General features: G+C 37.9%; 9 protein-coding genes and 6 pseudogenes across 16 annotated transcripts in view; 12 read left to right on the forward strand and 3 right to left on the reverse strand.

Moving 5' to 3' along the window:
* The first annotated feature begins 2204 nt into the window (after positions 1-2204).
* LOC122145396 lies at positions 2205-3353 on the forward strand (annotated as a pseudogene).
* A 2822-nt stretch (positions 3354-6175) lies between these two features.
* Positions 6176-7609, forward strand: LOC122145397 (annotated as a pseudogene).
* Positions 7610-20714: 13105 nt separating this feature from the next.
* LOC122134532 lies at positions 20715-29598 on the forward strand (annotated as a pseudogene).
* Positions 29599-31818: 2220 nt separating this feature from the next.
* On the reverse strand, positions 31819-36412 carry LOC109053139 (cdc42 effector protein 1-like). 2 transcript variants are annotated; one of them, XM_019070553.2, is made up of 3 exons: positions 36195-36412; positions 34468-35269; positions 31819-32498 (listed from the first exon to the last, which is right to left on the reverse strand). In XM_019070553.2, the coding sequence occupies exons 2-3, from the start codon at positions 34916-34918 to the stop codon at positions 31888-31890; spliced, it is 1062 nt and encodes a 353-aa protein (XP_018926098.2). In that variant the 5' UTR covers positions 34919-35269; positions 36195-36412; the 3' UTR covers positions 31819-31887. The 2 variants fall into 2 exon arrangements, with proteins under 2 accessions (XP_018926098.2, XP_042613408.1); XM_042757474.1 differs by having other exon boundaries at positions 34468-35395.
* Positions 36413-56609: 20197 nt separating this feature from the next.
* On the reverse strand, positions 56610-59732 carry LOC122145398 (annotated as a pseudogene).
* Positions 58650-72806, forward strand: LOC109053150 (trinucleotide repeat-containing gene 6B protein-like). Of its 3 annotated transcripts, none has more exons than XM_042757476.1 (22): positions 58650-58935; positions 60110-60197; positions 60672-60693; positions 60934-61284; positions 61841-61867; positions 62018-64828; positions 65121-65285; positions 65396-65568; positions 65668-65739; positions 66007-66213; positions 66299-66418; positions 66674-66817; positions 66933-67043; positions 67875-68073; positions 68185-68346; positions 68456-68623; positions 68710-68850; positions 69162-69254; positions 69419-69634; positions 69787-69857; positions 69939-70078; positions 70722-72806. In XM_042757476.1, the coding sequence occupies exons 2-22, from the start codon at positions 60141-60143 to the stop codon at positions 71287-71289; spliced, it is 6018 nt and encodes a 2005-aa protein (XP_042613410.1). In that variant the 5' UTR covers positions 58650-58935; positions 60110-60140; the 3' UTR covers positions 71290-72806. The 3 variants fall into 3 exon arrangements, with proteins under 3 accessions (XP_042613410.1, XP_042613412.1, XP_042613411.1); XM_042757478.1 differs by having other exon boundaries at positions 68185-68298; XM_042757477.1 differs by lacking the exon at positions 61841-61867 and having other exon boundaries at positions 58651-58935.
* A 941-nt stretch (positions 72807-73747) lies between these two features.
* Positions 73748-79092, forward strand: LOC109053141 (casein kinase I-like). Of its 3 annotated transcripts, XM_019070556.2 has the most exons (12): positions 73748-73883; positions 74007-74068; positions 74659-74764; positions 74855-74965; positions 75050-75198; positions 75661-75889; positions 75984-76154; positions 76243-76391; positions 76521-76719; positions 76875-77011; positions 77093-77162; positions 78325-79092. In XM_019070556.2, exons 3-11 carry the CDS (start codon positions 74689-74691, stop codon positions 77123-77125), a joined length of 1254 nt encoding a protein of 417 aa, XP_018926101.1. In that variant the 5' UTR covers positions 73748-73883; positions 74007-74068; positions 74659-74688; the 3' UTR covers positions 77126-77162; positions 78325-79092. The 3 variants fall into 3 exon arrangements, with proteins under 3 accessions (XP_018926101.1, XP_018926099.1, XP_018926100.1); XM_019070554.2 differs by lacking the exon at positions 74007-74068 and having other exon boundaries at positions 73757-73883; XM_019070555.2 differs by having other exon boundaries at positions 73804-74068.
* Positions 79093-79773: 681 nt separating this feature from the next.
* LOC109053154 (transmembrane protein 184B-like) lies at positions 79774-88440 on the forward strand. 3 transcript variants are annotated; one of them, XM_042757480.1, is made up of 11 exons: positions 79774-80159; positions 80998-81132; positions 81453-81674; positions 81757-81922; positions 83528-83618; positions 84717-84792; positions 84889-84980; positions 85087-85256; positions 85659-85853; positions 87027-87053; positions 87240-88440. In XM_042757480.1, the coding sequence occupies exons 2-11, from the start codon at positions 81127-81129 to the stop codon at positions 87467-87469; spliced, it is 1275 nt and encodes a 424-aa protein (XP_042613414.1). In that variant the 5' UTR covers positions 79774-80159; positions 80998-81126; the 3' UTR covers positions 87470-88440. The 3 variants fall into 3 exon arrangements, with proteins under 3 accessions (XP_042613414.1, XP_042613413.1, XP_042613415.1); XM_042757479.1 differs by lacking the exon at positions 80998-81132 and having other exon boundaries at positions 79775-80159; XM_042757481.1 differs by lacking the exons at positions 80998-81132; positions 87027-87053 and having other exon boundaries at positions 79777-80159; positions 87240-88439.
* Positions 88441-90283: 1843 nt separating this feature from the next.
* Positions 90284-93108, reverse strand: LOC122145245 (transcription factor MafF-like). The gene is made up of 2 exons (XM_042757482.1): positions 92956-93108; positions 90284-92110 (listed from the first exon to the last, which is right to left on the reverse strand). Exons 1-2 carry the CDS (start codon positions 92989-92991, stop codon positions 91667-91669), a joined length of 480 nt encoding a protein of 159 aa, XP_042613416.1. The 5' UTR covers positions 92992-93108; the 3' UTR covers positions 90284-91666.
* Positions 93109-102907: 9799 nt separating this feature from the next.
* Positions 102908-106056, forward strand: LOC122145246 (annotated as a pseudogene).
* Positions 106057-106844: 788 nt separating this feature from the next.
* Positions 106845-111733, forward strand: LOC109053153 (meiotic recombination protein DMC1/LIM15 homolog). Its single transcript, XM_042757483.1, has 15 exons — positions 106845-106902; positions 106995-107060; positions 107174-107228; positions 107413-107457; positions 107536-107682; positions 109417-109499; positions 109774-109826; positions 109936-109977; positions 110074-110146; positions 110255-110346; positions 110445-110518; positions 110609-110723; positions 110919-110979; positions 111050-111166; positions 111615-111733. Exons 3-15 carry the CDS (start codon positions 107175-107177, stop codon positions 111682-111684), a joined length of 1026 nt encoding a protein of 341 aa, XP_042613417.1. The 5' UTR covers positions 106845-106902; positions 106995-107060; position 107174; the 3' UTR covers positions 111685-111733.
* Positions 111734-112046: 313 nt separating this feature from the next.
* Positions 112047-124035, forward strand: LOC109053223 (annotated as a pseudogene).
* An 807-nt stretch (positions 124036-124842) lies between these two features.
* LOC109053224 (ribosomal L1 domain-containing protein 1-like) lies at positions 124843-128272 on the forward strand. The gene is made up of 9 exons (XM_042757484.1): positions 124843-125072; positions 125385-125524; positions 125624-125762; positions 125998-126146; positions 126716-126817; positions 127222-127315; positions 127482-127607; positions 127701-127847; positions 127969-128272. The coding sequence occupies exons 1-9, from the start codon at positions 124995-124997 to the stop codon at positions 128110-128112; spliced, it is 1119 nt and encodes a 372-aa protein (XP_042613418.1). The 5' UTR covers positions 124843-124994; the 3' UTR covers positions 128113-128272.
* A 4239-nt stretch (positions 128273-132511) lies between these two features.
* LOC109053146 (tumor necrosis factor receptor superfamily member 17-like) lies at positions 132512-134251 on the forward strand. Its single transcript, XM_019070565.2, has 3 exons — positions 132512-132670; positions 133225-133365; positions 133639-134251. The coding sequence occupies exons 1-3, from the start codon at positions 132517-132519 to the stop codon at positions 133851-133853; spliced, it is 510 nt and encodes a 169-aa protein (XP_018926110.1). The 5' UTR covers positions 132512-132516; the 3' UTR covers positions 133854-134251.
* A 227-nt stretch (positions 134252-134478) lies between these two features.
* Positions 134479-143041, forward strand: part of LOC109052631 (sorting nexin-29) — a 22393-nt gene continuing 13830 nt past the window's right edge. Inside the window, 10 exon segments of the mRNA XM_042757485.1 lie at positions 134479-134859; positions 135555-135619; positions 137153-137205; positions 137320-137444; positions 139889-140069; positions 140212-140282; positions 140383-140637; positions 141325-141685; positions 142617-142747; positions 142957-143041. The exon segment at positions 142957-143041 is cut by the window's right edge and continues 9 nt beyond it. Of these exon segments, the coding sequence (XP_042613419.1) occupies positions 134853-134859; positions 135555-135619; positions 137153-137205; positions 137320-137444; positions 139889-140069; positions 140212-140282; positions 140383-140637; positions 141325-141685; positions 142617-142747; positions 142957-143041 (1334 nt within the window). The 5' untranslated portion in view covers positions 134479-134852.

A 143041-nucleotide genomic window follows, 5' to 3' on the forward strand; every position in this document is an offset into this window, starting at 1 on the left:
AGTATATATCCATTGCTTCTGCATTCTAAGTCTTGCATTCGATGTATGACACACACACAAAACCAGGATAAAGATGAGGAAGCCGACTCTGAAAGAAAAGCAAGCATTTGAATGCTAAAAGAAAAGAGGAAGTCAATTAGAATCTATAGGAAAACAAAAGTGCATGGAGAAATCAAGAGTTTGGAAACTACCCGGGGACCATCAGCAACCGACGATGACCTGATCGGAACTGAGACAAAACAACAGTAAGTTGATGACAGACAAATCATAAAAGCTGTGAAAATGAACCCTAAAATACATGTCTGTAAAATCACCAACAACCTCCAGAAAGCTGGGGTGATGCTCTGTCAATCTACAGTCCGCAGGGAGAATTTTTGACACAGAATTACAGAAGCTACAAAACCTCTGATCAGCACCACAAAATAGAAAGTGAAGTGACATACAGCCAAGTATGGTGACCCATACTCAGAATTCGTGCTCTGCATTTAAACCATCCAAAGTGGACACACACATACGGAGTAGAGGCCAGCCATTTATGCTGCGGTGCCTGGGGAGCAGTTGGGGGGTTCGGTGCCTTGCTCAAGGGCACCTCAGTCGTGGTATTGCCCGGCCCAAGACTTGAACCCACAACCTTAGGATTAGGAGTTAAACTTGCTAACCACTAGCCCATGACTTCCCGAAAGATTCTTCACAAATGTGAGGAAGTAGAGTTTTGGAACTGATTTGATGGACCGATGAGGCAAAGAATTAACCTTATCGAAGTAAGTGGAAAGCAAAAGTGTGGAGAAAAAAAGGGAACTACAAATGATCCCTAAACATACAACCTCATCTGTAAAGCTTGGTGGAGGGTGGTGTCATGGCATGGGCATGCATGGCTGTCTCTAGAACAGGACCTCTTCATTTTAATGATGACTTAATGTATGATGGCAGTAGCAGAATGAATTTGGAAGGGTGCAAAGTCCATCTTTGGCTATCAATATTCAAGAAAATGCCACCAAACTCATTAGAAAGCACTTCTTATTAGATCAGGACAATGACCCGAAACACCCTGCCAGTTCAGTCAAGGACTTTATCAGGGCAAAGAAATGTAAAGTCTTAGATTGCCCAAATCAATCTCCAGATTTAAATCTGATTGAACATGAATTTCACCAGCTGAAGAGGAGACTAAAGACAGAAACTCCCAAAACAAGCAACAGTTGGAATTGGCTGCATTAAAGGCTGGAAAAAAGCATTTCAAAGCATGAGACCAAGAGTCTGGTGATGTCTATGGGTTGCAGACTCACTGCGCCTGATTGCATGCAAGGGATCTGCAACTAAATACTAGCTTTAAATCTGCCTTAAATTCAACTGTTTCAATACTGATCCAATGCTCACATCAAATATTGGGTGCTGTCCTTTTTATTTGGTAAAACATGTATGTGTCGAAAGACCTAATAATAAAATGTGTACATTCTGTAGTTTTGTTGCATATTCATCTTTTAATCATAATCTGCAAATGTCTTGACTCCACAGCAGAGAACAGCAATTTTGTCTTTACTGTTCCAATACTTATGGAGGGCACTGTAAATCTCTCACCTTGACGGAATATCACTTCACACTCCAGCACAGGGGGTGGCGGTTATGCACCAATAAAAAACTGGTATGCGACCCGCCAATAAATCCAAAAGAAGAAGAAGAACTTTCCGGCGTTGCTAGGCTCCTCCGGAATTAGCCGGTTTGTTTTACCACCTTTCTTTGACTTTAAGGAGCGTCCATTAAAGCTGCCTTGGAGAAGCAGAAACTAAAACAGAGGAATACGTTTTTTTTTTTTTTAAAAAATACGTTTGTTACGGTGTTTTTTGAATCTGTTTGTGCTCGATCGATATATTGACAGAATAATGTAGTTATAACTAGCTACTTGCCTGTTTACAGTAACTAGTCCCTCGAACATAAACGGTAGTCCACCTTATTATTATCATTATATCGTATTTTGTTTCTTATTTTAAATATCTTTTTTTTATTACCATATCGCCACCTTATTTTGACTGCATTTTGAAATCAAGAATAATTGCCTTTGGTTTGCTTTTAACTGGACAGCTGTAATGAGCCTCATCTGGACACTGGCTGTGCATTATATATTGGCTACAGCGATTCAATGCTATATATCTTATGCAAAAATATGTTATGTTGATGCAGGTTTGGAGAGTTTGAATATTCACTCCAAAATGCCCTTGTTTTGGCAACATTTTTTCAGTCCCAAGAAAACACCGCCTCGGAAGTCTGCATCCCTTTCTAATCTACATACAGTAAGTACAAGTTTCTGTTAGTAAGGTGCATTTCACATCATATAAAATGTATTTAAAGCTAAGCCGAATCATTTATTGTCTTTTTATCAGCTGGATCGGTCAACACAGAGAGATTTGAATTAGGTCTGGGAATATGGATCTCCGGTGATGAATATTTGGCGGCCCAAAGCTTGAAATTTGAAGATGGCCAGTGGGATCTCCGGTTTGGCCTCTTATAATAAAAAGAACCAATTAAAATGTAATTAGTTAAGCCTGTCTGAGGAATGTAATGAATGTCTCTGTCACAATCACAGAGTCCGGAGGTACTGTAGCAGGAAAGAGAGTCCAGCGACTTGAAGAAAAGGAATCTGCAGCTGGAAGAGGAGAATAATCTCCTCAGGCTAAAGATTGAGGTTTCTTCTTGATATGGTTGAGTGATGAGGAAGTGGAAATTATGTATGGGCTAAATTTTTATAACGGTTATAAATTTAATTGTGCAAAACTGCAAAGTGATTTTACTTTTTTACCCTTAAGCTTTCAAGAGTCAACGGCGGAAACACATCTAATACAGAAGGAACTTGAAGATGTGAGGAGTAATTCTAGGAGAAAGGAAATGATGAAAGGAAATAAAGGGGATTCATTCATTCATTTTTTTATATGTGTATACAGATATAGGGATTTTTATAATGAAACTGGTGTAACTATATTAACACATTTCTATTTTTATTACTGTTTTTTTTGCCAATTATGCCAATTATATGAAAAAAAATTATTGGGTTTTTTTTCATTTCAGTTTCAATTAATAATTTAGAGGTAATCTTTACGCAAGGATACTATTTTTGGGCATTTTTTGTTTATTCACATAATGTTGTGTAGAAAATACCTTCAGACTACTATTGTAAAAAAAAACAACTGCTGAATTAAACAGCATGTTATCAGGTTACATAAACTCAGCTGAAGCTCACTTATATGTGTTTTAGAATACAATATCGTTGTTCTATAGCCAGGTATGACAAATCTTCATTCCTTTTGGCCCCAGTAAGTGCTCTTACATGACAGTCCCAAAATCTTTCTGCATTTTAGATCTGAAATGTTGCATTCAAGTTCAGAGAACACATACCACACTCTTTCCTTTGGTTCAGCAGTAAGATTAGTCATGAGCTGTAAAGGTTTTAAACATGTACATGTGCTGATTTAAGAGGATTTTTCATATGGAGTGTGACCGGGCACGTATTACAACGCTAGGTGTGGGCAAACTCTTGATCTGGCTTTTTTTTTCAAGATTTCTTTTCATAATAATAAATTGAATACATTTTCAAATTACTAATAAATGTTGTACAAATTTTATGCCAAAGTGTTATTTGAAAAAATATAGCATTGTTTCCAAGTTTTGCTATTTTTGTAATTTGGACCTGTCAAAACATTTCATTTAATATTTTTGCTTGGCAAAAAAAGTGCATTTTCCAAACCAATAAAAGACACACTGTTTTATTGTATCACATTTTTGTTTTCAAAACCGATCCAACTACTTTCAGCGGTGTAATGACTCTGTGTTTGTTGTTTAGAATAAAAAATGCATTGCGCAAGTTATAGTAGGGACAAAACAAGTAAACAACCAACAAGAATTCTGTAATAGCACTTGTGCTGTTTCGGGAATGTTCAACACTCATTACGTTATTAATAAGAGACTTTTACAGGACAGATTAATTCAGATTATTAGATGGTAAGTACAAGTAAAGGAAGGAGGTTGCAACCGCAGTTTATTGTAGCAGATTATGCTCTGAAGTATTTCATATGTAGCTTTGTACAGTGCAATAGGGCTTGCTTTGGATGTCAAGTACTTGGTGCCTTAGTGTAGCTGTAATTATTATACATTATGTCTACCTAAGAAGGCCAGGTAGATCATACAGCTGCTTTGAAGAGGATTTTTTTGTATTTCAAAAGCCAGGTAAGACATTTACATTGTGTTTGGAGTAATTTAAGAACATCAAGTGTTCTCAAGCTGAGTTTTTAATGTTTAAGTTATCTACACTCTCAATGCAGGGTGGTTAAATATTGAACAGAACAGCAGCTGGGTTATTAACTCAACTATTGTTTAAAAATGACTAATATTGCTGTCTTAAAATGGTTTGGAAATTAGAAATCACACACAGAATTACTAGAAGCAGTAATAATCAAAAGGTGAACAAGAACAACCAAGGACAAAATATGAGAAATTTACTGGGATGAATACAGCATAGTTCACAATATTACATTTAAACTCGTTTAACAAGCACTTTAGAATTTTTTTTTTTTAAGTATCATTTTAATTCAAGTGTATCCAACCTTTGTATCCAAAATCTGAGCCACCTGGTGTTTAACTTGTAGCTGAAAGGTGCTATAACTGACTCCATAACCTTTCCATAAACAAACACTACTGAGATTAGATAACATATTCTACCATAGAAAAAATTAAGCTCATAAATATAACGAATAAAATCAGTTATGCAAGGCACAAAATGCGGTTTCCATTCATAAGAATCATCCGCTGCGAGACTCTATCTCGTCTCTGGCATGTATGTTGCGTTATGTTAAATGTATACACAAGATAATATTCAATGAAGAAGTGCACCATTTAGTCAGCGCTGAGAACCGCTCCTCCTGTCCCGAAGAAGGACGCACAAAGCCCAAAGTCACTGATTTCAGTAAACGACGGCTTTGTAACGTCACAACTGTTTCCAAAATGTTTCATTTTTCAAAATTCCAATGGTTCGTATTCCTCATATTAAATGGTTTTGCTAAATTGTGTTTAAAATATTAACTATGAATAAAAGATTTACAATGGGTTGTAAAACTGTTTTTATGCATTATATTATTTCTTTGGGTTGAGTTTTTGTTGCGTTCACACAGTTTTTGACCAGCAGGCGTCGCCATCGTAGGGTCACACTGAAAAGCTGTGATTCAAAATCTAAGTTAAACAAACATTGGGATTTTGAAAAGTTTAAAAAACTATTTATGAAAAAACGCTTCAGAGATATTTAATACGGTACTGACAAATTAGCCTTAAAGCCTTAATGATTTATAGGTCTGCTTTAAAAAAGTATGTGCTGTCTAAATACAGTACCCAATAGCTGGGTAACACAAAAACTACACCAATGCTAAGAAAAGAAAATTAAAATAAATAAAAAAACAACCCCAAAAGGCTCAACCCAGTGGTTGGGTATAAAAATAACCCAGCATTTTTTAGAGTGAAGAGATTCTGTACAACAATGTATTGTCATGGACACTTATACAAAATTAATATAGAAATTATTTTAAATAAGTGAGCATTGCACATTGCTTGATACAAAGAAGCAGAGTAAAAAACATTTTATTGTGTAGCGGTTAATTTCTCAATTCAAATTAAAATTTTACAAACATTATATTGATGAATTGCAGTAATGTAAAATTTAGTTGTACCTTTAAAAAGTCTGTCCCAGGTTGTAATCTGTCAGAGTTAGATTACGTCCAAGGCTAGACATTTTTAAATCAGATTATACTACAGTAATGCGCAAAGTAAGAATAAAATATTTTTTAAAAGGAAAAATCCACCCCTTAATGTATTCCCCTCAACATTGTACAAATAATTGCATGCTGTTAAATGCAAATCACACAAGGAACTTTGGCATATATAAACTCAATATGAGATTATATTGTCAGTGTAAATCACATAATGAGTAAATTGGCCTCATGACTGTACTTCCTGGGGGTGAAGGGAAACAATTTGAGCTTGTGCTCATGTACTCACTAACTTCCTTTGTGAATGTGATTCGAGTGCTCTATCAGCAGCACATGTTCAGTGTCAACTGAATAGAAATTGTTCTGTCTGAAAAGTTTTTATTTTTTATTTCTAAAAACCTTTTACGTCTTCTGTTTTGGAGGCCTGAGCAAATATGGGAATAATTGTAGAGGATGGAGAGATGGTAGGTGCCGCCGGCCCCGGATGGTGGCTGGGGCTGGATTCATTCTGCTAGGATGTTTTTGTCGTCACTGGCTTCTCATATGCCTTCCCAAAAGCTATAAGTGTGTATTTCAAAGAACTGATGAAGGACGTTGATTGTGGATACAGTGACACAGCCTGGATTTCATCTATAATATTAGCAATGCTGTATGGTTCAGGTAAGATGCTGTAAACTGAATTATACAAACTTTACAAGTTTTCAGAAAAGTTTTTTTTTTTTCCTGTAAATGCTATGTATATTCATTTTCATTAAAATCCAGGACCAATCGCCAGCATCATGGTAAATAAATTTGGATGCCGGCGAGTCATGTTGGTTGGAGGATTGCTGGCCTCAGGAGGGATGATAATTGCATCTTTCACTACTAATATTATTCCAGCTTTACCTCACTGCAGGAGTCATTACTGGGTAACTAAAATACATTTGATATCAAAAATATATAAATCCATAAACAGTTTTAGTGCTCAAAACTGACTTTTTAACTGTTTGTAGACTTTAGTTTGTTGTTCTGGCTATGAAATGTGGAGAGTTTTTATGAATGTTTCAGCATAGTTATGTTGTTATGCCAGTAAGGTGGCGTTGTGGGTACTGTCTTTATTAGGGAGTCATTGAATCGTTTCGTTCACATTCCAATTCGTTCAAATAGACTGATTTATTCAAGAACTAAACATGCTGTGTTGCTTGGAGACATCTGGTCTGCTTTGACTTTATATTTAAAATAAAAATATTTCCTTAGTAGTAACTTGGTTTCGGTGACGATTCTTAAAGTATTTTATGTTCTGTGTGTGAAAAATGTTATGGAACAACATGTCAACAACGAAGTGTCACACGTCGCCACATACTGGCGTAACAATGTAAAATATTCACAATGCTGATATTCAGACCAACAGGATGATTGTGTGTTATATTTTATTATTTTGTTTTTAAAAAAATGGACTGACTGCTTTGTTTTTATAAACAAAAAAAATACTATTAAAAAACTAGTCCCTTACGTTGTTAATGGCAACGTTTGTTAAATTCCATATTTGAAATGAATAATGCCTTTGTCTCTTTAAGGTCTTGGATTGGCATTAAACTTCCCACCATCAACTGATTATGCTGGGGTCTTATTTTGACAAAACGCAGACCTCTTGCCAATGGGATGGCAGCAGCCGGAAGCCCTGTATTTCTGTCAGCTCTTTCTCTCGTTAGGACAACTGCTGCTGCTCAACCCGCTATGGATGGAGAGGAGGCTTTCTCATCTTTATCTGGTGTCTTCTGGCTCAATGTTGGCACCTGTTGGAGCAGTTAGTGAGACCCCTGAAATGGCAAAGAAAGGAAAGTGATAGCCCTGTTCCCAAGAGCTCAAGGAAATGGGCTCCCTCCTGAGGCTGGACAAGAGAATATTGGTTGTGAAAACAATAATGATAAAAAGCCCAGTAAAAAAGAAACTTTTGGACTTCAGTGTACTTGCTGACTTAGGGCTTATTATATATATTATTGCAAAATGTATAGTTGTAGCCTCGGCCTATTTGTTCCAACTATTCTACTACTATCAACTACGCTAAGGACCTAAGGTAGTGGCCATGACCAGGATGCTGCTTTTTTTGTTGTCTATTATAGGATTTGTTTGACATCTTGTGCTCGTTCCCGACGTCTGTGGCGTATGGGGCCTGGGTTTTAAAATGGATCCGCCGCCCAAGATGCCTTATTTCTTCAGCCGTTGCCTTGCTCTTCAAATGGCCTAACAGATGTTTGTTCAGGCTACAGCAGCAGATCTATAAGGTCTGGTTATATTCTGTAAGTGGTGTTCTTCGGGCTGTCTTATGGCATGGTGGGTGCTCTACAATTTGAAGTGCTAATGGTATTTGTGGGAAAAAGCGGGTTTTTCCAGTGCACTTGGCCTAGTGCTCCTTGTTGAGTGCAGTGGCTGTACTGATTGTGACCTCGCCTCTGCTGGGTGAGTTATGATGAAAACCTGTATTAGATTGAATCATCCAATATCAAACAGTAATTTTTATGATAAATTGGTAAATTTAATCTTTTTTTATTTATTTCATGTTTTTTGTTCCACAGGTTAGTTTGGTGGATATCAGTACAAAGAACTATGAACTTATTTTTTACATGGCTGGATAGGAGAGTACTGCTGATCACTGTTGCTGGAATATTTCTTGCCCTAGCGTCGTTCTTCTTTATTAGACGTCAAGAAACACAAAGACAGACAGCAGAAAAACCATCATGGTGATGTGCCAATCAATATAGTAAAACATAAACAATGGAGAAAGCTGAAAAGTGGGACACTGATGTGTCAATTAAACTGTTTTGTTTAGATATGTGTGTTATGAATAGAGTTGTGGTGTTTAGTGTTTAGATTTTCCTAATTTCTAACACTTGCATATAAATTACATAGGGGGTGCCACAAGGGGGTTGTCAGCGGCAAAACCACGTTTGAATCATGCGGATCAAGGAAGTCTAAGACAATAAAAAGGATTTTGAGTGCCATGTTCTTAGAAAGGTTATTTGTAATATTCATGGTGGTTTTATGTGCTAAAATGCCTATATATAGTTATATATATATATAATATCATTACGAACACAAAAAATGTCATGTTAAATAGATCTTTTTAGGACATTTTGATTGACTCTATAGCTGAATCAGTGTTATTGCTAACTAAAATGGAAACTATTGAAAAATCATTTCGTAATTAAGATGAAGCTGAAATATTGGATAAATACATGAAAGACTTAAATTTAAAAATGTTTAAACGAAAACTAGAAATGTTGCCTTGGCAACTAACAGACCTAACTGAAATAAGTTTAGGTTGAAATACTTCATTTAGTAAAACTACCAACAGAAATAAAAAATAAAAAATAGTATAAACTATTTAATTATTTAGAAAAATTAAATTGTACAGAAAAGCACATGACTTAAACTAAAATTAAAGTGAAAAGTGAAAAATATTAAAATATTCAAAATATTAAAGAAATTCTAAATATTAAATGCGATAATGATATATAAATAAAATATAACAAGTCATATACATAAAACAACACTGCATATAATTTATTATATATATAGTGAAAGATCTAAGACATAAATGCACAAACAGAAGCATGGACGAAAGATTACATGCAGTAATATCATCCTCATGTGGGAGGGCTGGGACGAGCTGAGGGCTCCAAATGTCAGACTGACCGTCGTATAACTCTACTTTACCAAGCCTCTGAAATCTATTTGGGATATTTTGAGTAATATGATCTCCTTAAATTTGTGCACATTCTCTTTATTTTTGAAAATGTGGGGTTGTGCGGTGATACTGGTTTTCTTTCCAAAGCCATTTTCATCTTGAAAAATGATCTCTCAAGAGAAAGTGGAATTAAAATCCTCAACACATGCTGTCATGAACTGTTTGAGATACAGTGATGTGGTGCTGGTGATCTCTCTCCTCAGCTCTGGATGAGGGGAGCCTCTAGAATTCTACGAGAAATCATAACTGCATCAAGAAAAGACCCAACTGAAAACTCATCTTCTTCTGGTCAGCACAGTACTCGAATGCTGTTTAAAAAAAATAAAAAATAAAAAAATAATCATCCCCTTTCACTACTCTTGAATCCCTCATTGTCTGTCTTACACTATTCTAAACACTGTTGTATTTTAATAACTGTAACTGTGTATTAAACTGTGCTTCTTGTGTTTTATTTCCTCTTAATGATGAAATGAAATTCTTCATTTTGTATAAAAGTGAATAAATAAAATGATAAAATGTAATGTAAATGTAATGAGGAAATGTTGATAAATTATACGAACATTGCATGACTTTGTCTAGAGACAGAGCGCACAACACGTCATAATCTGAAGACCACGCCCCACCGCGGGGTAGGGGGTGGGGGGTGCAATCATAAAACGCTCTCCATTGACTTTGAAATTTCTGGCTTTTTTTTTTTTTTTTTCCAAAAAAACAGAGCAACTGCCTAAAAGCTGCTATGTGATAAGGTGTGTAGTCAAACAAGCTAAAAAAAAACAGTACTCACGTTTTTATAAGCTGTGTCGACCCCAAAAAAACACGAGTAGTTTAGGTATTTTATGTTTGGCCGTTCATTTGTAAATTTCTCAAAAACCAAAAGGATGTGTTATGAAAGGGACACTGGGCATCGACCACAATAAAATGTCATCTCATCTCAGATTCAACATAGGGTGGTGAAATAATCCGTTGGACATTGTTCACAAATAAATGAATGTTTCCTGTTTCTCTCTAGTGGGCGCAGTTCTCAAAGTAATGGATGACACGTTGCGCTCTCTACTTTTGTGTCCTAAAACGCTCGTGTTTTTGGGATCGACAGCTGATTCGTTTTCCGGGTGGGGGGTGGGGGGGGGGGGGGTTTTTTATTTGTTATTTATTTTTTTAGTTTTGTTTGCTGTACTCCTTGTTCACATAGCAACCATTTTACGTAATTGCTCGGTTTTTTTTTAAGGTCAGAATTGACAAGGGAAGCAGACTTCCTCGCGATAGAGAGTTCAATGGACCCCCGGTGTGTACTGGCGTGGTCTCAATGCGCTTTGTCTCTTATTGGCTAAGTACTCTGTGTCTTAGAAACTAGTTAAAATGTTGATTGGCCAAACCCTGTAGTCAATCATCAACTAGTACGGTCGTCCTAAGCGTCCACGCTCAGGAAGCGGCACAAAAATAGGCTTTTCATCGGTATCAATTTGAGTCGGCGTTTAACTTTAAAATAGGCCCATTTTAATAAAAGTGGTTTACAGAACACAGTAAAGTTATTCAGAGCTCTGGGTATCCTTTCGGTTGTTTTACTTTAAGGACCAGAAAATGAATATATTTTTCTCTCTGGGGTTTTTCATCGTCACCAAGAGTGTTTCCAACATCTATGCCCGAGAGGAGTCTAGGTATCGTGTGCTTGCTTTGATCGCCTATTTACATACACAGTAGAGACAGTACTGTAATAAATACATATATATGGTCAATTTTTGATTGAAGTGAAGTTGATGTCTATGGACCCTATAGGGTAGCTGTTAATGTTTGTCGTTTCTGTCCTATAATGTGGGTACATCACTGTTGCATGTACCCTAGCATACAAGCTCAGGCCATGCCTGGACCAGTTGACGCACAAAGACCAACATGTATAATATATCCTGAAAAATACCAACTGTCGACAAAAGACCAACCTTACAGTTTCCATCGACGATTCTTTTCATACCCAAAACCTCTTAGCCTAGTCGTATCTCCACTACCTAGCTGCATGCAGTTGTCATTCGCCTCTTCAGTGTTTTTGTTGTGTGTGTGTGTGTGTTTGTGTGTATTTTTTATTTTTTTTGTGTGTGTGTGTGTGCTTGCCCACCACCTTAGGCAAAAAGAACACATAAGGGGCCGTTAAGCAGTTCAGCAACCTCTGAGGAGATTGATCGGGGCAGATGAAAGCTCAGTGGAAAGGGTGACGTGGCTTATCGTTCCATGCTTTCTCTGTCCCCACACACTTCACTGAAGTGATACAGTGGAGGCTGAGGATTGCTCCGCATCAGTTTGTTATTGCTCATGGAGAACTGTGATTCTTTTTGCGGGGTGGTAGGAAGAGACTATATGGGCCGAACGTAGGAAGTTCAGCAGACTCTGAAGAGGCGAAGCAGCCAGTTGATGATGAGTATGAGATTTGAATTATAGCAAATTAACTTACAAGATAGTTCATTGCCAGACAAGTGAAAAGTTTTATGTACTCGCTCATCTTCGCACTGTATCGGTATCGCACCGAGGTCCGGTTTATCCCCATGTTCAAACCCGTTAAGATCGTTCAGGTAATCTATAAAATTGCAAATGAAGATAATTTCGTCGATTGAAATGCAGGAGAAAATCCCTATTTGCTGAAGATTCCCTCCAAGCCAATTCTGTGGATAGTTTTCAAAATATTTATAAGAGAACATTGTAAAAATTTCGGAATCGCATATTTACACAATTGTGGTCTTTAAGCCCAGCTATGCTGCAATTAACTTTCCAACGAGACGATATTTAATTTGGCCTCTTTTTCAGTTACCCTAGAAATATTTGATCGATATTCGCTACTATCAAAATATTGTCAAAACATCAGCTCAAATTGCTTCGCATGTGAGAACCAAAGAGGGTTGTTGATCTACAGCACATCGCAAGTACAGTTCTGCAGCGACCTTGTTGCGCGTGTTATATTTATGAATCAAATAGCTAAATTAAATCGGTTCATCATATTTTAAGCAATAGTATGTTCGCTTCTCGAAACGTGGAACGCCTCAATTGATCAATGGAGTGCACTTTTTCCACTGTCTTTTAAATTATTTTAGATAGAAATTTTTGGTGTTGCCTGAGAACTTTATAGCTGTATGGAACCAAAAATGAATGAGGGGACTTATTAGGAAATAATCTTAATTTTGTGTTCTGACGAATTAATGTAAGTGGATCGGTTTGAATGTATGAGATGAAGTTAAGGTGGGAATATGGGCATGAGGCGGGTTACAACGTTGATGAGGTAGAATTTTCACTTTTTGTAGGAACTGACCCCTAATAAAAATTAATGATATATTTGATTAATACTGAAATATTTTACTAAATTAGATGGAGAATGTGGCACAATGGCTGTCTATGAGTGATTCAGGGTTTTTATAGTTTTGTTTAATAGCTGAGTTGATTTCTTTGCTGCGCTTGAAGCAACCTAACAAAAGGAAAGGCTGTAGATGTACCTCTATTTGACAAGCGGTGGGTACATCCGCGAATTGGGATCTGCCCAGAAGTGGCACGAAGGTCTTGTCGCTGAAGTAGACTCGTCGGCTGCAACCTAAAGAGCTCGCCCCTGTCGGGCCAAGTGGGTATGGGGGACCAACAATATACTTGAGAACCACAGAGTAAAATCCTTCTGTAGTTTTTTTGTTTTGTTTTTTGCTTTACTATACGCTTTTTCTCCTGTGTAGGCGGATATTGAAAAGCGCAGCAAGGCTAACGAGCTGCGTACCTGAAGCTGTCAGCTTAGCTAGTGGGGAGGGAAAGAACGGAGCCGGCCATGGCACGCACGCTTGCCATGCTGGCCGTTATAAAAAACGCAGATACCACGCCGAGGTCACATGCAGTCCAGGAGACAGAAGAAGATTCTACTGGAAAAGGTGAAGCTGATCGTCATAAAAGTCTTCCGAATGAGAGATAAACTCAGTAGCTATGTCTCCATCCAATATTGCTAATTGTACCACACTTAGCACAAGAGTGGAATATCGCAAAGGAAAGCATTTGTGAATTACAGCACAGTTTTCCATCCAACAGAAATGGGGTTGTTTTTTCCTGATAAACCGGCACTACAAATATCACGGAAGAAAAAGGTAAGTTGCTTGCGGACAGTAGGAGAAGCCACGGTGGATCTTTTTTTTGTGTAATAAATTAACTAGGCTCATCATTACCGTAGATTAAAAATCAGTCATGTTTGAATTTTAACTTTTGGAGTTTTCCGAGTGCAAGCTTCAAAGGGCTCTACAGTCTATGTCCCGATGGATGGTCTTAATCTAAGCAAAATCACGATCAGTCATTTTTCGTAAAAAATGTGTTTAAATTAATATACAATTTTAAACCACAAGTGCTCTGTCTTGCACTAGCTTGCACTTTCACATTATGTAGTCACGGTGGGACGTAAGTCTGAAGTACTGACAAACGTGTTTACGAAAGCGATTGTCGTGCAAACCCCCTTCACTCAAAAACAGTAAAGACGACGTACTTGATTTGGATGAAACATACTGGTTTGGCCCAGGATTGTATGACACCTCTCCTTGAAGTGGAGTCACACTAGATGAACTGACACTGACTCACCCGGGTGTACGGCTGGCCGCGTAGACCTTTCCAATGTGGAATTACTGTAATCCGTGAAAATTGTCTGCGTGTGAACTCCTGTCTAAGTCTTCCGCATACTGTTTTTTTACGGCTCATTGTTGTGAGAATTTATGCGCATCTTGGCTTGCCATTCAGGCATTTTTTGAAGTGCTATAAATAACACTCCCAAATGTGCATCGATGGCGCGATAAACTGGAAACTATAGCTAATGTCCACCTAAATAATTGGACAAAAGCACGTCCTTGTTTTTGTCGGTTGTGTTGCATGTTGCAGAAAGATGATGCCAAAATACCAGTGGTGTTAGCCCATGACTTAACCTTTGCTTAACTTGTACGGAGCCACAGCATCGACTGAGGCATGCAGCGAAAAATTACAGGTAGTGGCTATCATCGTTTCTCGATATTCTCATACGGCGCCACGCGTGTTACTTAATTCACTCTTCATCCGTCTAATCACCTTCATTTACGTACACTATACGTGACACACTATTACGCGTATGCTGCTTCTCTTGTGATTTAACTATTTGGCGTCACCGTTTCGTGCGTAGTTTATAATTGTAGCGCTTCGACGATTCAAAAAATCGAGGATGCCGAACGCCAATGGCTAATATCGAAGTGAATCTGGGCGAATCAGTATCATCGCTTGTGCACGATTTTTCTACAGTAAATTTAGGGAACGAATTAGTATTCCTATTGTGCATCCGCACAATTGTGAGGGGGCAAGAGTGTTAATCTTATTCTATCTTTTTTTCTCCTTTCTGCATCTGAGAGCATCACCTTGGAAATGTAAGCGGATTTATTACCGTTTTTTTTTGTGTTGTAAAATTTAATTATCATCAAATTGAAGATGCTGTTTAACTAGAGAGAATAATACTGATGAACTAGTTAATAGGAGAAGTTCGTAGCTCCATGGTTCCAAAAACTCCTTAATTCTTACTTATTGTTTCAAATGATTACACTGATCTTGTATTGCTATTATAAATCTCTCTTTTTCTAGAATAAAGCAGAGCAGAAGATGCCAAAGTCGAACGCTTAGTCCAAGCATCATCACACTAGGACAGGGCTCTTCCTCGGGGATGGGAGGGAAAGGCAGGGACTAAGTGATTTAGAGGAAGCAGCTCAGGGGAAACTGCATAGGCAAATGTCATCGCATCATCCATACACGTCGAAGGTTGGAGGATTTGGACACCCTTTTGTACGCGAAGTCAAATGGGAGCGTGTGGTGGTGTATGGGCGTTGGAGCTTGTTGTGGTGTTATTTCTTAAGTTTTAACAGTACATTTCACCAAAGACTCCGCTCACCATAATCCCTCCCCTGATACACGCGGAGTTCAAACGGAGTGGTCAGAGAAAAGACCTCTAAGGAGAGCTGCTGGGAGTTTAGGTTCTTAGTTTCTACATATCCTATAGTGCATATACACCAGAAATTAGGATTGGGATGGTATGGAAGAGTGAGAGGAAGGTGTTGCAGGTGTGCTCACGTGAGTGATAGGAAAGAAGAAGCAGGTTGTTGTGTGGGACAGTCGAACACTAACTAGACCATTGTTGTCCTTTTTTATGTTACCAAGAACGAGCATCAACCCTTCTACTGTACTGAACGTTTTGTGGCCCTCATTCTGTTTATAGTGTGCGCCAAAATCACCATCTTGTAGTCATCTAACACGTTTATATAGGCGCGCGGCGTATTTGGCTGTTGTACCTGGTGGTATCAGGACAATCAGGATCCGCTGTGCCAGATTACCAGTTTCCTCATTTAAACAATGTTTATTGTTTTTTAAGTACTTTTAACACACACTAGTAATGCAGATTAGGATCAATAAAAAGCATCTACTAGGACCAGTATAAAGATACTCTGCTTCTCTGTACAGCACGCCGCAGTTGTCTCTGTTGCTGTTCTTCCAGCTCTTTTGTCTGTCACTCACATGTCAGGCTTCGATAAATGGCCGCCTTTAACTACCTCCAGGGGTTTTGCATGTCTCTGTGAGGTTGCGCGACCATGGTTTTTGGTTTTCTTTGTCCACTACCTAGCACTGACAGGGTAACTTCCTTTGATAGTGATTTTGTGAAGAGCTGTTTGCTCGCTGAGCCCATTTGCCTTGCGGGACCCCTGCACCTTCACTGTCCTTGGATCGTGTAGTCTTCAAATGGAATTAGCAACTATTACCCTGATCTGATGCGTCGATGGGTGCAGATAGCGTCTTCTGTTGTGCTCCCAGTCCACTAAACGCGTGCGTATTTACAAAGTGCTCGTCGTAGGCATTTGTACGAGACTATCATCATCCTACAAACGTTCTCGTATAGTACTTTGCTGTACAAGCTTTCCTTGTAGCTTATTAAATACAGTTGGTTTGCTTCCCGTATTTGCAATCGTGTTGCCGAGCGGCTCGGCACGTGAACACGGTGTGGATTTTACTGTGTATAAACCCCAAATTGGTAAAAGAAGAAAGGTGTTTCTCTTTGTCGACAGCAACGGGGGTACAACGTTAGGAAGAGTGGACCAGCGGGCACAACGCACGGGGATATTTAAGCGCCACGGGACACTGCCGACCCGAGAGACATCAAATGTGGGGCGGGGCCGCAGGGCCAGCGCCGGGTGGGGGGGAAAAAATAAAAATTAAATAATTAAACGCAACTCGAATATAAGTTCTTTATAGTATTTATTACGATGAATTGAAAAGTTCATTTTTACGGTAATTATTCTTCTTTTCTAAGGGATGTGATCAATCTTTGACGTTGAGAATCAGAAAGTGGTTTTGAAAGGATGAGACCTGCATTGCGAGTAAATTTTAAATTAGGGGGGGGGCTTATTATTTAGGTATTCTTAGCTCTCATTATAAAATACGACTTACGTGCTTCAGCTACGTCGCATGATGAAGCAGAGCAGCGAAGTCACGCGTGTTCCAGTGACTTTTCTCAACGCTGATGTTGAAAGTACCAATTATTATGCGTCCTGGGTTACGAAGTTCTAGGACTAGTTGTTTTCCAGTATTCAAATACAGATGTATAATAATTGAGCAATAGTTTATTATTCCGAACGTGAAGCACAGTTTTTTTTTTTCCTGAAAATATTTCAAAGATTAAATCGTGATGTTATTTAAATATTTAAAATACGCGTTCCTTAGCCAATGTTCTGAATGACTGACGAATCAAAAAACGTCCAGTGCGGATTAATCTGGTCACTTACAAAAACCACACAGCTAACTATAGTTGGCAGTGCGCAAGTATGGCACGATTTGTTTATGATTTTCATTAGTTAATTTATTTTATTACATTACAAACGATTTGCGTTATTTTCTGTGTGTGCGTGTGGCCCCCTGTAGGAGGCTCCATCGCTCCCTCATTTGCTTTGTTACATTGGACATTCACCTGGTTTCAAGTTCCAATGTCATAACCACAGTGTTTCCCAAAATGATTATTTGTGATGGACAAACAATATATATATGGACATAAAAAATGATGTTCCCCTTTTACCATCTTCACTCCTGCTGTTTGCACACCCCAACACGCATGTTTTTAATGGTTTCCATGATTTGTAAGTGGGTGAGATCTGACGGACACTTAAAGAATGCCAAAGGCAAGACACCCGATGGCGATTAGAGACAGGGAACATTTATATCATAGATTGCCACGCAAAATAACTATGGTGAAGCACTCCCAGGTTTACCAAATTTAACGCCGATGTACATATAGCATAAATATTTGACATTATTAATTAATTATTATTTCTAGTAGGCTATATTAAAGCCCCTTACTCCAGGCAGTTGTATGACAAAGCAAATGAATGCTCTGTGCTGTCCTCAAATCTACTTCAGTGTTCTCTGTGGCCAGAGAGGACTGCATGAACTTTCACAGCCGTGATCGCACGAAAGAAAGGTGGCCTTCAAGAAGCAATAGCGTCTATGAATTGGTAACTTCCTCTTCTCGAGCGCACGATGAGGTGCTGTTGCAACGAAAATGTGAAAAACTTCGAAGCAGAAAACTGTTGCTGACACAAGTCTGAATGAGCATGCCTGTTGATACTGACTTCAGGGAGCATAGTACTCCATCAAAATGAAACTAGTATACTCTTAACCTGCATGTTTTTCTACGAAACAAGGACTTTAACGGCGAATAAAAGTTCCTTCAAAATCATGTAAAGCAGTCTTAACATCGCTTAAAAACAGTTTGGAACAGTAGTGGGGGAAGGGTAAGGTAAGTACTTTCATTTGTTGCGCGTGTCAGGACTATGTTTGTAGGCTGGAAGTGGAGTGATCCGTGAAAGTGCTACAGAAGTGTCCACTACATGTGACAATGATTGTGAACTATTTTTATGCAGAGAATTTTAGATTTGCTTATCTTTTGTTTTTGTTTGTATCAAAAAACAAAATATTAATATTATTGATAGCTTGTTTTATTTCTCCTAGTATGAGACCATTGTTATTATTTGGGGGTGTTAAGGTGGTCTGAATTGAAGAAGGGGCGAAGAAGGGCGATATGTTAGTTTCATATGGTCTGTGAAAATGTTAATCTGATAACCAGTTACAATTGTTCATTATTGATATATATCTAGAACTTTAGCTAAATTCTTTACATTCAATCTTGTTTAAGCCTCTTCTGAAAATAAAATGTCGTGCCAACAATGTGTACCAACATTAGATTTTAGATTTTTAATGGACCATTTCCGCTCTCTGTTCGGCTAGATCTTAAAATATTGATTTAAGAAGACAGGATTTGCACATTATCATATATGTACTATAAATAACACTTGGGACGTGTGAGGTAGGTAGTGTGATTGTTCTTGAAAGAGGCCATGAAAGGTGTCAGTTTTTAGTTACTGTGAGGTGTGGAGAGCACATCTGCAGGTTGACACGGAAAGAAAATGATGCTAGGTTTGCAGCTTGCACTGATATTGACGGTAACAGGATATTAATAAACTTCTTAACCCCAGACTCAAAGGAGAGACAATAACACGCTGATAAAATTATTTGTGTGTGACCTTTGAAGCGGAAAAATGTATACCACGTACTGCTTGTGCTTGTTTTGGTCCTATGGAACAGTCTTTACAATCCGCAATTCAATTAAGCCAGCAAAAAAATACCTAGTATTTATTAGTTGATATACTGCATGTACACTAGTGTTCAAACGTTAAAAGGATCAGTAAGATTTTTTTAAAATAAATAATTCTTTTATTTCATTAAAATTGATCAAACGTGATAGTAAATTTATAATGTTACGCTGTAAAAAAGAACTCATTTTCACTGACTAATAAGATTTAAAAACACAGATAACAAGAATATCTGATGCAATCACAGTATAAACTGATCACCACTTCAGTGACACAAAAATGCCTTCTCATGATTTTTGTGTTCTTGTATGCTTTTAGAAACATTGCAAAAAGTAAGCAATGACATAATTCATCTGTCTCTGTGATTATATTTCAGGCTCGAAATTATGTTCTGTGTATCTACTAATATTATACGTGCTGCAAAAACAGACTGTGGTTAAAAAAACGAGGAGAGTAAAATGGTTTGTGCTTCAGTTTTGCAGTCCACTTCCCCTCTACCTACTTTGTTTGGCCTGTTTTCTACAGCGGCCTTGGCGCTCTAAGTTTAGTTTTAGCTGCTTTGAGTGACAGTGGGTTGGCAACTTTTTCTAGGTAAAACTTCTGAATTTTTTTTGAGCTTTCTACATTTACATTTATTCATTTAGCAGATGCAATATACACGAGAATTGCTAGTAATACAATGTTTCCGACATCGGTCAGAAAAAGTACAAGCTAGAACAAGGAGGAAATAAGGAAAAGTGAAAGCGTAGAGGAAAATAAATACTGTTTTTAAATACTAACTAACTAGCTAGTTTAAAATTAACTACTAATACTGTACCCTTAATTTACATGTCTTTATTTGATTACATGAACACTTTCTTTATGAGTCCAGTACATTTATACAGCAGTTAGTTCTGGCACTTGAATTTGATCACCAAGCAGCGTTTCAGGAGTACACATTCCAACAAAACTGGGAATTTTTTTTTTTTAAACCTTTGCATCACTGTCAGTCTGTGTATAAGCAGTATCTGTTGAAAATTGTCTCTCTTAGTAAGTTAGTCACTGAATCATTAATTCAGCAGATTTGTTTACACACTGATCATTCAGGAACACTAGCTGCGTCAAAAATCACAAGTAAATAATTTGTATATGAATGTGTGTACTGTAGTAGGATTGAAATCTCAATGTAGCACAATGTTGTTATCATCATGTGACCTATCAGCGTCACTGCCATTCACAAATACTCTCCTGTGGCCTTATGGGATAGTAAAGTGTCCATTGTATGCATACATCAGTATCTTTCTGGAAGTAGCGGATTATCTGTGTACTCTGTTTTATGAATATTGTAAATTGGGACATGCTACACTTCACATACTTTTTTTACCTACTAAATAGTAGGGAACTATGCATATTCAGATTCAGCCACTCTCTTTATGAGTGAGTCATTGAATCGTTCATTCATCCGATTTGTTCAAAAACCACTGATTCATTGAGGAACAAAAAGGTCATCACGAGTCTTTCAATTCAAGTCATTTCAAACCATTTTACTAAGTAAATACTTGTTTATTGAACTTATGGCTTATTAAGCAGTTTTACATTTGCAATTCATGCTGTTGTTCCGAAAATCAACATAGCTGCAGCATCATGGAGTTTGCCATCTGTATTATGTAAGTGATGTTCAGTGTAAATGTTTTTTTACTGTAGGTCACAAGATGCAACTGACCTTCTCTCAGAGGATCTTGTTATGGTGAGGCATTTCCACCACTAATACACTTAAACTAATAAATCTGCACAAGGCACAGTTCTTGAGGCGCCTATATACATACAAGCTGTTTTAACAGAATATGAATACAGGGCCCTGTAAATGATTACTCCATCTGGTTCTTTTAAGGTGGAACAACGTGTGGAGCCAGCAAAGAAAGCTGCCCAGATCATCTACAAGAAGTTGGTAGGCTGCCTGCAGAGTCAGCAGGGACTGGACTCAGAGAGACGGATGGTAAGCCCCTATTCAATCATGTGGATTGTAAGTGTGTTGGATGAAATTTTGAAGCAGATTAAGCAGCTGCTGTATATGAAAAATGAGTAACGTTCAAAAAGACTAATGAAATGGTCATATGAAGAAATGCTGTGGCTGTGAAGATCATCTACATGGACCACCATCACAGTGGATGGAGGTGGGATTTCTTCCAATAGTATATCTTGGCCTACCATTTTGTTAAAAAAAGCTAATCCCTAATTGCTGATGGAGAGTCCTCGAATCTGTCTTCTGAGGTTTTTGTTTTGTCTGTAAATGTGGATGATTATGTCTGGACAAAAAGTTTTGGATATGCGTTGAACATGTGGGAGCTGCTCATAAGTGCTAAGTACAGGCCTTTATTTTCTTTTTCCTCAAAAATGTTATTTTTTTCTTTGTAAGACAGAATTCAGTGTGGAAAATCTGCTCAGTTTCTCAGATTTTTGTTCAGTTTTGCCCTCTTTTCCTTCCTTTGCATCTTGTCTTGGGCCATGAATTTACACAGTTATTTTATATTGTCCCTTAGCTGTGATACCCGTGTAAACTAATATAAGTAGATAGTTCTAAAGCAGAACTATCCAAAAACTTGCTACGCAATACTTCCTGATTTCTTCAATCACTTCGCTCATTCAAATTTTTCATTGTTTACAGAAAAAGTTACCCCTTATGATGCTGTCTGTCAGTATGGCTGAAAGCTTTAAGGATTTTGATGGCGATTCCTCCATAAGGTGAATATTTTAACATTTGAGTGTTTTAACACTGTGTAATGTTCATTTACCTCGGGCAGAGTTAAGAGTAAATCACAATATGGCAAAGTTGCCTTGGAAATACACCCTTTACAGTCTGCTTCTAAGCACACCTGAACTTTCCTGCAGGAAAGTTCTGGAAATGTGCTGCTTTATGCAAAATTTCCTGGCACGTACTCTGGCAGACTTTGAGATGAAGTTGGAGAAAGAAGTTCTTGTGCCTCTGAATAAGCTCAGTGAGGTAGCTTCTTTCTTACTACTAAGCTATATGAACTGAAACAGGCTGTATTCATGACCCATTCATGAACCATGTTATCTATGCAGGATGATCTGCCAGAGATCTTGAAAAACAAGAAACAGTTTGCTAAACTCACAACAGACTGGAATAATGCTCGCGTCAGGTGATTTTTATTTTTCAACAATTATGACCAGAATATGTCTCAACTTTTCTTTCGGCATAAGTCACACCTTCATAATTTGCGATCCTCTTTTATGAAGATGTAAACTTTTATGCAATATGTGTCTCACTTTTAGATCCCAGGCCAGCACAGGCCCACAGGCCAAGCAAGATGGACTAAGAGAGGATGTAGAGGAGGCCTGGAAGAGACTGGAGTCTATCAAGGTTATACTTGGATATAGTTGGTTTCTTCACTAGTCACAGATTTATTATGCTATTATGGCCAATTCAATATCTAGTTCAGTCATGATCAGTGGTGTCCAATCTCATACCTGCAGAGTTTAGCTCCAACTGCCTCAACACACCTGCCTGGAAGTTTTTTAGTACGCCTAGTAAAATCTTAATTAGCTGGTTCAGGTGTGTTTAGTTAGGGTTGAAGCTAAGCTCTACAGGAGACCGTCTCTCCAGGACTGAGTATGGACACCCCAGCTCTAGATGGCGCAATTACATCATTTACTACATGGTACAAGCTGATTGATCTGTTTCTGCAGGTAATTAACCTGTTTGTTCAACATTTAAATAGTTTGGTTCAGTGTTCGCTGAATTCTTCTGAACCCTCCACCTCCCCCAGCTCCACCTGTCTAAAACTGCTATGGGATTTATACCTGCCTATACATGCAGCAGCAAGCAACATCAGCATTTCATACATGTTCACAGTAGTGTGGTTGTGTATCTACTGGCAGTAGAAATGCTAAGCAGATCAGGGGTCGGATTCACGAAAATCTTCTTAAGAAATAAATTAAGAAATTTCTTAAGATAAATTCCAGGAAGTTCGTAAGAATGTTCTTAAGTGCAATTCTTGAAAAAATTCTTAATAAGTTCTCAAATATATTCTTAAGAACATCTTAATTTTTTTTTATAAGAAGAAACCATCAGCCGTTATCTGAATGAAAACATGACGCACTGATAAAATCACACTATTGTCTTATGCCGTATTTATAAGCTAAAATTAAAAGCGTTCAATTAAAGCTCCCTATCTGACTCGTTTTACAGTTGGCTACTGAGTTTTGAAGTCAGCAAAAAGTAATGTCACACATAGGCTAATCATCATGACCGATCGTGTTTACATTAACGGTCATCGATCACTTCAGAAAACTCGTGCACATCCCTAGTCCTACTATGTATTAGACGTAGCTGTTGTTGTAATGCTTAAATATAACAATTAATTTGAAATAACCCAATAAATTAATTAAATAATTCTTAATGTTTGGGATTTAAGACCAGTCTGGGGCTGTCCTGAATTTAAGAATTATTTACGATGATTTTCAAGAATTTGAATTCTTCTTAGGTTTTGTCTTAAGAACAATCTTAAGAAAAAAGATAAAAATATTCTTAAGATGGATTTTTGGGAATACAAAATATTCTTAACTTTTTTCTAAAAGTTCAAAAATAATAAGAAAACGGCAGTTAAGAAGAAATTTCTTCTTAAGAATGTTTTGTGAATCCGGCCCCTGGTCTGTCAAGACCAAATACATTAGCATTGTCATAGCCATGATAAAACTCTCATGGTTGGACTATTTTTTGTCATGCTCATTCTATTACCTACTACTTCCTTCTATCTGATCTCAAGCCAGAATCATGAAAGAGGATCTCTTTAGATCGTTCTAAACTAGGGTGCTTATACAAATGATTATGATAAAATGCCATTTGGCTAACAAGTGTAACTTTACAGCTTGTTCAAATTAAACTCACACGACTTGATTATCTAATTTCCTTCCTCTGCTGTTCATACTGTCAGAAGGCCAAGAAAATCATGTTACTTGTACTGTGAAAAAGGTCAGCTAATCAAATATTTTCGGGTTTGCCAAGTCGACATGAAACGTGTTGCTTCTTCAGAAGAGGTCTTAGTATTTTCAAGGAATGCACAGCAAGGAAATCAATGACACAGTACATTTTCTTTCTCTCAGGATCAGTATTCTGCAGACCTTTATCATTTTGCCACTAAAGAGGATGAGTATGCCAGCTACTTCATCCGTGTGAGTACATATGTCCTAAGTGTTTCTCAAACTTTGGCATCACCACAGGCCCATCAGTAATGCTCAAGTGCCCTTTTTCACCAATACCATGTCAGAATTGTGTTCCTTTTAACTCTTATTGCACTAGATATCATTGATCATTATCATTATTATTATTAAAATGTTAATTATTACAGTTATTAGATCAACAAATAGTCAATACAGTGAGTTATATCCCTTTCTTTTTTTAAAAAAAAAAAAAGCTTTAGTTATCTTAACCCTATTTATTTGTTTATTGTTTTTCAGTTAACTTGGTGTATATAATTGTGTTTGTCTGACATTTTGCGTTATTTGTATTATATGTATAAAATTTACTTGTGCTTTGTTTATAAATCATTATCTTATCATTGCCATTCAGTTTTCCTCGGATGACTCCTTGGAATGTTTTCAGTCAGTCAAGGGGTAAAAAACATGCTTAAGCTTATTTGTATGTCTTTTCTGATAGCTTCTAGATCTGCAAGCTGAATATCACAAGGCCTCATACGAATTCCTGGAGAAAAACATAACCGAGCTCAAAGAGAGTCATAGCCACACAGGTGAGCAGAGGAAAAGAATGATTAGCAGTGATTAAAACATCTAAACATTCAAATCTTACAAACAAGAGTATATCTGTCTGTTTGAAGAGCCCCAAATGAGTTCATCAGAAGAAAAGGTTTTCGGAGAGCCTCTGCTGTCTCACCTTCAGAGCTGTGGAAGAAAGATTGCTGTCCCTATTGAGGAGTGTGTCGGCATGCTGCTACGTACAGGGCTCAGGGAAGAGGTAAGCACACACACGCACACATGCATATTTAAAAGCCACAAATGCACCTACACACAGATGATTGCACACCCACATAACTGCATGCCCAGTATTATGAGCATAGTGTTTCACTTTGCACTCTCATCTTAACAATCTCTCACTATCTATCTTTACATCTGTTATCTAGGGTTTGTTCAGGCTAGCAGCTGCTGCATCTGTTGTAAAAAAACTGAAAAGCTGTCTGGATTCAGGGACTGTTGACCATAATGAGTTCAGCTTTGACCCACATGCTGTGGCAGGTGAAAGGCCATCGTAACTTCTTTTTGTGTGATTTGTATGACCTTGACCTTGTTTGTATGAGTTTAGTATTAGCTTATGGCTTAACTGACAATAATGGGGAAAGTGCTTTGTGACACACCAAATGTGGTTGCAATATGTGGTTGAGGTGACAAACTGCAGCATATTTAAAAAAAGCCCAGATGTGTTGTTAGGATCCTCATTGTCTATTACAGAAACATTTCAGCCATCATTTATTCACGTTGTTTCAAACTCGTATGATTTTCTTATGTGGAAAACAATAAGAGAACTTTAGCAGAATGTTCAAGCTGCTCTTTTTTTTTTTTAAAAAAAACACTAATAGTAAATAGTGACTGATGCTGTATATAAATGACTGAAATTAAGCTTAAACATCTGTGTTATATATTCATATACTGGTATTTAATATTATTTTGTTTGTACTGTCTTTGCAGGGGCTCTTAAGTGTTACTTGAGAGAGTTGCCTGAACCGCTCATGACATTTGAGTTATATAATGAATGGTTCAAAGCTGCAGCGTAAGTCTGTACATGCAGCTTGTTTGTTTCTGTATCAGTGTTAAAACTGCTTAGATACTGAGTTTGAATGCTTTTTAATTGTCTTGTCATTTTTTATTTTTAGAGAAAAAGAAACAGATGAAAAATTAAAGCAATTGCGGACAGTGTTGCAAAAACTTCCCACAGAAAACTATAACAACCTCAAGTACGTCAGAGTTTCCACTCTGAATGTCTCATTTCCACGTCAAACTATTAACACACATTTTCACACTTCACATTCACTCCGTGTGTCTGGCACTGACTTATCTCTTTCTCCATCAGATACCTTGTCCAGTTCCTGTCACACTTGTCAGAGCAGCAAGCGGTGAATAAAATGACACCCAGTAATATAGCCATAGTGCTTGGACCTAATCTTCTGCGGCCTCGCAGTGAAGAGTCAGTATAGCACCCAGTCTAGACTAAAGTATGCATCTAAAATGTAATCTCCTAAAATGTCACTCTGCCTTTCTCTTTTTCAGTTCATTGCTGGACATGGCATCTGCCTCTTCGGTGCAAGTTGTGGCTGTCATAGAGCCGCTTATACAGTATTCCAAGAGCCTCTTCCCCGAAGGTACAGGAATATTACATAAGTCATGGTTCACTGTTGTAAAAACAGCAATCAATAACTTTAATTATAACTTTAATCGTATTACTTCCAGAATTTTATTTCTGTTCATCCTTTAATGCAGAGGTTCCCAAACTTTTTTAAAATAAAACATTTACTTGAAGTACCACGTGGTATTTTAAGTTAATATTTTAATCATTTTACTAGACTTTTTCATGTTTACAATTCTCTGATGTCGCTTAATGGTAATATGGCATGCAAACAGATAAAAGATTTTAAGTTTTTTAGTAAGTGTTTTATTTTAAGCTTATTTTGTCTTTAAGGTAGACACAAATCTCTTTTTAGCTGTGACAGGGTCTCAGTCCACATTACATTCACACTGCGGTTTTAGGAACCCAATTAAATTGAATAATACTAATAAAAAACTATATTAATATTATTATGTTTTACTCTAATTACAAAAATGAAAATATATTTTTGTTGTAACTTACAATTGTACTGTATAATACAAATGAATATTTGCTAATAATTATAATCATTTTATTTAACACTACAAGTTATAACATTAATAATTATGTTTTAAATTTTAAATGTCTAAAGCTTTAAACATTTCAAGTCCTCAAGCTTTTAGTTTGGTGGAATACTGCTGAAATGCTACAAACTTTTGCTCACAAAAATGTTGGAAATTATGCAAATGTGTAAAAAAAAAAAAAAGTGAACCTAGCATACATTTGCATTCCCAAATGTATGTTAAACTCGCAGTTATTTAGTATGTTATTTAATTAAATCTTTAATTTGACTGAAACCTTTGATTTAAACCTTTAATTTGATAATCACTATATTGTGATTATTGTGCTGCCCTATTCCTTTGTTTTCATTTTATTTGGATTTTTTAGCTTTCCATCAACTCATGAACCTCCTTTGGGGAAACCCTGCTTAATTCTACGTAATTAGGAAGTTTAACATTTTATTTTTGCTGAATTATTTATTAAGTATTATATATATATAAAATATAATTAAAACACTGAAGTGCAATTTTATTTTGTGAAATTCAAAATATTTTTTTAAAAACAACTTCTTTTTAGAGGTTGACTTTGAGGGTCCCAAAACTTCCTGAAAGCCCGATCCCGAAAATATCCAAGAGACCTCTTTCTGACAGCATCTTACCCTCTCCCCTTTTCTCCTCTGGTCGACCATCCCTATCAAAAACTGACAGGTAGTCAACCAACTTGGTCATTTTTAAGGTCAAGATTTTCTACTAAATGAGACTAACTTAAACTTACAAAAGGCTTATTTTGTTTCGGCTTTGTGTGCTTCTAATTTCAGCTCGGCATCATCTGAGGATCTTGGGGTGACAGTAGTTGTGAAAACTCAGGTGAACCGTGATGCTGTTGTGTGGGATAACAATGATTCTAATCCAATTGCTCAGCCACCTACACTGAATCACATGCCTTCGGCACTTCCTCGTTACACTCCGGTACACGCCCACAGCCAATCACAGGCTAAGACACAGTGCTCCAGCCAATCAGAGCCAACTCAGGAGCTGGCCTCCCAATCCCAGGACCCCTCCCTGAAGATCACTGCCCCTTATAAACGTATGTTGGTGATCATACAGTACAGACCAAAAGTTTGGAAACATTACTATTTTTAATGTTTTTGAAAGAAGTTTCTTCTGCTCATCAAGCCTGCATTTATTTGATCAAAAATACAGAAAAAAAATGTAATATTGTGATATATTATTACAATTTAAAATAAAATCACTTGAATAAGGCAATAAAACACATACAGAAAATTGGTTCCCGGGACTTTTGAGAACTGTGATCATTATCACATGATCCTTTAGAAATCATTCTCATATGATGATTCATTATCAAAGCTGGAAAACAGTTCTGCTGCTTAATATTTTTTCAGAACATGTGAAAAAATATACTTTTTTAGGATACTTTGATGAATAAAAAGTTAAAAAAAAAAAAGAAGCTATGTTTTTAAAATATAAATATTTTTTAATAACAATATACACTACTTGGTAAGTAATTTGGGGTCAGTAATTTTTTCTTTCTTTCTTTTTTTAAATAAAATCAATACTTTTATTCAGCAAAGATGTGTTAAATTGATAAAAAGTGATAGTAAAGAAAATATATTATTAGAATATATATTATTAGAATTTTTATTTTTATATTTTGAATAAATGCAGTTCTTTTTAACCTTTTATTCATCAAATATATTAGACAGCAGAACTGTTTCCAACACTCATAATAAATCAGAATATTAGAATGATTTTCTAAATGATCATGTGATAGACTGGATGTTACATGTGACACTGAAGGCTGGAGTAATGATGCTGAAAATTCAGCTTTGCATCACAGGAATAAATTATTTTTTTAAAGTATATTCAAATAGAAAACTATTATTTTAAGTTGTAATAATATTTCACAATATTACTGTTTTTTCTGTATTTTTGATCAAATAAATGCAGGCTTGATGAGCAGAAGAGAGACTTCTTTCAAAAACATTAAAAATAGTAATGTTTCCAAACTTTTGGCCTGTACTGTAGATGCTTTTTGTGTTGTCTCATTGTGGTAGCACCTAAATTTCCAATTGATTTCTGCAGCAAGGAGGTCTTTCATCCAGCACAAGACACCAAACCCTGCCAAAGGCCCTCCTGTGAACCAGGCAGGTGCTTTCCCAGCAGCCCAGACGAGAGTGTTTCCTGTTCCTCTGCCGAGAAGCTCTGAAATAAAACCACCACCTTCGCCCAAGCCCGAAAACACCCAAGCTTCATTGCCCCCGTTGCCTGAAGGAGGACCACAAAAGAAACCCCAAGGCAGAAGACCTAAAGTTCCTCCTCCACAACCACCCCAAGCACTGAACAAGCAGCTCTCCTCTCCAGCTCAGTGAGTCTTGGAGAAGAAAGTAAACTGGGAAAAAGCACTGGTTTGCTATGACATCTAACAGTTTGTACTTTCTCATGTGCAGTATCTTCTGGTTAATCTTTTAACTGCAGTGTTTTTTAATACACTAGTGTTCAAAAGTTTGAGGTCTGTAAGATTAAAAAAAAAAATGTTTTTGATTTATTTCGTCGAAAATACAGTACAAAAAAACAGTAATATTGTAAAATATTGTTACAATTTAAAAGAACTGTTTTCTATTTTAATATTCAAAATGTAATTTATTCATGTGAAGGCAAAGCTGAATTTCCATCACTCCATTACTCATCATCACTCCAGTCTTCAGTGTCACGTGATCCTTCAAAAATCATTCTGATATGCTGATTTGGTGCTCAAGAAAAATTTTGAAAGCAGTTGTGCTGCTTATTATTTTTGTGAAAGCCGTGATGCATTTGTTTCTTTGATGAACGAAAGTTCAAGAGAACAGCATTTACTCTAAATTGATAAATATCTTTACTGTCAGTTTTGATCAGTTTAATGCAATCTGAATAAAAGTATAAATTTCTTAAAAAAAAAACAAACCTTTGACCCCAAGCCTTTGAACAAAAGTATATGTCTTTTGGTTAACCTTTATTATCTTAGATCAGCTTTAGAGATACAAGTTTTAAGAACTGTCAAACACAAATATACCACAGTACAATCTGACTTCCTTTGGTTTTAGTTTAAGGCGTACTGACAAGCTTCACATTAGATATTTATATATAAGCTTATACTGAAGCATGACATTTGAAACGCCATAACCGTAAGATTATGTTCGCACTTGTTAAAAGCATTTTAAGGCTGATGTGGTTCATAGCTTCTTTTAATGAAAACTTTATTGCTGTCATTGAAGGGTAACATACATTGCTATTTTGTAAATTTCTTGTGCAAAGCCGCTCATACGTACAGTGTGTACATATTATATTGTGATTAAGGGAATGGAGAGGTTAACTTTCATAATAAAACTTAAAATCAAAGAAAATTCATATTAATATTTCAACAGAATTTCATAATACATTGATAAAAGTTGTTGGGCATCATATAATATTACCGTATACTGTGTTGCTCTTAACATATTTATCATGTAATAAAGGAAAGAGAAATGAAAGTCATGGTTGGTTATTTGATCTGTTTTGTTTGTGCTGATGTGAAAACATAAAGCACATCACAGCGACCAGTGGGTCTTCGTCTTATCTTTTAAAGATCACTGGTTTCTCAGGAGATATTTGTTTTAAAAAATTAAACTGCCACACAGTGTTCACGATGGGAATATGAGCTATTAAAACTACATGAATGCAAAATGCAAAGTGTTAGATAAACTTGTATTAGATACAAGATAGCTAGCAGGTATATGTCTGTACTTCTACATGGTATCACTGTACATTACATACGATAGAGGTTTACTTGAAATCTAAATACTGTAAACTAAAATTTTGCATATTTTAATGGCATATTGTTACCACTGTATAGCTGTGTTTATTGTGCATTACAGAGCATTTGTGGCAGGTTTTATTTCCCTGGATCAAATCTAATATTTTAGGAATGAGAAGGTAGGATCAAACATAGGTGAAAATCTGAGATGCCAGAATTTATGTTCTTGTCCAATTTTAGAAAATTGATAGATTTACTCATATTGCATGTAAATGTGATGTTTTTTGTTCTGTTCTTTTTTGTGATACTTTCTTTCTTTGTGTAGGGGTAAATAACAAATAATTAGCTTTCATTTTCCCCATTGCAAAATTTTAAGGAATAGTGCTTCCAAAAAATAATGTCATTATGAACTTGTATGACCTTCCTTATTGGAACAAAAATTTTAGGTGAATATCCTTGGTGTTCTTTTCCATATAATGAGTCTGAATGAGAACTGTAAACTCCAAACTCCAAAATGACAAAAAAAAAAAAAAACACCAAAAGTTGAACAAAAGTAATCCCGTTGACTTGTGGGTTGTAAGTAGTCTTCTGGAGTCATACCATAGCTGTCTGTGAGGAACAGAACAAATTTCATTATTGTTACATTTACACTTTATTATTTAATTGTTATTAAAGGGACCCCAGCCAAAAAGAAAAATCCTGATCTCATTCCAAACCTTCCACACATTTCTTTCTTCTGCAGAACAAAATATTTTGAACAGTGTTGGGAACCAAACAACATTGAACTATCTTTTCAATGAATCAGTTTTTGAAGTACAGAAAACCAGTCTGGATGATTCGTTCAAAAATCAACTCGAACCCGAGTTGATTTGGTTCACAAGTGACTTAATGATCCAGTTCACAGCCTAAAGGAACAGAATATTCGAAGTCGATAATGACTTTTGGGAACTTTGGTCTGTGTATTTTTGTTCGATTATTTTTTTTTGTAGCTTTGGTGTGTTTATCATGTTTTGATAAAAATGTGGTTTAGTAAATTTTTGGAGTATGTTTATTTTTGACTTTTAAAGTATCCCTTTAAAAGTGCTGTACGATTTGGACGATAGGCGTCTCATAGTGTTAGACTTTGATTTCTTCCTCTTCTTCAGGATAGCTGTATGGTCCTCTCCTATGAGAGTTGTTGGTGTTTGTATTCCTGAGTCCTCCACTCCCATAATGACGTGCCAGCACATCAGCAGCCCTCTGGAAACTCTCTGGCTTCATGCCGTGATCCTCAATGGACATGGAGCGCATCCAATCCCCCAGCATGGATTTTTTGGGTGACTCACTATTTACAAAGTCTGAATGCTTCCACTCTCCTCCATATAACCGTGTCCTACCGTCATCATCTTCTCTCAGGAGAGAGTCCACCAAAGATGTGGTTGCGTCTGAGTCCACCTCAGAGTTATCATCGGTGGACTGTGTTTTTTCACTGATGGGATCAGCCTTCTCACACACAGGGCTGTCAATCATGGCAAAGACTTCAGACATGAGGGAAGGGCCCAGGTCAAGAGTGAAGGAGTTCATGGAGTCAGAAGGACTGATGGAGTCTGAACAGGGGAAGGACGGGATACCCGTGTCCGTGAGTGAGCCTCTGTGGATTTCAGGCAGGCAGGCTGAGGGAGAACTGCCCTGGGCTGGACGCTCAGTGCGGGACAGTCTCGGCAAGGTTACAAAGCCAGACTCCAAACCTGCAAAACAAAGAAACATGAAACAAAATTGTTCTTGCTTATGAGTTTGACCAACAGAGGGCAGTGAGAACCAACACACTGCATTTAGCAATTCCAGACTGCAGCTAAGAGTAGCAAATAATTTCTGCCATATGGCTGGATGCCCTTAAAGTGATAGTTCACCCTAAAATTAAAATTTTTTCATCATTTACTCATCCTCATGTCTCAGTGTTTTTGTCCATACAATTATGGACCCCACTGACTTTCATTATATGGACAAATAGTCAAAATATCTTCTTTTGTGTTGCACAGAAGAAAGTAAGTCATACAGGTTTGGAACAACATGAAGAAAGTGAGTAAATAATGACAACATTTTCGGTGAACTGTCCTTTAAAGATCTGTGATTCTGACCATATAGAGCTCTGTAACACTGCACACTTGGCACAGAAAGGGCAGCAATTACAAATTACAGGAAAATCATGGATATAGAAACTCTTCACATGATTGAAAACAGGGCTCTAAGACGGGATGTGCGCTCAGCACTAAAACATCTCATTCATAGCTCCCGGTCAGAACAACATTCCAGCCTTCTGTCTGATGGTGAGTCATTCAGTCAGCTGAATTAAACACTTAGTTTGCTTACTAAAACTTTCCATATATTGATAATTAAACTCATCAGACTGTTTGGGTGTGCATTTGGTGTATGTAGTTTTTTTTGTTTTTTTGGTATGCGGGGGGTTGTTTATGAGCAGGCTCTCCTGCAGAGCAGCCAGTGAGGCATGTTTGAGGTATTTGAATGGGTGAGGCAGACGCTGATCACTGAACTGTAATGTCTGGGTCTAAGGAGTCTGGGATTGCCACAGGTGTTTAGATGGTTTATCAAACAATTTCTGTTTGATCTGACACATGTTTCCCTGAAGGACACAAAGCTAGTAAACAAACATATTTAATTCAGACAAAACATACATGAGACACAGTGCCTACGTACACTACCATTCAAAAGTTTGGCATCGGTAAGGTTTTTAATGTTTTTAAAAGAAGTCTCTTATGCTCAAGAAGGTTGCATTTATTTGACCAAAAATACAATAGTACAACAGTAAAATTATGAAATATAAAAATTTACAAATAACAAATTCTATTTGAAAATATTATTTATTTTTTGTGATGGCAAAGCTACATTTTCAGCAGCCCTTACTCCAGTCTTTAGAGTCACATGATTGTTTCTGAACTCATTCTAATATGCTAATTTGGTGCTCAAGTAAAACTTCCTTATTTATTACCATTAAAAACAGTTAATGATTAACATTTATGCTGATATACTAACAATGATTAATATTTTTGTGAAAACAGCTATGAATACTTTTTTCAGGATTCTTTGATGAATATAATATCTTTTGTAACATCATAAATGTTTTACAGTCACTTTTGATCAATTTAATGTGTCCCTGCTGAATAAAAATATTCATTTCATATATTGCTTAATCCTGTTCGGTACACACATTTCAGTTATTAATATTTTATTTTCTTCTGTTTTATTTTATTTTATATTTCATTTTATTTTACTGCTTTCTACAACATTTTTTGCTTACAAAAACTGCACATTCACAACTTCATTTACTGTATATTTAATCCATGTTATGTGTATAGAACTGAACTGAATTTATTAATGCAGTGATGACTATCCTTTTAGATGCTCCTTTTGTCTAAGATGTGGTGCTACAAAAAATGTGCAAAATTATATTCATCAAGGTAACGTTCATGATTTTTTCAAGCTTTATAAGGATTTCATTTATTTTCATGACCTTCGAAAGCCTAGTTATCTCACATTTAAAATTCCTTGATTTTGTACCATCATAACTTCCATCAGTAATGCGGTTTCAATCATATCAGGAGTGACTTATGTACACACACAGAAGGCCCATAACTTATGGGCTTCACTTCTGCATTTGAATCTGAATCTGACAAAGGTGAACAACACTTACAAACTCACCGTACAAGTATGTGGAGTTCTCTGGTGTTTTGGGTGAACTAGGGAAAAGCACTTTCACAGGACAGCCGTTGGGTGAGTCCACGTCCAGCCGGGGGAGGGAAATGGCATTCTTTATGATTGGAGAAATGGGTGGAGGTGGGGGTGAAAGGTCCTTGGAGCTGCCGCGGGGCCTTTCGGGGGTCCTGCGGACATGGCGAAGTGTGCGAGAGAAGAATCCCTCATTCTTCTCTGAAGTGCAAGAGTCTCCATCTGCGTTATTTCCTGCTCCACCATGGTTGCTGAGGAACGAGGTGTCCCCAAACACATCCCCTCCACGGCCCACATGCATGGTGTGGCGGAAGTCGCCCAATGGGGGGCTGATCATGTCTGGGGTGAGGTCACCTTTAAATCGACGCTTTCCTGAGGAGTGGGAAACCAGGCCCTTCAGGCCGACAAGCTTACCCAAGTTCATGGCTTCTCCGGGTTCAAAAAGTATGTTTCCAGAATCAGAAAAAAACAACAACACAAAAATTGTTTAAAAAAATGGTGAGAACACCGTAAAAAAGCAAATTATACACGTATCAAGCTTCAAAATATCTCAGCAGAATAACAACCGCAGTTGAGTGGAAAGTTTCTTTGCACAGTTTCTCAAAAGGCAGAAGCATTCAGCTATGTCCTGTTTTGGCCATCGGTCTTTGTTCATATCCAGAAAGATTCTGTGAAGATAAATGTGAGCTGAAAATATGCATGACTCCAATTCCTGAAAACCTCGGCTGCATATGTGGTTAAAGATTCTGGGCTTCACAGTTGTTCTGGGTTTGTGCTTTTGAAAAAAAAAAAAAAAAATCAGTTCAGAAATAAATTCAACTCAGACTGCAGATGTGTGGTTTAGGACTGAAACCATGTGCTCCTTCTTTAGTAAGGTCCAGAGAGTCTGCTGCTACATGCTCTGAAAGATGCAAATATTAACAAAATATCTGTTAACAATTCAGTTGCTAAAAAGAAAGTGATACAATATGGTATGAGACACAGGCACAGACATGCTACACTAATTATCAAATTTAATGTAAAAATGTATAAAAGGTTTTTAAAATGTATGTTGTGTAAAACTGAGTTAATTTGACTTAGTTTTTAATGAGCCTTTAATGAGTGTAGTGCCCTTTAAATACCTAAATTCAGCTTTAACGCACTTGCACTGTACAGTATTTTGGTTTGTTAACTTTAAGGGCATCCTTTCCCAAAGTATGCATCTTTACCCAGAGAATTTTTCCACTCTCAGATTGTAAAATGTAAAGAGGCCCTAAGGTTACATTTCACAATGACATGAAGTTTGAAAATTTTTTCCAATAAAATTTTCTAATAAAACAAGTTTTCTCAATAAAATTTCCCATATAAAAAACATTTAATTAATAGATCAAAACATTTTGTTTACTATTAATAACTATTCATATCTTTTTTAGCATTGGGTCAGCTCAGGCTTTTAAATTGTTCTTGACTAGTTAAAGTCATGAGAATCATTTCAAAAGGAGCAAAGTCTCATTCCATCAAACCACGACAAGCTTTACTTCGGCTGTGGTTGCACATTTCATGCTAAATTACCAGTAAAGACTCACCATGTGTGATAAGGACAAACTCTTTACCTGATTAGTGTTTAGGTCATAAATCATATCCATTCTGCTGGACCTAGGAGAAACACTACAATATATATATTTTAAATATACTGCTAAAAAATGACAGAGGCCACATACCTTAATCAGACTTGTGTAATCAATGAGATCGCATGCTTTTCCAATACAAGTTCATTCAGTAACCTTTGACCTGCACCCTGCTAAGGCGACAGGGAGGCTTGTTGCTTTATCCCTGCATGTATACTCTCCTCATGCTCCTCCACTCCCACTGGCCTCTGCTCCTGATCCTTTGTTTTTAAAGATACTCAAATCCAACGGCCCACTCGCCAGGAATCTCCAGGGGGGAGATAAAGGGTCTTTAAAGGCAATAAATTAAATGTAATTATCTGGGCAATAGTAGCCTACGGCTTGACGGAGGCTCCTTAAGGATTGGTCATGTTCAGGATAAGCCCCTAATCCCTCTTTCCCTTTCCTTCACCCCGAATCCTGCTGGTTCATTCCAATCAGTCGTCCCAGTTTGAAGGGGTTTTTGTAAAAATCAACAAATGTCCTGTATGAGAGAGTGAAACAGGTGGATTGCGTAACAGACCATGATTAAAGCAGACCAAAAGTCCAATACAAATGATATTATCAGGCATAACAATTTGAGTGAAAATGTGAATTTAAAAAATAACATGAATTTCAGAATGTCTTAGCATTTGGGTACAGTTTTGTTTTTATTAGTGACCTAGAAATAGTGTATTTATTATTTTTTATTCATATTTTTATTGTTTATGTTATTATTTATATATGTCTTTGTTTTACATATATTATAATATTAAATAATACTACACATGCCCAGTCAAACACATATTGAATATTTAAAAAAAAAAAAAAAAAAAAAAATTAATGTATTCGAAAGAAGTTTCTTTTTCTTAACAAGGCTGGATTTATTGATCAGAGCAATACGGTAAAATAGTTGTGGCAATAATTGTTATTTTATTACTGTATCAACCAATGTTTACGGTGTTTTTTTGTAATCATATGAATTTCAGCTTTGGTGAGGCAAAAACATTAAATAAATTCTTATTATTCTCAAACTTTTGACTGATAGTGTATATAATATATCATAACATTGTTTTATTTTTTTGTTAATATGTTTTCAAAGTATTAATATTTAGCGTATTTCATAAGTATTGGTCAAACATGAAATCACATGTGTCCATATAGATTTACGGTCAAAAAAAATTGTATTTTGCGAACATTGTCCCCAAACAATAATTTTTTTTCCAACATCTGCCGCTGCCGAAGAAAATAAGAAAAGGTTGTTGGTGTATGTCGTTGTGTAATGTGCTAAACATAACTTAACAAACTAATCCACTGACATTCAGCAGAGCTGCTGTTGGCTCTTGACATGACAAATGGCAATAAAGACCAAAACACACGGTCTCATAATTCTTGCAGCTGTTTTTAGTGAAATCCAAACAATACAATTATGTTTGTGCACTGTTTGAGAGAAGGAGATGTACGCGTCAACCCTAAACTACGGCAGTCTAATAAATCCCGTGTGTGTGTGTGTGCATGCATGGGGTAAACATCTCTGTCCATTACAGACATCCATTACAGTACCCACATTCAAGATTGGAAACATGTTTGGGGGTTTTTTCTCTTCTTTCCCTCTGCGTGGGACTGTCGGCCTTCCTTCATGTGGGAATAAAAAAGTTTGATCTGTCTGATCTTAATAGCACTTGCTCTTTGCAGCCGTCCAATGCAGATTCGATAAATATAATTAAAAGTAAATGATTTGAACATCAGTCACATTCAACATTTGTTCTTTTGAACTGAAAAAGGGTTCAAAAAGAGTTTTCATATACGTACTTAACATATTTCTCCCCATTCTTGATCAGCTAGGCTAACACTACGTTTAACTTCGCTAACTAGGTGAACAAACATTCAATAGATAAGGCCTTCATTTTTCCTTTTTCACCCAATGATCCTCCACCTTTTTCTTTCATCTCATGTGGTCTAAAAGAAGAAGAAAAAAAAAAGGCTGCCAAGGCGTAAATCATGAATACAAATAAACTAATTTCATCAGTTTGAATCCCATCCTATTAGTAGCAAAGCACTCATGCACGACCGTCTGGCAGAGGGCGCGTCCATTATGGAAAATACCACCAATGCAAACCATCTCAATGGTTTTTTGTGAAATTCTACTGTAACTGGCCCCTGTCTGTTTTACTCATGAATATTATTCCGTATATTTTCCTATGTACACTTCTTTATTTTTGATCAGAAATCTAATGCTATCTTCAGAAACAAATAACCTAATCTAAACTAATCTAAAAAGAGGCACAGGTTGGCACAATGAATACTACGTTAACGGACCTCTAATACACTGTAATGCAAAATGATAGCCTAAGGAACGGAAAATGACAAAATAAGAGTAAACTAATATATGGGACAAGGACAGATCAATGTTGCTGAACCTAAAATGTTGCTGTAGCAGTCCATTGATCTAGTCATTTGTTGAACTTGGATTCATTAACAGAATGACAGATCCTAGTTGTATTCACCAAAAGTATTGCTACAGTTTACACATAAAAGCAGAGTTGCAAGACAGTGCATGTTTTCCTCATCAGTAACCAAAATCAGAATCTGAATAAAAGCTCATTGACTAGTTGTAAACCTTAAATTCCACCATCTAATTAAAGTTGATTTATCATAAAGAAGAAGTCATAACTGCCGCTCATAACGGACATGAACGTAAGTAGCCTATGCAGTGTGGAGCGCGCATTCTAATTTTACAGCAGGCACAGATTAGGTTTCCTCCGTCATGCACTCAATAACACACGACTTGTTGACTAAATTAACATTGTTTACGCTGTTAATAGTACGGACTAAACAAAACGCGAATGTTAGCAATACTTAATATGTATGCTCCTAATAAGTAAGACACAATTCAAAATTCTGAGACATTAATGTGACAATTGAGTATACCAGTACAACTCAGCCTCGTGGGTTGATAAATACAAGTTTATGCATGCCCCACAAAGCGATGAAAGAGATTTATCTCCACATAGTAGTAAGAGCCTGCAGTCCCACCATAAATCTTTCTCTTTTGTACAAGTCTTCCGTTGATGAGGCAGCGGTCAGTGTGGGAGCGCCGTGTCGCGTTTGGTCAGGAGAGACTCGCGGGGCGGGCGTTCGAGAACGCACTTGGACAAGTTCCATCTTCCCAGTGTGTTTCAGTGCCACGACTGTATATCTCTCGAGTAGTTTGTCAGTTTGCAGACATTTTATCGCGGTGTTTAGTGCTGAAACGTTACATATCTGAGGTTTTTAAAGCTTTGTTTATTTAGCCCTGTTTATTTTTAATCTGGTGCAAATGAAATGCATTTTTTGGGTAATGCTATTAGAATGATGCATATTGGTTATGAAATCACATGACCAGAGTCCTGTCAAATGTCTAGGCTACTGCTTTTCAAACTATAATACATTAGAATCATAATAATACATATTAATTAGAAATAATTCACATTATTAATTTAATAATAATTCATTAAATAGTTATGGAAAAATACTATTTTAAAGGTTTATCGCTCGCTTAGCAAACAAGATTCCATTTTAAGTATCCTCGTTTTCTTTTTTTTCAAAGCATGTGCCTGTGTTTCAGGATTGTAATTATACAGTCTTCAAGTTTTCAAATGTAACATTCATGCGAGTTCCCTGCTTGAGGATGTTTCTGCTTTCAGCAGGGATTGCATAAACTGCAAAAGGCCTGTGATCAAAGTCTAGATGGCTTTAGTGTTGGTGTCACCATTGGGTCAGAATAATCATAACCCAGAGCCGTGTTAATTGATGTAAGCAGATCAGTAGATCAATGGAAGTTCCTGCAGTTTTGTATCCAAGGGCAATGCCAAGTAAAAATTGAGCACGGAAAGCAGTGGGAAATTGATTGTGATTCATGAACAGTCCCTCTCATGTATTGAGAGGCGAAAATAGCCCGAAAAACACGCTGATCCATTCAAAACCGCGGCTGCTTCGTTAGAAATGAGAGATGGATTGTAAAAAAAAAAAACAAAAACAAAATCCCATTTGGGATGAGTAAAGTTTGCTTCTAAGTCATCATGGAGTATAAAACGCAGCCATCTCAGAGATGTAACTGCATCGCTTTGCATTTAATATCAACAGCTACAAGATCTTTTTTCTGATCTTTTCTGTCATATATTTCATCTTTCCTTCTCTGTTTTTTCTCTCTGCTCCTTTATTGTCCCATTAGCTGCTCTATCTTGTTCTTCTTAGAGTAAACAATCCCCTCTGCTCAAGCATGCCAGGTATTTGCTGTGAATAGACATGTAGCGTATTGTGGATACTTTTTCAGATGCTAGGTCCCAAAAGGTGAGGCAGGGATATAATTTAGGTTTTTCTCTCCCCTTTTTGACAAATATCACAACAATCGTCCTTTTTTCCTTTGTCCACCCCAAGTCTCTGTCCTCTCTCATCTGTTTCCCCCCCAGTTCCCCTCCTCGTCCTTCAGTCCAATGCTAGTCTTTTTTAATTATTATGTTTTTATTATTAATACAAAGGCAATTAGGTAAACAAAAACCACAGTGTCCTTTATTCAAACCCAATCCCCTAAAAACCTATTACATTTTTTTCTATAATATACATAATATAAGTATTTTGTTTACTTGAAACTGAAATGAAATGAAAGGGTTACACTATAACATCAATGTGTGTTAAACACACACACACACACACACCCACACACACACACACACACACACAACAATATATAAAACTTTGGTAATACTTTACAATAAGATTTCAGCTTGTTCAACATTAACTATATTAGTTTAACATTAACCGAATTATATATCATTTATTATATTGTAGTTAATACTAAATTCAAAACTAACTAATAGATTAAAATGTTGTTTAAAATTGTATCTTTTAACATCAGTTAATGCCCCTGTGAACAATAACATGACTATTAATATTTTTTATTCACTACATTCAACAAAAATTAATAACTCTGTAAAAATATGTTTTCACTTGTTGTTCATTTTAGTTTAAGCATGCAATGAGACCTTATTGTAAAAGTGTTACCAAAACTTTTAATGTAAAGCTTTGTTCAGGTCCTTCAACACCCAATTTAAGAATTTTGGATGACAAACCGGAGCCTGGGACGTCCCATAGACTGCCAAGTAACTAACAGTGTCCAAGGGCCATTACGTTATTAAAGTCGCGTCAGAATACTCACTGCCTCAACTGCAATCTGATTATATGAATCTGAGGGAACCTTTTTGTAGCGAAGAAAACAACAATAACTATTTATTCAACATTCCTTGTTTTCCCTTCGCTTACAAAAATTGTCCCATTGCGTCATATAACCTAGATTGCACGTCTGATGGCAGATGGAGTATTCTGACGATGACTTTCACACCTTTTATGGACCTTGACACTGTTATTTACTTGGCAGTCTATGGGACAGTCACAGGCCTCCCGGTTCTCATGCAAAATATCTTAAATTGTGTTCCGAAGACGAACTGAGCTTTTACGGGTTTGGAACGACATGGGGGTAAGTGATGAATGACAAAATTTTCATTTTGGGGTGGAGTATCCCTTTAAGTAAAGCAGCACAAGGCAAATGGCAGATAGAGTACAAACCAGTGAAGTAAAGAAACAGTGCAGATACAATTATTGTAGTGCAAGAGAGCTTATTCAGTCTGATTAAAGTGACAAAAAGCTCAGAGAGCAGTTCTTTATTAAACTGTCTGAAGAGGTAGCTGAATGAGTAGTGAGCAGACCAATTCTCACACACAGTTTCTGGTGCAGGTCACAGTTTGTTAGTGGGAGGGAGGAGTGAAAAGCGACCTGGAGATGTGGGAGCTGGGGGGGGGGGGGGGTCCTTCAGTCTGCTGGTCCTGGCCTGGAGACCCCACAGTTTCCTCCATGATGGAAGCAGACTGAGGAAGCTGTGTGTCAGGTGGACGTGATCACCTTAGGGCTTTGCGGTTGAGACGGGCTCCATAAATGTCAAGTGGAGGGAGGGAGAGAGACACCAAAGATCTTCTCAGCTGCTTTTACTATGCGCTTGAAGGGTCTTCTGGCAGGGACCACGTTGCAGGCGCCATACCACACAGTGATGCAGCTTGTCAGAATGCTCTCGGTGGTGCCTCTGTAGAAGGTGCACATGATGGGGGCCGGCCTCTGGCTCTTCTCAGCTTAAGTGAGGAAAGTAGAGATGCTGCTGTGCTTTTTTGGCCAGTGCTGCTGTGTTTTTTAGTCCAGGAGAGGTCCCTCTGTGATGTGCAAACCCAGGAACTTGGTGCTGCTCACTCTCTCCACAGTCGCACCATTGATGGACAGAGGAGTATGATGAGTGTGCATTCTCCTGAAGTCAACAACAATCTCCTCTTCTCTTCTCCACATTTAGAGAGAGATTGTTGTCACTGCACCACCAGGCCAGGCTGCTCACCTCGCTTCCTGTAGTTTGTCTCATCTCTGTTGCTGATGAGACCCACTACAGTTGTGTCATCCGCAAACTTAATGAGGAGGGTGGAGTTGTGTGACGGTGAGCAGTCATGTGTCAGCAGAGTGAAGAGAGGGGGGCTCAGCACACATCCTTGGGGGGCCCCAGTGTGATGGTGCTGGATGTGTTGCTGCCCTGACCCGTACTGCCTGAGGTCTTCTCAGTCAGAAAGTCCAACAGCCAGTTACACAGTGGTGTTGAGCCCCGCTGGACCAGTTTTGTGAACGAGCTGTTGAGGGATCATTGTGTTGAATGCTGAACTGAAGTCTATGACAGCTTCTGACGTATGAGTCTTTTTTAGTACTACAGTCGTGGCCAAAAGTTTTTTTAGAATTACATAAATATTAGTTTTCAAAAAAGTTTGCTGCTAAACTGCTTTTAGATCTTTGTTTCAGTTGTTTCTGTGATGTACTGAAATATGATTACAAGCACTTCATACATTTCAAAGGCTTTTATCGACAATTACATGACATTTATTTATGCAAGTCAGTATTTGCAGTGTTTGGCCTTCTCTTTTTCAGAGGACCTCTGCAATTCGACTGGGCATGCTCTCAATCAACTCCTGGGCCAAATCCTGACTGATAGCACCCATTCTTTCATAATAACTTCTTGGAGTTTTGTCAGAATTAGTGGGTTTTTGTTTGTCCCCCCGCCCTTGAGGATTGACCACAAGTTCTCAATGGGATTAAATCGTGGGGAGTTTTCCAGGCCATGGACCCAAAATTTTCAACATTCTGGTCCCCGACACACTTAGTTATCACTTTTGGCCTGTATGGCACAGTGCTGCTTTCCATCCGGCTGGAAATGCATTGTTCTTTCACCAAACTGTTGTTGGATTGGTTTGGAAGAAGTTTGCTGTTGGAGGGGTTTTTTGGGGTTACCATTCTTTAATTCCCCCTGGCTGTGTTTTTGGGTAGAATTGTGATTGAGCCCACTCCCTTGGAGAGAAGCAACCCCACACATAAATGGTGTCATGATGCTTTACTGTTGGCATACACAGGACTGATGGTAGCGCTCACACCTTTTCCTTCTTCCTGACAGCCTTTTTCCCAGATGACGCCCAACAATCGGAAAGGGGCTCTTCATCGGATAATATGACTTATGCCCCAGTCCTCATGCACGTCCATTCACTATACTTTCGCAGAAGGATCATTTCCTGGTCCCTGATGTTTTTTTTGGAGATAAGTGGCTGTCTTTGCTGCCCTTCTTGACATACCAGGCCATCTTCCAAATGTAGCAGTAGGTGCGCCGCACTGTGCGTGCATATGCGCTTCACAACCTGCCTGCCTGCCATTCCTGAGCAAGCTCTTGCACTGGTGGCACTCCGATCTCGCCTTTGCGAGCGGTTGAGTCTCTCTTGTTAGGGGGGAACGTACGATCCCTGGCGCTTGCTGGACTTTCTTGGACGCCCTGAAAGCCTTTCTTATACAAGAATTGACTACCTCTTTTCCTTGAAGTTCCTTGATGAACCTATAAATTGTTGATTTAAGGTGCGAACTTAGTAGCCACAATATCCTTGCCTGTGAAGCCATTTTATGCAACGCAATGATGGCTGGCACCGCGTTTCTCTTGCAGGTCACCCATGGTTAACAATGGAGGAACAATGATTTGGGAAGCTTCACCTCTCCTTTTAACCATGTCAAGTCTGCCATTCTAGATTCAAAACAACAATCAGGAGCCTGACATAATGATCTTCCAGCCTTGTGCTCGTCAACATTCCTCACCTGAGTTAACAAGATGATTACCTGAAATGATCTCAGCAGGTCCTTTAATGGCAGCCAATGAATGCAGTGGAAAGGTTTTTTTTTTGGGATTAATTTAATTCATGGCAAGAAGGACTATGGCAATGTCATCTCATCACCTCATAACGATCTGGATATATGCAATGCTATTATAAACTAAGCAGCAACTTTTCCAATTTCCAATATTTAGGTAATTCTCAAAACTTTTAGGCCACGACTGTAGATGTGTGAGTGCTGAGTGGTAGGGCGGTTGTGCGATGGCGTAATCGGGCGAGTGGTTGGACCATATGCAACTGAAAGGTTCGAGAGGGGGATAGTCAGACTTGATATGGTGCATGACTAGCCTTCGAAAGCACTTCAGAGATAGGAGCAGGATGGAGACGGCTTCTTCGGGACTGGAATGATGGTGTATCTTTAAGGCATGTGGTGGCAACAGCTTATTTAGTGAGAAGGTTGAGAATGTCCCGTGAAGCCACCATGAGTTCCATTGCACAGGCTCCTCGTACACGCCAGGAATGCTCAGGACCTCCGGAGCTGTGCGTGAGTTGATCCTGCTGTGTATCTCCTTCACGCTGATCCCGGGGTACAACGTCTCACCTTGTCGCCGGGAGGAGGTGGAGTCTTCTGTGCAGTGGTGACTGTTTTAATTTAATTTCCTCAAGCGAGCAAAGAAGGCGTTAGCTCATTCAGCAGGGAGGATGGTGCGGTCACCGGTCCATAGTGGAGCCCTGTAGTTCCGTTATGGTCGGTAGCCCCTCCACAGGCTCCGAGTGTCCTCTGCTGTCACTGAATCGATAGGCTAATCCTCCTGGAGTACTGTCTCTCAGCCGTCTCTGATGTAAGGGAAACAGGTCAAGTTAGCTCAAAGGGAATCATTTTAAAGATTTTAAGGGAATTCGAACAGAATCACTGTTTCACGGCTGATCACCTGAAAAGCCACATCGATTCCCTGAAGCGGCCTTATACTCAACTCGCTGGATTTAGACCAAAGTATAGTGAAAACACTATAGCTAGCACAGTAACATGCTTCGGCAGTACCAGCCATGAACTTAGTGAGCAAAACCCAAGCAAGAATGTCTGTGACAGATACGAACGCCTCAGTGAGGTGATCCCTTAAGCTATTCCAAGAGTTATTTAAAAAGCATACCACATACGTGATTAGAAACAATTAAATCAAATGTGTGGCTTCAAGTAGATGAATGGAGTGACAATGACGATATCCTTTAGAAGTCCTGTTTTAGTTCATAGTGGTGCATATATTATCCATTGGCAGCATTCTCTGTGCCTTCTGGGAGAAAAGGGATAGTCCTGGAATACCAGAGTGGTAACAGTCTCTTTAGGCATTTTCAGTCTGTTTTTTTGCTACGGTGGGGGAAGTCCATCCAACGACTTGGTGTTAGCGCTTCATGGCTTACATGTGAGGGTCAGACTGTCCATTTCTTCGCTTACTTGCCCCAAATTAGACCAATCTTTCTTCCGAATTGAACTTGCAATAAATTGTTCTAATGTGTTATGTTGAAAGCTGTTCTGTGAAAAAGTTGTTTAGTTTCTCTTGCTTCAGACTGTGGTGCGAGTAGTGGATTTACAACATCCTCCTACTGCCTTGCTGTGGAATTCGCTCATGTTTCAAACCCGGCTCCCCGATCGAATCTTATTGTCTGTTTCACGCTAACCTGATGCTGCAGGATAGGTCGTCCCTAGATGTCCTCTCGGCCCACCTCATCTCCAGTCTCTGAAGGCGCAATCCGCGTCTTCAGGCGTCTGAGACCTCCCCTGTCATCCCCGCTTCTGGTTGGCCCGGATAGTATGGTCTTTGTGACTGTTACAATGATCATTTATTGTATGTGGCAGCCTGCCTTAAACATATTCGTCAATGCTGTCAAACAGTCTTGAAGAGCTCTGATGACCCTTCCGCCACATTGTATTTTGTTTTTGTGAACTTGGTTTGGTGACTTTAACGAGCAGTCTGTATGCAGGCTTAGCATGCAGTGAAGTGGTATGAGGCAACCAAGGTGGGGAGAGGGGAGGGCCTCTTGGAAGCTCCTCTCTCCTCTCTGGGGTGGTGTAAACAAAGGCAGAAATGTGGTTACCCCCATGTTGGAAAGTCTATGTGTTGGTGTATTTTTGGGGGACACACTCTTATAAGGTCCCCTGTGTGGTTTGAAATTCCCAGCTATGATGAGTAAAAGCCCTCAGGGTGGGCTTGGTCTGCTTGCTCCACTGATGTGTTGTGTAACAGTAAATTAAATTGTCCTCGCTCCTGTTTGAGGGTTTTGGAGCTGGGCAGGGATGTATACAGCAAAATGAGCAGAATGGCTGTGTAGTCCTCATTAGATAGGAACAGCGGCATGTAATAATCATAAACTCCACCAGGTGTGAGCAGTGTTTGCAGACCACAACAGCCATTGGCGGCACCATGCCCATAGTTAATGTAAACAAAAAGCCCACCGCAGCGGGACTTACCTCCCGCGACGAGAACTAAGTAAAGGATCGGGCTTAAAGATTTCTTATCCTTTGAGTGAGAGAGGATAGGATAGATATCAAACTTTTAATGATCTCTAAGATTTTAAAAAAAAGTTAATGCTCTATAAGATTTCTAAAATAATTATGTAAAAGTGACAGTACAGTACATATCAACTGATCCTAATGGCCTTTTATTTGTCATTTCTAATAGATGGAGTATTTTATGCAGAACAAAAGTAAAAGCTTAAAAGTTTTTTAATCCTATGAACAACCTTAGTTTGTACATAATGTACAACTTTAGTATTATACAGCCTTCATCTGTTCTCTGTCGCTGAAATGTCTGAATAGTTTTGACATTTCTGCTGGCCCCTGAAGGATTTTAAAGGACGAAACTAAGGCATGTTTCCCTCAGAATGACTTGTTTCTTCATATGGAAATTATTATTATCAGGTTTTTATTTTTAGAGTTTGGATTAATGCACTTTATAGATAAAAGAAAATTAATCTTTTTTTAATTGTTATTTTAATTTAAAAAAAACCCATGGCGACACCATTCCAAAGATATCCAAAATCCTTTTCACAATTCAGCATCTTCATTATGGCTTGGGGCATCATGTGACAAAGTTTGTTTGTAAATTGCCATCATATATCCTCCTAGAAGGAGTCCCATGAATTTCACCCCAAAACTCCCAAAAACGTGAAAAAAAAATTCCCTTATGAAGAACAATTAGTGCCCTGCGCCCATAGTGGCTTCAGCTTTAAGAAATAAATAGCTAAAGTAGCCACCCTAATGTGTCTACCCACAATCCATTGATTTTTTGTCCTTCCTAGCATTTTTCCTAAAGGCTCTCCCCATGGATTATGTACAAATTGCCTGTGTTCAGGCCCATTAACTGTGATTCCTAGTCTTGAGGGATCAGTGCCAAAAGGGAACGGATCCAGCAGTAGTATTCTTAGCTTATCATGGCAATGTTTATTGAGCTCACGATTTGAGCGATGTCCGGGGCTGGGGCTTTCCTCTATGCTACCTCATAAATGAACTCTGGGTTAAAAATAGAAGTGTTTGAAGTTTGTAATATCATGTTTTGCTTCAAAAGCTTCAAACAGTCCACAAAGGCATTTAACACGTGTGCTGAGTTATTGTTCACAACATGATCTGAGAAATGATGACAAATTTCGTTGAGGAAACATCGTGAATTTGTCTTGTCCCACACGTTTGATGCTTATTATTGATAGTGAGGTGATTTTTAAGAAATGTAGAGTAAGCTTGTAACTGAGTGTAATGTATGTACAGTACACATTTTTACAAGTCTAATGTTAGTCAGAGTTTCCTCCCTCCTGTGCGTTGAGTTATTTTCTGCTTTGGGCTTTTTGGGTTTTTTCCTTTTTGACATTAGACATGTTTTGTATTCAAAACTCACTTGCAGCATCTCATCCTGTTTCTATGAGTTGCACTGTTTTAAAAAGTGTTTCTGTCTTGCAATCCGCTTTCCGTCGTTCCAAGTATCACTCTTGAGTTTTAGTCTAGGCAATCATGCCTCTTTGGGGGGTAGAGATAGGTGGCATCACGGTAGGTATGTGTGTCCATTATGAGAGAAGCTTGCCAAAAGACTAATTAACTCCAATCCGACAAAGAAACTGCAGTGCATGCTCTTTAAAGGGAATAGTTTATACCCCAAAATTAAAATTTTTCTGAAAATGTCTTGCCCCCAGGCCATTCAAGATGAGATGAAAATTAATATTACATCACTTAACTCACCAATGGATCCTCCTGCAGTGAATGGGTGCCGTCAGAATGAGAGTCCCAAAACACGCTGGCATTACAATGATAGCACAACATGAACTTCCCACCAATGAGAACACCATCTTGTGAAATGAAATCTGCATGTTTGTTAGAAACAAATCCATCATTAATGCATTTTAACTTTAACCCATTGCCTTTTGAACCAAAATATGTGTCCATGATCTATAATACCGCTTCTTCAGTGACAAAATCCATCCTCTGTGATCATGCTGTGAGTCATGCTGTAGATCGTTAAGATGGTTAGTTGTCAAGTGTTTGGAGTCTCATTGAGGAACAGGGTGGGGGGCGCCCATTCACTGCAGAGGATCCATTGGTGAGTAAGTCGATGGATGCTATCTTGTTCTGATAAAGAAACAAACCTATCTAGCATCTTGGATGTCCTGAGGGTTAGTATATTTTTGGGTAAAATATTTGAGTTCTCCACTGGATGAGATCGGATTTGCCGCATGGTTTTTGTCCATGTGACTGTGACTGGGTTTCTTGCTTTACAGCCAAATACCATTAGATGTCAATAATGTTATCTTCTTCTGGATCAGTCTAACAAGGGCTTTGTTAAATCCTAAATGTAAAATATGGCATTTGCAAAAAACAAGACAGGCAGTGATATCACTATTTTGTAAGTAGATCAAGTTTCAAGAAAGAGGTGGATAGTGTCAAGTGTAAGGGATAAGGATCAAGAGCACTTTAAAGTAGTTGGGGTGCCAGGAAGGGAAATGGAGGCTGGGGGAAATAGGGGCCATAGTAAAACAGACGAAAATGTTCCTGGTGAAAAAGGATTTCCTCCTCAGTAAATTACTTATTGCATATGGTTACAAAGCCTGCCAAGGCTTTAAAACTCTTGTTCACATTTGCATGATTGTTTTTTTTTCTTTTGCCCATGCTAAAACATTTAATTCCACATAGGTACCTTGATGGAGTAACATCTTGAGGGTTACACAAATGTAAGTGACCTATTGGTTATGTTCTCCTGTCTGGGTGTGAATAAAATTCCGTCAGTCCCACAAAGCAACACAATCCTGCTCTTTCTTCTCGTCTCTATGTTGTTTATAGGCAATAACAGGCATGGTTTGATATTATGTTACTTTGTCCAATTCAAGTCTTCTTAAAGGACAAGTCCAATTCAAGTATCATAGCCCTTTTTGGTAATATTTTCTATACTCTGTGCAACCCCTAAAAAAAAAAATGGTAGAAGTTGTTCACTGTTGCTATAAACCTTTTCAAAACGATGTACCTTTATGGTACTAGATATGCATCCCTTTGTGGTGTAAATAACGTACAAAAGATGTACCACTTGAAAGAGTTTCGCACACCAGTACCGCTTTTTACCTTTTTTTTTTCTGACCAGTGCAGGTAAGTTTATATAAACCTTATTAAATGAGTCGCAATCCATTTCCATTTTTTCCCCCAAAGTCTCCATTTTTTGGTGTTCCATGCGCAAGTCTCAAATAATTTTTGGTTCACAAATCTTTGTTCTGTAATGTAGGATCATCAGCTGGTTAAAAAAACTGCTAAAATATATAGGTGGGCCAGAGCATTCGCTTTTGCGAGCGTGTCCATGTGTTATTATAGTATCAACACAAACGTACTTAGAATTTTTAAGACAATGGATGTTTCACCATTGTGTTATGTTTTTTCCATAAAAGGGCCATCGGTGAAAATCTTGAACAAATTCTGTTGTAGACAAGAGAGAAAAAATGGGGAACCAAGTGGCATTTGAAAAGGTTTAATATCTTCTTAAATGGGGACCAGTGGCATTTGAAACCGGTTTAATATCTTCGTAAAGTAAACTCTCGACTAACGACCAACACACAACAAATGAAAAAAAAAAAAACGAAAAAACAAAACATAACCTAACCATACTAGGGAAACCTATTTCATATTACTGATGAATATTAAGTCATAATTTATGAGATTAAAAAGTCATAATTATGATAAAATGCAATGGGTTGTCATTATGAAATATAAAGTCAAGATTAAACAAATTGTGACATATATATAGTAGATATAATAGTATAGCTTTTGTTCACTAATTTTTTGTTTTTTCCTCATAATTCACACAGGTTTTTTCTCTTTCTCATCCTTAAAACTTAGTATGTCATAAGATTGACTCTCTATCTCTTAATTATGACTTCGTACCTCTAATTTGGACTTTCTCCTCTAATAATTATAACTTTTTTCTGTCAACTTTGCCAAAATGGTCACCTTAATGTGAGGTGCAATGGACTTCCAAACTTAAAAGCACATCACCTAGAAATCAGATTTTAATCAGCCTACAAACAACATAGTAACTTTTTTTGTTGAACTGACTTTGTGGAATTTCGTTTTTTTTTTGATTCAGAAGTTTTCACCTCTGAAGTTGCATTTACGCAAGCTTTAAGAACGTGTCCAATGTCATTGTTTGCTGTGTTTGGAGTTTTAAATTTAGGATTTTGGAATCCATGCAGTTAATTAATCAGTAATTAATAACTTGCCGAACGTTACTCGACTATCAGAGATTTCCCATCTGTCTTGTTTAATTGTCATTTTCCTGATATACCACACCATCATTTACATTTCTGCAAGATGCACTAGGTGGGATTCTGTGTGTGTGATTTGTTGTGCTTGGTATTAAGTGTCTGACAAGAAACATAGAGAGTTTCAGAGACTGTCAATTATACAAGCATCTGCCAATACAGGTCAGGCTCACAAAACTCCAATATATTTTTTCCCTCATATTTTCTCCATACCAATTTTTCCCCGAAAAGCAAATATTTGTCTAATTGTTGCGCCAAGGCACAGACACAGAGCCCAGTGGTCAGATCCCTATTTAATATCTATTAGTACTGGAAAGAGCATTGACTTGGGTTTATGAAAGACAACGAATGTTTGCCGTCTGAAAAGGAAAGAGTTTTTTTTTTCTTGTCTCTGTGTGTGCGGGGTCCCGGGTTGGATGTAGGATAGGGTGTTTACAATGTGTGGGTCGGGGCTATTAGAGAATTTGTAGCATTTAAAATCAACCTAGAAACTAAAGACAGAGCATTTTTATATGACCTTACAGACTAATTCACACATAATTTAGATAAACCACATCCATCTTTTTTCATTAAGTAGGCTCACATGACGAAACCAGTCATATTCCTGACTACACCTGCTTCGCCCTGCTTTTTTTTTCTTGATGCTAATTAACTTCCTGTGGGAACATGCCTTTTCTTGGCACACGTCTCCTTGGAATGGCGGGTGCGATGAAGCCGGGGTGGAGGTGTAGCCCAAAGAATTTGTTTGGAACTATGTCCTGCTTCCGTGAATTCTGCCCTGTCAGGAAGTGTGACTCGGCCCAGACAATAGGCAATTGTGATGCTGGACCTGAGCTAACAGGAAACTCAACACACACAAAAAAACACACACAAATGCCCACAGTGTCAGAATCAACTTTTGTAACTTAAAACAGTCCCCTGAAGTCAAAGTAGCTAATGAGATATGAAAAGTCTACTGTGGATCACATGGAAAATGTCGTACCATTCCCTAATCCTAAATCTAATTGCTTGTTGTGAAAACACTTGGGAGGACAGTTTACATAACTGTGTTTGTTTACTTAGTTTAGCCTGTCTTTAGATTTTGTCCAAGGACAAAAACACAGGTCAAGAGTGTGGGTGTGTGTGTCCAGAGCTATGAGGACTGTTGTAGAGTCTGACCTCTGACCCCTCTGTGTGTTTGTGTGTCCATGCCTTGCTTGTCTCCACTCATGCACATACACGCATAAAAAGATCTGAAATCTTTTCCCGCTGGCCCTTGACAAAGACTTACACATAGTCAAAGTAAAGCACCTGAAAATGTACGCTTCCTAAACAAACAAATGAACCATTGTATCCTCACATATCTGTCATTCTTTCAGAGTAAGCATCGTGTGTATATTTGCCAATAAATGCTTGTGTCTGTCTGAGCAAACTTGGGTTTCCAATCTGTTTCTCTTAGATCCTTTTGCCTGTGTATTTGAAGTCTGTGCACATATCTCAGTGTAATTACCCTTGTGGTGTGGTAGGTGTGTGTCAAGGAGGGCACAATGCATGGCACTCTAAGTCATTTGTGTTTTCATACAGTAGCAGCATTTAAAGTGGAAGCTAGTTCATACACAGATATATAGAGATATATTATAGATGTTTTTGTCTTTTCATAATTTCTTACTGTTCAAATCATTGTAATGCAATGGACATTTACACCAAAAAAAAAAAAAGGTCTTATGAAAGTCAGGGATTTATTGAATTAAGTGCATGGATTACATATAGTTTATCTGTATGAATACGTTATGTCCATTATTGGGAAAATGCATGTGTTAATTTGTAGAATTTTTTACAACAAGGTAACATTTGTTACTGCCTTTAAATTATGATGATAAATCCAGAATTACAGAATAACAAAATAAGCTGTTTAATGATTTTGATATATCAAATAAAAAAAATATGGGGCTAAGATTTTTGATTCTATAAGTTTGAGGGTCACTGGTCTACTGGAGAAGCATTATTGTAATGACAATTAGTTGGGTGCTTTATAAAAAAAAAAAGAGCAAAATATAATTTGGATTTATTCCTTTGATTTAGAGTAAAAAGGTGACCTGGACATGTTTTTATGAGTTTCAAATCTGTCGTCTCATTAGCACTCCATCAAAAATATTCATCTGCGTCCTTCAGCTAAAATTCAGGGATGTAAATATTCACTGGCAGGCACAGACTATCTGGTTGTTATGTGGTTACCAGAGCAACAGGACTCTTGGAGGACCAGGCTGGAGCCTGTGGCTTCTGGGCTGCTGTGTGTGAAGGCCTGTCACTCTGTGGCTCTATGCCCAGCCACCACTCCGGAAAATTCCTCATAAGGGTCAGCAGCGGAGACGCAGTCAAAGCACAGCCTTTTCACTAACTGCACCGTTAAATGGTTAAGTCAAAATGATGCACATTCATATGGTTCCGCATTTTTTAATAAATCTTACATTGGTCTTTTCTTGCTGACAAACATTACACTAGAACTAAATTAGAGTAATTGCAATTGGTTTGGAATTGAGAAATGCAGTAGAAAAAGTCTGTGTGGTCCATTGATTTTGCTCATCTGGCTCATAAGGTTCTCAGTCTGTTGATGTGAGTCTTTGCTAAGCCTAAAGTAATATGCGCTTACCAAAACATTGGCATTTGCAGTTCTTAAGGACACTCAGCAACTGTGCTGTTTTTTCACACGGCCAACGAAAACTGCCATAGGCCCTCAAAGGATTTCAAATATTTTTTTTTAACCCAAAAAGGTTTGTTCTGACAGATCCCAACAAATGTGCGACATGGGGTAAACTACAGTTCAAACAGTAACATCTGATTATGTGAAGCCCAGCCCATGCTTAACAGGAGTCCTGCAGCTTCGAAACGTTTGTTCTTCTTTGCCTTTAGCTGTTTTTAAGGTAAGCTGAATAGTGCATGTATGAAAATAAAATAAAAACAGGATATTACACAATATTATAGCCCTTTTTATTCTAGAATTGAGTATTTAACACAAAGTATATAAGACAGTTTAAAACCTCAGGGTCTAATAAATAAGTTTAATAATGCCAAGTTGTTTCATTTCAAGTAAAGTCCAAGTAAAACATAATGAGACTTGGAAACATTTTCATGCCATATGTGTACCAAATGCTTTATCCCCTGGATGACACAGAGAGAAATCAAAACAGAAACACAGATCAGGGACAAAATACATATTCATTCAAGTACTTCTTATGATTATGTTTCAAAACCTCTGGTTTGCCCTGTAGTTTATTAACTCCCTGAATTGGATAGTTTCCTGTTGGCTGGCAAAGAGTAGCAGATTCCAGTGTAAAGCACTTTTGTCTTTCTGTATGAAATTCACACTTTAAAACAATCCTTCCTACTGCTACTGCTACTTAAAAGTCTAGGCAAAACATGCTAAACTTCCCAAATTCCAATGTCATCTCGCGTAAATGTCATTTTCATGCTTACAGATGGCAGCCGTACTAAAAATGTGTTTTTTTGCAAGACTGCATGTGGCATTCTTGTGTGGTCCAGCTAATGATGGGCTGTGAATGTGCAGAGCTGCACCCTCTGTGTGAGCAGCTGTACCTGAGGTAGGATTTAGCAACTGGGCCTGCGGTGACGGGTGAAGATGGTCAATAAATTAAAGTAGTTCCCTTCAACTCTAACTGATAAGAAAGATATTAGGGAGACTAAGCAAAATATTTACAACAGTGAAAAGACATGACACACAATGAATAATCTTACAGTTGCTGCTTCTGACATATGTGTCCATATTCTGGTTCCTGGCTCCCTCTTATGGTCAAAATGTTGTTTCTAACCAGAGATGTAAAGAGTACCACACTTCAGTAAAGTACAGATACCTTACCGTGAAAATGACTCCATTATAAGTTACAAGCCACCAATTCCAAAACAACTGAGTAAATGTTTTAAAGTAACCGATTTTAACAGTATTTAAGTATTTTTTTACTTATTCTAAATAGGCTCAAAGATGCACTAATCAAAGAGACATGCCAGTGAAAAAACAAGAAAGAGCAAAGAGCTTTCTGAGAAGAGCAATCACGTTTATTTTCTAAAACCCAGAATATATAACTAAACAAACTCAAAAAAAAAAAAAAAAACAGTATCGTTCAAAAATATTGCAGTCATCTCATATAAAACACCTGTGATTCATGACAGCTTGCTAAGGAATTCACATTAACATAAAGTAGCCTTGTTGACAAGTTTGAGTGTGTAAGGGCCAAACGCACAAGATATTGTATTTTTAGTGCCCTGTAGTTGGCGATATCACTTCTTTTGTAGCAGAAATAAACTGCTGGAGAAAAAGCTAGGTGCCATGCAAAATGTAATGTGTAATTGCAGCACTCATTACAAATGCAGTGAAGTAAAAAGTACAAATACTTACTCAAAAATGTAGAGAAGTAGAGAGTAAAAGTTGCTAATATCTTTGATTTGTAATTGAGTGAATTATTACAAATGCAGTGAAGTAAAAAGTACTTACATTTACTCAAATAAATTACACCTGATTATTACAGGAGGTACATTAACACCAGAATCGGCAGAGTCTTATGAAAATGTTCAAAATACTGATATATTTAATCTGTGTGAAGACTAAAATTCACTCGATTTTTAATTAAAAGGAAAAAAAAAAACTGAATATTTGTACTATAAACAAAGATGACCTCATTAAATAAAGACCTCATTAAATGCCCAATTAATAGCATGCAGGCTGTCATAAACAGGGAAATATTTATTATGCATCATTAATAATTATTAATTATTAATAACTAGCATCAAGCTGATGTTTAATTGTTCGCCTTTTTTCACAAAGGGAGTAATGGAGCTCTATCTGTTCAGCAGACTCAAAACCTGGGCAAAGAGAGAGGATGCAGATTAAATGCATGTCAGTGGTGCCTGTTCATTTAATTCACAACAAAATGTTGTTTATCCAACCTGAAACTTACCCACCAGGTGTTTCTAGAATCCAGAGGGATATTATCCAGTCGAGGCTCATTAACAATTTCTCGGAAAGCAGTAATTGCTATTTGGCCACGTCCAATGTCTTCATGGCGGTCCAGATGGCAGCCTAATTTTCCTATTTAAGAAAGATTACACAATCTCAAAAGAAGTAACAGTGCTACATAATATGGGATATATAAGCTAAACTTGTCACACTATCAGTGTTTTGCATATAAATTAAGTCATTGCACAAACAATTACAGCAATAGAGTGCTGCGGTGATGACATATTTTTGTATTTTTGTATTTTTGCCAGCCAAGAAGTTAGCTTCACCCTAGTTCCCTCAACAAAAATCCATTTTTTTTATTTTTGTATTTTTGCCAGCCAAGAAGTTAGCTTCACCCTATCAAGATGTAGAAAACGTCAAAATGTACTGAGCTTGAGTTAACCAAAGCCTTATTTCTGGCATTTAACCAAAAATTAAAAAAACAAAAATGAATGATGAAAACTTTTTGAATTTGAAGATCAGGGTAAACTTAACTTGTTTTTTTGGGGGGAAACACGTATCATCTGTAGCTTCTGAAGGGAAGTACTAAATAAAAAAAAGAAAAGAAAAATATTTCAACAAAATAAAAATAAGTTACACATCTTCATAATGTCCAAAAGTTTTCACCCCCTGGCCCTTAATGCATCTTTTTTCCTTCTGGTGCATCGGTGAACGTGTGAATCTTTTGTAATAGTAGCGTATGAGTCCCTCAGTTGTTGTCATTGTGGAAAACTAGATCTCAAAATCATACAATCACTGCTGGAAAGTGTTCAAATATGCAAAAGATACTGGAAAACCAAAGAATTTGCAGCACCTGGATGATATTTCTGTAGAACAGTGGACAGTTTAATTATTCAGGACAAACAAGGGACTCATGAACAACTATCACTAAACAAACCAAAAACATTTGTGGAGCATCTAGGTGACAACACACAGTATTAATACACACAGAATCAAGCGTGGTGTAGGTTTGCTGGTGTGTGTGGTTAATAGCTTGGGCAATTTTCTCCATGCATTTCTCGGGGGTGGAGTCTATAGAAGCTCCAGGGTGAAAGTTAAACTGGCTGAGGCCCAGTGCACTGCAGCGACTCAGTTCTTCCACAAGCATGGTCTGGCTCTTACTGAACACATCTGGATTACAAGATGCAGAATCATTTGACATACAGTCTTATATACAAAACATAGAGTATTAATTATTGACTGGGTATCGATGAAATCAACAGAACTGTTTTTAAATTTGCCAACATTGCAGCTTCATCTTTAAATAATCAGGATTTGGTGGATGCACAGAACCACAGCGAGTACAGGGGGAACCGCAGTTCATCAAATAAGATCCATGTGGCAGGATGTGTATCGGATCAAAGCCATGTAGAGCACAGGCTTCTTGAAATTGAACTGCAGCTGCTGTATCAAGAGCTGGTCTCGTCCAGGAGCGCTGGGAGCCCAAGAAAAGGGCAAAAGCATGACCTGCTATGGCCACACTTGATTTAACTGCGTTCAATATTCTTCCTTAAGAATATTATTGTAAAATGTATGAATGTATTCAGAATAAAGCATCTTTGATCACCTGATACTGAGACATGAGCGTCTATGTATTTTTTTCTTTGGCTTTATTTTCCCTTGCCATGCCATTTTTCTTCTCTGCTGCTGCCATCTGATGGTTCTGCATCAGAATGTTGTAACTCCTTTGTTTCAGTAACCTCCTCTGTCTTTCTTTTCTTCTCGCCTTTTTTTTTTTTTTTGCGCGGCCATATTTTTCTGAGTCAAGAATAAACACGTGGTTAGACATTCTTGTTGAACACCATGAAAAATAAACTATAGTCATGAAAACATTACTAATGATTATCTGTAGGCTACTTATGAAAACATTACTAATGATGAAGCAGAAACTGGTGTGTTTTTTTTCTAACACACTAATAATATTCTGAAATTTAAGGGCAGGTCATTTGTGATCTGACATTAAACACATATTTCAAACATTTTATACCTAACATGATACTATAAGACAAGTTTACAAACTTCAAACTTGGATCCGGGGACCCCCAAGGGACCAAAATAATAAATAAATAAAAATAGAATAAATAAATAAAAATACATGACATTATTATTGTTTAATTCTGCGTTCTAAAACATAACTGATTAATCGTGATTATTTTATTCTACGGGCAATTTGATTTAATTAAAAAAAATATTTTTTACAGATAATATTTTTGTCTTTAATAGCTTTATTACAATGTCAACAAAAAAAGCAATTATTTAAATTTGCAAACATGTACTTTTTTAATCTCACCTTATAAAATGGATGTTTTTTGCAAACAAAAAAAAAAAACCCTGCACTGCACTAAAACATTTTCTATATTCAAATAACGTGAGATTTGAAATGATGGCGGTAATCTTCAGCCTGCAAACCGAGGAGCTTTATTGCGCAATCAACAATCATACAAAAAGTACTAGACCTCAAAATAAACAGTGCATATTTTTTATTAAAGAAACGGCCAATTTTAAGAGTTATTGGACTTTTAATATTGAAGGTCAAAAATCTCCCTCGGCTGCCCCCCTTCCGTCAGATCTGTCCAGACACACACAGACACACCGAGCAGGAAAATGGCCGACCGTCAACCAACTGACTTTACAGCGCTTTAAACACAGATTCCGCCTCTTTCGTTTACATTATCGTATTTCATATTTAACAACTATAGAAGGAGTGGTTTCATGACTAGCTATTAGATTTTGATGGAGTATTGTATTTCACGTTGCCTCAAAACCCAGAAATTCGCACTTAAGCACTTTAGCTGCAGCTAGAAGACTAGCTGCGGTGTATGTATTAATTCCTGAGGTAAGTGCTTTGTTTCAAACAGCAGATCATATAAAATGTTGTTTATTACTGATGACAATAGTATGCATTTGAAAAACCGAAGTAGAGTGAAAGCATTTAGGTGTGGTACAGTTTTTCCTCGTCGACATCTGTTAGCCACTAGCTCGGTTTTGCTAGTTAAATTAGCCAGCCAGCTAGTTAGCATCCGTCTGGCTTGCAACTTTAGCTTTCCGCTGGGCGATCGTCAAACATACTTGTGCTTATTTAATACATATTACTACTTAATCTGGACAATGTTTGCATTAAATGAAATCAAATATGAGGCGGCTTTGTGGTTTTGGTGGGCAGTGTGTCCCAACTCACAGTCCTGGCTTACGTTACTATTGCTTCCAGTATTTGACCAGATGCATATTTATGCATGTCTGGTTTTGACAGTTTCTTACGTTAACGTTACCCTTTTGATTTTTCTCGTGATCCGTTTGCAAATAATCGGCGGCTTCTGGGGGAATTTAACAGAACTACCTGAGATTTACCTTTAATATGTGTCAATTTATCTTGCTAACAAACAAGCTAACTCGGTAACATGCATCCGAGTTTGGCAGGGCCACAAAAGCGCACGATTTAACACACTTTTTCAGTTATTGCCGTTAAAACACTCGTTTTAATAATTGTTTTTTTGCACGAATCGTTCGAATAGACGTTTGGAATGCATGTAATGTCGTATATTGCACCGGAGGAAATGGGCGGGTGAACAGAGCCCCTGTCCGAAAATTCTGCCCTGCTTACTGCAGGCTCACAGACTGATAGCAGCAAGACATTCTCCCATTACGAAGATCGTGAATGATTTTGATCGGCATCTCTTTTAAAGCATGACAAACTCAGGTTGAGCATAAAACGGCATACCTATGATGTTACATATGCAGTGATTTGTGAAATCATGATCATGTGTTCGGCGCCGCTGTTTGTGCCTGAGTCTGTTATGCATGTTGTTTGGTAACAAGGCAGCACCTCTGGACTGCTTGAAGGTGATACTCAATGAAACTGTACTGTATTTTCCAGATGTTTAGTAATGCATACTCAGATAAAAATAGGCCTTTATATCATTGAGAAGGTTTTACAGTTAAGCATGTTTGTTTTGACTGAGACTGTTTTTAAACAGTACAATCATGTTTAGGTTTTTTTTTTTTTTTTGTAGAAAGGAGCATCAGGAAAGGGAACAGCAGTTCATGGAAGACAAGAAAAGGAAAAAGGAAGATAAAAGGAAACGGGAAACCTCACAGAAGGTTAGTTGTTATATTATTTACAATATAATTATGTTGGACTGTTACATTTTTTTAAATTAATGCACAGCCTGTGGTCCATACGTGGTCATACACGCATACCACTCTGTAGGTACGCATTCATTTTCAACATTCTGTAGTCATTTTTTTCGGCGTGTGTGTGTAGAATTGATTCAGTGTCTTGTTAATAGTTTGAAAGTCATCCGAGCCTCGGTTAGTAATTTGTCAAAGTGTTATTTTAGAACTAGAGATACAAAAAATTTATCTGCTTTGAATGCTCAAGCTCTATGAAGTTGGGTGAATTCTAATTGGCTGTAAATGTTTCAGAATCATGCATCATGATATCTGCCATGAAGCACAAATCTGTGGAGGAATTAAAGCTCAAGCATTGGCCTAGCAAACATTGTTCTGTACTTTGAGTAGCCTAATTTAAATATCCATTGTCATCAATACTGACTCCTTTTACCCTTGTTTCAGGTTGCAGAGCAAAAAAATAAAGGTAACTACATTTTGTTGTCTTGCTAAGCGTTTTATAATAGTTTTTGCATTTTTCATCTTTCATGTTTGTACTGTGTACTAATATCCTGAAAGTTACAAAGATAATGTGTCATTGTGCTGACAAACAAATGAAAAGTGTGTCACCGTGTTAATGTGCGTAATCTATTTATTCTTTCATTTACCTGAATGTAGCTTTTCTGCAGTTCTGCTCTCATTTGCTCCTAAATTTTCCACTACACAGTGCCAGAATTGACCAAGCCTCCATCTGCACAGTCTCCTGTCACCCCCAACTCAGCTTCCCCCAGCCCTGGCCCCGTCCCCTCTTCAACCCCATCCACTGCCACCCCGGCTGCTGGCGCCCTCCCTCAGGGTGGGAACAATGCTAAGCGGCCGGTGGTGGCCAACGGACAGCCCTCCCCCGGCACACAGAATTCTCAGCGCTACATGCCCCGTGAAGTGCCCCCTCGATTCCGTTGCCAGCAGGACCATAAAGTGCTACTGAAGAGGGGCCAGCCACCACTGTCCTCCATGCTGCTGGGGGGAGGCAACAGCGGGGGCGACAGCCCCAATGAAACAGTGGCTTCTGCCTCAGGTAAGAATCATCAAGGGAATCATTTGATTAACGGAGAAGGCTCTTTATTTAGAAAAATATGTGACAGATCACAAACAGTAAGTTCTTTAGATACACTTTAAACATTTCATTTCAGTTGGACTAAAACAATAATTTCCTCTTTTTAAAATGTAACGTAAGCTTTTTAGTTAAATTGTCCATAAGTCTAACAAATCTTGATAATGTAAATGTAGCTAGCTCAGCTCAAAACACAACGCAAGGTGTTGTACCAGTCTGTATCAAATTTTAGAATACTCATTGTGTCCTGTATACTTGGAGTACACTTACATGCTGTAGTGAAATTTTGTAAGTTAGGGTTACATACTTCTTTGGAGAGAGGTTGCAGCTTGCAGCAAAAATGAAAGTTCATAAAAATGTATTTCTTCTGTGAAACACTAAAGACATTTTGATAAATCTGTGTTTTTGTCAATACAGTGAAAGTCCAAGTGTTGCGAGTCCACTATTGTTTTGAAACCCCAATGACTCAATTTTTTTAACAAAAGCAGTTTTTCAAAATATCTTATTTTGTGTTTCACAGAAGTTATGCAGGTTTGGAACGGCATAGGTGAGTAAATGATGACAGAACCTTTTGGGTAAACTATCCCTTTAAGACTTTCAGACTCATTTGTGTTACATTAGTTTATTTGATACATGTAGGTTGTGTGTCATAAAAGAATCATGGAGGTTCATGAAAAGTTTGGTATTTTGTTTCCAGATCCAAGTCAGGGCCCTGTGGGTCCAGCTGCTCCCTCACTGCCCCATACGTCATCCTCCTCATCAATCGCTGCTTCTTCTTCTTCAAATTATGCAAATTCCATGTGGGGGACCAGCTCTGGCAGCCAACCCCCCTCTCAGGGCAGGGAAAAGGTGATAGTGGACCGGTCAGACCTGGAGGAATGGCCTAGTATTGCTGCTGGAGATGGGTCAAAGGTTGTGGATACAGCAGGTACCGGAGGTGCGGACAGTAGCGGAATTCTGAACCGCAGCGCCTCATGGGGTGAGAGGCATCTCCAGCAGCAAGCAAAAGTTGTGGGAGGAGGAAATGGGAGGAAAGGAGTGAATTCCAGCAGCCCCTCCCCACCCACATCCTCTGGTTCACCAAATGAATGTATGCAGTCTGGTAGTGTTTGGGCTTCATCCTCCCATGAACTCATAGTGGGGAATGCAGTAGCAGCATGCTCATTGCCCCCCATATCCAAAGCTGCCCCTCTCCCAGGGAGCTCTGATAGCTCCCTCGGTGTCAGCTGTGGGATTCCAGGTGCCAATTTCACCCCTAATGCCAATCCCTCTGCTTGGCCAGCCCTAGGACAGGAAGGAGCTGGGACAGTTGCAACAGAGGGTGGCTCCTCTTCTCTCCAAAGCTCATCTTTGTCTGCCAGCAACCTTCTTTCTGTGAATCAAGCCTCTCATCAGCACCAACTTCACCAAATGCAATCCAGAGACAGAGAGCCGCCCTGTGGAGAGTGGGGTGGTGCAGCACTGGAACCAGGAGCAGGACCAAAAAACACAGGGGTGGCAGAGGGGGCTGATATGGACTCTGGAAGCACAGGTGGAGGGGATGGCTCCACTTCCTCTTCCTCCTCCACCAGCTCATCATTGTGGAAAGCTCAGCCTTTGCCTGCAATCTCCAAAACGGGTGCCTCAAGGACTGAATCTTGGGAGGAAGGGGCAGGAGGGAGCTCTGTGTCTGCTGAAGGCGGGAAAGCCTGGGGTTTTGCGGGTCAGGATGATCGAGGAGATTTGACAGGGGCAAGTGCGTGGGGAACAGGAAGTGGGGGTCAGACCCCCGGGGTATCTCAGGGAGCGTGGGGTGGGGACCATATGTTGGCTGGGGAGTGGGGGGCGTCCAGTGGTGTTGAGAGTGTCAGCAATCCAGGTGGGAAAGATGGTTCGAGCAGTAACAGCAGCAGCAGCGGCGGTAGTGCCGGTAACCCGACGACTTCCTCCTCCACACCTTCAACTATGACAAGAGCTTGGGACAATCAGAAAGGAGTTGGGGATGTGGGAGCAGGAGAATCGAGTGAGTGGGGAGGCCAGGGTAGCAGAGGTGGGGGAGGTACCTCATCCTCCAGTGGCGGAGGGAACTCCAGAAGTGGCAATCAGCGCCAAGGCTACCACCGCTCTCATCAACCTCCCAACCCTGAAGTGGCCTTACAGAATCTGCTTAACCGGTCTGACCTGGATCCCAGAGTGCTGTCCAACTCTGGTTGGGGTCAGAGGCAAGTCCGTCAGAATGTGGCATGGGATTTGGAGGGAGGTGGCGGAGCAGCAGCACCAGGTGGAGGAGACTCCACACCTACAATGAGTGCACCTGCCAACGCTCAACCATACTCTGGTTCTTCTGGCACCACAACTACTGATCCATCTTCCTCCTCTCTGCACCAAGGTGCAGCTCTGAATGCCAACTTGAACTCAAACTCCATCCTCGGGCCACCCGCTGTTTCACATGGTGAAGGTTGGGATAACAGTACTAGCAACAGCAGTTCTTCTTTGCATGCCCGAGGCCCTCCACCCTCCGGTGTCAATATCCAAAACCCTGTCGTCTCACAATCTGTAGGTGGAGTAGGTAGTTCAGCCGGGGGACAAGGCAAGCCATCTGGGGGTTGGGGAGGAACTGCTTCATCAGAAGGCCAAGGGAAAAGTTGGGACAGCGAGGGACATGAGTGGCGAGAATGTAGAACAGGGAGCTCGTCAGGCAGGTGGGGAGATTTCCAAACACAGGGTACTCCATCAACTGGAGCAAGTGGCTGGGGAGACAGTCAGGAGGAGAAAGGAACAGGTGGTTGGAAAGAAAAGAGACGGGGGGATGCAGGCAATTGGGGAACGAGAGGTAGCAGTGACTGGGTAGAGAATGAGCCTGTGTCATGCGGAGGGGTTTGGGGGGATGGGAAGGGTGGTGGAGGTACTAGTGGGGACTCAGAAGTGGGTACATGGAGTAATTGGGATGAGGGAGCTCCTAGAGGGGCATGGGGAACTGGAGGTACAGGGGTGGGTGGAGACATGGGTGGCAAATCTCACCAAGGCTGGGGTGGGAAGATGCACCCGTCACAGATGCCAAACAGCCAGTCGGCCTCACAGAAAGGCCCGGCACAGCAGCAGCAACAACAATCACAGCCTCAACAGTGTCAGTCCGTGGACACAGGGGCCATGCAAGGGGGCTGGGGAAGACCACCAGGTCCTTCAGCCCAGAGCCAAAGTTCAGGGTGGACTTCAGGGCCCATACCCCATATTTCCAGTGGCCCTGTAGACACTTTAGAGTCCAGCGGTTGGGAGGAGCCTTCTCCTCAGTCCATCAGCAGGAAAATGGAGATTGATGATGGAACATCTGCTTGGGGTGACCCCAGCAGCTGCAACAAAACTGTCAACTTGTGGGATAAGAACAATGCCCCATCTGGCCAGGCACAATCAGTGTCCCCTCAGCAAGGACCCCCAACCCTACAGCAGCAGCCACCTGGAAGAATGCTAACAGGCCTCGGGAATAGGGACATGAACCCTGCACATTCAACAAACAAGGGGCCAGGAATATGTAAGAATATATGCTTTCCTTTGAAGTCTCTATTTTAATTGGAATTCACTGCTGCTTCTTTTTAACCCTTTGCAAACATGAAAACATGACGTCAAACTCTAAAAGACCATCATTTTAATTACCTCATGGTAGTTTTTTTTTTTAACATGAAATCATTGTCAGTGCAGCAGAAGCCCAAACTTGAACAGTTACTTGGTTTGATATTTAAAGAATAACTAGTGTAACATTATGTTTCCATGTAGTATACCATAGAACCATATTTATTAAAGCATTTGCTTTGTTTATCTCTTAGCTTCTTCTGGATGGGGAGGCAGTGGCTCTCCTTCCAGTCCATGTGTGGACAATGGTACTGCAGCCTGGGGTAAACCTACTGATGCACCCATTAGTTTGGGCAACCCTGATGACACTGGCAAGGCATCAAGCTGGGGGGACCCCTCTCCCAATCCAGTGAAGTCTGGTGAGTCTGGATAATTTTGTGATAGCAGTAATGTAAATGTTTGAAATTGAACTCTTCCCGAATGTATTCATACTTGTGAATATTCTAAAGGAATGTTTTTATTTTTACAGGTTCAAAGTCTATGCAAGAAGGTTGGGGTGAAGGAGAGGGCTCAGTTAGTGCTTCACGTCACTCCAGCTGGGAGGAGGAGGATGAGAGTGGTTGTGCATGGAACAGCGCTGGTTCCCAAGGCAGTAGCTCATCCTACAACTCTGGAGGCTGGGGAGCCAAGAAGGGCAACAAGGTATGCCAATGGTCAGGCTAGGGCCTATATTCAGGCAAATCTGGTACACAAGTTACTCCTGATTACTAGTTACTGAGCTTTCCGTCTAATTTATTTCAGGGTTCCTTGAAGGGTGCAGGGGACTCTTGGATGAACCCAATGACAAGACAGTTTTCAAACATGGGAATTCTGGTAAGAAATTATAAAAGAATTGTCTTAGAGAATATAGTTTTGGGAAAAACATTTTATTAACGTAATGCACTGATATGGAATTTACCCTGTTTTTTAAAATGCAATTACATCAATCAGCTGTAATTCCACCAGTAGCTTTAATAACCATTTAATTTTTCCTAGATATAAGCCAATAGTATATTGCTCACTGATACATCAGCACCTTTATTAACACATTTGAGTGAAGTCTGGTCTATGAGGTTTTCCAATGCAGTGATTTGTTAATAGGGAGAGGACCACAGTGGTCGTTCTTTGGATCTGGCCCCTGGTCCTCCGCAGGACAAAAAGATGGAAGGAGAGAAGCGTGGCATGGGCTTAAATGAGTACAATGGAGAGATGCGTAAAGGAGGACGCGGAGGGGGAGCAGGAGCAGTCTTCCGTTCACCTGGTTCCAAAGAAGTGGGGGCATGTGAACCTGGGCCTTACTATGACAAGGTATTTGCATTTCTTTATGTGTCTGAAAATGGTAATCTGTACCTCTGCTGTCACTGTGAGTAATGTGAGTATCCTTTTTCTTTAGGTGAGTGGTCAGTTGTTTAGTAGCGGAGGTGGGATGGCACAGTCCAGGCACCAACCAGGGGTGCCTCCCATCAACCCATCAGTACGAGCGCAAGTGCCTCATCAGTTCCTGTCACCGCAGGTACTTGATAATACTGAATATATAATATTACTTCAGTAAGTTGCAAAAATGTTATGTTGACAGACAAGTTGTTTTAGAGGCAGACATTTTGTTGAGCTTTTCACATTTTTTCATCTTCAACGTACTGTGCACTGATTATGCACAATAGGATTTCACATTGTCTTTAAGATAAATTCCTGTTAACCACAGAAATGCAATTGGCTGAAATGTAAGTCAGATGTGATCTTGGTAATAAGATGAACTAATTTCTGCTGGGTGCCAGGCTCTGTGCTGAAGCAGATGCCTCCTCCCAGTGGAGGTGTTGGAGGTGTTGGGGGAGGCATCTTTCCTCCACAGCTTTCCCCACAGCACATTGCCATGCTCGGCAGCATATACCCCCATCATATTCAGTTCCAACTGGTGGGTAGCTCCATGTTGCATGCTCAGTACTTTGTCTTTGCAGGCCAGATTTAATACACTCACTACAGTTCTGTTTGATTTTTCTTTTGACCCTGTGAGTCGTGCTTTCTTGCAGGCCTGTCAGCTGCTACTTCAACAGCAACCACAGCAGCAACAACAGCAGCACCTGCTGCAGAACCAGCGCAAGTTCCCCCCAAACATACGTCAACAAGCAGACCCACAACAAGTACCGTCTTTACCTCTTTTTTGCTTGACTACTATTTAACTGTTAAAGCTGCTGCGATTTTAAATGTATTCTGATAATTCTACAGTGGTCAGATGCTCTCAGAAAATTCTGAAGCTGGCAGAAAATGAGTTTTTACATTATTACATTCTTTGTACTGGTTTCATATTGCAAAATGTATATTTAATTGCTTGATCTAGCATAATTCTCTATTTTAAATGCCTTATTATAAGGCCAAATATTATAAGGTACTTTAATAAACCTCAAAATATGGTAGAAATGTTTTTTATTTTTTTTTTATTAGTTCTTCCCTGCTTATCATAGCCTTCATTCTGAATAGTCTATGCGTGAATATTGTTCAATAACCCATATGTTCAAAAAAAAGTTAAAACTTAGTTGCATTCATTTGGTCACAAAAATAGCTTGCAATCTCAATTTGTTCTTTTTTGACTCATTGTGGCTTGTATACTGTCATATTAATTATTCAAGTAACTTTTTTTGATACAAGCAGACTGGTAAACCGCTCTCTTGCACACACACACACACACACACACACACACACACACATATATATATATATATATATATATATATATATATATATATATATATAGACTAAATATTTGTGTAGATGTCCCACAGGAGATAATGCTGTAGTTTGAAGTCAAACAACATAGCACAACAGATAGAAAGATGCAATTTGTTGTCATCTGTTCTTTAAAGGGGGAAATGAAATGAGGATTGGGGTTTAACCCTCTGCAGTTGTGGACACGTAAACAATGAGTTCCTGTAGAGTTGCAGCTGTTATATTGAATCATGTTTGTTTTTCCCTAGCTTGCTAGAATCATGGCTGTTCTTCAGCAGCAGAGACAGCAGCAGCAGCATGTGGGAGGTACAGGAGGCAGCTCCAAACTCTCTCCTTCTCACCTTGGTGGTAGTGGCCCAAAGATGCCAATGTCAGACACCCTCACACACCCTGGCTTGGCAGGATCTGTAGCAGACCTGCATCAGAAAACACAAGGAACTTATTCTGGTGAGTCTGTTTTTATTTTAAAGAAACACATGAGGGTCTTATGCATGTTGAGAACTTGATGTAGTTGTGTTTTTGTAACATGCCACCTTCTGTCCTATTCTGTGTCTCGAGGGTTTGGGCCTGGAGTGAGCCTCTCTGGTCTGGAATTGGGTCCCATGGTTGGTGGCCCAGCTGGGCTTAAAGACAGTGGGGGGCAGCAGTCTCGTTTCAAGTGGATGATGGAAGGTCATTCCCCAGCCCCCTCACCTCCTGATAGCACTCTCCATAAAAATGGTGCAATACCTTATTTGTGACGCCTACGAGTTTGGGTTATACAGAGAAGTGTGAAATGTACTGGTACAAGTTTGACAGCAACTGAGTCTTCTGTTTCTCTGATACATAGGTCCAATTGCTGCTCCCCTCAAAATGAGAGGCGGTTCTCCATACTCCCAGTATGAGATGCTTGGAGGTGAGAGTTTGGGTGTGCCTCCACAAGGGCCGTCAGATCACTGGCACAGAAGTCCTGGAAACAAGATGGGCGCCAAGACTGGCACATCCAGCTGGCCTCCAGGTAAACAGTGATGCACATCTGAACATTTTCATCTTCGTCACATGTGAATATATCTGTTAGGAATTGAAATATGATTTTCGCTTCAGAGTTCCAACCAGGAGTGCCTTGGAAAGGAATTCAGAGCGTGGACCCTGAATCTGATCCTTACATGACCCCCGGAAGTATGCTGGGCTCATCGATGTCAAGCCTCAATGACACTGAGCACCAGTTGCTAAGAGACAATACAGGTAAAGCTCCCTACACTTACAGATGATGGTTTAGAATGGTAAGTGCATGTTTAATATAATTAGTTAGTGGTTGTGTCCTTTTTGTTTTATGAATCACTTTTTCAAAAGGTTTTCTAAGATCTTTAGAATCTTTGATTAAATTGGGTTTGTTCAAACATTTGACCGGTGTTTTATGACATGATTTCTTCTTTCAAAGGTAGTTCCTCTGCCACAAAAATACTTGGAGAACTAGGCTCTGAATTTTAAATTTAATTTACATAGTCATGTAAATAGTAACAAGCAAGTCTTGTATTTTGCATGTGTTTGCATAGAATCAAATCCCTCCCTCAACACCTTGCTGCCTTCACCTGGTGCCTGGCCCTACAGTGCCTCAGAAAGCCCCCTCAACAATGCACACAACCCAGGTAACATCAAAGCACTCTTCTCACTAGATTTTTTTTTTAATTTGATTTCAGAAAGGCACATAAGACTTAATTTTTTTTGTCCACCGAACTGAATTACGTAATTTCTTGTTTCTTCCCAGTATGAATACTCTGAATATATTGTGCTTTATTTCCTGTTCTCACAGCTAAGTACACAGACTACAAGCCCAGCTGGCCACTTGAGCCAATAGGGCACAACAAACCTTGGAAGACCAATCGCAACAGCTCTTATCTGCCACGCCCACCTCCAGGACTGACCCATCAGAAACAGCCCTCTATTTCTCCTTGGACGGGAGGAGGCCCACGATTGGGTAGAAGCTGGGGTGGCTCTGGAGGCGGCCAAGAAAACCGATTTGGGCCTGGTAATACAGCATCTTAGAAGCCGTAAAACTTTATTGAAAATCGCAGGTGTTAAAATGAAACACTATTTAGACATTCACTTCAGTAAATTCAACCTGTTTTAACTTTTAATAAAGGATCAGATCATAAATGGCCTCACTCTTTATCTGTGCAGGTTCTGCATGGAGTGATGGAGGAGCCTCTAAGGGGAGCTGCTGGCTGGTGTTGAGTAATCTTACCCCTCAGGTATCTGTTATGACTTATGTTGTTTTTTTATTGAGTTCTTTTGATTTCATTGCAATGATTTGTATCATTTGTTCTCTGCAGATTGATGGCTCCACTTTGAGGACTATCTGCATGCAGCACGGTCCGCTTTTGACCTTTCACCTCGGTTTGACTCAAGGTAGTGCTCTGATTCGCTACAGTACTCGCCAAGAAGCAGCCAAAGCCCAGAGCGCACTTCACATGTAAGTGTCTAGAAATCTATATCCTGACCCAAATCAAAGTAAATTTTCATAGAATTTTTCACATTTTAGCACCCTGTCAAATCTCGCTCCCACCTCAGAATAAAACATAAAGAAGGTAATTTTGTAGTATTTAAAATAAATCATATTGTGATTTGCTGATGTAGGCACAATTGCAAGAAAGTTACAATTGTGTGAAATAATTACGCTGAGAAATAGTCACAATCACGACAAATATAATAATTAAATTGTGAGACATAACATTACAATTTTGAGAAATAAAGACAATTAAAAAAACAGGTGCAGTTACAAGATTTAGTTACGTTGTGAAATAATGTCTCCGCAGTTGCAAGTTGGAGTAACAGGCACAGTTACGAGAAATGGCGACATTGTGAGATGCATAGTCACAGTTGTGCGAAATATAGTCACACTTACAAAAAACAATGGCTCAACTGCAAGAAATAACTACATGGTGTGATCTATATTGTGTCAGTTGTGAGAAAGTTATTAGACACAAAGCTGCAATTGCAATTAAATTACAATGTGAAGTTACCTATTTGAATATATTTTGTTTTACTCTGTGGCAGAAATGGGCTTCCATACCTTTTACATGTCTTCCTAACTAATCTCTGAAAATTCCTCCCAGGTGTGTTTTAGGTAACACCACAATCCTTGCCGAGTTCGTGAGCGAGGAGGAGGTTGCTCGGTATTTTGCACATTCCCAGGCTGGAGCTGGCGGAAGTGGCAATGGAGGCAGCGGAGCCGGTGGTGTGCCTGACTCCGGGCCGGCAGGCGTGACGGGGTCATCAGGGGCCGGGGCCGTTGGTACCATCAGCACTGGGAGTGGCGAGCGAGAACGGGCTGGAGTGGGAAGTTTGACGGCTGGAGGAAGCAACAAAAGTGGCGGAACCGGGCCCTCTGGCTCTACCTGGCAGAGTTTGGAAGGTACGGGCAGCTCCCCTGACCCAGCCTCTGCCCAGGGAGCAGGCCTAAGTATTTTCGCCCAGTGGAGCAGCAATGGTGCTGGTGGCAGCGTGGGCAGCAACACAGGGGGCGTTGATCCTGGCAGGGCGGGGTTGTGGGGCGGCATGACTCCAGGGTACACAAGCAGCAGTCTGTGGGGGTCTCCGGCTATGGAAGATCGGCACCAGATGAGCAGCCCTGCAGCGCTGTTGCCTGGAGACCTGCTGGGAGGAGGTGCAGACTCTATCTGACTGATGCAGCCACTTACAGACAAATACACATGCAACACACACACACATATACATACAACAGATATATAAATAGAACAGCTATCCTCCTATATTATCACAGATGCAGGAATATAGGAACATTAATCAGAATACAGGCAATTTGTGTACATGCCCTCTGTCACTCAGTTGGGTGCATAATGCATAAATATACATCAAGTATTTAGTATACATTCGTAACACCTATGTAGACGAGATTCAAAGGTAAGCACTCAAACATCAGATGCAGATAAACACTGCTGCATTATGAAACCTAGCAAAATGCATTAATACAAAATGATATAGATGACACTGGTTACAAATGTACACACACTGTCATTTTTACCCGAGCAGTGTTTCGAGCTCCCCATGATCTGATCTTCACAACATGGGAGCATGGAGGAGCAGTGTGTGGTAGTAAATCAGTACTGATACACACGTACACGCACACAAACACATCCCATTTCTTCTTATCCTTAAATGAAGACTTCAGCAAGACTTGAACAGGACATGCAAACAGTTGGACTTCAATGCTGACTCAACTGGATCAATCCTAAACCTTGAGGTCATAAAGATCACACACGCATACTGAGACGCTCTCACTCAGGCGTGCACTGTAAAGGTGAAACCAGACAAAAAAGGACAAAAATATGCATCATACAATGTTCGTTGAACGCTCACATTGTTAGGCTCCATTTTCATGCAGACTTAAATTACTCAAACACTGTTCTGATGTCTGACAAACTGTATCTCGTTGTCTTTTTTTTGTTTTGAATGATGGTGAAATCCAGAATTTTCTTTTTTGTTTCCCAAACGCTGACCTCGTTTTTCTTTTTCTTAATTGAGTATGTTGTCATAATGACGATCACTTGGATGTTACTTAGCTGTACAAGGTGCCCTTTCTGCCTGTGCATGCATGAGTGAAGTCCCAGGTAATGGAGGCGACGTTCTTTCGTGAGGCATCGATGAATGTGTGACAGCCAGAGATTAACAAGCGTGGTGTATTTACAAAGATCAGTGCTGGATTAGGGTGGTGAGTAACTGTATGAGTGACAGCTTATTTCAGGTGTTTGATGTCTATGTGTGCATGATACGTATGCAGGTGTGTGTGAGTGAGTGAGTGTAGACCGCAAGTTCAAGAACATTGGCACTAATGAATATTTCTTAAGTTGTGGTTTTAGCAGCCTTTTTTTGTTTTATATATTGTCTGAATTGCAATAATTATAATAAAGAAAACGATTTTTTTAGAACATGCAACCAACTGAAGGCATTCATACTGAAACATGAAACATGCCAAAACTTATTGTACCAAGCTGAGCTGGATGGGTGTTTTAGGAACACTTAAAAGTTACCAGTTGTTTATTTTTGTTGTCGTGTACCATTATAAATTAAGGCGGGCTTTATCACTCGTGTTCAGGTTTTTTGTTTCTGATTTTACAAAAGAAATTAATTAAAAAGAAAAAACAAACAAAAAAAAGACAATTAATAAAGGTTGAATTTAATTTCGTTGTCAATTGTGTCCATTTTCTTTTCATTCATTATTTAGGTGTGTTTCTTCTGTTTAACATTCTCACAGCTAGAATCTACTCTTATAATATTACAGGTTTGTAGGGGCCATTTTTGTTTTATAACCTGTTTAAATGGATGAACTTGCTTATTAGGTCCTTGTTAAATATTTAGGCCAGTGGTCCTCAACCTTTTTGACTCCTGGGCCCCCATTGTCCACAAAAATATTCAAAGCCCCCATGAATTTTGCATTTTTTTTTTTTTTTTTCGGAATAAGGATTAAGGATAAGGACTTATTTTTACTCAGTGTCTACCTGATTAAATATTTTAGAGCTTGGCATAACAATAAAAATATATATTCTTTATAAAAATGCCCATAGAGTTATTTAAAAAAATGTACATGACTTTACAGTTCTAGAATATCTATATCCACTTTCTATATCCAGGTTTCCAAGACAATGAGAACCCTGGTTATTCAAAGAAAAAAAGTGCGTGAATTAAACTAATATAATGATCGTTATGTCATTGTTTATCATTGTGTTTATTTTTAGTGCTTGTTCTTGTCTTTTTAATGATTTTAAGTCATTTCGAGGCCCTCCAATCACTGGTTTTAACCAGTCTTGTCAATGTTTAAGTTTTTATTTTGTAATAATGACTGACTGTGCATTATCCCAGTTATTACACGGCTACCTAAATGAGCAAATACTAAAATATTACTTCTTTTTTTTTTTAAATAAATTAAAAAATATTTTTGCGTACATAAAACACGTATTAAATTAAGGTGCCAGAGTAAGGTAATCAAAATCAGTAATAATTGTATATTTTTAAATAGTACATCTTTACCATACCATTTTTTAAATAAGATAGAAAAGACCATTTCGCTGATTAAACGGAGTGTGCGGTGTGTAGCATCATCATGTGTGGATGGAAGAGAGGCTGCGTACGCACGTCAAGCGCGCGGCCCCTTGAAGTGATCCGGGTCCTTCCGCTAGTTTGTGAATGACATCATTTCTGTGAGAAGTGCGCTGGGATACAAACAAGGGAGGCTGCTGCTCGCTAGCCCGCTAATGCAAGTAGGTCAATCCATGTGCTGAGATATGAAATCAAGGATTTAAAAATCTGAGAGGGAAAGCAGTGGTTGGAATTACATTTGTGATGAGACGTTTAAAATTACGCTTGCACTCTTCGCTGTCCAGGGTCCTGTCTTACGAGCGCGAGCCTGTCGACCAGCCTCACTTTTCCACCATCCTCACGTTAGGTAAGAAAGATGTCCCTGCTTTAGGGTCGTATCAGGACATGAGTCTTTAGGATTCGTTTAGCTGTCCTGAATAAATGTAAATGTCAACACTACGAACAGTTCGTGAAATTTCGGGATCAACATGGTCTTGGGTGCGGCTGCTACAAAATTGGCTGAAAATCGCTGAAGACAACTTACGTCTTGTGTGTTCAATTATGCAAACGCCATAAAACACTCACGAAAATGATTCGTTTTCAATAGATTCCTTATTCTAACGCTTAAAGCTTGCACACTGATAATCGCGATGGTGCATAAGATTAAATATTAACCTGTTCGTTGCAAGTTCGTAGGAACTGAACAGCAACTGTGTTCGGATCACATCACATGACTCAGATGTCAGATGTTAGATGCATGACTGCCAGTGCTGACTGCAGGTCCATTTCTTTCCCTTTTTTAAAAAAATCTGAAATGTGAATTAAATCTGAGCTGGTGAGGATCATCGAAGGAATGCTGAAGTGAGCATCCTAGTCACACCTGCTGTGTGCTGAAATGCAGATCTGTAATTGTTTGAGACTAATGTATTTGATCTAAATCATGCTAATATTTTGTAGGAATCTAAGGCTGCTTTTAGGGAAGGAATCATGGAGTTACGTGTTGGGAGTAAATACCGTCTTGGGCGGAAAATTGGAAGTGGCTCCTTTGGTGATATTTACTTGGGTAAAGAGTATATTATTTAGATGAATTGGCTACTGATGTAGATTTCATGGAAGTGTTGTGTCCTGATGTTGTAAAAAAAAAATCTTCCAGGTGCAAACATCACGTCAGGAGAGGAGGTAGCCATTAAACTGGAGAGCGTGAAGACTAAACATCCACAGTTACATATTGAGAGCAAGTTCTATAAGATGATGCAAGGTGGAGGTGAGAACTGATTTCCTTTGGTTTTCTTTTTGATGCTGTGAATGGGTTTCTAGACATGTCTCTTCAATCTTCTTTCAACCTTAGTGGGGATTCCCTCAATCAAATGGTGTGGTGCTGAAGGGGACTACAATGTCATGGTGATGGAGCTCCTGGGCCCAAGCTTGGAAGACCTGTTCAACTTCTGCTCAAGGAAATTCACACTTAAAACTGTCCTGCTCCTGGCAGACCAGATGGTAATTGAATTATTTTTTGCTACAGACACTTTGTGTCTTATTGAGGGGAGCGTTGTATTACGTTTGTAAGTGATAAGACTTGGTGGAGAAAATGGGCAAAAATCCTATATATTTATATTGAAAGAGGGTCTTGAGCCATATCTAGGGATCGGAACATCATAAAAACTTGTAAACAGCCACTCAGAACACCCTAACAACCGCATGGCAACACACTCATAACTCCAAAAATATCATAGCAATTGTATAGCAATGCCATGGCAGTTATCTTCAATGCCCTAGGGTCATAAATGCAAGTTTTTACTATATAAAAAGACAATATAACATTTATATAGGTTTATATGAAGTTATATAGTTATTTATTATCATTTGAATAACCCGGCTGCTGAATATTCATAAGAAAAGCAATATAAAATCTCCTCAGTAAATCAGATTTTAAAATTGTTTCATGTTTATTCTTTCCAGATTAGCCGAATCGAGTACATCCACTCCAAGAACTTCATTCACAGAGACATTAAACCTGATAATTTCCTGATGGGGCTTGGCAAGAAGGGAAACCTGGTCTACATCATAGACTTTGGCTTGGCCAAGAAGTATCGTGATGCCCGCACACATCAGCACATCCCGTATCGTGAGAATAAGAACTTGACTGGCACTGCCCGCTATGCCTCCATTAACACTCATTTGGGCATTGGTAAGGGCACTAGAGGGCCACTGAAATGCATTCCATTTGATAAAAATGGACTCTTTATTTTGGGTTATTCTAAATGTCCCTTCTGTTTCCACAGAGCAATCTCGACGGGATGATCTCGAGTCTCTTGGCTATGTTCTTATGTATTTTAACTTGGGTTCTCTGCCTTGGCAAGGCCTTAAAGCAGCCACTAAAAGACAAAAGTATGAGCGAATCAGTGAGAAAAAGATGTCAACCCCCATTGAGGTTCTTTGCAAGGGCTATCCATGTGAGTTGATGTGATTTGATCAGCTAGAAAATCATTTGAAATAAAAATTTCTCATTTAACTCGGTTCTCTTTTTTTATACATCTCCAGCCGAATTTTCAACCTACATGAACTTCTGCCGCTCTCTCCGGTTTGATGACAAACCTGACTACTCCTACTTGAGACAGCTGTTCAGGAATCTCTTCCACAGACAGGGATTCTCATATGACTATGTGTTTGACTGGAACATGCTGAAATTTGTATGTTTTTTAAACATTTTGCATTATTTATTGCAGTGCAGTTCAAATGTGCATTATATTATATATGCATTATGTATATATCTATATATATTATATTGCTCACTATGTGGGTTTTTCTGACTGTGTCAGGGCTCCAGCAGGACAGCGGAAGATAAAGAGAAGGAGCAGAGGGGAGAGGGAGAGGAGAGGGATGAGAGGACCGGAGGTGCACCACCGGGTTCTGCGGCTCGTGCTTTGCCTTCTGGCCCCAACCTCCCGGCCCCTAACAGGGTGCGCAATGGCCCAGACCCCGCCAGCTCAACACCTGCCTCCCGTGTGCCACAGTCTGGTGAGTCTGAGGATGACCGGAGGTGTTATTGATGTCTGTTTTATTTATGAGCAGGTTATTTATGAAGTATGTGGTTTCTCTTTCTTCTGAAACCGCATCCGCCTGACCTTCTGTGCTGTCAGCACTTAGAACTTACCTGTTGATTTGTCTCTCAGGGAACGCATCTCCAAGAGCAGGCCGAGGAGCTGAGCGGGAAAGGAGAGTGTGTTTACGGCTGCACCGCGGTGCTCCTGCCAATGCCTCCCCTGACCTCCCTCTCCGTCACGATCAGATCCGCATCACTCCCCCACAGGTTTTCATTCACGTACTGTTTCTTTGCTTAATTCCCTGATATTTGTTTTTGTTCTGACCTTTCGTTGTCCTTCTCACACAGGTCAGCGTTCCATTCGAACACATGGGGAAATGAGCTCTGCAAGTTCTCTGTCATTTACTGTTTTTAGGAGGTTAGTGATTTTTTGTGTGGATCTTTTCATTTTTCCACAAATGCATTGAAATGCAATTCATACACATAATGACTTCTCATATATACAATACACCTCTTCTATGATGTGCATGTTTTTCATTTCTGAATTTTAAAATGAATCTGGATATTTCTGAGCGTTATGTTATGTCAGGGAGATACAACTGTCCTGATATCATAATAAAGAAAAAAAGCATTACGTTTTTTATTTGGTAAAATCTCTTATTATTTCTTAAAAATATTAGTAAAGCAGTTATAATTTAATTCTATAAATGTAAAAAAAAATTGTCCATCAGATTACAGTGGTACGGTATGACCAACATACAGAAATGTGTGGGGAAAGAAAAAAAACATAAAACAGGAAATGACATCAGAGAGATGACCCCTGCAGATCCTCATAATTGTTTGTCAAGTTCAATATGTCTATCAATGTGACATTTTATGATGGTTAGAATAGGGTTAGGGATGGTTAGTTCAGGTTGTAAAATGTGATATGATACAACCCCCTAAAAGCTTTGATATTTATGAATTAATAATTCATGATTAAATATTCATTAACGATGCATTCAATTGATCAAAATTGACAGTAAAGACAAATATAATGTTACAAAAGTTTGATTTCAAATTCTGTTCTCTCGAACATACTATTCGAAGAATAAAAAAATTTAAAAAAGTATCAGGGTTTCCACAAAATATTAAGAAACATAACTGTGTTCAACCTTGATAATAATAAGTTTTTTTTTTGTTTTTTTTTGAGCACCAAATCAGCATTAGAATAATTTCTGAAGGATCATGTGACACTGAAGACTAAAGTAATGGTTGCAGAAAATTAAGCTTTGCCGGGAATAAATTACATTTTAAAATATATAAAAACAGAAAAGTTATTTTAAATAATATTTCACTATATTACTGTTATTACTGTATTTGAGATCAAATAATTAGGCTTCTTTCAAAAACATTTAAAAATCTCCAAATTTTCAATGATAGTATATGTTAGATTTTTTTTTTATCTTGAACCTGCTTATTTGACTCAGCTTCTAGTATTTTATAATAAATAACTTTCAGTATTTGAAAAGTACATTTTTTCCAACATTCTGATATAATTAACTTGTTGCTAAATCATTTACATTTGCTTCATTTTGCAGGATTACAACATTCAACTCCCCTAAAGCATTTATATTCATCTTTCTATGTAAAACGGGAGTTTGACAGAGGCAACAAGCAGAAAGAAAGGAACCACATTTTTGTAATGGACAAAGCTCCCCCGTCCTCACGCACTGCAGGTTGTCGCTGTTGGAATGAGACATCGAAGATACAGACGCATGTGGACAGTGGATAGATACAGTTTAACAAAGATCACAAGACTCAAGGCTCAAACAGTGGAAGTGGAAAAGATAGTTTTTACCTGCAGCCTGATGAAGGTTCTGGTTGTTCTCTGTTTTGTCTGAAATGCCGGGAAGAAGAAGGACTTGCTTGTTGGACTGTAAAGTTTAAATTGAATATTGATAGAGTGTAACAAATGTATCCCTTGCACAAAAAGTGTTGTATGTTGACACCTTACTGATGTATGAGGTTTTGTGGAACCATCTTTTCCATGTTAAGTATTAAATACGCAAAAGGTAAGAATTTCCAAGAATGTTGTTTCCAGTCAAACTGGTGTTTGGGCTGTAGACAACACTGAATGGATATTTTAAGATTGCACACTGAACAGATGACAGTTGAATGGTTGGAGATGATGATATAAATATGGGCTGTAGTGGACTAACCTAAAGATCAATTTGTGCATTATTAAAGGCCTGAATTCCACTTACAATTACACAGCTGAAAAATGTGGTGTAATTTGAGATGAAGATTCCTGCATTGACATTAGCCATGACAACCTCATTTATAAATAAACACACATATCAACAGTATAATTGCTTCAGCTTGCTGAACCTTAATGTGAACTTATTTAGCTATTTTGAACACTCAGCATTTTTACACAGCTGGTGTAATAACTCAGGTCTAAAGGCGTTTAATTCCAGTTTACCTCTTTGAAAGGATTATTAATGGATTATTAAAACTGCGTTGGTTGCTTTATAAATCAAGATCACGTAAACACTGAAAACGAGTGGCATTTAACAGTTTACATGTTCGTAAACGTGAACATTTTGTAACTGAATTGATTCACATAAAACTACATTTCAAAGTGTTATTGCATGAAATGAAACGAAGTATAAGAAGAAAAAAAACATTTATGCATCTATTCTTGGATTATACAGTAATTCCCTTTTCCCAACAACTCCCTAATATTAAGTAAATATATTAAATCTTAATTACTAATACAAATTAGTTTAGTTTGCAACTTACAGTCGAGCAACTGAGAAATTTGACGCAATTAAAAAAAGACGTTCCTTTTTAGGAATAATGTACACGATAAATTTGGATTAAATGAGTAAATACTATTTATTAAACAATACAAAGTATTTATTTTTATTTATCTTTATGATTCTAGCAAATGACGTTCAGTATTACATAATTCTTAAAAATGCATTATTTACTGTAAATTGCGTCGCTGGAGTAATGACTTTTATTTTGAAGTTTCTAAAGCTACAGCCCATTTTAGAAAATAAGCCGCGTGTTGTTGTAGCAGACTTCACAACCGCTTTCCACTTTTATCCCCGTTAAACTAATAATCCGCGAGAGATTTTATTCAGCAGCAAGGGGAGTTGGGAAGAAGGAACTGCGTTTCAACGGCAATCCGCCTATGATTGTACATAAAGTCCTTTAGAACAGTCGTGAATACACTGTAAGCGGGACACTACGTGGGAACAAATATAAAAGCACGGAGCGCAGATTTTCCAGCAGAGATCAGCGGCGCTGGAATAGAAACATGGATGACGGGCAGCAGCGATGGCTTTGAGGAATTAAGGCCGAATTGCTTGTCGTTTGTTTTCCTTTGTGCACGGCGAATGGTTTTAAATCTACGTTTATGTTATTGGTAAGTTGCTCGTTTATCTAGTCTTTAGATTTTTTTGTTACCTTACTAATTTTAGGGCGAACTTCAACTAACGTTATGTGACCCAACTTAATTTATGATGCTTTTCCAAATAAGGTCAATGTATAACACGAAATTTGAACGCTGAAGGCATTCAACATATGATTTACGGTTCACCTAACAATTAAAACTGTGTAATTTATGTTGATTCAGACCTGTTTGACTTTTTTTTTTCCTCTCCAGTCAGAATTGACCATTGTGTCTTTTCTTCAATACAATGAACATGAATGACTCAGAATGTCATAACATCTACTTTTGTGTTCCAGAGAACACAAAAGAACGTCATACAGGTTTCAACAACATTAGAGCGAGTAAACATTAAAGTACCTGGTTAAAAAAACATGACGTTAGCTTTGAGTTGGTGTTGTAAACAGTGAAGATGTTTACATCTTTTAATAAGATGTGAGATACACACTAAGATGCTGACGTATGGATCAACATAATTTCCCGTTCTTCATACTTAGTAAATAGACAAATTAAATCCACAATTTCTGCAATTTCACAATTTTTGTTTCAAGTATTTTAGAAATTAACATTGTGGAATCGAAGCAAACAGATGTGCAGCGTTCTTTGTACAGTGCAAATCATTGTAGAATATGTCTAGAAAATTAGCAGATGCGAATATTAATGCCATTTCATTAAAGTTAGTATGAAATGAAATTCACCCTATTTTGTAAATGCATATTATTGATCTTATGGTGAATGATTCATCCATGCATATGTTTCATGAAAAAGTTGACCTCGTAATTTTTAATCAAAATATTATAACTCAATCTTCCAGTGAAACCACAGACTTCTCTCTTGCGATGTTTGCCAGACTTCTACAATTGTTTAGTCTGCTGAAACCCTGACCCTTTCTTACAATTGACCTCAAGTTTGCCTTCAGATTCGCCTCCATCCAATCAAACAAATGATGGTTAGAACCAAGTCCCCACCCTATTATTTTTTCAATTACCCATTTTACTCAGATGTGCATTACAATATCAAGAAAAGATCTGTTTCTACTTCCGTTTCATTGTGATTTTAATCTGACTGAGTTTAGTTTCATTTCTTTGCTTGCCCACATTATCTTGCACCGTCTTACTGTGAAATGATTTGTGGTGACGTCACACTGTTTCACACTCCTCTTTCCCTTCCTCTGGTTCATTTTCATGGCATCACATTTCTACTTTACACACCCTTCTTCAGCATGATTCATCCCCACTGATTTTAACATCCCAGTCTCTATTGCCACAGCTTTTGAGACGTGACCTGCCATTGTCTGTTCATTTTGGGGAGGAAGTTGTCAGGATGGCTCCTGGTTCACTAGCCACAATGGCTCCTACTGGGCCCAACATCTCCTGGCTTCCAGAAGCTCCTCTGCTCACTCCAGAGCAGCCTATTTTCCTCATGACAACTACGGCCCAGGCACTGTCAGGCTTCTTTGTGTGGACGGCACTTCTACTCACCTGCCACCAGGTAAACCACCTCTAAACCAGCTTGGCCTGAGAATCAAAACTCAATCAGTGTATTTCAAAGTGTTTATCTTTGTTTTTTGCAGATCTACATGCATTTGCGTTACTACAGCTCTCCCAAGGAGCAGAGGCACATAGTGCGCATCCTTTTCATCGTACCCATCTACGCCTTTGACTCCTGGCTCAGCCTTCTCTTCTTTACCAATGACCAGTACTATGTGTACTTCGATACAGTCAGGGATTGCTATGAGGGTAGGCTTTCTTTTCAGCTGTCTTCGCATGAGGAGCTTTAAAAAACACGACACTTTGTGGCCTGTTTAATAGCCGTCTCCTGCTAGAGCAGCTCTCTGGATCTGTAGTCAGCTGGGATTTCCAGAAGCAATTGTCGCGTAGTAACCGTGTTTATCGCACATCAGTGGAGCGGATGCACATGGATAAACTAATAAACCAGGTGCTTGTTTGACACCAGACTAGTACAGTGCAGGGTTATTATTGAATTAAAACTAAAAACTTTTTCAATGCTTAAACAATAACTGAAATGTAATATAAAAAACAAACTTAAAACTACATTTGAAAGCTAAGTTTTATTTCGGCCAATGCCAGATTTATTATTTTTGGAAGTCAAACCTAAACTATATATATTTACTCGGTGCAACTTATAGGGTTTGGTAAACTGTCATTCACACTAACTAGCCCTTCAGCTGCACTACTGTCTGTCTCTCTGCTCAGTGAGCAGCTGTGGCTGCTGGGTGCATGTGCTAAATATAGAGCTGAGCTCCAACCTCCACTGCCACACACACACTGCCCCACAGAGCAAGGGAAAGGACAAATTAACACCCACTGGGGATGCTGATTTTATAGAGTGCAACACTTAGGTTCTGGAAGTAAAAATCCTGTTTGTTTTCTACAGTACATAAAGATAAAGATTTTAGATTATAACAGGAATGTTTCATAACAGTACTTTTGTGAATTTGATCCACACTTGATAATGAAAACAACAAAAAATAATTATTATAATTTACATAAAAAAATTGCTAATAGCAGCTGGTTAGGTTATTATTATAATTATTTTATAAAGAAATGTATTCTTTTATTCAGATGTGTTAAATTGATCAAAATTGACAGAAAAATACATTAATAATGTTGTAATATAATGTAATATATTTCTATTATAAATGTACACAGTAATCAAATATATTAAAATAGAAAAGTTATTTTAAATTGATGAATAATGATATTTTACAGTATTAATGTTTTTACTGTATAAATAAGCATTAGAGACATCTTTAAAAAATCGTTTTATCTCCCCAAACGTTTGAACGGTAGTGTACTTTATTACATCAAATCAAAGTTTGTAATGGTGCGATTCATCTTGGATCTGGTTGGTTCGGTTCATGCCTTAGAATTCTTAATTGAAGAAGTTTCTGAAATCCTTATGGAGAAAATGACTGGTAAAAATGACAAGACTGCTGAAAAGCTATGTAATTTTTGTGGGTGTCCTATAATCTCTGGTGTAGAAAAGCATATGGTGTACTCAAAGGATGAAGGCTTCTGGTATTGCAGTTTTTTTTTTTGTGGCATGGCCAGACCATCACAAGGGATATTTTGCCTTGCACCACTGTATTGTTTAGCAAAAGTCTTTTTTTGGTGTTTGGTGAAACACTGATGATGGGATTTAGTCAGAAAGGTCTCCTGTGCTTGACTGCCAGTGCCAAAGTATGAGAATAAATTATTGAGGTTTACCACCAAATGTGTTTTTTGAGAAGACTCAAAAGAAATCACCAGACTTGAATCTGTTTTTGTATCACTCACATAAAGATATAATTTCAGTGCTAATTCAATCCATCTTTTTTGCAGCATTTGTGATCTATAACTTCTTGAGCCTGTGTTATGAATACCTTGGAGGAGAGAGCGCTATCATGGCTGAGATCAGAGGAAAACCTATTGAGTGAGTGTCATATTCCAGTTATTCTTTTGTGTGAGAATTTTTCAATGCATTCCTCAAATCAATGCACTGCAGGTGTATTTGTTAAGGGTGTGTTTATACTTGGCCGGTTTCGTTCGATTAAAATGACTTGCGATTGCTCTGTTAGTGTGGCTCATTTGAATAAGTGTGAACGCTGCCATTTGAACTTTGGTGGGCCGAGACTGAGGTTGCGTTTACACAACAACGATGTAGTCAAAAACGGAAGTTTTTCCCTTGCGTTTTTAAAAAGTTCACATATACACAACAACGTTTTCAAAACGATTAGCTTTTACACATATCCATGAAAACGGCCAGAAACGCTGTATTACATAGGCCAGGCCAGTAGTTGGCGCTGTTACCTTGTTAGTAAACAGTACCTGTTGCTGTGTGTATATGATGCGTCTCCGATGTTGGTTGTAATATTGGTGAAGTAAATCCACACTTTGCTGAAGAAGCGTTAGCAAACTCTTAAACAGCAACAACAGTACCATGTACTCCGCCATTATTTTGTGTATGTTTGTTCACGCTTTCCTTTAAAATCAACACATTCTGCGCATGTCTACATACCTAACATGTACTACGCATGCGCGTGACGTCACCGTTTTCAAAGATTCCCGTTTTGGCTGTTTACACGGACACGATAAAGGTGGCATTTTCAAAAACTTGCATTTTGAAACCTGTTTTCAAAAATATGAGTTTTCAGTCCCCAAAACGCTGTTGTCGTGTAAACGAACAGGCAAAACGCATAAAAAGTTTACAGTTTTTGGCTGAAAACATTGTTGTGTAAACGCCCCTGAGACCTCCTGCCACTGTTTTGACTCCTTTACATATTTTAGAAACTGCATGTACACACATGAAACAAGCGCATTTAGCCCAGCACGCAGAACGTGACCATATCCTTATGCCTTTTGTTTTTTAATCTTTAGGTCGGTGTTAAAAATGACAATGTGAACGCTAAGCGAAGCAGGACTAAATGCATCATTTTCTTTTTGGTTTGATCCAAAAGAACCAAGAGAACTGAACTACAAGTGTAAACAAGTGTAAAAATATTTATGTGAAACTGATCTTGTTTTGCTGCAGGTCCAGCTGTATATACGGTACTTGTTGTCTTTGGGGCAAGACCTACTCCATTGGCTTCCTCCGATTTTGCAAACAGGTTTGCTTTTCGATCACATAGAGGAATCCTTGTTCCTATTGATGTTTTTGTTTTTAGATATTTTTTGAGTAATTTGTTTGTATATCCATTTCACAGGCCACTTTACAGTTCTGTGTAGTGAAACCCCTGATGGCCATGGTTACGGTCATCCTGCAGGCGTTTGGGAAATACCGTGATGGGGATTTCAAGTATGTGCTTCTCATGTGATGTGTGGCTATGTTTTACCCAAATACTCCAGATTTTAAATTTCATAACTGAATTGCTGATTTTAGAATTATGTTTCTGATCCCACAGTGTTGCTAGTGGTTACCTGTACGTGACCATCATCTACAACATCTCAGTCAGCCTGTCTCTCTACGCACTTTTCCTGTTCTACTTCGCCACCCGAGACCTCCTCAGCCCTTACAGGCCAATGCTCAAGTTCTTCATGGTCAAATCGGTCATCTTCCTCTCCTTCTGGCAAGGTAAGATCTACAGCTAAAGAAATATTAAAGTCAATATGAAATCGATATTGACCCCGTTTAGATTAAAACATGGTCTGAGTCTTACTGTGCACATTTCATCAGTCTACATTATTCTAAAAAAAAAAAATCTTCATGTTATTTTCCATCAAAACCTGCTTCACCCCCTTCACCCCCCAATAACTTTTTTTTTTATTATTCTGTTGAGGTCAATAGGCTTTTATGGTGCCCAATTATTGTATTTGGCTTCTCTATGTGATGTCAGTTCTTCATGGATAAAACCAAGCCCTACTTTTTTCTTGTTGAATATTCTGTGAAATGCATTGTGTATTTTGAATGCAGTTTCATGTTTACTTTTTAACTATTTAAAGCTATTGGTAAACTGTGATCTTGCTGGTCTTCCAGGCATGCTGCTGGCCATCTTGGAGAAATGTGGTGCGATTCCTCAGATCAGCTCTCCTGAGGTTTCTGTTGGTGAGGGAACCGTTGCAGCTGGATACCAGAACTTCATCATTTGCATCGAGATGTTCTTTGCCGCCTTGGCCCTGCGACACGCGTTTACCTACAAGGTCTACATGGACAAAAGACTGGATTCCCTTGGTAAGCTTTAGACTTTTGTTTCTTTGTTCATGAACAAATGGCATATGTTTTTTTTTTTTCTCCAATATATTTATGACAATGTAGAAAAAGTAGTTTACACTACAGTTAAAAAGTTTGGGGTCGGTAAGATTTTTTACGTTTTTGAAAGAAGGCTGCATTTATATGATTAAAATTTTTGTAAAGAGTAATAATAGTAAAAACAGTATTATTATAAAATATTATTACAATAAAAAAAAAAAATTCTGTTATGTTTTAAAATGCAATTTATTTCTATGATGGCAAAAATGAATATTCAGCAGCCATTACTCCAGTCTTTAGTGTCACATGATCATTTGTTGAAAACATTTTTTTGCTCCTTAAAGGGATACTCCACCCCAAAATTAATATTTTGTCATTAATCACTTACCTCCATGTCTTTCCAAACCCTTAAAAGCTTTGTTCGTCTTCGGAACACAATTTAAGATGTTTTGGATGAAAACCAGGAGGCTTGTGACTGTCCCATAGACTACAAGTAAATAACAGTGTCAAGGTCCAGAAAAGTATGAAAGACATTGTCAGAATAGTCCATATGCCATCAGTGATTCAACCGTAACGTTATGAAGCAACGACAATACTTTTTGTATGCGAATAAAACAGAAATAACGACTTTATTCAACAGTTTTTCTTTATTCCACATCAGCGTAGCGCCATTTTGGAGAATCTGAGCTTAGGCTCTTCTGTGTCAGCTCTTTTGATAAATAGAAAGGTTTTTTTGGAATATATATATTTTTTTTACATTTTAAATGCTTTAATGTCACTTTTGATTAATTTAATCCATCCTTGCTGAATAAAAACATGTATTTCAAAAGTAAAAAACTTATAGACCCCTTGCTTTTTTTTTTTATCCTAATCGAGGAATGGTTTATTGAAGTTACAAGAACAGTCATTCTCTCTTAACATTTTGTCAGATTCATAATGGCTGACTTTCTCTTTTCTTCTTCTGCTTTATTCTGTAAATTATTAATTCCTCAATCCATTCATTGTCATCTGTTCTTTCAATGCTTTTTATTTATTTATCTTTGCACATCTTGCTTTCAAATTCTCCTCATTTTATTTGCTCATCCCATGCAACACATCCACCCGTCCGCCCCTTTCCATCTTTTCTTTGTTTCTTCTTTTAATGCTGCACTCAAGGCCCTGTTCCTACATATGGACAGTACGGTAGGCTACAGTTCCTGATCTTAAACCACATCTCATTTCTATTTGATAGTGTAGGGACAGAGAACTCTTAAAGGGATAGTTCACCAAAAAATGCAAAGTCGATCTTGTGTTTTTCCTCTCTTTCTCTGAAGCGTCTCTTCCCTCATGCCACCATCCATCTCTAATTAAATTCTTTGTCCTTCTCAGGTCACTGTGCCCCCATGAAGAGCATCTCCAGCAGCTTGAAGGAGACCATGAACCCTGGAGATATGGTTCAGGATGCCATCCACAATTTCTCCCCAGCCTACCAACAGTACACCCAACAGTCCACCCTGGAGCAGGGGGTCACCGCGCCGCCCATATCCCGCAATCACAGCTGCGTGAGCGCCCGGGACAATGAGAAAACCCTGCTGCTTAGCTCCGATGATGAGTTTTAACTCGCTCACCTGTCGTCCTGAGCAGAGGTACTCCGTAAGGGACTGTTTACTGCTGTGGTAGTGTAATGATGAGGTTACGTTAACATAGGAACAGGTTATTAAAGGACCATCTTAAGCAAGTAGTTGCATTCAAGTGCAGTAGAATATGAAATTAAGCTGCTTATACTTGCTTAGTTGTTGAAACAGTCTTTAAAGAACAATCTTGATGTGCTTTTATCTGATAATGTTGAATGAGTTAAATAATACATTCATCTGTACTTTTAGCCAAATTTTGAAAACCCACATGGTCTGACACTTCAGCATTTGAATTGATGTATTTTTTTACGCTTGTAGTTTTATATAGGGGGTGTTTGGACATCCCAGCATATTTATAAAGAGCAATGTATTGGAGGGCCCCCATTCGGTGGGAATGTTTCCGTTTTTGATTTACAAGTTCAAGTGCACCTTTCCATCTGTTTCAACAGTGTTTATAGCTTCCCCAGTGATTTAAAGGGCAGGTACAGCAGTAAATGAAAGAGCGGACTGACGGTAGAGAGAATACCAGCTGTTCAAACACACTGTTGTTGTTTTGACGGATGAATCAAGGGACGGGGAGAGGTTGATGGTCCACGATAAGATTACAGATTTAGGCGGTCTGGATTATAAAGATGGAACATTACTTGCCTGATGCAGATCAGCACAGGCTTTCAGAAAAGTGTGACCATCCTGGACCACTGCAGAAAAAGCATCCATCTAGGTTTGCTGAGCGGTTTAAAAGATAGATTTAGGCTACGCTTCTTAGTGTATGCTAGACTTTCACTGAGAAAGAACAGTAAAGTACAATCAATTTATCAGTATTCTGTTGTCTGTCTGCTGGGAATGCGAAATTTGTATAATTTGAAATTTTAAAGGGGCACTCCACCCCAAAATTAAAATTTTGTCATTAATCACTTATCCCGGTGTCGTTCCAAACCCGTAAAAGCTCAGTTCGTCTTCGGAACACAATTTAAGATATTTTGGATGAAAACCTGGAGGCCTGAGACTGTCCCATAGACTGCCGAATAAATAACAGTGTCAAGGTCCAAAAAAGGTATGAAAGTCATCACCAGAATACTCCATCTTCCATCAGACGTGCAATCTGGGTTATATGAAGTGACGGGAACACTTTTTGTAAGCGAAGAAAACTAAAATAACGACTTTATTCAACAGTTTCTTTGTCAACGGTCTCCTCTGTGTCTCTCCATATCACTGTATGCTGCATATGCTCTTCTGTATCATCCGCGCCACAAGAATGCGCTGTTTCTATGTGTATTTAGCTTTGATTTGAAAGAAAACAGCGCATCCTTGTGGCACGGATGATACAGAAGAGCATATACAGTGATATGGAGAGACACAGAGGAGACAAAGGAATTGTTGAATAACCCAGATTGCACGTCTGATGGCAGATGGAGTATTCTGACGATGACTTTCATACCTTTTATGGACCTTGACACTGTATGGGACAGTCTCAAGTCTCCAGGTTTTCATCCAAAATATCTTAAATTGTGTTCCAAAGACGAACAAAGCTTTTACTGGTTTGGAACGACATGGGGGTAAGTGATTAATGACAAAATTTTCATTTTGGGGTGGAGTATCCCTTTAAAGCAGTGGTCTCAAACTCAATTCCTGGAGGGCCACAGCTCTGCAGAGTTTAGCTCCAACCAGCTCCAAATCACACCTGCTTGGAAGCTTCTAGTAATCGTAAAGACTTTGATTAGCTGGATCAGGTGTGTTTGATTAGGGTTGGAGCTAAACTGTGCAGAGCTGTGGCCCTCCAGGAATTGAGTTTGAGACCAATGCTTTAAAGGGATAGTTCACCCAAAAATAACAGTTCTGTCATCATTTATTCACCTTCATGTCATTCTAAAAGTTTCTTCTGTGAAACACCCAAAAAAGAAAAAAAATCTGAACTGTTTCTTTTCATACAATGAAAGTCAGTGGAGTCCAAATCAAAATATCTTTTTGTTTTCCTCTGAAAGTAAATCATACAGGTTTGAACAACCATGTGGGTGAGTAAATGATGACATAATTGTCAGTTTTGGGTGAACTGCATTTTAAATAGGTATTGTTTCTAGATATCCCACTAGAGGGAGGCATATCTCACAGTTGACACCCTTTATCTTTATGGGACATGCCTGTTATCACTGATCATTTGAGAGCCACGCCAAAGTCTCTCCCATTCTTCAGAAGCATCCGCCATTTGCGCTTTACCTCCTCAGATAGCACTAGGCCCTCGATGACCAACCTTGAAGCTTGTGGTTGATTAGATAGCATCTTTGGAGTTACTTATTAACTGTCCTACACTTTTATTAGTACAACAGAGGCCAGTATAAACAATGCAGCTGGAACCAAGTACGACTATGTATAGGTACCTGCTTATAGTTATGTTAGTGTTTTGCAGTGTATACTTTATAAGGGGAGGATTTCTTTTAATAATAATATAGACGTTATTGTAACTTGCACTAAGCAGTTTTGTATATTTAGAAGTCTGAATATCCTAGAACCTTTTGGCAAGCTATTCATGTATGTTAATATTCAGAGAGTGGTTTAAAGTAACATAGGAAGCGCTGTTACATTTAAAATATATATATATTTTGCGAAAACATATTTTGAAGTTACACTAAGACATTCTTTGTACTATCTTGCTATTTTAAACAGAGCATTATGTATTACTTTGTCAAAGATTTTGCTTCTATTTTTTTTTCCCTTGATGCTCTGGCCTAGGAAACAATAAAGAATGTTGTCTGTAAACATTTGTGTGATAGTTTTTACTCAGTGAATACACATATTTGTATATACAATATATACAACATTTATTTCAATTAAATGATATAAAATAGACAATGAATTTACCATAGAAAAATACAGATAATAAATACAAACATCAGTTGTTTTTGTTGTTTTTTTTTTTTTAGCTCTGCCCTCTTACAAAACATTCAGCACACTGTTCTGAATCACAAGTGTCAGGGACATGATATTACCAAGTAAGATTCTAAGTACTGAAAATGACATTGCTGACTACACTTAATAAAAAAAAAAAAAATCACCAGAGATATCCACGTTTAACATGGCCGATCATTACCTGATCATACAGTGTCACCCTGTTTACTGAAGTAAACCAGGCTTGTAGTCAGCAGGTCATCCTGACGACCACGGGTTAATGTAATGTGACATTATTTTTGTCTTTCACTTTCCTTCTGTCACTTTCTTATCCTCCTTTTTTTCCCCTCCCATGTGAGCTGCAAGTGCTCACTTCTCCTTCTGGCTGCCCTCTTCCCCTTTGTCCTCTATTTTCACATCTTCCTCAGATTCCCCTTTCTCTCTCCTTTCCTTCTAATGGAATTTTTAAAAATATTCCAGCTGTCCAAAATATTCAGATACGTTTTTAATCATTAATAGCAAATAATATATGGTCTTGGTTTTAAATACAAAAATACCACTACAAAACAAGTCGCTCTAATATTAGTACAAATATGACCCTCACACGTACTGAATCATTTACGGGTAATAAGGCTGCATACCTTACCATTACTAAACTACTAACTCATTACAACAAGTAAACATTACAAAAAATACACAATAATTAAAACAATGACCCCAAACTAGTCGATCAGAAGTAGTATTTAGACCAATCACAGCTCAAATTACCTTCAAACATCTTATTTCGAACACAAATAAAATAGCTTCTATGTCTGTTGTTGAACATTTGTCTTTTATACAAACATTAAAATATATAAATGGCATGTACTGATAGATCTGCACGTTCTCTAGTCCCACGATTCATTAATACCATGGAGATAATCCAACAAAAACTAACCAGCTTCGGAAATGTTGAAGACAAGTTGTTAGGACTAGGATTATTTTTTTTTTAAACATATGTTTCACCATCCAGAAAGCACATTAATGGGCATAAATAGCATTAAAGCTATCTTTAGCAATAGCTTTGTGCAGACTTATACACTTGTCATGATATTCGAGGCCACAACAACAGTACAGAGATTACTCTTGGACATTTACAAGACTGTATATACAGTCTCTGTGTGTTTTATATATTTAAGTGAATCTGTAATTCCCAACTGGTACTTGTTTTTCTTCCTGTATATGCGAGTATACATGGTCTGTCTGTGCGATCATACTGTGTACCTATGTGTGTCTGTGTATCCATGCGAGCGTGGTGCCCTAGGATGCTCCTTGCTCTCTGGGGGTGTGCACCTGCTTCGGTGACTTCACTATGGTAATGACGGAGGCTGTGTTCAGGCGGGGTGTGGTGGCCAGCAGACTGCCTCCTCCGGATTCCAAACCTCTGGCAAAGCGCTGCAGGGCAGCAAGACGTGCACCCAGCCCTTCCAGTTCCCGCCTCATGCCTGCATTCTCGGCCCCCAGCCGCTCCACCTCCCGCTGCAGCTCCTTCTTCTGCTGCTCCAGGGCTTCACGCTGGGACACGCGCTTTACCCGACAGCTCGCCGCGTAACCACGGTTTTTTAACGTGCGCCGCCTCTGCTTCAACTTCTGCACTTCCTCGCGTGACAAACCGCGTAAGTGCATGTTGAGCTCGCGCACAGACAGCGACATGAGCTCACTGTCGGACAGCACTGGGACGTTCTCCCCGCATTCCCTCTTCACCTGAAATAACGGGACATTATTTGCATTGTAAAAAATATTCTTGGTCAATATATTAGATTTACTGTTAAGAAAATGCAACTTGTTGCCGGAAAATTCACAGTAAAAAAGATGGTAAAAATATTTTAGGTGTTTCTGGGTGGAATATTGACGCCCAGCATACAACCATATATTTAATTAAGGGCTATAATGTTAATATACAAAAATATGCTTTCTACCTAAATGTGCTGTCAACCACTATAAAATAATAGAGATGGTAAAATAGAAAGCCACATGATGAATCAGAGTTCACCATAACTGGCCTGTCCATAAAACATAACCAATACTCCTTATATATACAGTTCACATGGCTATACACAGACAAAATGCCATCAGAGTAACACACAACACACTAAAATAATAACTACTACAAAATAACAGAAAAACACCCTGATGTACATCACTGATAACAAAAACGAGAAGAAAAGAATTAAATATAAACATGTGATGTTGATGTCATGAAGTGACTTCTGGGAATGTCCTTTTTTCCATAAATTATGTGGCAATCATTTTTATATAATGTTATCTATTACAGATCAGTGGTGGCAATTCATAGTTTTTGCCAGCAAATAAACCTGTACATTTAACAGTATTTACAGTAAAATTACATAAAACGATGGTACACCATTTACAGTTTCTCATCATATATGGTAAGGTAACTTACAGACAGTTTACCAATTATCAGGTTTTACTCTTAGCATTTTTACAGTATATTTTTGTACAAATAAATATATATATATATATTTTTTTTTTTTTTTTTTACAGTGTGACAAAATTCACAAAAGTGTATTCAGTAAAATGTTCTTTACCTTCAGGGCTTTACTAGCTCTGCTGTCTGAAGTCATTCTCTGGATTTATGTATCCCTGAAACCTGTGAATGTCAAATAAACCGATTAAGTGAAAATTTTCATGGAATAAAGTCACAATATTGTGAATGTAGTCGAAGATAAAGGCCGTTGTAAGGCTTGACACAGCAAAATGACTAAATTCACACGTGCTTTAAAATCCTTGAGTGCTTTGCTTTTATAAAAACATAATACGAATATCACAGACTCAAACGTATTAAATTGTTTTAACAAGTGGCATCTTCCACCAGAAGGTATAGAACCTGACATAAAAACAGAGAATGATGTTATATACGACAGAAATAACAATCTGCTATGCGGGATGCGCAGTGATGATGATTTGCTTTCAGCCTTATCGGCACAGATTTGAGCAATTTCTTTATTTCTGAAAAATACTCTAATAGGATTACAGAATCAAGTTCTATCTGAAATATAAATCTTTTTCATTTTATAGATTCATTTCTTTCCAATGAATTATTTTGAACTTAAATATACATTTTTTTAAGATATCTGCATCATCAACCATTAAAAAAATATCGTTTGACCACTATGAACAGGGGTATCGTGTCATAGCTGGTAAAGGAAGGTGGGTTTTAGCACAGAAATAAGGAAGAAAGAAGACAGGAACTAAAAGTTATATAATATATAATGTGGCTGAGCAGTCAGCCTGCGAACACTCAATCTTAAAAACCATCTTATTTCATCTTTCTAAATCTAGGCTTCCCGTATCCAAAGAGTAGAACTTTTCTTTTTTTCTTGACAGTGAATCATGACTGGTCAAAGTCCAGATGCAGAAGTGAACGCTGCTGACCACGAGCTTCCCGTCATGCGTGTTAAGAGCGCCTATCATCCGCGAGCTGCTGCCTCAAATAACCGACGGAGCTTTTCCACAGAGTCACAGTGATTCAGCACAAGTCCTCCATTCCTGACTTCACAGCAGCGCTCTTGCCTTTCCTTTCGCATTTCGTCTTTCACAGCATTTATAAAAGTCCCAGTTACTCAGTCACAACAGATATTATCGCGCACACATAAACGGTTTATATAAAACTCAGATTTAGTAAACACAACAACACGAGTTTTCCCTGAAACGTCCTTGAGGTTAACATGCTCCATAAGAACTGCGTTACTTACAAAGCGACCATTTAATACAAAATCTTTCAAATATTTGATTATATATAATTACTTATATTAATTATATATAAGAATCCGTTCATTAACGTTACTTGTTCAAACCAAGATTTTGCTGACTAGTCGTTTCGCATCCGAAAACAAACATACATGTTTACACGTTTCGAGTAGTTCTGAAACATAATACATACAGTTATGCTAATATAAAAATATATTTTAAACTTTCTGAATCGACACATCATCTGAGCAGCTAATGTTATTTCCTTATTACGCGTTAGCTTGTTGCTAACAGTTACACCTAACAATCGTGATAGTAACACGCCTGGTCCGCGCCTCACGAAGACTAATCACTATTAAAACATTTATAAAAATACGACCTAAATGATCATTAGTAGAAAATTCTAAACCATAACAGTATCAGTAGTGGATATTACGTTTGAAACGAACACGTAGTGCGTGTACATTACGTTACAGCAGGTTTTGCTAACACCCCTCCGTTTCCTTAGTGTAAACAAATGTCGAAAGGAGGAATAAAAAAATAGAAAATCTTGCCTGGTATTGATTTCTCCTCTTTGGGGATTTCACACGAAGCTAAATATGAATCAGTCCACGATTCTCACCGCTGGTTACGGTGTTTGCGACTGGACATACGTGATCGCAGCACGGCCCGTGTTTAGACGGACTAGAAAGCTAAACGCCTTTTTCCCCGGAATCAGTCCCACCATCAGCGGGCTGGATCCTTTCATTCACAAAAAACACACACACGATGACTTAAGGCTTTAAGAATGAGGGCGGGACCTCGGCACACACAAAAATATCAGTCAACAAAACATTTTTTATTAACCCATTTAATCCCCCACCGACATTTATAGTTGAGTTTAAAAAGAGTTGATGATGTATTTTGCACATAGTTGTCAACTAAATGAAAGGTGTAGACTGACGTGAGCACCTTTAACATGGTGTAAGTAGCCTACATATACACAGCCGTTTATTTCCAATGAATAAAAACTATCATCCATAACGAGTATAACATGTATCAGGAAAATAATAAATGTCTAATAGACTAAATCTTTCATTTACGTTTTTAGCAGGCTATTTGTTTTCAAGTGGAGTGGATTGGGGTAAGGCTAATGTAGGACCTTTTGAGATTTCACTTTAACACTTAATTCAACTTGCTGATGACACTTGTTCATTTTTGCAAAACAAAGGTCCCTGTATTCTGGAGGAACTCAAATTGTTCTCTGAGGCCTCATGTCTATTGTGAATCAGTCCTAAGAGTGAGAGCTTATGGCTGTACACCACTAGAAGACTCGTGTATATCTGGAAGACAGGTTAAACAACTTAGTTAGATACTTGGGCATTGTAATTAGTAAATCAGGCCCACAGAGAGACTAAACAGAGATTTTTTTTTCGCAAAGATTACAAAAAAAAACAATAAATTTTTTAACTGTTGGCTCCAAGAAATTTATCTATTCAGGGTCGTGTATTGATTTTCGAAGGCTGAAGGGATCTCCCGAATTGTAGCTGTATCTGGCTTATCTCTTTATGTAGATTCTAAAAATGTTTGCCGCAGTTTAATAAAATTTTTATTTAAATTTATTTGGAGAGGCAAGACAGAATAAGGAAAACCATATCCGAAGTGTATCAGAAGGACTTAATGCTTTAGACTTTGACACTATTAATTAACATACTTTAAAATTAATTGCAATCAAGCACTGTCTTTGTGAAAATAAACCGTCCGTGGTTTCTTTATTCCCAATCTAATCTTCAAAGAATGTGGTGGTCTTAATTTTTTACTTGCTTGGGATTATAAGGCACTAAACTCCGATTAAGTTTGTCTAGTTTTTCACAAACAAGCTTTGAATGCATGAGAAACTTAGTCTGCAAACACAATTTCTCTCCCCATTCCAGTGTTATTTGGAATTAATCAATAGTATTATTCAAAAACAAAACCATTTTTTGGAATGATTGGTTAACAAAGGTTTAATTTTGTTACAGAAATTGATAAATCAGTCAGGGTGACCTATATAATGATAATGAATTTGTTTAATTATCTTGAGACAAATGTATCTTCTAACAGAATATTTCAAACTCATTCATTGTATCTCCCCGAAACTACTCTTATAAAAAATGAAAAGATGTATAATCCTTTAGTTGGTTCTCTTCCTAATCTGACTGTTGGGGACCTTTCCATTTTGGTGATAAAAAAAATGAAATAATATATATATATCAGAAGAATATTAACCAAAGAAAAAAGTGCTTCAACACCTAAGGCAGTGATGAAGTTGAAACAGGATGTCACGGTTCATGAATGCATTGTTTATTCTGCTCGTCTCATGTTGACGTTGTTGCTGATTGTTTGATGTGGGCATTACCGCTGATCATCAGGTTTCAGCGGCAGCTGCATCTCATTCCACAGCCTAGCTTAATGCCCGTTCTTTCGTCTCTTGTTTGTCAGATCGTTGTTTAAGGTCCTCTGTGCTGCATGTCTGTCTCCCTCCTGTTCAGCGTTCAGTCTTGTGGGTTTGTTCCGGTTCCGTGTTCGCTGTGGAGTACGTCATCATCGTCTGGATCCTTCATCATCTTTCACCAGCGACACCTCTATTCACCATCCTCTGCTGTCCATTGAGGTCCCTGTGGCCAACCCGCCGTCAGCTGAAGCCTTTCATATTTATTTCTGTCAATAAATCGTTACTTGCATTTTGCTTCCTGTCATCAATCCCTGACAGAAACGATCTGACCACCTGATGGAAGCAGCGAGTAACCCCTCAATTCTTCGACGGAGGAATTTCTGACAGCGCCAGCATTCGTCGAATGGATTCCCAGAAGAGGAAATCCCACTGCGCCGCCCACGGCCGCCCCGACCGTTTCCCCCCACACCACCAGAGAGCCCCCTTCCCAGCCGGAGCGCCGCCTTCCGTTCCAGAGCCACATTCTGGTGAACCTAATTACTGCAGAGCTTTTTCTAACACGATGCTCTATGCATTTTTCTCTCAAAACCCAGGACCTTCAACAGTGAGCGAGCCGAGGTCGCATTCATTTGTGTTAACACTGTGACTGGGAGAGCGCACTATGGGGGATGGCAGTGTGGAGAACCAAGAACCCATGCTGCGCCTCGTGCCAGACGCTCGCCGCTGAGATTAGACGGGTTTTCGATTGGGCCGTCACTGGGAGGAGAGGTTTTGGCCAGAATGCTTGTGGACCTGCGACAGGGAGAGAGATTGGTTTCTGACTTTTCCATCGAATTCAGAACATTAGCGGCAGAGTGTCAATGGAACGAGGAGGCGCAGTGGGACATGTTCCTGCATGGGTTGTCTGACCGCATCCAGAGAGAGATCTATGCTCTGGATCTTCCGACATCTCTCAATGGACTTATTGAATTGGCTCTGAGTAGTAAGATGCACGACTCTCCCGAGTAGAGTGATGGACCCTGCCCAGTCATACTTCTAGAGGAGCTTGCTGTCCACGAGTCAGTGGCGGGGATGCAGTCAGTCCCCCGTCTACGATCACGAGCCCAGGCAGTAGGGCAAGCTCGTCTTTTCCCGGGAGGAGAAGGAAAGGGCGGAGATCCCGGTCCTTTGCCTCTACTGCGGGGGAGCAGGGCCATTACGCTTACAACTGTCCGGTAAAAGGCCAAGCCCGATAGTAGCCGCACTCATACTATACTAATCGGGCTTGGCCTTTTTACCGGACAGTTGTAAGCTGTAATGCCCGCGCTCCCCCACACCTCCACCAAGAATACCTCATCCCATCTACGCTCCTTCCGTCAAGACTGAGATGGTCAGCACACACCCCCACGACTGTCAGCACTTCTCGGGACTCCGGGGCTGAAGGTAAGTTTCATGGACCATGCACGGTTGCGCACACCACTTCAGGATTCCCCTCAAACCACTCACACACAGGATCGCGGTACACGCTCTCAACGGCCAAGAACTTCCCACCTTTCACTCACCACTGAGAAATTACTCATCACGTCCGGCGACCACTCTGAGATCATCTCCTTTTATATCTTAGACTCTCTCCTCTTGCACCCATAGTTCTTGGACACCACCCCTCTGGCTCATCCGCTCACAACCCTAAAGTGGACTGGCAACTACGATCTGTCTTGGCCTGGAGGGCAATAAGTGTAATGAGTCTTGTCTTGTGTCTGCCTGTTCGTCTGTTTTCTTCTGTGTCTGTGTTTCAGGAGGAAGCAGTGGATTTGTGTAACGCGCGGAGTACACCTCGACCTGAAGGAAGTGTTCAGTAAGTCTCATGCTGCTTCTCTTCCTCTGCATCGTCCCTATGACTGTGCCATAGATTTACTGTCAGGTAAGTCTCTGCCTAAAGGCAAATTATATTTGCTTTCTGTTCCAGAAAGGGAGGCTATGGAGAAAATATATTTCTGATTCTCTAGCTACGGGGTTCATCTGCCCTTCCTCTTCTCCAGCGGGGGGCGGGGTTCTTTTTTGTCGGGAAAGAAGGATGGATCTCTGCGACCTTGTATTGATTACCAGGGACTGAACAGCATCACGGTAAAGAATACCTTATCCTTTGCCGTTGATGTCTTGCAGCCCTTCGAGAGGTTGCAGGGAGTGTCGATCTTCACGAAATTGGATTTACATAATGCTTATCATTTTGGTCCGCATCAGGGAGGGGGATGAATAGAAGACCGCTTTTAAAACACCCCCAGGTGGCACTTTGAATATTTGGTCATGCCTTTGTGGTTTGTCCAACTCCCCAGGGGTCCTTCCAGGCATTCGTCAATGACGTGCTGCGAGATATGGCCGATCAGTTCATATATGTCTACCTGGATGAAATATTGATTTTTTTCCTCTTCTCTCCAGGAACACATGCAGCACGTCCGACAAGTTCTTCAGACGGTTGCTAGAGAATGGTCTTTTTGTCAAGAGCGGAGAAATGCATTTTTTCATGCACAGTCTGTTCCTTTTCCTGGGGTACATCGTTTTGACTGAGGGAATGCGTACGGATCCTGAGAAGTTAAGGCTGTGGTAGATTGGCCAAGTCCAGATTCTTGTTACGGCCCTACAGTAGGTTCTTCTGGGGTTCGCCAACTTCTACCAGTGTTTGATTCGCGCAACTTCAGCCAACTATCCGCCGCGCCTCTAACCGCCTTGACCTCCCCCAGAACTACGTTCAGGTGGTCCGAACACAACCGAGAGCTGTGTTTGTGTCAAACTGAAAGGTTGCTTTGTTTCAAGCCCCCATCTTAATTACCCCTGATCCATCACGTCAGTTTGTGGTGGAGGTCGATACGCGTCTGAGGTTGGGGGTAGGTGCAGTGCTATCCCAACTTCTCCCACAGACGACAAGGATGCACCCTTTGCGCATTTTTTGTCCCTTCGGTTATTCCCCATGCTGCCGAACGTAATTATGACATTGGTAACCAAGAGTTGTTGGCAGTCAAGTTATCATTGGAAAATGTGGCGCCACTGGTAGAAGGCTCCAGGGTACCTTTTATAGTATTGGACTGATCACAAGAATCTATAATACATTAGAACCGCCAAAGATTGAACTCCAGGCAGGCTCGGTGTGGGCAATTTTTTTTTCCGGTCATTTTGATTTTACCTCTCGTACCGCCCGGGTTCCAAGAACATCAACCCGATTCTTTATCGCACATTTTTGACCGTTCTGAACGCCCGTCTACTCCCGAGTGTATTTTACCCGAGACATTTAGTGGTCTCCACACTCAGCATGTGGAGGTTCGAATCGAAGGTCAAGATGGCCTTAGAAGGGGTAACACCTCTGCCCGGTTGCCCACTGGGTGGGGGGGGGGGGGGGGTGGGGGGGGGGGGAATGGGGGGGGGGGGGGGGGGTTATTTGTGCCAGACGGGAGGGTGGGTTACGGTCCATGACGTCACCTTTCAGTGGGGGCATTGTTTGTGCCAATGGTGGCTTGTCATTCATCCAGGGATTTAATTTTTTTCATCCTAAGTATATTTACTTGGTCAAGCAACGATTTCTGGTGGCCACTTTATGGCTCGCGACATTCACAATTCTGTTTTGGCTTGCCTCGCGGGTTTGTGCCACTGTTAAGACCTCCAATCGACCCCCAGATGGGTTACTTTAAACCGCTGCCGGTTCCCTTCGAGACCCTGGTCCCCACATCGCACTGATTTTTATTACCTATTACCGCCCTCCTCCGCCCCTCTCAGGCCAACACGGTAGTTTTTGACCGTGGTGGACCGGTTCTCGAAGGCGACCCACTTTATTCCCTGCCCAATTACCCTCAGCCAAGGAGACAGCATTGACTGTCGTAGATCACGTCTTTCGCTTACATGGCCTCCCGACAGACTGGGTTTTCCAACAGGGACCCCAGTTTGTGTCCAAATTTTGGTGGAGATTTTGTAGATTGCTGGGCGCGACTGTCAGTCTGTCCTCAGGGTTTCATCCCCAGAGCAATGGTCAAACTGAGTAGAGCCAACCAAGATTTGGAAAGGGTGTTGCGATGTTTGGTCTCCAAGAATCCTTCCTCATGGAGCCAACAACTGTCAATGGTGAGTACAACCCACAATATGTTACCAGTGTCATCGATGGCCTATCTCCATTCGAGTGTAGTTTTAGGGTACCATCCACCGAGTTTTTCCCAGTCTGGAATCCGAAGTCGCGGTCCCCCTCCGTTCACGCCTTTTGTCCAGAGGTGTCACTGCACATGGGCTGGAGCCTGCGAGACTCTACTGCAAGTAGGGGTCGCCTGCTTAAAAGGATACTTTGATGGTATTAGAAACATGATTGATATGTGATATAGGATGCAGAATTTTGATTTTTATTGTTTTAACAGATTTCAAATGTCTTTTGCATTCCCCTTATTGTTATCTCAATAAATAAATTAATTAAATATAATAATGTAGGACCTTTTTGCAATTTTGCGCAAAATGTATTTTCATATGAAGTCAAAACGATAAATCAAAATCTTATATCATGCTCCAAATCAGGGACATTATGGTTTTGGGTTATAAATAGGCCTAGTTTTAATTTTAACCACGCAAGCTTCACATTTAACACTCCTGGTTAAATGTGCATACCCATGTTCAATTAATTTAGTAGGTCTTACCCAGTGTGTTCTGTCCCTCGTCAGTTTTGTTTAAAAAAATATATATAGTAGCCTGTATGTTAAACATTTGGAATGTTAAATACACACTATATAACAGAAATACATACTATTTAAAAAACAATACAAAAAGAGTCTGATTTCTGGCAGCAACAATAATAATAACCATGTAATGAACATAAAATTGGACCTTAATTAAGATAGCCAAAATAACTTCATAATTTAAAAAATATATTTAAACTTGCGAACATGGAATGTCTTGATATTGAACTGATATCAAACATCTATACTCTGCACATGGTTGGTAAGAATATGGAACATGTATTTATAAAATCATGTGTTAAGCAAATTGTAACCATAAAACATTTCATAACAGAAATAAGCAGTCCTTGCCATGGACTCATTATGGTTCCGGATACCATTGTCTTGTAATCTCTACATTTTCAATTTGGATCTTAAAAACAAATAATATTGTTGCATAAAATTAACAAAAATACATGCATTTAACTTTCTTTATGCGCATTTTAATCAATTGAATAACATACTATATTTGACTGTCCCACATTAGTCAAAACATGCCTTCCTACTTTTGAAACATCCTTTTTTCAAACAAAGATCGCTTTAAATAGAAAATATTCTTAACACATCTTAATATTATTGCAACATTTGATGTACAAATGCATCATAAATATCATTTGATCATTTAGAACATTGTTTTATTTATACAGATTTAGATCATTCATTGTGTCTGTCACTGACCTTTGAGTGAACTTCACAAGTGGTACTTTCCTCACTGATGATTTTTCATGACCACATTTAGGACAATTTTCCGAATGTCAAGTTATTTCATTAGCTTGAAACCCCTGCTTGAACGCAACACCAATCTTTTTCGCATTAATGTTGTATAAGAATAGACAAATGCACTGAAGCTTAGGTGTCAAACATTAGTCAGTGTCCCACATTACATGAATCCACCCTGTATTGTATAAATTCAACACTTCACCCACATAAATGTTTTTTAGATAAATATGTAATTGTGTACATATGTAATTGTAATGTTTTCATATGCAAGTTATTGCCACCTGAATTTGTAAATTGAAATGGTTTAATGAAGCATTAAATTTCATGAAAAGATGATGTCACTGTCAAAGCTCCATAAAGGAGAGCACACGTAAAACCAATATGTACAGATGTCACTTTTTATAAATACAATATTTTAAGGCTATTAAGGTAAGACCACTTTTTTCCTCGTAATATACTGTGATCAAATATAAACAACGTATTTGATTTGATATTTATAAATGTATTTTTACCATATTTGTGCGATGCTTATTTTTAAAGTAACTAATAAGTATTAATTCAATAAGTAATTGAATAACTCTTACTTTAAATGAAATACATATAATTAAAAAAGAAATGGTTTATTTTTTTCCCACAAAATTGACTGAATAGTTCAAGTGTACACAAAGTGTATGTAACCACAGATACATTCCTATCAGATACAACTGTGACCAGAAAAAAAAACTCACGCGGTCACTAACTTGAAAACTTTTAAGAAGCCGTATTTCCTCTCTCTTTTTTTTTTTTTTTTGTATGAAGTGACGTGAATATGTACGTAATTTCAGTTCCTCTTCCACTTCACATTAATAAAACCAACAATCTTCCACTATTTCGTCGTCCTCTAACACGCGGTCATGATCTGCAGTAAGACCTCCGTGTCGATAGGTGTCCTAACATGTCTTTGTGCCTCCTTACAAGGAACCGGGGAAGTAAATCCGTCTCACGTGTAACCCAAGTGACCTCAGGTCTATGCGTGCTCTCTGGCTGTAAGTCATTGTGAAGCTCTGAAACATCACTGAGGGCTTTTCACAATTATAATATAACATTTATAGCGAAAAGTGACTAGTGGCATATTTAAATGGCCGAGATCCAGGAGCTCTCTCCAGACTCTGGCAGTGGGGAGACACGACCCCCCGAAGACGAGATCGAGGGTGATGATGAGGACGAAGAGGTACTTGATTGCTTCTACAGTTTTGCTTGACTTTATGAAATTGTCAAGATATAGGAAATTGTAAGGAAACAGACTAAATTTATTAATTTGTTTGGGTGCTTGCATAGCCAATATGAGCTATTTAGCCGGTCAAACCTGGCCTAAAATACGTTAAAATATATAAAACGTTTTATTTATTTATTAATTCATATATACATATACATACATACATACATACTATATATATATATATATATATATATATATATATATATATATATAGATATATATTATATATATATATTATACACACACACAACACACATATACATATATATATACATATACACATATATACCATATATATATACACATAATGTTGCATACATATTATATATATATATATATATATATAAATTTTATATATAAACACACACACACACACACACACACACACACATATATATATATATATATATATTATATAAGGTATACATATACACACACACACATATAAACAGTGTGTGTGTGTGAGTGATTGAATAATTATTTGTATAAGTAATTACCAATTTAAATAAATAATCCATTTAAAATAAGTTACTGTTATTTCTTGTTGAGATTAATATTAAAGGGCAATAATTAGTTTTTATATAAATCTTATATCAATCTTAATATTTCATATACGCAAAGAATATAATATTTTAAGATTGCACACTCTTAATAGAACCAGTCAATTGTCAAATGCAGGGTACCTGCTTACCTGCACATGAGGAATAAGGTTTTCCACTGAGTGCATTTTGACTCCTACTTTGGCTCCAACTTTTTTTCCTGCTCTCCCAGTTGGATGAAACCCTGTTGGAGAGGTTGTGGGGTCTCACGGAGATGTTTCCAGAATCTTTGCGATCAGCAGCTGAAGTATCCGCACAGAGTTCGCTGTCTGTAGCCAAAAAACTTTACAGGTGAGGTGCTGGCAGTTGTATCTTATGCTTAAAACCGTACTGTCACATTATCTGTAGAAATAATCTAGACATTTCAGTATATTTTTTCCCATTTTACGCTTTCTTGTAGTTTCTCCCGCGCTCAGCTCTATGGGTCGGTACTACTTCCTTCATGATTCTGGTTCTGCCAGTTGTATTTGAGACTGAGAGGTTACAGCTGGAACAGCAACAACTACAACAGCAGAGACAGGTAAGTAGCACCAAAGTCCTGCATAAATACGAATAACTTCCTTACAATTACATACCTATCTAAATAGAGGTGAGCTGCATGCCTATATCTTCTATAACAGCATGGGTTATGTTATATCAAAAGATTATCAATACAAATTAAAGAGTCTTATGGAATCACTGCAAAAACAGCATCATGTTATGTAACGATGTAATGTGTTTGAAACAAAAAACCCACAACAGTACTAATGATATAATGAAGTCAGTTGTTCTGACACTGAATTAGGATTGGACGAGTCCATAAGGAATTAGATTTTTTGCAGTTATTTATAAATCTTTTAATCTACTTTAAGCCATGAGGATTGTTAATTAATGGAATATAAGTTTGTTGATGATAACAGCTTGCATAATTTCAATGGTAGAAAATGACTTTACCCATGATTATGCTTAGAAATCTCCACCAATCAGAGAATCATGAAAAGCAAATGCCAAAAGAGCTGTACACTGGCATAAAACACTGCTAATGACGTAACAGGGTCAGTCTCCCTATGCAACAACATTCAGTATTTTTCCATTGTTTTAATTCGGATGTATGTTATTTGCAATGCTTCATAGGATTTGTAGTTCTTTCGTACGCAGTCTTTTTGTCTTATTTTCAAATGCTTTTTTGCTTCAAATCAAAGTTTGTGATGTTATTTACCTTACTGAAAAGCATGCATATTATGTGACTTTTTCATTGAATATGAATTCATTTCTCATTTCCTTTTCCTTTCCTGTTTTTAATAGATTTTGTTGGGTCCAAATGCTGGGGTCATGTCTGGAGGAATGCCTGGAATGATGCCTCCTGCTCCTGGGAAGCTGTGATGATGTATATATTGTAACATCCGTGAGTTGTAGAAGAAGAAGGGAGAAAGAGAGAGGGAGCAAGAACTGGAGAAACAAAGAAGTCGTTACTTTTGTATAGTTTTCTGTGTACAATGGAGACCTTGATAACTTTTATGAACTTCCCTCTCTCTCTGCCTTTCTCACAGAAACATTCTGCACATGTCGTCCAAGCTCTGATATTTTACTTTTTTTTTTTTATTATAGCTATCTAATAACATTTCTTTCAGAAAGAGTCTATAACAGCTGTTGGGGAAAACTTTGACTGTGTTGTAGGTGCATTATATTTCTAAGAGAGTGTTTACGGTGCAGTGTGGGCCATAGTAACACCGGATCAACACTGACGTGCAGAGAATCTATAACAGCATTCAGCGTTTATGAGGGCACGCAAGGCCAATATTGATTGTGAAATTTTCTTGGTCTACAGATTATGGTTTTTTCTTTTTTTTTTTTGTTCCTGTTCCATAAATGTTAAAACCTTTAGAAGTGGTTCTCTGCCAACAGTGTCTTTTAAGGTGATGGTACACTGGTTAACTTTTTTGAGCAATGTTGCTTGGGCCACTTTCCCATTAAGAATGGGCAGCAGATTTCTTGATACTTTAGATCGTTTATGTGCCCTGTGTCTCAGCTGGTTGCCCATTAACAGCAACATTGCTCAAAAAGTTGCCCAGTGTATCATCCCCCTAAACTAATACCATGCAAAGCTACTGCAATGTTATTCCTCAGACAAAAGCCATACAGTGTGCAGAACCGTTGTGAAATAATTAAGAAAGAATGTTTGAAAACAGTGTACTTCAGTGAATAATAATGTTTGCTCCACATGACAGGAATAAAAACAAGTTCTCCAATGTCCTTGTCTTTTGTCTATACTCTTTATTACATAATATACTTTTTTTCTGATACTTGAGTAGAACCAGACTGGTGAAGTGCACCTCACATATTCATGCAAATAAAAGTCATATTTCAGTTGGACACTCCAGTGATGATTTGATAAAAATACCTATTTTTTTAACCTAATACTAACAGCAATGGACAGTTAACGAGGAATAAAATAAGCCCCCAGAAAAAACTATTTCCTCATAAAAATAATTATTTGCCCTCTTACAGTTTTCATAGGTGGAAATGATGTCACGAAAAGGAATAACGTCAGTTTAAAAGTCCTATTAAAAAAAAGAAAATCCACTCAAGAAATGCAGAAATGTTTATTATTAACTCGCTGTTTGTTTAGGGTATCATAGTTTACCGGAAAAAAAGTAAAAAACAAACTTATTTATTGTTATTTATTAATTTTTATAAGATTTTCATGTTTTGACATGTTTTCTCAGTATTAAAGGTTAAAACAGTCTTAGACAGATCTAAAAGTATATAGTTATAATAAAATTCTGGGACGAGATCTAAAAGTATATAGTTATAATAAAATTCTGGGACGGTGTCCGTATCTGTCACCTGGGGTTATAAAAAATATTTTTTGTACAATCACAGGTCAATTTTAGATTAAAAAAAAAAGAGAAAAACAAAACCACCTAAAATCAATCACAAATATTTAAAAAGCTGAAACTTACGTAAATTACGTGTGACATCCAGGTCACAGCAGTCTGACCTGATGAGCGCGGGACAGATGCTTAAGCGTCACCCAGCGCGAGATCACTGATTTAAATAGATTCTGTCAGCTTTCTCTGAGGGATAAACGTGGGGTAAAAAAAATTCGTTTGTATTAATTTATTTTGATCAAAATTATTATTTTACACATTTACGAGGAACATGACACTAACGCTTAATGTGACAGTTACAACAGGAGTCAAGTTCTTTTGAAACAGACGGCTAACATTGTTAACAGGCAGCTGATTAAAATGTAAGCCAAAAAAATTATACGTTAGATACTTGCAGACTGTATTTAACGGTTATCTGGCCTTCTAAACAATGTTTTTTATTGTAACTTCTTTTTTTTTGTAAACATATACATAGTATGAAAGCTTTAGAGGACCAGGCTTTGGAGGACGAGTCGGGGTACCAAGAAGAGGTGATTCACATTAATTTCTGTGAGCTAGCCAATCATTTCAGTCGTGTTAGTGAGGTCTTGTGTTTACACAGGATGTAGTTTCAAAATGCATTTAAGGAAAATATGAAACTTTTTAAATTAGAATTTAATATTTTTTTTTACTTGTTTACGTTGTGTGTAACATGATGAAAACTCCCCCCCTTAGGAATCCTTTTTTCAAGACATTGAGCTCCTACAGAAGCATGGGATTGTAAGTGATGATAATTTTATTATAAAGTTATGAAAATGTCATCATTACGGTGGCTCTGATTCGTATCCCTCTATCTTGAACGTGGCTGACATCAAGAAACTGAAGTCTGTAGGCATTTGTACTGTGAAAGGCATCCAGATGACCACACGCCGTGCTCTCTGTAATGTAAAGGGACTGTCTGAGGCTAAAGTCGACAAAATAAAGGAAGCTGCTGGAAAATTGCTGGTAATTTGATGATGGGGCTTCCTGGAATTTACAGTGCCCTCCATAAGTATTGGAACAGTAAAGACAAAATGGTTCTGTTTGCTGTGGAGTCAAGAATTTTTTATTTTTATTGTGAGTTTAATTTATCTGTAAATAAGAATGTCACATTTTATTATTGGGTGATTCAACACAAAGATGTTTTACCAGCTAAGAAGATCAGCACTTTTAGAGTTTCATCTCCCTATCTGATGGGAGCATAAGTATTGGAACAGTTGCCTCACAGGTCTTTCTAAGTGTTCAGCTGTGTTCTGTTGCATTAATTCTTCAGAAATTAAAAGCAGGGAATGTGTCTTATCAGCTATATCCATTGCTTCTGCATTCTAAGTCTTGCATTCGATGATGACACACACAAACCAAGATGAAGACGAGGAAGCCGACTCTGAAAGAAAAGCAAGCAATTTGGATGCTAAGAGAAAAGAGGAAGTCAATTAGAACTATAGGGAAAACAAAGGGCATGGAGAAATCAAGAGTTTGGAAACTATCAGCGACATCAGCAACCAACGACAACCTGATCGGCTGAGAAAAACAACAGTAGTTGATGACAGACAAATCATAAAAGCTGTGAAAATGAACCCTAAAATACATGTCTGTAAAATCACCAGCAACCTCCAGAAAGCTGGGGTGATGCTCTGTCAATCTACAGTCCGCAGGAGAATTTGACACAGAATTACAGAAGCTACACAGCAAGACGCAAACCTCTGATCAGAACCAGAAATAGAAAGGCAAGATTCTTCATAAATGTGAGGAAGTAGAGTTTTGGAACAGATTTGATGGACCGATGAGGCAAAGATTAACCTTTATCTAAGTGATTGGAAAGCAAAAGTGTGGAGAAAAAAGGGAACTGCAAATGATCCTAAACATACAACCTCATCTGTAAAGCTTGGTGGAGGTGGTGTCATGGCATGGGCATGCATGGCTGTCTCTAGAACAGGACCTCTTCATTTTAATGATGACTTAATGTATGATGGCAGTAGCAGAATGAATTTGGAAGGGTACAAAATCATCTTGGAAATCAATATTCAAGAAAATGCCACCAAACTCATTAGAAAGCACTTCATATTGGATCAGGACAATGACCCAAAACACCCTGCCAGTTCAGTCAAGGACTTTATTGGGGCAGAGAAATGTAAAGTCTTAGATTGCCCAAATCAATCTCCAGATTTAAATCTGATTGAACATTAATTTCACCAGCTGAAGAGGAGACTAAAGACAGAAACTCCCAAAACAAGCAACAGTTGGAATTGGCTGCATTAAAGGCTGGACAAAAAGCATTTCAAAGCATGAGACCAAGAGTCTGGTGATGTCTATGGGTTGCAGACTCACTGCTCTGATTGCATGCAAGGGATCTGCAACTAAATACTAGCTTTTAATCTTTTAAATCTGCCTTAAATTCAACTGTTCCAATACTTATGCTCACATCAAATAATGGGATGAACTCTAAAGGTGCTGTCCTTTTTATTTGGTAAAACATGTATGTGTTGAAAGACCTAATAATAAAATGTGACATTCTGTATTTTTGTCGCATATTCATCTTTTAATCATATTTGCAAATGTCTTGACTCCAAAGTAGAGAAAGCTATTTTGTCTTTACTGTTCCAATACTTATGGAGGGCACTGTATGTTGGTAATTTGTTTGGTGTTGGTGGTTTAATTTATGTATTGTGTATTCATTAAATTTTGTCTTCTTGCATGCAGATATGTGGATTTCAGACAGCATCTGAATACAGTATAAAAAGGAAGCAAGTGTTCCACATCACAACAGGCAGTTTGGAGTTTGAGTAAGAAATAACATCCTGTTTATAGCCCTAAAACACAAAGCCCCACAGATGATGTGGAGGAAACAAAACTAGATATTGTGGCCACGATTTAACTAAAAGAAGGGAAGGAATTAATAAAACAGGGCCACACAGTAAGTTGTGGGAACAAATTCTTAATTCGTGGCCACAAAATCCATATTTCCTACGTCATGTATGGAGTGCTAAAGAAGGGTTTAACATTTCGTCTGATATAAGTCACATGACACCAGAAATGCTTTATTCATATTTTGTTCAGCAAACTCCTCGGAGGTGGTGTGGAGAGTATGGCTATTACTGAGGCTTTTGGCGGTAGGGTGCTGTTATGATTACGAACCAAAATTATATGGTATGCATTTTCTGTTCATTAGTTCTGCCAAAATTACATGTTTTTAGAAATTGTTTCCCATGCTCCATTTAGAATTCAGAACTGGAAAGACTCAACTCTCTCATACACTGTGTGGTAAGAGCAAAAATGGAGTGTATTGTGGAAATGTTAAATGTGGAATTTAAGTCTCATTTTTAGACCATTAATGTCACTTCATTTCTGTTTTTCTAGTAACTGCTCAGCTTCCTGGTGAATATGGGTACACAGGAGGAAAGATAATCTTCATTGATTCTGAAAACACCTTGTATCATTTCTGCATTTGCTTGCGTTGTGTCACATTCATTTTACTAATCCTATTCAATATGGAAAAGCCATATTAAACTTTTTTCTCCTTAATAATTGTGAACACCAGTCGGCCTGAGAGGCTGAAGGACATAGCTGACAGATTCCACGTGGATCATGAAGCTGTACTGGATAATGTGCTATATGCACGTGCATATACGAGTAAGAACATCCCTCGCAGAACTTTTGAAAAATGTTGTTTTACATTGGAGTTTAACAGGCCAGCCAATGAGATTCACAAAAGTGTTTTTCATTCATAGGTGAGCATCAGATGGAACTGTTAGACTTTGTTGCAGCCAAGTTCCACGAGGAAGGAGGTGTCTTCAAGCTTCTGGTAAAATAGAAGAAAGACACTTTCTAAGGTCTGATTTTTAGGAAGTGATTTTACTTAATCTTGTAGCCATCAACAATTAATTTTCCATAGATAATAGACTCAATCATGGCTCTGTTCCGGGTGGACTTCTCTGGAAGAGGCGAGCTGGCTGAGAGACAGCAGAAGCTTGCACAGATGCTCTCCAGGCTGCAGAAGATCTCTGAAGGTATATATATATATATATATATATATATATATATTGTATATATCTTAATGAGAAGAAAAACTACTCATATAATAGACCTGACAATAAAACTGATGGTAGTCAGTCTTATCTTTAGTTAAGTAAGCTCTTGATTTTGACGTTAACTTTATTTTCTGACTTTCTTTTAATTAGTAGTATGTAATTTGTTGGATATAGAGTACAACGTTGCAGTGTTTGTTACCAACCAGATGACTGCAGATCCAGGAGCTGGAATGACGTAAGTAGGAACACAAAACAAAATGGAGAGAGAATGTTGGTGATTTTGAAACTGATTATTATGATTTTAGATTTCAAGCGGATCCCAAAAAGCCCATTGGAGGACACATACTGGCACATGCCTCCACCACACGCATCAGCCTGAGGAAAGGACGTGCTGAATTGAGAATTGCCAAAATATTTGATAGGTAATTTCAAGATTTTCTCAATAACACTTTACAGTAAGGTCCCATTACTCAATATCAAGTAATGCATTATGCAAGCAATGAGCATTACAAAATACAACTGTCCATTGTTAGTTCATGGTCCATTACATAATATTAACAAATACAACTTTTCATTTTAATATTGTATTAGTAAATGTTAACTAAGATAAATAAATGCTTTAAGGTATTTTTGTCATTACATTGTACGTTCATGTTAACTAATGCCAGCAGATGGAACCTTATTGTAAAGTGTTACCATTTTCTCTTTTTGTTTCTCAACTAAGAGGAACACATACGATGCACAATTTATCCATACATTAAAACTGTTAGGTAAATATATTTGTATATTTAGAGTTATAAAATATGATTATCTCTTTTTTTTCTTTTTTTTTTAAATGCTTGCATCAATAAAACCTCTGCTTTTCTACAGTCCAGACATGCCAGAAAATGAGGCTACTTTTGCCATCACAGCTGGAGGAATAACAGATGCCAAAGACTAAAATCTGCACGGAATGCATATTACTTCGCAAGTTCCCCACTACCTCAATGCCTTCAGTTTGAATCTGTTCAGAATCAGATTGAACCAGTTCTTTACCTTACATCTGTTACATATCTGTTTATACATTGTATTTATACTTTGTGTTTACACACTACACAGCTGTTTATGTATTGTGAAATTTTAATGGTACAGTATTTATTTATACAATGCTAATTTAATTCAATTAAAAACGGTTGAATAAAAACCTATTTTAAAGTATTTACTGTTAATATTATATTTGCATTTCTGAACGCAGGACTTTACCATAGCATTACCACAACGGCCTTAATTTGAAAAGCTGTTGATGTGGCTATTATCACACGGTCGCTGCTTTCACAGTCCACGTTTCTGCACTGTGCGCATGCAAGATCCAGGATCAGCTACTCGTCCATGGTGTCGCATGAAGACTAGGCGGCTCATGCTCCATTTCAGCATTTCGCAATCTCTCAGTTTACCTGGAATAGATACTGAAAAAACATTAGATTTGGTTTTAGTCGAACCCGCCTCGTGGGTTATAGCGCAACCCGCTAGAAAAGTCAGCTATTCGAGTTAAAGCCACTATGGACTCGAGAGACACAGCCCCTGATTCGTGGGAACAGGAGGACGATGTCGAGGCCACGGCTGATACCGAACTTCAGTCCGCCTTCACCGGGCTCAACGTGAACGCTCCGGAATTCGTACCATCCTTTCTTTCCCGAGATCCACCGGAAAACGCCACGTCTGATGGTAAACTAACAGCGTTAATAAACCGACTGACAGCATTGATGAGGTCTGCCCATAAAAGGGCTTTTTGCTGGAAATGTTTATAGCAGGCTAGTCGTAGAGATGTAGCGGTTAGTTAAGCGAATAATGGTCTTTCTTGGTCGAATAAAGATATTTTTTATTTTACATAGCCAGTTATACGTCACTACTTTATAAAATGTTGATTTAGTGCACTTCAGTACACATTGCTGATCCGTCATGAACTAATACCCGGCTAGCCCTGCGTGGCCGGTTTAGCCGCTGACTTCACACCAGGATATTTCCTGTTTCTCCCCGTCATTGACTCTATTAGTTAATACATGATAGTAATAATTTCCTTATTAAAATATTTTACACGGAAATAAACGAGGAACCCTTTTGATATCGTTAAAATTATGTGTATTTACACGAAAGAAGACCCTAGTTATCACTATTCCAGCTGTATTATTCTACACAGAAGCGGGTCGCCCCCCTGGTGATGTCACATGACCAACTCTCGCGCAATTGTGCAACACTTCTAATAATAACAGACCGATGACCTGCTGATAATAGTCTGTTTCAGGATATGTAGATTATTTTGTAAATTACAGGGGTAAAGTTCACACCAGCTTTGGGAAAATCGTAAATATTACAGTCAACATTTTCTGTTTGTAAATTGGAATGTTATATAATCCACAATAGTGATTTAAACATCCCAATTAACAATTCTTAAAAACAGATTTATAACATTTATAATCTAATGTTATTCAGTCATCACCCCCCTCTGTCTCTGTCCGCAGGCACCGATGCAGTGGCCAGCATGGACATCTCAGACCCAGTGGGTATGTTCAAGCTAGACTGTGCTTTTCTGCTTGGGTTTTGTGTTTTGATATAGTGTTGCACTGCCTCTAATGTTGCTTCATCAGCCATACAGAGGGCAACTTGGGCTTGTTACATCAGCATGCATGTGCTCATATTACAGGCCTAATTTATCTCTGTACTTACACCTCCAACCACAGCTACTGAGAAGCAGATGACTGTGTTTCCGTGAATGGAAGCCCTGATTCCAGCTGTACACTTGATGTAAAGCATAGATTTTCATACAGCTGCAGTGTCTCTCGTGAATCAGTTGTTAACTTGCTTGTTCTCTGAAGTGTATAGTATACGGTGCAATATTTGTAATGGCATTTAAATCAGTTCTTTGAAATTCCTTTCCTGTCCTCTTCAAATATTTTTATTTTGCAGTGGTTCTTAACATTTTTGAATCCAAGGCTCCCCTTTGTCCAAGATAATTCCCTTATATCTAAGCTGATATGTATTTTTGGTACTTTAGATTTAATGAATATAAATAAAACATATTTCATTTTAAAATTGTACATCTTTGCATCTTACAAATAACATTTTAATTTAGATTATTTTAATATAAGTTCATTTAAATAAAGTCAAGTGAAAGTGACATACAGCCAAGTATGGTGACCCATACTCAGAATTCATGCTCTGCATTTAACCCATCCAAAGTGCAAACACACAGCAGTGAACACACACACCGTGAACACACACCCTACGCAGTGGGCAGCCATTTATGCTGCGGCGCCCGGGGAGCAGTTGGGGGTTCGGTGCCTTGCTCAAGGGCACCTCAGTCGTGGTATTGCCGGCCAGAGACTCGAACCCACAACCTTAGCGTTAGGAGTCAAACTCTCTAACCATTAGGCCACAACTTCCCCCCTTTACTTTTACTTTTAAAAATACTTTTTATTGACATTTTTCGAGGCCACCTAGTGGACCATGGCCCACTGGTTGAGAACTACTGGCTTATAGTTCACCCAGAAATTAAGATTCTGCCATCTTTTACTCACCTTCATGCTGTTTCACACCCATATGACTCATTTTCTTCTTTGGAACCCAAAAAGGAGACTCCCTGTGCTGGTCGCTCTTTTACATGCAACTGCAATGAAAGGCAAATGAAGCTTTCACACTTAAAAAAAAGGATGCAAAAGCACCATACATGTATCCCACAATAAGTAGTCCATACAACTTCAGTTAATTAATTGTTGCATTTTAAAATGGGGTTAAATGTGAATTAATAAACAGTTTTTGATTTGTCCGTTTAATTGCCAGTTGGATTTTTTTTTTTTTTTTAAATGAATACAATGATAATTGATTTCTTCCTTTTTTGGCATTCTTAAAAGGATAGACCACCCAAAAATTATGTCATCATATACTCTGATTCCAAACCTACGTGTATTTCTTCTTCATAACACCAAGGAAGACATCTTGAAGAACTTAACATAAACAAAATCGAAACCCGTTGACTTTCATTGTATGGACAAAAAAACACAGAGACATTTTTCAAAAACCTCCTTTATGTTTCACAGAAGAAAGAAAGTCATATAATATTAGAATGACTTGAGGTTAAAGGGATACTTCATCCCAAAATGAAAATTTTGTCATTAATCACTTACCCCCATGTCGTTGCAAACCCGTAAAAGCTCTGTTCATCTTCAGAACACAATTTAAGATATTTTGGGTGAAAACCGGGAGGCTTTAGACTGTCCCATAGACTGCTGAATAAATAACAGTGTCAAGGTCCATGAAAGGTATGAAAGTCATCGTCAGAATACTCCATCTGCCATCAGACGCACAATATGGGTTATATGAAGTGACGGGAACACTTTTTCTAAGCGAAGAAAACACACACACACACACACACACACACACACATATATATGTATACAAAATATCTTAAATTGTAAATCCCGAAGACAAACTGAGCTTTTACGGGTTTGGAACGACATGGGGGTAAGTGATTAATGACAAAATTTTCATTTTAGGGTGGAGTATCCCTTTAAGTAAATGATGACAAAATATTTATTTTTGTCCTGCATATAAACACTCTTTAAAATTCTATGAAAACTCATATGGGTTAGGGGTTTTGGGTTTGGTTTATGGGTTTTAAACAGATCATCGTGAATTAGGAGTAAATGATGAGAAATATTTACATTTTTAGTGAATAATCCTTTACTAGCCCGTACAGTCTCTTTTGTTTGCTTGTCTTCAGGAGGTCCTTCGCTGTTTTTAGAATAAGAAGCATTTACATTTTTTAAAACATTTCCTGAGATGAAGCTAAATGACATTGTTTTTTTTTGGTTTTTTTTTGCATTTTTTAATTTTCACAATGAACAAAATAACAACTGGTAGGGTGCTACTTCCATTTGTATCATACATTTGAATGAGTTACATAACAGGTCCATTTCCTCCATCGTATTTTTACATTTATGTGCTTCCAGTCTCAGGTCATGGGTCATTTTTTCCATTGCAAATATTTCCTCCATGATATTCCTCCATTGGTCCAGACTCAAAGGCTCACTTTTCAACCAATTCCTCGTTATAACTTTCTTACTTGATATCAGCATCACTTTAATTAGATAAATGTCTTCCCCTCTAACAACATCTTTAGTTAACAGGCCTAAATACAGAGTCTGTGGGTCATTCAGTATTTTGTAACCCAAATTTTTTTCCATTTCTGTTACAATAGATTCCCAGTAGGGGCGAATCTTTATACATGACCAAAATACATGAGAATGATTGACATTGACATCCCTGCAGAGTCTCCAACACTGTTGTTTTTTTTTTAATTGTTTACTTTTGATGAGGGGTGTAATAAAGTATCTCACCAAGTTCTTCCAGCCAAATTCTCTCCATTGTCTGGAGCTAGTAGAAGTTTGTTGTAAAAGACAGATCGAATGCCAATCATTCTCTGACAGTTTAAGCTGCAGTTCTGCTTCCCATTTCTGTTTTATGTATAGTGAGTCAAACCTATTGCAATTTTGTAAGCATTTGTACAGTCTGGATACAATTTTCGAAGGTAAATGTCTATATGCCCCTGCGATCATATCTATTAATTCACTGCCCTCTTGAGAAAGATGATTTTCAATGTCTGTATTATAAAGATGTCTTAGTTGGAGATACCTAAATAAATCAGCGTTTTTCAGGTCAAATTCCCTCTTCAAGTTTTCAAAAGATTTAAACTTTTTTCTCTCTGTTAATGTACACACTGCGGTGATTCCCTTGTCAGCCCATCTTGTAAATGTGTTATCCATCTGACCACTTCTGAATTTTGGAGAGTACAATGGCCAGATCAACAATTTACAATCCCCCTCCATTTTGTATATATTAAGTACATCCCACCAGATCTTAATTGTTGTGTCTACTATAGGATTTGGTTCTATAGGTTGGTTAGATGTTTTCTCGCCCAACCTCGTTTGTGGTTGGCATGTTCCGTAGTTAAGCTCAATTTGTTTCCATTTGGAGTAATATTCTGACGAACACCAATAAATTATATATCTCAACTGGGCAGCTAGGAAATATTCTTTAAAATTTGGAAGGGCAAGTCCTCCTCTTTTTTTCTCTAGTTGTAGAGTTTTGAGTTTAACCCTTGGTCTTACCCCTTTCCAAATAAATCTACTCACTTGTTTATCCCATTTATCAAATTGAGTTTTTGGTTTACAAATTGGCAGTGAAATGAATAAGTACAGCAATCTAGGCAACACATTCATTTTTATCACCTCTATCCTTGAACTTAAATCCATAACTAGTGTTGCCCATTTTGTCAGATCTTTTTGTATAATTTCATTAACCTTATTATAATTAGCCTCATATAATGTGTTCAGTTCTCTAGTCAGATAAACACCTAAATATTTTATTTTTCCTGAATCCCATTTTAATTTGTAAGATCGTCTGATTGAGTCAGCTGGTCTATATTTTATACAAAGAACTTGGGTTTTTGAAATGTTTGACTTATACCCAGATTTCCCTCCAAAATCTTTTAGTAACATTAAGAGTTTAGGAAACGTATAATCCGGATTGCTGAGGTATTTGATAATATCATCTGCAAAGCAAAGAGACCTAACTTATGTTCATCCTTGGCGACTGTGATTCCTTTAAGTTCTTTACTTTGTCTTATATACTGAGCCAAAGGCTCTATAAACAAGGCAAATAGGGAGGGGCTCAGACAGCATCCCTGCCTTGTCCCTCTGAAGAGCTCGAATCTGTCTGTTAAGTCGCCATTTATTTTAATTCTAGCCACTGGTTTATCATATAGGGCCTGTATACATTTAATGATAGTTTTATCAAATCCCATTCTTTTCAAAACCGCAAAAAGAAAATTCCAGCAGACTCTATCAAAAGCCTTTTCCGCGTCAAGACTTACTAAGGCTGTAGGAGTGCTCTGTTTATTGACTTCATTAATTATATGTAATGTACGCCGGATGTTATCTTGCGTTTGGCGACCTTTTATAAAACCCGTCTGGTCCTCATCTATCAGGTCTGGGAGGAAGGTTTCTAATCTTCTAGCGATTATAGACGTGAATAATTTATAAGCAACATTCAAAATGGAAATTGGACGATAAGACTCACATAACTCTTTATTTTTACCTTCCTTTGGTATGACTGTTATCATGGCCTCTTTCCATGAGGGAGGACATTTTGCATGTTTGAGTGTCCAATTAAAGGATTCCAACAATAGAGGGGCAAGGTCTTCTTTATAAACTTTGTACCACTCGTTATTATTGCTTTTCAATCTACTGATAGCCTTATCAAGCTCTTTTTTAGTAATAGGTGAATTTAATGATCCATTTTGAGTAGTTCCTATGGAGGGGAGATCTAATTCAGCTAAATAATCTTCAATTTATTTTCTATCTACTTGTTCTGAATGATTAAACTGAGATTTATAATATTTATAAAATATATTTTTGATTTCCTCAGGTTCATATTTTATATCCTTACTTTCTGGATCTCTGATTTTGTTAATTGAATTCCTTATTTGCTGTGATCTTAATCTTTTTGCTAATATTTTGGTTGCTTTGGGACCCGATTCATAAAAGATTTGTTTTGTGAATCTCAGTTTCTTTTCTGTCTCCTCATTTGCCATGTCTGATAATTGTTTTCTAATTCCTTTTATCATTCCGGCCAATTAATCACTCTTATCTGTATGCTGTTGTTGTTTTTCTAGTTTTCTCATATTTTGTTCTAATTCAGCTTGTAGTAGCTTTTTCTTTTTTTTAATGTGAGCTAGCCTTGATATCAGGTTTCCTCTCATCACTGCTTTTATAGTGTCCCATAATATTGTTGGCTCTATTTGTTCATCCTTATTATAAATGACATTGTTTTACTAAACAGCTGAGCTGACACAACTGAAATTACACTGGTTATGATTAAAGGGCAGTTATTTCAAGAAGCATTTTTGTTGGCTTGTTTCTGCACTTTCCAGGAACAGGTCGGTGTTTTAGTAAATCTTAACCTTGAATCATGTGTCATTAAACACAAACATGTTTATGTGGCTGTCCCTACAGCTGCAGTGGAGAATGGAGAGATAGATGCCAGTGCAGTGGAGACGTGGGGAGCAGAAAGGTGAGCCGGATGAGGAGGAACCAGGAGGTGGATCCTCGGCGGACACAGGATGTTTGTGGGGATGAGGCACAGGATGAAATGATGGAGGAGGATGAGGAGATGCCGACTCCCAAGCTGCCTCCTCCTCCACCGGACGCCCCTAAGAAAGAACACGTCAATGTAGTGTTCATTGGACACGTGGGTATGTGTTGTGTTGGAATATACAGTCTTTTATATTTTCTTTGTAACAACACCTGCTGATCTAGCAAGCATTATATCCAGAATTATTTCTTTATTTGATTGATTGATTTTATGGTCTGATTTGTTTTTCTTTTGTACAGATGCAGGCAAGTCTACAATTGGTGGACAGATTATGTGAGTCAACCATGATCTTTTATAATAAAGTCTTGACTGACCTAACGTCCTGTTATACATTATGATATATGATATAACAGATGCATATTTAATTGTTTTTCATTAGTATCTAACTGGTATGGTGGACAAACGAACGCTGGAGAAATATGAACGAGAGGCAAAAAGAGAAGAATAGAGAGACTTGGTAAACAGACATAATGTCTTTTCATACACTACTGACTGAAAAAGTATGGTCTCATTAAGTATTCCTGTGGTGGCAAAGCTGAGTTTTCAGCAGCCATTACTCCAGTCCTCAGTGTCAAAGTTCAAAAGAACAGCAGTTATTTGAATTAGGTATCTTTTGTAATATTATAAATGTCTTCAAATCTGATTAACATGAAGTCTAGTTGAAATGCTTTGTTTAAGATAAGAAAACCTTATGGCATAGTCAGTCTTAGATGTCTATGTGAGCACATCAAATGTTCATGTCTTTTTGAGTGAAATGTTTGCTCTCATGATGCATACTGGGTTGAAATGACATCTCATACGTCTGTTTGTCCTTGCAGGTATCTTTCCTGGGCTTTAGACACAAACCAAGAGGAAAGAGACAAGGGGAAAACAGTAGAAGTTGGAAGAGCTTACTTTGAAACTGAGAAAAAGCACTTTACTATTCTTGATGCCCCAGGCCATAAAAGCTTTGTACCCAACATGATTGGAGGGGCATCCCAAGCTGACTTGGCAGTGCTGGTGAGTTCCTCTTGAAACAGCAGGACTGATTATTGCTTAGTTATTTTAAATTGTATACCCTGTACAATTGTTTTACTGTATATTTGATCAAATAAATGCAGCCATGATGAAAATTTAAACAACAATTTTTAACAACCCCAAACTTTTGAATGGTAGTGTAGATATATATTAAAACAAATCAATCAACTTGCCTTTATTTTGTCTAGTTTTATTGACAGACATTTAAGAAAACATTGCTTTTCTTCAGGTCATCTCTGCCAGAAAGGGCGAGTTTGAGACCGGTTTTGAAAAGGGAGGTCAGACAAGGGAGCACGCCATGCTGGCCAAAACAGCTGGAGTCAAACATCTGATAGTCCTCATCAACAAAATGGACGATCCCACTGTGAACTGGAGTTTGGATAGGTGAATAAAATAGATTTAGAACGTTTTTATTCTTGTATCTTGTCCTTCTTTTACCAATTAGTACACATTTCCCCACAGATATGAGGAATGTAAAGAGAAGTTAGTGCCATTTCTGAAGAAGGTGGGCTTTAATCCGAAGAAAGACATTCACTTCATGCCCTGCTCTGGAATGACTGGAGCCAACCTGAAAGAATCTTCTGAGCTGTGCCCTTGGTACACGTAAGTATAGCATGTCATTTTTCAGGCTATCGTGTATATATGAAGGTGAAATCAGAGTGACAACTGGCAATTTACATCAACTCTGAACTTGTATAGGGGGTTACCTTTCATTCCACATCTGGACAGCCTGCCAATCTTCAACAGATCAAGTGATGGTTCCATCCGATTGCCTATTGTGGATAAATACAAGGTAAATTGAAAGATGGGATTGTTATCTTGACATTTGATGTCAGGTTTAATGACTTTGCAATGCTGACAGATACTAGAACAGTTAAAAGCAATCTCACTAAGTACATCTGCATAAGCCACATGCTCCTCAAAACCACATCTGTTTCTCTGAAATAATATGCTGAGTATCTATCAAGAGTGTCTTACTGCTCCAAATACTGCTATTGTCTCAGTTTCTGCTGATGATATCCAATTATTTTAATATCACAGCATGAGGGAGTGTTTTGGCAGGAAACTATCTAGTATAATGGAAGAAGGAAATTGTTTTCTCAGCAGTTCTCTTCCCATTGAGACTAAATGTGTTATGATACCAATAAGCTAAACTAGGTCCTGTGTTCAGCACATGTAATGAGATTAAGTTCATTAAAGGGATACTCCATCCCAAAATGAAAATTTTGTCATTAATCACTTATCCCCAGGTTGTCCCAAACCCGTAAAAGCTTCGTTCGTCTTCGGAACACAATTTAAGATATTTTGGATGAAAATCTGGAGGCTTGAGACTGTCCCATAGACTGCCAAATAAATAACAGTGTCAAGGTCCATAAAAGGTATGAAAGTCATTGTCAGAATACTCCATCCTGCCATCAGACGTGCAATCTAGGTTATATGAAGCGACGAGAACACTTTTTGTAAGCAAAGAAAACTCCCCCGTATGCTGCGTATGCTCTTCTGTATCCTTGTGGTGTGGATGATACAGAAGAGCATACGATGATATGGAGAGACACAGAGGAGACTGTTGACAAAGGAATTGTTGAATAAAGTCATTATTTTTGTTTTCTTTGCTTACAAAAAGTGTTCTCGTTGCTTCACATAACCCAGATTGCTCGTCTGATGGCAGATGGAGTATTCTGACAATGACTTTCATACCTTTTATGGACCTTGACACTGTTATTTACTTGGCAGTCTATTGGACAGTCACAGGTCTCCTGGTTTTCATCCAAAATATCTTAAATTGTGTTCTGAAGACGAACTAAGGTTTTATGGGTTTGGAACTACATGGGGGTAAGTGATTAATGACAAAATTTTCATTTTGGGGTGGAGTATCCCTGTAAGTTATTTAAAGCCTTGCTAGAGCTGGTTGAACCTTCATGCTTATTCCTAAAAATTGTACGCTTTCAGTTTTTACAAAGTAAATCATATGAATTCATACAAAATTCAAAATGTCAAATAGTTATACTCTCTCATGAGATGTGTTTATTCCGTGTTATGATTAGATTTAAAATTCTATACTATTCGTCTAAAAAAAAAGAAAAAAAAATGCTTAAATGCTACAAGTGAAATTAGGCATCACAACAGTAAAATTTTAAGTACAAAAAAAAACAAAAAGGATATTGGTGTTTTTTATGATTACCTTTAAGTAAGTGTTGAATGATGGAAAAGGTGCATGAATAATTAATATACTAATATAATACTGATCAATTTAAAAAAACCTCTAACATCGGCAGATAGAGTCTATAATGCTCCTTAAAAATCTTTTGTGTAGGACATGGGCACCGTGGTGCTTGGAAAACTGGAATCTGGAAGTATCATGAAAGCACAACAACTTATTATGATGCCAAATAGGGTAAGACTGTACAAAACAATAGTATGTACAAATACAGTTTGTTGTTATCACAACCATTATGAATCTTCTTGAATTTTCACATTCATTTTCTTGAATTTTCACATTCAGTGTCTGAAACATTGTTTGTTCTGATTTCCCAGCACACGGTGGAAGTGTTGAGCCTTCTCTCAGATGATGTGGAAACGGATTACGCTGAACCCGGTGAAAACCTGAAGCTCCGGCTCAAAGGCATTGAGGAGGAAGAGATTCTCCCAGGCTTTATCCTATGCAATGCTGAGAACCTCTGCCACTCAGGGCGCACTTTTGATGCCCAGGTAAGAATTTCAACACAGGGAGAATATTTTGTTTAGTCATTTGATTTAGTCATTTTTTAAGCATGACTTAATGGCTTTTTTCTTTGTTCTTGTTCACAGATTGTCATTATTGAACACAAATCCATTATATGCCCAGGTTACAATGCAGTAATACACATCCATACCTGCATAGAAGAAGTGCAGATAACAGTAGGTTCTTTTGCGTGCACTCCTAAAACATTCAGACATAAAAGGTGTAAACTCAGAGCCTAAACTATTTACCTCCACAATTAGGCATTAATCTGTATGGTGGACAAGAAGACAGGAGAAAAGAGCAAGACTCGTCCACGCTTTGTCAAACAAGACCAAGTATGCATCGCCCGTCTTAGGGCCGCAGGAACTATCTGCTTAGAGACTTTTAAAGACTTCCCTCAGATGGGACGTTTCACCTTAAGAGATGAGGGTAAGATATTAGGAATATCTAATATGATAATTCAAACATCACATTTTCAGCAGTTTGCACATCAAATAAATCTGATGACAGGTATAATATCTAAATACTAAAACTGAAGATGTTTTATGTTATTTTTTTAGGTAAGACAATCGCAATTGGCAAGGTGCTGAAGTTGGTACCTGAGAAGGACTAAATGCAGATAGAAGGACTTCCCTGGTGCACTCTGGGATTGAGGAGGATGCAGTGATGTGTGCCTGCCAGATGTCCTCCAAACTGCTCCATCTTCCCACTGTGGATCAGTCTAAGAAAATGACTTTGGAAAAAGGACATTATTAAAAGTGACAGTATCAATTTTAGGAAGAACATTAATATAGAAAGACAAGCTCAGTGTGACAGCTTTCTCATATTGAGAGCTCAGCTATGCCACTCATGTAGCCCAATTGTTAAAGCCAGTTTCTCTCCACTGTTACATAATCTTAAAATGGATGCAATTTTCTTTTATGGTATTGGCTTTTTAATTTTATGTTACATTATGAGAGAGGGAGTCTTGGTGTCATCTCTTTGAAAGGTTAATGCCATTACTGTGTGCCCCATTCAAACATAACACTCAGATCATTTTCTCTTATAAGAATGTTGGGTCTCTGAATGCATATCACTTTACAACAGCATCATCTGGGCAGTTAGAAACTGCTGACTGTTTGTTATGGCATGGAAGGGGTCCATACAGGGTCTAAGCTTGCCAGTACCCTTGCTCTTTACCTGGCAAGTCCTGCAAGGGTAATAATTGTCAAGATCAGGTCGTAAAAGAGGCCTTGTTCCTTCAAATAAAATGACACTTATGTAGAGATGTAATAATGCACAAGTTTGATATGACAAACTTATCAGCTCATATCAGCTGGTGTAAATTCTGTACACTCCGGTTGGGGATGTAAACATCAAACTTCCCAAAAAATAAAACACTAAAATGACTTCAAATGAAAACAGATTTTTGCTCGTAGCTGTGTTTGTGTTCAGTGCCTTGGACCTTGCAAGACAGAGGATAATGCAGCGCCGCATTATTAATAAAGATACTTCATTTAATTTATCAAGTTGCTTACACTTACTTTTAGAACATTTTAAATTGGATGTATTTGTATATTTATAAACGTCCACAAGAAATGAAAACGTTGGTCTCTATTTATTTTAATAAATAATATACGATCATTTTATATTTATTATAATAAATATTTTATGAATATTAGAAAATCATATAATAATAAAAAAGTATAATATTAAATCAGATTTAATATTAGCACGGGATTGTTGTGATTTACTAATGTACAATTTATCACATATTATATATACAGTTTATAATCATATTTCATGATTTAAATGGGAGTGCACAAGCCGTGCTGTTTATGTATGCACAATGCTCCAGTCATACCAGATTTTTATTAAAGAAATGCAAGAATTGCATACAAACAACAACAACAACACATTAAATAGCAATAAGGTTATATATCTCATAAAACATTAACCACGAGTTAAGACTATACAAATGAAACAATAATAATGTTAGCATTGCTTTCATGCACTTACTGTACTTTATTCTTATTAAGTACTGTTTACTGTAATTACCCAATAATGTTGGAGATCCTACAGTTACACAAGCGAGGCTGACAATCACCTCGCTTACATAATGTTTCAAGTTAAAATGGAAGATTACACTTTTGGTAGGCTATCGTCTAAGGCTTAATACACGGTTTGAAATACTGATGTTTACTGTCAAGTTCAACAACGTTAGTTGAATTTTCTTTCTTGACTTTTACGCTACTAATCGAAGCCGGATGTGACGACACGCGCACCGTTTCCTAATCTCTTTTTTCAAAATAAAAGTGCTTGTGCCGTTTACTTCGGAAATACGCATGCGCTCTTATGCTTTCTCTCTATACACGTGTAGCATGGAGTCCCAACGAGATGAATTGGCTCTCGATCGGTCTCAGGTAAACTAGAAATATTTGCTAGGTTTACCCTTACATGATGTTTGTTAAACTGTAATATTTTTGTTTGTATATTTACGTTTGGGTTGCATGTACAGCTAACTGCTGTAGCCAAGCACCCAAGTCGAAGTAATTAAGATATAAAACATATATGTTATCTTTGCTTTTATTATTTGTTTTATGTATGTGCCTGATGCAGTTGTTTTAGTCATGATTTTGGTTGCTGTCTTTGTAAAATGTTCTATGGCTGATTCTGTCTTTGGGTATTAGAGTGACTACTGTTTAAAATACATTAGTTAATAACATGTATTACAGGTAAAGAAAGCTGTACAGGCATTACGAGCGTATATAAAGAGCAGCTCCTCATCCCAAAAGCTCTTGGAGAATGAGGGTCAGGCCATCTCTCTACTGTTAACTCTATGGAAAATCCCTAAAAAGGAGCAAAATATTCGCATGTAAGTGTTTCAATGGGAAATCAATCTAGAGTCATTGATTTAGAGAAACATAAGTTCATTAAGTGTTATTGTTCTTACCAAGTGTGTTTTGTCCCACAGTCCTTTACCTCATGGGCTGAGGACAGAATCAGGAGACGTGTGTCTCTTCACCAGAGATGAACCCAAAATGACCTCAGAACAGACAGTGAGATTCTACAAGAAGTTACTCAAAGTGAAAGGGATCAAAAATGCCATAGAGGTAATTCATCTGTCTAATTGTTATACGTGCTTCAGCAAACCCTTTCCTTCTGTCTCAGTGCTGATCATGGGTTAAAAAGTGTAAGAGTAATTCAGCGTGTATCCTTTTCTATTGGAGCTTGTCTCTACAAACTTTGAAACAATCATGACTTCCCAAGCAGGTCCTTTTTTATGTGACAGTAGGTATTATGGAATATGGTGTCATCTTATGTTTACAACACATTTTGTCATGGCAGGTGATTCCTTTCAGCATGTTGAAAACTGAGCATAAGCCGTTTGAAGCCAAAAGGAAACTGCTGGGCAACTTTGATTTGTTTCTGTCAGACGCACGCATCCGCCGCAGGTTACCCTCCCACATTGGGAAGCATTTCTATGAAAGGAAGAAGTAAGTTTGTTTCTAACTGTAAGTGTACACACACACACACACACACGTTTTAGTGCAGAATAGAGCGACATTTCTTGTCATTTTTGTAGTGAAGTACTCCAAATAATAAGACGTCTGAAAGAAGAAAGTAATATACACCTAGGATGCCTTGAGGGTGAGTAAATCATGGGGTGATTTTCATTTTTGGGTGAACTATCCCTTTAAATGAACACTATGCATTTATGAAAAAGCATCAAGATTTAAAAAAATAATTGCACTCATCTGGAGCTTTGAAAAGGAGTACATGTAAACACAAATAATATAAATCTAGAATTCATACATATTAAAAACTGTCCATGTTAAGCCCATCACTTTTTTTATTTCTAAAAGGAAAAACAAGTGATAAAACTGTTTACTGTTCAAAAATCTGCAAAGGAATTTGAGATTGTAATTTAACGTGAGTGCGAAAGATGCAGATTCCCCGCCCAGACTTTGCGACAGGTTCAAGTTGGCCACACGGATTCGTCATGTTCTATCAGGGTTGTCAGTCATTGTGAATGACATTGATTAATGTTCTTTCTCTGACTCAGGGCTCCTCTGTCGGTGGATCTGGAGAGTAAACATCTAGCCAGAGACATGGAGCGCCTCATTCATGGCACCACCCTCACTGTCTCGAATAAGGGCTCTTGTTGGTATGAACATTATTATTTTTTATTTTTTTCGTGTGTTACAGTAGGTAGAAGCACTACAGCAAACCATTTCCTGCTCCATCACAGCTGGAAGTGGGTTAAAACCCTGCGATAGTAACTCATAGTGTATCCAGACGGGGTCTCCTCATCTGTTGGAACCTGTCCCTACAAACTATGATACATGAGACATGAGTTTTTTTTTTTTTTTTTTTTTTTTTTTTTTTTTTTATTCTTTATTTTCTTTTTTTTTATTTATATATATATATATATATATATATATATATATATATATATATATATATGTGTATATATATGTGTATATATATATATATATATATAATTGTATTTTTATGTGTATATATAATGTATATATATGTTTGACCTGATTGTGTGGTTTATCACTACAGCATGGTACGTGTAGCACATTCAGGCATGACCGCAGATGAGATGCTAGAGAATGTGATGACAGCGCTTTCTACCATCTCTGCAAAGTTAGCAACGGTGAGTAAGAGTTTTGTGTTTGTAACCAGCCCTCTTTCTTTTGTGCATTATTATTTTCTATTCATTATTTTCTTGGCCTATTCTTGTGTTTTAAACAGGATGATGTTTTTTTTTTTCTGTTCCTCAAGTTTTGACCTACAACCTCTAAACTATGATTCCCTCTTAGACAGGAAAAAACATAAAAATTATCCATTTGAAGAGTCAGACTTCAGTTGCGCTGCCCATCTACACCTCAGACCTGAGTCATCTCGCATTGGTGGAGGAGGCACGCAAGAAAGCTCGTTTAACAAAGGTGAAGTTGCTTTAAAAAATGCAAAACAGATATGTGGCCAAAAATAGATTTTTGTAAAATGAGAAGTCATTAGTTTTACCCTTTAATTTTTAGGGAGCACAAAAGAGGAAGAGAGAAAACAAGAATACAGAAGTGTCAGAGCTGATAACAAAAGAAACTGAGGAAGAGAGAGACAGTGAAGAGGAGGAAATACCACAGCCGGTGCCAGTCGAGACACCAACCAAAAAGTCAAAACGGGAGGTCAGTGTCTGTCCGTCTCAAAAGGGGCAGTTAATAAAACCAATATTTACTCCGCATCGATGTGGTAATGTCATAATGGTGTTTTTTTTTTTTTTTAATTAAAATATTTTTGTTTTGGCAGATCATATCTAAAAAAGGACTGAAAAAAGTACCCAAGCCTGCTGCTGGCAAAGGACTAAAGAAAACCATAAAAGACACAAAACTGACCAAGAAAATACCAAAGGTCACCGCATGTGATCTGAAGAGAAAAGCTAAAAACAAATAAGATAAAATAAAACTGTAAATGCAATTAATTTTCTCATCCTGTTAACAGTTGATGTTGATATACATGGATCAAGAATTTGTATTAAACGTTGCTTATGAGGTTCATGTGAACATTTGTTCTGATCCATGTGAACGGTCAATTAAAAGAATTCTAAATCTGACTAGTCTAAGTTTTTAAACCAGCCACTTTTTCTGTGTGAACTTATCTAAATGAAGACACTCTTTGGTTTTGTCAGCTTTAAATGATAGTATGTTCTATTAACAGAAGGTATGTGTAATAAAGCCAACCACTGAAGGTGCTTTAGCCCTTTTGTAGTTGTTGGTTTTCTTCTTCTTCCTCAATGGGAGTCTATGGCAGCCCTATGAACTGTAAGTAGGAAAGTAATGAAAACTTGCACACTTATAGTGATGGTTCTGAATGGTAATCTTACCAACTTTGGGGTCTGTAGAACCAATTCCATAGCCCCATCATAGGTTCAGAAATAATAAAATAGTTCACCAGGATACTCTTAGTCTCACACAGCCAGGCCTTCTGACTGATGGCAGAAACCAGTGGGCTGTGGGCATGACGTCTGAGGCGGAGACTGCTCTCCTTATGGTGATCACATGCCAAAGCTTGCATGAAGACTCTGCCTGTTACAGTGGTCACCACTTTGAAGAGTCCAGTATTCATTTTTTTTTTTTCTGCCAGTCTACAAATTTTGTGCAGTTCTTACCGAGTTGGATAAGATGGTGACTGTACTGAGCCACACAGAAAGGTGATGCAAACTTGATGCTGACCAAAATTTGGATCAGCGACTGTTTCTCAGAAATACTTTGATGGAAATGAAACTTGGGACTCTTTATCAACTGAATGATCTGAGGGTTCAGGCCGAATTTTTTTTCTTTTTATCACCTATTTTTTTTGTTTTTGCAAAACTTTTGAACAGTTTTGTCTGAAAATCAGGATCTCTAGGTGTCTATGGATTCCTTGTGCAATGCCAAATATGTGGATAAATGTTTTTTTTTTTTTTTTTACTTCTGAACTATATCTATCATTTACATACATTCTGATTCTCCTATTTGTTGTCTTCCAGCTCTGCATTGCACTTGCTGTACCTTTGGTGCTTGCAGCTATATTAGATTACATGTTTTTGTAGAGCTATAGATGATGTGTTTGACCAGCTGCTCTTCTGTTTGTGATGTTGTTCCTGCTTACAGTGGTGTATTTTACATGGGTTTGGTTTGAGTTCTTCCATTTGGATTGATAATGGTCATCTTGTTGTTTAATTGTTTTTTTTTTTTTGGGTTTTTTTCCCCCCAAGATCTTTTAAAAGACCTCCTATTTTAGTCTAGTCTTTTGAGAAAAGCTTGATCGTTCTCTCTTTCTGAGAGTATTAATTTTCCTGGATGTACATCCTAGGCTAATCTCAACAAAATCAACAGAGCATTCTCAGAGACCAAACAGAAGGCAAGTAAAAAACTAATTTCTGATGCTACCAGTTAGTCTCAAAAAAAAAAAAAAAAAGTGAAAAAAAGTAAAGTGAAAGTGACATACAGCCAAGTATGGTGACCCATACTCAGAATTCGTGTTCTCCATTTAACCCATCCAAAGTGCACACACATCAGTGAACACACACACTGTGAACACACACCCGGAGCAGTGGGCAGCCATTTATGCTGCAACACCCAGGGAGCAGTTGGGGGTTCGGTGCCTTGCTCAAGGGCACCCCAGTTGTGGTATTGCCGGCCCGAGATTCGAACCCACAACCTTAGGGTTAGGAGTCAAGCTCTCTAACCACTAGGCCACAACTTCCTCAAGAACAGTGCTTAGATAATGATGGCATAGTTTACCAATAAAATGAAAATCACAGTTTTGGAACAAAACGAGGCTGAATACATGACAGAATTTTCATTTTTGTGTGAACTATCCCATTCGGAAAGATATTATTTAGAATTGAACTCTGCAGACGAGACAAAGCGAGTTGACATTCACTTATCTGTATTTTTCTTTTTTAAAGTTTAGATTTGTCAGGATGTACTCTGTGGATTAGTGTGATTTAAGAGAAGATATGACTCAACAGACTGTTTCGCCTTCTGTTCGGGACCCTGCACCCAGAGATCCCAGTTGCTGGACTTACTACCACAAACCCATCTTCATCTTGACCGCTGGCGGGCTAGCATTAGCTACTGGTTTAGTGATAATCCTCAATTCTAGTCGATTATTTAAAAGTCATTCTACAAACACAAACTCTGTGGATAATGAAATGGGCCCGTTGTGTTTTTCAGTTGGGATGATGTTTGCTGTGCTTGGTGGGGTCTGGGTTTGGATCATTAAAGAAAATGTGAAACACAAAAGGCAGATGATTTAAAATGGGATAAATAGTAGCCGACAATGTCACATGGAAAACAATTATGTAAATTTTGCAAATATTACGAGTCTTGACGTATGATTGTTGTCATTTTGACTCACATGCAGTGTGTTTTGATGGTCATTTATCCTCATGATTGTGATCCTGATAACTTTTTCTGATAAAAGCATTACATTACTGCTCAAAATCTAAGTTTATTCACTTCCGTGTACTTTAAACCTCACAACATTTTTGGACTTTTTGTCCTCCTGTTTGGTGTGTTTTGGGTTCCTCCTGAAGAGCTGGAGGATGACATTGCTCAATACAAATGCATTTAAGAAATTTCAGGCATTATGCGTAAGGTCTCCAGCAGTCTCTCCAACAAGCTGAGGAATTCCTTCAGGAGAAATGGAAGAATTAACCCTCAGGCTGAAGGCTCTCCAGCAAACCGCACGGCCAGAGCAGATCAACCGGTTAGCATTGCCATGAGCTCCTATTTGAATACACAACCACCTGGGACGACCAACCACCTGAACCGAGATCCTTTGGTGATATAACATACAGGTAACTCAAATAATACACTATAAAACTGTTTTAAATGAATACAAAGTTTGATCTTCCATGTTATTATCTATAAGCATGAGCTTCTTTATTTTAATGATCGTGCAGCGTGTGGGCTTGGTAATCAGTTATAGCATTCTTGTCTTTAGGAGGACTGCTATTGGACAGGAGAGAGAATCAAATAAGACTCATCTTTTGTACCACACACAGCAAACTTTGCTCGAGATTCAGTGTCTGGCTCTGATTTGCATCTTTATTCCCACAGTGCTCTGTGCAGAGACCCTCCTCTTCACATCTGCATCCATGCTGCCTAGAAATGACTTGCCTTTAGAAATGCTTTATAGATCTTTAAGATCGTCAGTGTTTTCAGCTACTTTTTTGTATAACTGTTAATATATATACATAACATATATAACATTATTATTATATAATAAACTAATCTGATATGTTGTCCCACTATAATTAATAAGCAGTACTTACTCTCATGTGTTTATAACAGTATAAGGAAAATATTATTTGTGTTATGTATACACACTTTTTAGAACATATTTATTAGTCTGTTATTGTTTTATTTGAACGTTCTCTATTGAAAGATGAAACAATTATTGTATTGTAATATTAACTGTAAATGACTAAAAATACTATGGTGTTAATTGTTAACAGTAAGTTCCCTATATACGGGGAAAAACAGTAATATACATTTAATGTAAGTTTACAGTAAAATGCTGTTTGTAACAGAACCAGTATCTTATAATTTACCATGAAAAAGTGCAAACTGACATTTCTAACTTCACATTTGATGGTATTTCATTTAAACAATTGTGCTGCTTATTAGTTTTGTTCTCAGTTATTTATATCAGGGTTTTATTTTTAAAATTGATGTAATTTAATTCATATTTATTGCATTATTTTAGTGTCATGTTTATTACCATGATGGTGTTTTGTTATTTGTACAAATTCTACATATTAGTATTTCCCTCAGTTTGTGCAAAGACGATCAAGGTGATGAACCTTGATTCTTATCTGTCATATGTTGAAGATACAAAACATACACATTTGGTCCAATATGTGCTGTAAAAATGTTACATGGTTTAATAGAAAGTCAATAAAAATTGTTAAATGAAGATACAAAACAGATTTTAGAAGTGTGTGGACTTTACTGGATTAAATTGTAATTTTAAAAAATAAATGACAGTTTTAAACTAATATTTATGGGTTGTTTTGAAAATATGATTACATTTTACAGAATTATTCCTGAAACTTCCAGTTTTTGTCTGTAAAAAGTACAGGTTTTTATAATTGTTTTGACAGTGTAGTTACATTAACACTTAAACAAAAATGGGGATTTGGTTGAAGAATCGTTTTTGTTATGAGAAAATGTGACTAAAATTTAAATTGATGCCATGTGCAAAAACCCAAAGGGACATCCCCTCCTTAAGACATATTTACATACTGGGCATAATAAAATGTTGGCTGCTGAGTAAGTTCATTGACGTCTAGCACCTCAGCGGAAGATGCTTCTCTTTATATTGCTGCTTTACATGATTATTTATGCTGAGGGAAAATGTGCAAAGAATTATTATTACGATGGACTTCTTGAGGAGTGTCAACCTTGCTCAATCAGATGCAACTCCCCACCAAATATTTGCAAAACATTTTGCACCTCAAGTAAGTATTGTTTTTATATCTGCTTCAAAACTTTTTTCATTTCATTTTCATTTTCATATGAAACTAAGACTATGATAGCTGTATAAGCCCAATGATTTTACTAAATGTAATAGTTATCGTATGTCAACATATAAACGAAAAAATAAAATGATTTCAATGTTTACTGCCCTGAAGAAGCTACATAACAATATTCAACATTCAAGGTATAATAGAATAGTTGTCAATATATACATATATTCTACAAGACAAATTACCTTGATTTACACAAATGATCATGTTGTATATTAACAACCAAGAGGATGTACACTTAAGAAAATTGTTGTAAAAAGTTATTTTGTCTTGTGTAATATATAAATGCATCAATAGGTTCCTTAGGGCAGTACAAAATAAAATACCAAATGTAATCATTATTTAAATACTATTATTCAAATAAAATTATTTAAATTCTGCAAAAGATATGACCAATTATGAGTAGAACTGTATCATGTTTCATGAAATCCACAATGTCATATGATTTCAGTCTCTTATTCAGTGCCTCATTGTGTCCTTTTCAGTCCCAGAAAACGAAGTTGAAAAGAATCAAAATATTCGTTTAATTTTGATCGTGTTTTTTGTGTTCCTGGGAGCTTTCACAGCACTGACCATTATTCTGCGAGTTATACGCAGAAAAACCTGTAAGCCCATCATGAACAAAGGTGAAAGACTTTTGATATATTAAGAACAATTTAGTCACTTTTGTACAAATTATAGTACATTGGTTGAAATGTTAGCACTTTAAATCATAATCATAGGGCACACATTTATTTTTAGTTGATTTTATGTATGACATTATTGCAAGATGTAATATATTATTTCATTTTATATGATTTGTATGTCTAACTATGCTTATTCTAGTAGTCAGTGTTTTTTATAGTGACATTAATTGTGTGGGAAACTAATTCTGATAAAGTCAATGAAATGTCACTCAGTGATAGGTCTAGATCCAAAGACATCTGACAGCGAGAGAGGCTTGAATGTAACAGAGCAATCTGAAGATACGGATGAAGCTACAACTGATTTGCCAGATGGACTGAACCAACATCACTACAACTCCAACCTGCCTCTTCCCTCCACTGAGGAAGGCACCACAATCCTGGTTACCACAAAGACAGTGCAAGCTTACCACTGTACACCTGTCACATAGGGAGGAGATCACTGGAACTTTTATAACAGCAGCTGACTCAGAAAACACTGCACATCATCTGGTTAACAGTGATTACAAGCATCGCCTCACCTCTGTCCAGACTGGGTAAAACTGTTATGACTACTGCATGGATGCACTAATAATGGACACAGGACTTGAACACAGGATGCTTATGATGATTTGACTGTCAGAAGTGAACATCTCAGTGTTATTTAGATGTAAGAATTATCTGCGATATTAGAATTTATAAAATATTTCACCATATTTTGTCCAGAAGGTCACTTTTTTTTAAATCAATGTAAAACCAATACAAATCTATGCTGTATCTTTGTTAAATTAAAATGTGTTACTTCAATTATGAAGTCTTACTATTTGTAATATACTTAAAGAAAAAGAAAATAAATGCATGACATTTATGTAATAAATGCTTAAAAGGATAGTTCATCCATTTTTTAATCTGCCATCATTTACCTACTTTAATTTTTTTTTCCAAACGATGTATGACATTGTATCCCCCCAAAATGAATCCACTGACGTAAATTCGACTTCAAAATATTTTTAGATCTATTTTTTTTTTATTATTAGGCTATGTAGCTTTGACCCACGTGACAATGTTGCTGTCACGTGACACCAGGGCACCGTCATGTGACTGACCCGAGCGCTGTACACTGGTATTAGCGAGCTCTCGTTAGCACAACGATACAGTTTAACTCGGCAGAAACCGTTAACTCATGCTAAACCCTTAGGCAACTTCATAAAACATATGAGTATTCATAGTTGTGACGCGTTAAGCGGTTTTAAAAAGTGCTAGTGTTGTCTAAGCTAGGCCTCGCTTGTACTGTAACGTTTAACTGCTCTGCAAATGAAACTATGGAGAACGACCCAAAATGTAAACAGTGACTGTTGTTAAAGATCTTTGGGGATTAATCTGATACTTTTGGGGAGCTACACAACCGCGATTCATGTCGCTTGCTAAACCGTTTGATCTGGAATTTCAGAATGAACGGTGAGTTAATGCGAGATGATGGATTTATGCTGTTATGTTGTTTATTTGTACATGCCGCACACTTAATTGTTATCGATATATTGTTTGTGAGGCAGCCAGAGGTTTCAAAACATTCAGTCTGTGTCACTGTGGCGTGAATATGCAGATCCGAGAACGTCATGTTTATTTATGACAAGAGCATTTAAAATGGAATAAAATAGAGCAAATTTTAAATTTGATAAATTTTAAGAGTAAATTCGATCGGTCTGTCTTCATATCTTCATATGTACAGCAGCTGCAACAACTTCCTAATTTCTTTATCTGTTGTTTTGACTGGTCATGTCAAATGTGTGTCAAATGGGCTTCATTCAGGACAAAAATCACAGTGCATGAAATGAAAAACAGTTTAAAATTATGGCAGAAGATTGACTGCATACATATATAAGTACACACACACACACACACACACACACACACACACACACACAAATATATGTATATATAATCGTGTATATATGAAGAAGGGATAGATCATTATATTTAAACTGACAGTGCCTACCACTATTAAGAACTTCTTGTGCTTCTCTATGCAGTCAATCTTTTACCAAATTGTTAATTATTGTTATTCATTTCATGCTCTGTGATTTTTATGTGTTTATTTTAACTGTGATTATGCTGTTAATATCAGTGATATCTCAGGACACTGTACCTTACAGGCACGCAGCAAAATGACCTGAAAAGACAAAACCTGTTAGAGAGACTTCTTGATGCAGTTAAACAGGTAAGGTAACACTGAGGTGTTTCATTGACTATTTGATAACTTATTTGTTTCCATTGCTAACATAAAACATTTCCTCTTTGATAGAGGTGTAAAGAGTACCTGAAAACAATACTCGAGTAAAAGTACAGGTACCTTACAGTGAAAATTAAAGTCACCAATTTCTAAACAACTTGAGTAAAGGTTTGAGAGTATCTGAATTTAACAGTATTTTACTTATACTATATATATATATATATATATATATATATATATATATATATATATATATATATATATATATATATATATACTCAAAGATGCACTAGTCAAAGAGACATGCCAGTAAAAAACAAGAAAAAGTTGATTTTTGAGAAGAGCAATCATGTTGGAATAAAACTGAACACCTCAAAAATTGCAAAAAATAAAAACAATATCCTTCAAAAAGGTCTCTTCAGTATAACTCATAAATAAAATAATGTTAAGTATTTTGCTTTATTTATTGTACATTTACAAAATTACAAAACAGGATAAGTATACAGAAGTATAGTGAAAAAATAATGTTAAGTAAAATTAAAAAGTCAAAGAAGTCTTGCACTGGATGAGTTGGTTCTGGCCTCATTGTCGTGGCTAAGGAACTCACATTCACATTAAGTAGCCTTGTTGACAAGTTTGAGTGTGTAAGGGCAAAACACAGTACTTTCAGTGCCCTGTAGTTGGCGATATCACTTCTTTTGTAGCAGAAATAAACTGCTGCAGAAAAAACTAGGTGCCATGCAAAATGTAATGTGTAATTGCTGCACTCATTACAAATGTAGTGGAGTAAAGAGTAAAGATACTTTGTAGAAAATTTAGTGAAGTAGAGAGTAAAAGTTTCTAATATCTTTTATACTAAGTAAAATGACAGAATACCAAAAATATACTCAAGTACAGTAATTAATTACATGTATTCAAATACTTCTCTGCTCTTCGACAGTGCTGGCTACCTCTGCTCTTCGACAGTGCTGGCTTAGAACAAGTAAAGAAGTGGTTTATAGGTTTTTCAGTGGCCAATTCTGATGACATCTAGAGCTAGATATAGATATCATTCACAAATCATTTAAAGCAGAAGTGATTTAGCCAGTTAATCAGCCAATATCCTGACATAGAAAGAATGATAAATTCTGGTGATAAACATCTTTTTTTTTATTTATTTTTTTTTAAGTATGGATAATAAAATGTCAGGATGACTTTTTATGAACAAACACTCCAGTGCAACATAATTCCCTTTTGCGCTGTTCCATTTTATTTTGAGTGCAGAAAACTGTTTATGTTTCTCCCATTTACCAGCTGTTTTATTTAGTAAGTGAGTTGGTAGATCTGGTTATTAAATATTAATATTTATCCAGGTTCCCATGAAAGTGCTGCAGGGGTCTATAAAGAAGATATATAATGCATATAAAACTTTTAAAGAAAATTATGACATTTCCAACGGTTTGAATAATTGGAATTTTGAAATAAAATAATGTTAGTTAAGGGCTGAACATTGCTTTTTCTAATCGATTATTTTCTCCTCAGTGCCAAATTCGCTTTGGTGGCAGGAAGGAGATTGCCTCAGATTCTGATAGCAGGTGCCATAAAAATATTGCCTATTTATTTTAGAAACCTGTAAATGGTTTAATAAGACTATGCCAAATTTGTGTGATTTAATTAATTTTAAATTCTTTCTTATTTTGCTGTCACAGAGTCATATGCTTATGTGCCCAGTTTGAAGCAGTACTTCAACACGGCTTGAGGAAAAGTCGCGGTTTAGCTCTCACAGCAGCTGCCATTAAACATGCTGCTGGATTCACTAGTAAAACTGAAGCAGGTACTGTAACCGATTCCATCAAATAATGGACATTACTTTCTATCCTTTTTTAGCCTGCCGTCTTAATCTATTTTCTGAAAGAACATACCGAAAAGTGTTTTTCCAAGTGCTTACTCGCTGAACTCTTTGCCCTACTTAATGAGTTTGTCTTAGTTGGTAACCCCTGAGAGACATTGCCGGAGAGATTTCCCTAGTAACAAAGAGCACATGTGGTGTTCTGGGTTGTCCATAGAGGAAACAGATGCTCATAAGTGCTCATACAGGAAAACCAGGTGCTGATACTGCTTATGAAACCAGATGGTTATGCAACAAGCCTTGTAAAAATGGCAAAAAAGAGAAACAAGGTTTTTCTGAGGTTAGTCTTTGCACCTGCTGTGGTTTTGAGCTGTTTAAAATTAACAGCAGAACTAAGAATGATACTATGAATCAGTGCTGAGTACTTTTAGCTTTTGAAGAGTAGAAAGTTGATTGCCACTCAGAAAGTAGTGGGGTTTTTGAGTGATGTTCATTAAGCTTGAGTTTCTGTTGTAAATAATGTACGTAGTTGATGAACTCTGCTCGAAACTCAAGTCCTTAACAAACATACTTGAAGAAATTCATAGCTGAAAGAGTTCACGTGTAACTGTTGTGCCAAGTTTTATCTTGCAGATGTTTTTGTCAAAGACGAAACATCAGAACAAGCTGGCCGCATCTAACTAAAATTTCAAAAGTGATTTTATATTAGTGCTGTCGAACGATTAATCGCGACTATTCGCATCCAAAATAAAAGTTTTTGTTTACATAATATATGTATGTATGCTGTTTATATTTATTAGGTATATATAAATACACACACATTCATGTATATAATTCAGAAAAATGTTTAAATATTAAATATATTTATTTATAATATACATTTTATGAATATAAACAAAAACGTAAATGCATGTAAATTTTTTCAAAATATATACTGTATGTGTGTGTATTTATATATACATAATATACATAATAAATATACACAGAACACATACATATATTATGCAAACAAAAACTTTTGTATGTGATTAATCATGATTAATTGTTTAACAGCACTATATACATAGAATTCATGTTAAATTCAAGTAAATTGTGTATACTTTAAATATATATCAAAGAAAAAGTGATTATACTAAATTGTTTTATATTTTACATTGGTGACAAATGGGTAAAACCTAGTGGTTTGAAGGATAGCAGCATAGATTTAAAATTACTATTAATTCATTTTTGGGGGCTGCATTGTTATCCTGAGTGTTTTAATATCATCTAATGATTCTTGTTCTAAATATGCCTGAAAATTTTTTAGCATATGAACTATTGTTACACTGACATTTTAGCGTGCGTTTTCTGTAAATCATGGTAAAAATGTCATAATATTTTGCTCAGAAAAAATACAATTAAACAGGATACATTATAATCTACAAAACTATCTAAAAAAATCCAAAAACAAAATGTTTTGATGCTTTAAAACCTCTTTATGTCTATATATATATATATATATATATATATATATATATATATATATATATATATATATATATATATATATATATAAAGCAAGAAACATTTTTTATTAGTATAAATAAACAGCATTAATGTAAAACAGAAATCTTTTGCAACATTATAAATGGATTTACTTTCACATTTGATCAGTTCAATGCATCCTTAATAAAAGTAATAATTTATTTTTATTTAAAAATATATTATGATTTTTTTAAATAAAAATAAATTATTACATTGAATTGATCAAATGTGAAAGTAAATCCATTTATAATGTTGCAAAAGATTTCTGTTTTACATAAATGCTGTTTATTTATATTAATAAAAAATGTTTTCTTGCTTATTGGAAAGATTTCTTAAGGATCACATGACTGGAGTAATCGCTGCTAAAAATTCAGCTTTGCCATCAGAGGAGTAAATAATATTTGAAAATGTATGAAATAGAAAACAGTTAGTTTAAATTGTAGTAATAATCACAGTATTACTGTTTTACACTGTATTTTTGATCAAATAAATGCCTTGGTGAGCATAAGAGAATATTTTTGTGAAAGTGGTCACATCTGAACCCACAACCTTTTGGTTTCCAGCCCAGATCTTTAACCATGAGGCTGCACCACCGTGTATCCTGTATTACCTAAATGTCACAGAGCCCAGACAAGTATCACCTCCTGAGCCCTAAGTGAGCCATTTGAAAAAGTTTTATGTACAAACAGCTGACCAAGTAAAATACACCGTTGTTTTGGTCCAAACTTGGGCAGAAACCAGCAACAGAAAAAATATCAAAGGGGATGTAAATACAGAACTAAAACTTATGTTTTAAATAATCTTATATAACTTCTGTAATATTCTCTGTCTGTCTGTATTCTCTATTATGAGGAACTGAGAACATTAACGTGGCAGTTCATACAGGCATCTTTTGTGTGTTGCAGAGCTGACGTTCTGGTTTTATGTGAAGGAGCACCTCAACCATCATGAGTTGCAGCGCTTCTACTCTCTGCGGAATATCACATCTGAGCAGGGCCGGGGCCGGGCATGGCTTCGCTGTGCCCTGAACGAACACTCGCTAGAGCGCTATCTTCACATGCTTTTGGCAGACCATGCCCGCCTTAGGTACAAACACCCATGATTCACAGTTGTGGATGTCTTCTTTTACCTTCCTTTTTGTTTTTCTCTACATATCAGTAAACCACTTTTAGCTTGTTCAAAGTTTTAATAGTTATTTGGTAAATTCTTTAATCTGCCCCATATTAAGTGCCTTCTATGAAGACTGGGCTTTTGTCCTGGATGAGGAAAGAGCCAGTATGCTGCCCACCATGGCTGCAGGTAATATTTAAATGAGTTATTTGCCAGATGCTGTCTAGGAGTCACATGTAGTTTGGCGTCCTTTCCTGTTCAAGTCTGAATTCAGTTCATGTGTCAACAGGGCTCAATTCCATACTGTTTGCCATCAACATCGACAACACGGACCTAAATGGCCAGGCCCGCGGAGGGTCGTCTGTGTCCCACCTACTTAAGGAGTCCACACAGGGCATGAGCAGTTTGTGGAAAGAGTCTACTCAAGGTGTCAGCACTCTTCTGCGGGAAATCGGTACTGCCACTGCGGTGGTTCCTGGTTTTATCCCTCGCTCGGATGCTCCATCAGACCCGCTGCCTGTCCTGCCCCGCAGCACTTCTGCAGGTACTTGAGTCACATACCATAACAGAATTCCACATGCACTGTTAGAAATATGTGCAGACATTGTACTTTTAGCGGTACAACAACTTTTAACTGTAGAGTAGTAATATGTACTCTTAAGGCCCTGATATACTTACAGCAACATTCTTTTGGGGTAAAAAGAAGTTATAGCTGAAATACCCAATCAGCGGTATAACTGTTTCTGAACATCCCAGCATCGCACACACTGCTGAGAGCGTCGTTAAGATATGTAAATATGCGCTGCACACTTTCCTCTCAATAACAAAATAAACGCAAATGACAATAGTGAGAAAAGAGCAGTTAAGAAAGCATCTGATGATAACGATGTGGATAAGTTTGCATGAGCTCTGCAATTTGTCACTTAGTCAAATCACGTCATGTTTATTTATTTAGCACTTTATGCAATAGATTGCTTTTCGCTTTTCCATCAGGTTCTTTAAGTATGACTTTGAACCTTTTAGGTGTAAATAAGGTATGGTACAAAGATGTCCCTTTAACAGCACTATCCCACTGACAGGTTGCTGTACACATAAAAGTAAAATTTTTGCACATTTTTTCTTAAAATGTGTTAAATTTTCTTGTTGAGGCATTTTTTTCTCCTTTTTTTACTAATAAATATTGGTGATTAAGATTCAATAGAGATTATTTAGTCTTGCATTTGCATTTTAGATTCAGGTTTAAGAAAAGAGCGCAGACGTAAAAAGAAGATCACGAACATAATCTCTTTTGATGATGACTTGGACGTGGGCGTGGAAGATGAGGACGAGGCTGGTGAGGACTTTGTGAGGAGTCTCAGGAAGAGTACAGCGGGTCATGTTAGTTCTGAAGATGCTCTGGAACCTCCGGACTCCACCTATCCCATTCATAACGGCCTGACTGAACCTGGGATCGTGAGCTGGGCTGAAACACCCCCGCAGAACGGAGTGCTGCCTGATACCAAGAGCATTGACAATGAGGAGGAGGAAGAGTATGATATTTATGGAAAGAGCAGGCCAGAGCCCTCAGAAGAGGATCATGGGAATGGGGAGCCGTGAGTTTACTTGAAGTCTTGCTTTATTTGTTGCAGTAATCAGCACCAGGATGTAGTGAGACTTGAATTGAAGTGACTTAAATTAACAATTACAAATAGCTACATTAACAAACTATTCATTTTATAATAACAATGAATTCAATGAGTCCTTGTTACTCTTCACATGTGTACTAATTTTATTTTATTTTTTAAAAGAAGTTTATATTGATCAAAAGTGACAGGGAAAAGTGTTCTTTTGAACTTTCTATTCATTAGAGGATTCTGAATAAAAATATATCACAGTTTCCCCAAAAATATTCAGTAGCACAACTGTTCTCCACCGTTTTCAACATATCAGCATATTAGAATGATTTCTGAAGGATCATGTGACACTGAAAACTAAAGTAATTGGCTGCTAAAAACTCAGCTTTGCCATCACGGAAATAAATGATTCTAGATTGCTTTTAAACTGAACAGAAATACTGAAATACAATACTGAAAGTTTTACTGTATTTTTGATTAAATGAATGCAGTCTTGGTGAGCTTAAGATACTTCTGTCAAAAATACTAAACAAAATCTTATGTACCTCAAACTTTTGAATGATAATGCATTTATTGTATTAGTAACTTATGCATAATTACATTTATGCATTTACATTTATGCATTTTAGCAGACGCTTTTATCCAAAGCGACTTACAGTGCATTCAGGCTAACATTTTTTTACCTAACATGTGTTCCCTGGGAATTGAACCCACAACCTTTTGCGCTGTTAACACAATGCTCTACCACTGAGCCACAGGAACACAAGCAACAAGCAACAAACAATAACAAACCCTGTAGTAAGCACATGTTGTTAATTAATATTACTTAGAACTTACCTGTGGAATTACATTGTAATAAAGACACATTAATGTTACTTTAAGTGTGACCATAACATTCTGCTCTGCATAGGATGGTTGTGGGGAGTTTATCCAGTGTTTCCACATGGAGTCCAAGGCAAATCATCACTGACAATGACAATGACAATAACAACTCACACATTCTCATACCTCTGGCCTCCAGTGAGCCCTACACACAACAAGGTCAGACCAACAGCCTGGCAGAAACTGTCTGCATTCAGGGACATCTTATGTTTTCATGGTCTTGTCCACAGAGATGTGGCATTCATTTTTATCTCTCTGCTGATTTTCCCTATTTCAAAATTAGCTTAAAATATAGCACTACCTAATTAAGTGAGTTATGTGTAACTACGGTCCTGGCATGAAGAAATTCGCTATTTTTGTGCTTACAGCTGGTCGTTCAATTGAGAATGTCGAATTTCATGGACAGAAGGAGAGCTCAAGCCCACCAACTGACAGTGAAAAACAAAGCCAACT

Source organism: Cyprinus carpio, chromosome A6, assembly GCF_018340385.1.
Source record: "Cyprinus carpio isolate SPL01 chromosome A6, ASM1834038v1, whole genome shotgun sequence".
NCBI lineage: Eukaryota > Metazoa > Chordata > Actinopteri > Cypriniformes > Cyprinidae > Cyprinus > Cyprinus carpio.

What these genes read in the sequence shown, in the direction of transcription:
- LOC109053139 (XM_019070553.2), bottom strand. Translation starts at nt 34,918, where the DNA reads ATGAACTTGGGTAAGCTTGTCGGCCTGAAGGGCCTGGTTTCCCACTCC. An exon ending in GAACTCCACATACTTGTACG is followed by an intron (nt 32,499 to 34,467) that starts GTGAGTTTGTAA and finishes TTTGTTTTGCAG; the next exon opens with GTTTGGAGTCTGGCTTTGTA.
- LOC109053150 (XM_042757476.1), top strand. Translation starts at nt 60,141, where the DNA reads ATGGAAGACAAGAAAAGGAAAAAGGAAGATAAAAGGAAACGGGAAACC. An exon ending in AGAAAACCGATTTGGGCCTG is followed by an intron (nt 69,635 to 69,786) that starts GTAATACAGCAT and finishes TTATCTGTGCAG; the next exon opens with GTTCTGCATGGAGTGATGGA. An exon ending in GCCCAGAGCGCACTTCACAT is followed by an intron (nt 70,079 to 70,721) that starts GTAAGTGTCTAG and finishes AATTCCTCCCAG; the next exon opens with GTGTGTTTTAGGTAACACCA.
- LOC109053141 (XM_019070554.2), top strand. An exon ending in CTTTGGTGATATTTACTTGG is followed by an intron (nt 74,765 to 74,854) that starts GTAAAGAGTATA and finishes AAAATCTTCCAG; the next exon opens with GTGCAAACATCACGTCAGGA. An exon ending in TAACACTCATTTGGGCATTG is followed by an intron (nt 75,890 to 75,983) that starts GTAAGGGCACTA and finishes CTGTTTCCACAG; the next exon opens with AGCAATCTCGACGGGATGAT.
- LOC109053154 (XM_042757479.1), top strand. An exon ending in TACCGTGATGGGGATTTCAA is followed by an intron (nt 84,981 to 85,086) that starts GTATGTGCTTCT and finishes CTGATCCCACAG; the next exon opens with TGTTGCTAGTGGTTACCTGT. An exon ending in CTTCCTCTCCTTCTGGCAAG is followed by an intron (nt 85,257 to 85,658) that starts GTAAGATCTACA and finishes CTGGTCTTCCAG; the next exon opens with GCATGCTGCTGGCCATCTTG.
- LOC122145245 (XM_042757482.1), bottom strand. Translation starts at nt 92,991, where the DNA reads ATGACTTCAGACAGCAGAGCTAGTAAAGCCCTGAAG. An exon ending in GAGCTAGTAAAGCCCTGAAG is followed by an intron (nt 92,111 to 92,955) that starts GTAAAGAACATT and finishes CCGTTATTTCAG; the next exon opens with GTGAAGAGGGAATGCGGGGA.
- LOC109053153 (XM_042757483.1), top strand. Translation starts at nt 107,175, where the DNA reads ATGAAAGCTTTAGAGGACCAGGCTTTGGAGGACGAGTCGGGGTACCAA. An exon ending in AGTCGGGGTACCAAGAAGAG is followed by an intron (nt 107,229 to 107,412) that starts GTGATTCACATT and finishes TCCCCCCCTTAG; the next exon opens with GAATCCTTTTTTCAAGACAT. An exon ending in GAGGTGTCTTCAAGCTTCTG is followed by an intron (nt 110,519 to 110,608) that starts GTAAAATAGAAG and finishes AATTTTCCATAG; the next exon opens with ATAATAGACTCAATCATGGC.
- LOC109053224 (XM_042757484.1), top strand. Translation starts at nt 124,995, where the DNA reads ATGCGCTCTTATGCTTTCTCTCTATACACGTGTAGCATGGAGTCCCAA. An exon ending in AAGGAGCAAAATATTCGCAT is followed by an intron (nt 125,525 to 125,623) that starts GTAAGTGTTTCA and finishes TTTGTCCCACAG; the next exon opens with TCCTTTACCTCATGGGCTGA. An exon ending in CATTTCTATGAAAGGAAGAA is followed by an intron (nt 126,147 to 126,715) that starts GTAAGTTTGTTT and finishes TCTCTGACTCAG; the next exon opens with GGCTCCTCTGTCGGTGGATC.
- LOC109053146 (XM_019070565.2), top strand. Translation starts at nt 132,517, where the DNA reads ATGCTTCTCTTTATATTGCTGCTTTACATGATTATTTATGCTGAGGGA. An exon ending in CAAAACATTTTGCACCTCAA is followed by an intron (nt 132,671 to 133,224) that starts GTAAGTATTGTT and finishes TGTCCTTTTCAG; the next exon opens with TCCCAGAAAACGAAGTTGAA. An exon ending in TAAGCCCATCATGAACAAAG is followed by an intron (nt 133,366 to 133,638) that starts GTGAAAGACTTT and finishes AATGTCACTCAG; the next exon opens with TGATAGGTCTAGATCCAAAG.